Below are 144,179 nucleotides of genomic sequence, written 5' to 3'. Positions count from 1 at the left end.
CTTTTTCCAATCCTAACTCTACAAGCCTATTAGAGATAAACTACTCTCCCTATAAAATAGGTATAGACTTTATCTTAAACTAAAAAACCTACTTGCATCCAACTTTTAGAGAACCGACTTCAAGACTCGTATTATCTCACGTTCTATATGGGTGGGGCCCAATACACTACTTGGTTTGAATTATGTTTCCAACAGGCCCCCTTAATTCAAACTATGTGGGGGTGTTTGTACTCCCATCATATGACGAAATTTTTTGAACTTGTCTTCTGGCAAAGCTTTGGTGAAAATATCCGTCACTTGATCATCAGTGTTGCAATGCTTTAGTTCCACTTCTTCTTTGGCCGTGACTTCTCTAATGAAATGATGACGAATCTCAATGTACTTCGTTCTCTCTTGATGAACTGAATTTTTTGTTAAGGCAATTGTGGATTTGTTGTCGTAAAATTTTCACGTAGGTCCGCTTTTTTCGTCCTTCAAATGATGCAAAATCCTTCGTAACCAAATTGCTTAACAAGCCGTTGTTATATCAGCAATATACTCGGCTTCCGTACTTGAGAGAGCCGTAGTGAGTTGCTTCTTGGATGCCCATGCTATGACACATGATCCAAGGCTAAAACAATAACCAGTTGTGCTTTTACGATCATCAATGAAACCTGCCCAATCACTATCAGAAAAACAAATCAATTTGTAGTTAGTGGCTTTTGAGTACACAGTACCAAAATTGATTGTGCCTTGGATGTATCGCATAATTCTCTTTGCCGCCCCAAAATGATGCTTGCTTAGACTGTGCATGAACCTGGAATTAATGCTAACTGCAAACATAATATCTGGCATTGTGTGCGTAAGATAAATCAAACCACCAATAATGCTTCTAAAATTCTTCTCACCCGATTTTTCAACCCCATCTTGTAAAGTAAGTTTCTCATTAGTATTCAAAGGTGTTTTTGCAGGTGCACAATTTGTCATACCAAACTTTTTGAATAAATTAAAAGCATATTTTTCTGACATATGAAAATCCCATTAGATCCTTAAATAACTTCAATTCCAAGAAAATAATGCAATAGACCCAAATCTAACATTTCAAAATTTTTCAACATGCTCTCTTTAAATTCCTTAACCATATCAAAAGAACTCCCAATGTATATTATATCATCCACCTATAAGCAAACAACTAGGATATCATCACCATGAATTTTAACATAAAGTGTTGGTTCACTAACACTCTTTTGAAATGAGCTCTCTAGAAAATACCTGTTAATTTTACTATACCATGCTCGTGGCGCTTGTTTAAGCCCATTGTAGACACCCCATTTTGACCGGACCCAAGTTCGCGTCGCTTGTGCAAAACCTCGTCAAATCACTGAATTGGGATCCCAAATTGAATCCTGAAGTAGCTTAAGGTCTCCCATAGGTCTCCGTAAAATTTCGACAAAATCTGCTCAGAAATTACAAATAAGACGAGCGTCACAGTAAAGTGTATTGCAATCATGAAGGGGGTGAATTATCTGCGATAGTGTAAGCCCAATGGTTCCCACCTTAGCATTCCCATCTTCTTTTGATGATTCCAATACACAAGTGATTTTATATCACTAATGTGTTTGAATGTCTAAGTTGTAGATCATGATTGTGTTAAGACAAGATTGCTTGGATTGAGGCCAAGAAGCACTCATTTGACCACATTCAGAAGGCCAAAGTCGTCGGAAATCCAAGACTCTAGAAGACTTGAAGCATTGCAAGTGAAGACCATTTTAAGTCTTTTTTAGTTTGTATTGATCCAATCCTAGCTTAAGTTTAAGAGGCATAAATAAGTATCCACACACCCTAAATGCTTAAGTGGTTGTCATTGTGGTGTTCCAACAATTTGGACCCCTCATAACAATCCCACTTGGTGAAGATTTGGAAGCCCAAAACAAATAAGAAACAAGAATTGAAAATCTGCTGGAAATAGGCTTCTCGGAACTCCGAGAGAATTCTCGGAGCTCCAAGCTCAGAACTCCGAGAGAATTTCTCGGAGCTCCTAGATTTGGTCCAGTAACATTTTCCATCTTCTGTTTCAATTCCCGGAACTCCGAGAACACTACAACAGGAAAAAATATATCCGCTGGGGAACTTTGCCAGAATTACGACTATGCCCCCAAACGGTCATATTTGGGTTTTTCTATATATATGGGTATTCTAAACTTCCCAATGAGGAATGCTAACACTCAAAAACTCTATTTGAACATCTTAAGAGTGAATCAAGCTTGTTTATGCCTCTCATCCTCTAGAATTAGGATTTGGATCATTAGGCTCAAATTTGTACATCTTCTACAAACCTTGTAAACCCTTGTGAGGGATTTTTTGTTCTTTCTTTCTTATTCAAACGATTGTATTCGGGCGAGTATTCGAAGAAGCGAAGCTCACTCTCCGTGGTGAGGATTGCCACCAAGGTTAAAGGCAATTGGAATTATAATGGGACCGATCTTCGCCGAAGTTAAGAAGATCAACATAGTGAAGCCATCAACGAGTTTGGTTGGTGGAGTAGAGTAGGCCTCATGTTTTGAGGACCGAACCACTTTAAATCTCGGGTGCACTCTCTCTTATCTCTTGCTTTACATTTGCATTGCACTTAGGATTTAACTTGTATGCTTAATTGCCTTTTTGATCTCCTAAATCTTCAAAATTGTGTTAGAGTTTTCAAAAGCTTAAAACTTGTTAGAAACCTAATTTTTCCTCCTCATAAGTTGCCATTAAAATAGTACTCGGGCCTACCCTTGGAATTTCAGATAGAGAGTTAACCGAAGCAAGGGGGCGAATTAGCTCGTCTGGGACGAAGCTGATTCGCGCGCTCATCACATTTCGTGCGCCCATCAAATGGGGAGTGCCAATATCAGCAAGTGCATTTGAGTATAAATAAAAAAATCAAGGGGAACTGGTTCATTCTCGTTTGAGAAATTCAGAGAGAGAGAGAGAGAGAGAGAGAGAGAGAGATCTCCGATCTTCTCTGATGAGATTGACCGGAGCTCCGGCTCGTGAATCTTCCTCTTTATCTGGTATTTCTGAAGATCTTTATTCTCTTCCCTTTTACTATCTTTCTCATCCCTCGGGCCTCCATTTTTCAACACAAATCCTAATTCCGATCAAGATCTATGGATTCCGGCCATATTCCAACCAGTTGTTCAACTAGATTTTGATCTTCATCGTCAAATTCAAGATCAGATCTAGCTATTCTAAGCCCTCAAATCTCATATTTATATTCCCTTCATGACTAAAACCCTAGATCCCTTTCTTCTTTAGAAATTTTAGATCTAGTTCAATTTCTGCAAGATCAAGTCATTTTGCCCTACCTTCTTCAACTTAAAATCTTTTTTCCATGTGTGAACCCCTAATTTGAGCTTTGAAAGCTTAGATCCTTATTGTCTATTGTTGGATCCAAACCCTAAAGCTGTGGATCTGAAGTTTCAACGTATTTCAATCATCATCGGATTTCAATTCATTTAGATCCAAGCTTTTCCGAGGTTAAAATAGAAAGGCAGAAGAGGCATCGAGAGGTAAGTTTGTTTGTATTTTATTTCTTTTATGCTTTGTGTTATGATCTCATCATCTGTTGGAGTTCATTGCTAGATCTGTTGTTAATTTTGTGAAACTAGGAGTTGAATTATATTTTAATTTGGTTATTTTGATTCTAATGAGGACAGGTAGATAAGTTCATGGAATGATAGCTATGCAATCATGTATGTTGGAATATATGCTTGATTTGAACTTCTTTCTTTGATGCTCTGATTCTTGCTGTAAAGCTCATTAAAATTTAGAGTGATTGACTTGTTTCTTCTTGTCATGGAATTTTTTTTTACCATAGATGCTTTTATTTTGTGAGTTAAAAAGAGTCATATGGTCCAGCAATTTAGATTCTGAAAATTTTGCAGATGATATTTCTCTTTCAATTTGTGATACAAAGTACCCATAGGGAAGTGTTTTTAGTTTCATTGGATAATAGTCAAATGTTTATGTACTGAAAAGATAAAGATTACCTAGATTGAGTACCAAAATGCTTATGATAATGAAGACATATATGTCTGGGTGCTCCAAAACTTTGATTATTTTCTAAAAAAGGGAAGGGGGCAGCATGCATTTACTTGGATCATTTTCAACTATCTTCTCTGTAAGTATCTTTTTAATTCATTTTTACTTCGTCCTGTGTGCAATTACCATTTGAGGAGCCTCGCTTATGGGTTGTGAATGAATTAATTGCCCCATCTTTTTCAACTTACTTTGAGCTGATTTCATAAGACTTTGATCAGGGGGTTTAGTTTACATGTTTTAATTCCGGTGTCTCTATTCAACCTACATTGGGTGAAATTGAGCAAGAGTGAGTAAATTTTCTTTTAAATAGGTTTTGTTTACTGCGCTGTATTGCAAGTCTCTATTTCAAAAGAGAAAATGGTGATAATGTCATTACTATTCTACTATTGACAAATAGTATTCAATGGGTGATAGAGTTGAATCCTAAGTTCTAATTTTGGTTTTGATCTTGGTGAATATCTGGGTTATGGAGTGATGAAGGTTGAAGCCTTTAACCCTTTCTTTGCTTTTAGTTCATAACATAGTTTTTATTTTATTTTATGGTCTGTATGACCAGATACATTTACGGTCATAGATTTTCAGATGGTTTAGTTTTCCTTGAATAACATTTCTTGCAAAAAAATATATATTTTTTGGTCTTCCTTGAATGGCAAAAATTCTCCTAGTTTTTTCTTGTAACTGGATGTTCTTTTGGTTTATTGAGTAAACCCAGGAATTTTGAGGATTGTCTAATGTTGAGACTTGAAAGTGCATGATGTTTCAGTTAGATTATACTTCAAAATGTTGATCTGTAAAAGATATTCCCATTTTTTTTATGGTCATATTTTTATATTTATCCCCTGATCTTCATGAGATGCCATTTAATATGCTTCATCCCTGACATGAAAACCCCCTTTCAGCCTAGCCTCATTCCTTAAATATAATTACCTCTATCCCATATTTTGTATATTTTTTTTGTAGGTTGCTCAGCCCTCTTGGAAATGGGTTTTCAGTTTTCAGAATTCTTCTTTTTCTGAACTTCTAATTTTTTTTAATTTTTTTTTACTTTAAGGAAAAGGACCTAAGTAATATGTGTCTGCTTGAGTTGGATCAAAAGATATTTTGTAAGAGCTTAAGAGTCCAAGCTTCTGTAGTATATTTTATGGTATGATTGTCTTGTTACTATATCTTTGGTTCAATGGACAAATATGTTCGCATAAGTTTTAGTATTAAAATATATGAATTTGGATGTGTATGATTTATTTTGTCTGTCCTTTTGGTAAGCTTATATGTATTTTGAGAGGGGTAATAATGGACTCTTGATTATTCTTTGAATGATAATGGATGAAATGGTTTAGTGCAAGCACTGTCGAGTTAATGCCATAGTCAGTTTTGTTCCATCATGTTTTAGTAATTAATGGCATTAATTTTTTTTAATGGACTTCTGGATCTCTTAAGGACCATAGTAATGTACATGCAATTTATGGTGCAAAATGCTTGAAATTCCAAGGGTGGTCCCGAGTACGGCAACTTGTGAGGAGTGAGAAATTAGGTTGCTAACAAGTTTTAACTCTTTTGAAAACTCAAACCCAATTTTGAAAATTAAGAGATCAACAATAAAATTCAAGTACACAAGTTAAATCTAAAGTGCAAATGGAGTAAGAGAGATTGCACCCGAGATTTAAAGTGGTTCGGTCCTCCAAACGTGAGGCCTACTCCACTCCACCAACCAAACCCGTTGATGGCTTCACTATGTGATCTTCTTAACTTCGGCGAATATCGGTGCCGATTACAAATTCCGATTACCTTTAACCTTGGTGGCAATCTTCACCACGGAGAGTGGGCTACGCTTCTCAGAACACTCGCCCGATACAACGTTCTTGATAAGAAAGAAAGAACAAAAAATCCCTCACAAGGGTTTACAACAATTGTAGAAGATGTACAAATTTTGCCTATGATCCAAATCCTAAGCTTTAGAGGATGAGAGGCATAATCAAGTTTGATTCACTCTTTAGATGTTCAAATGGAGTTTAAGAGTGTTAGGATTGATGGTCTTGAAGTTTAGAATGCCCATTTATATAGGAAAACCAAAATATGACCGTTCAATGGCATTGTTGTAATTCCAGGAAAAATCGCAACGGCTAAAAATCCGACCGTTGTAGTGTTCTCGGAGTTCCGAGAAAAAATCTCGGAGTTCCGGGAATACTAACAGAAGTTGGAAAAAAGTCTACTGGACCATTTCTCGGAGTTCCGAGAAGCTTATTTTAAGTAGATTTTCATTTCTTGTTTTTAGGCTTCCAACTTAACACCAAGTTGGGATTGCTATGAGGGTTCTAAGGTGTTGGAACTCCACAAAGACAATCATTTATATATTTAGGGTGTTTGTTTATTTACTTAATTATGCCTCTAAAATCTAAAACTAAGATTGGATCTTTTACAATCTAAATATGACTTTGGTCTTCAATGGATTCTTCAAGTCTTCATTTGTCTTGGACTTCGATGTCTTTGGCCTTTATAGCTTTGTAATTTAAATTTGCATGCCTTTTTTCTACGACATTCCATTCTTCAAATGGTTTGGAAGGCAACATGTATCCATTTTCAACAATATGCCAAAGTTCCACATCTATCGAAAGAAGATAGATGCGCATCCCTGTCTTCCAATGTCCATAGTTGGACCCATTAAAGAAGGGAGGTCTAGTTGTGTAATGGCCCTCCGGAAGTCAGGTTCTATTTCTATCTGCCATTTCACAATTAGAAAGTTGCCAAAGATCTTATGATCTTTCCCTTGTTGAAAATGTTTTAAAGAAAATTTTTCCAAAGATTTATAGAAAAAGAAAATCTTTTAAGAGCCTTTGCTCTGATACCAAGTGAAATTCCAAGGGTGGTCCCGAGTACGGCAACTTGTGAGGAGTGAGAAATTAGGTTGCTAACAAGTTTTAACTCTTTTGAAAACTCAAACCCAATTTTGAAAATTAAGAGATCAACAATAAAATTCAAGTACACAAGTTAAATCTAAAGTGCAAATGCAAATAAAGAGCAAGAGTAAGAGAGATTGCACCCGAGATTTAAAGTGGTTCGGTCCTCCAAACGTGAGGCCTACTCCACTCCACCAACCAAACCCGTTGATGGCTTCACTATGTGATCTTCTTAACTTCGGCGAAGATCGGTGCCGATTACAAATTCCGATTACCTTTAACCTTGGTAGCAATCTTCACCACGGAGAGTGGGCTACGCTTCTCCGAACACTCGCCCGATACAACGTTCTTGATAAGAAAGAAAGAAAAAAATCCCTCACAAGGGTTTACAACAATTGTAGAAGATGTACAAATTTTGCCTATGATCCAAATCCTAAGCTTTAGAGGATGAGAGGCATAATCAAGTTTGATTCACTCTTTAGATGTTCAAATGGAGTTTAAGAGTGTTAGGATTGATGGTCTTGAAGTTTAGAATGCCCATTTATATAGGAAAACAAAAATATGACCGTTCAATGGCATCGTTGTAATTCCAGAAAAAATCGCAACGACTAAAAATCCGACCGTTGTAGTGTTCTCGGAGTTCCGAGAATATTTCTCGGAGTTCCGAGAATATTTCTCGGAGTTCCGAGAATTCTCGGAGTTCTGAGAAAAAATCTCGGAGTTCCAGGAATACAAACAGAAGTTGGAAAAAAGTCTACTGGACCATTTCTCGGAGTTCCGAGAAGCCTATTTTAAGCAGATTTTCATTTCTTGTTTTTAGGCTTCCAACTTAACACCAAGTTGGGATTGCTATGAGGGTTCCAAGGTGTTGGAACTCCACAAAGACAATCATTTATATATTTAGGGTGTTTGTTTATTTACTTAATTATGCCTCTAAAATCTAAAATTAAGATTGGATCTTTTACAATCTAAATATGACTTTGCTCTTCAATGGATTCTTCAAGTCTTCATTTGTCTTGGACTTCGATGTCTTTGGCCTTCATGATGTGGTCCAATGAGATCTTCTTGGGCTCAATCCAAGTAATGTTGTCTTAGCACCAATGTGATCTACAACTTAGACAATCAAACACATTAGTGATCATTAATCACTTGTGTATTGGAATCTTCAAAATAAGATGGGAATGCCAAGGTAGAAACCATTGGGCTTACAGAATGTTAAAACATGATTGAACTACTTCTTCATTCAGTGTATGTGTGGTGGTTGAAATGATATTCTGATAATTCTTTTGTATAGCAAAGAATGAGAATTGTCAGACAAGGTTGGAGCTTGGTTCTAGTTTTACTTTGACTTTAGATTTTGATGCATGTATCTGAATAATGTAAAGATGAAATTAGAGGTTCTGATTTTTGCCTTTGTACATTAGGGAATATGGTCATGCTGGCGGTATTCCCCCACCTCTAAATGGCCTTTCTCATGTTAAATGTTTGTAGTTTGAAAATTAATTTAACTGGTTTGGAAATTCACCTATTCAATCTATGTTTCTGAGTGGTAGCAAGATTATATAGGGGTATGGGTCAAATAAGTTGGATTGTCATCTGTTCTCATCTATTGGGCTATGTGCTTTTCATTTTGGGTGTAGTGTACCTTTGGCTAATACAAGCATAGCGATATTAATTTTGTAGCATTCATTGGAGCCATCCCATTTAATGGGAGAGATGTAATGAATTCACTTTCTGCAACTTGGAATAGTTAATTGTTTCCATCCTTTCTTATAGGTTGTATACTCTGTAATTGTGATTCATACTTTGCTTAGCACATGAATTGTCTTCATAAGAATTGTTATGATTTGAAAATGTCGCTTTAATTTTAGGCTCCCTTCCTCTTTAGAGGCGATGAAGACGTTAGTCCGAGCCCACCATTTTAGGTGACTTACTTAGTCCTAATAACATTTCCCCTCTCATTTATATAGTAGACTAACACAGTCTTTTAGACACCTTTTAGATAGTAGAAGCCTTTTTCATTGCAAGGGCAATGAGAGAGTTATCTGGCCCCCCATTAGGAGACACACTCGGTCTCATTAAGGTGATCCTCCCTTGGAGACAGGCCTTATCATTTAGAGTATATTCTTAGGGAGTCTGTTTTGGTTTAATAGAGAGCTTGCTCATAGGAGGCAAGTCTTGCCTCATTTATAGAGCCCCAATTTGAAGACAAGCCTTGTCTCATTTAGAGGGTTTCCCCTTTAGGAGGCTTACCTAGCCTCATGTTAGAGTCCCCCCTTTCTTTTAGAGCGAGCCTTTGACTCATGTGTCCTTGTAGTGGTTATCAGAGAATCTTGGACTTGCTCGTCCTTTAGGTAGTATTATTAGAGAGCCTTTGACTCATTCCTCCTTCTCTTTTGGTTGCGAATTTAGAGAGTCTCTGACTCATTTACTCTCCTTAGTGTTGTCGTCGCTCTTCTTTGTTGGGGACTAGCACAGTCTCATTAGAGCTTTGCCTCTTGAGATCCTATTCTTTCCTTGTCTTTGACATTAGTTTACCTGGTTTAGGGGTTTCCCCTGTTAGCCCTAGGGTTTGGCCCTAGGGTGTTGCTTTGTGTTCCCTTAGGTCTTTGACCAAAAGGTTGAAAACATTTGGAATCTTAAAATCATAAAAACGTTAGAAATTTGAAACCCAAAAACATTTGAAATATCTTAAAATTCAAAAACATGTTAAAACATTTAAAAATCCCAAAAACATTGAAATGTCTTAAAATTCAAAAATAGTTGAAAAATATCAAAATCCTTAAGTCATTTGAAATTCTTTAAAGTTTTAGAGAGAGTTTGTTTCGAACTACGTTGGCTTAATCCTCTTCCACGAGGTACGTAGTACAGCTTGGGATCCATATCCCAAGTCCAGCCAAACTTTTGTAAATAGCATTTTAAACCTTTTTGAATAAATAAAACCTTGATTTCAAAAAGCTCCTCCTCTAGAGTTAGGGTTTGGTCTTTATTTTGTTGTATGCTTGTTTGTGTTTGTTTTAGAGTTAGGGGTTTGTCCTAGAATTATAAGAACGCCTCCGTCCGGTCAGTTGGCGATCCACATCGCCGATTGATGACTAGAATAGGATGTGTTAGTCAACCCTTTTTTTTTAGGAAACACAGCCTAGTTACACATAGGTTGTAGGAACCGCCTGCATTAGCTTAGGGCTAACCTGCATTTAGTTAGGGCATATTGGGTGTCATAAAATCTACAATTCATTGGAATTTAAATAATCGCTCAAGAAGCTTTAATAACTAGTCCGGTCTTTTAGATCGAGTCTAGGATAGAGGTCTAGGTGTCTTAGGCATCATAGCTTAGAATAGGCACGAAGAACTACGTTGATTCTTGCGAAGGCGGGGATACGTAGGGTTCTTTGGATGAACATCAGACCATCCAAGGAGTCGGGCTCAAATCGTTTAGAATCTTAGGATTTGTTGTGTTGTTATTGTATATTTTGTTGTGTTTTCTTACTTTCTGGTACTGATCCTATACCTTTAGTTGTAGCTTGCATGTGTTTGTCCATCAGAACTTAGACACCAGTTACGTATGTCACCCATAACCTAGCAATGTTTAGATGGCACTTCTTTCATTTATCTTTTTTTATGTGCTTATTATTTGTATTCTCAGGAAATGCATGCTTAGGTAGACGACTTCTGAGAATTATTCTCATTTCATATGAACTTTGCCCGAAACTCTTCGAGGTTAATAATAAATGGCATAAGAGACCAAGTGCTTATACTCGGACGAATTGAGGGTGCTCTTCGGACCTTCTCCATTCGTAATCAGGCACGAACACATATATATTTCTGGTTATCCAATGCACAGAGGATTTGATTTTGGGGTTCCATGGCCTATCTATGGATGGCGACTCTGAGTTTATTTAGGTACGTCTTGGTTTGGGGATTTATCCTTGGATCAGGAGGTATCTAGTTTATATCGCCACTCGTGCTTTGCTATGAGGGTGGCACCGTTTCGAGAGTTCCTTGGCAGAGCTCTCTCACACGTGGATGATCCTAGAGGCTGCTGGGGGCTCGTCCCTCACCTCTCTCTTCAGATCGGGGTCCACACCCATAGAGTGCCTTCTTCAATTTGTACACTTTATTTTCCATGCCTTTCATCTTAAAACCTTGTGATTGATCCACATACACTTCTTCCTCAAGTTCTCCATTTAGAAAATCTGATTTTACATCAAGTTGAAAAACTTACCAATTCTTTTGAACTGCTAAAGCCCTCCATTCTAGCAACAAGTGCAAATGTTTCAAAGTAATCAATACATGGCTTTTGGGCATAACCCTTTGCAACTAACCGAGCTTTATGTCTTTGGAGAGAACCGTCGGCATTGAACTTTGACTTGTAGATCCACCTAAGTCCAATTGCTTCTTTATTTGGTGACAAATCCACCAATGTCCAAGTGTTGTTCTTAGTAATTGCATCAATCACTTCTTTCATTAAAATTAACATCACGACTTATGATCAATTTTTTGAAAATAGGATCATAAAGTCGGGACCCTTTTGTCTCCACACTACAGCCAATAAAAATACACTTTCTACTTTTATCGTCTAACTTTTGTCTTTTTTCAGATGGAACAAAAGCATAGGTGTTAGCCTATGGGTTCAACATTCACCTAAGTTTTGATGTATTACAAACCTTAACCGATCGTAAATAAGATCTCACAAGTTGTCTTGTAGCTTATGTGTGTTTCAGAATCAAACTCAAAGGAGTGCACCAGATCAATCAAGCGAACAAAGGCATCAACGAAAGATGATAAGTTCAAGAAGCACCAAGAATCTCAAAGGAATGAGTTGGAGACTGTTGGCTCAAGACCAACAGGATATGTAAAGCGTCTAGAGTTAGGAGTTGATTCTCCACTTTAGAGTGTACGCTGAGTTCCTCAATGACACTAAGTAAGACTCAAGATCACCAATCAATTTTAAAAAGATCTCAATAAGATTTCAAAAGCTACACAAAAGTTAACTCCAAACTCAGTTGATCTTAAAACGTAATTACCCTGTATAATCGGATTGCCGAGAAAAAAACCTCGGATGTCTGTATCGGACGTCCGATGATTTAATTGGATTTCCGTTTATGAAGGCAAGAATATGTAAAACTACTGGAACCAAATTAGACTACCGAGAGAAACCTCGGATGTCCTTATCGGACGTCCGATGCTTTCGTCGGATTTTCGATTTTAAAGGGAAATGTTTGCAAAACTACTGGAATCATATCGGGCTTCCGAGTGTTTGGTTGGACGTCCGATATTTCTATCGGCTATCCGAGTGTGAAGAAAAAGGTCAAATGAATTTTAACCAAAACTACTGGAACTTGGTCGGACTTTCGAAGGTTTTGTCGGACGTATGAAAATTGAATTTCTTGCTCAGTAACGGCCAGTCTCAGACATCCGAACCTACCTTCCGGGATTACCGTTGAATTTTTCAAAAATCTAAAAATCTTTCCCAATCTATCAATAGTACATTTTTAATCTTTCCTCACTGATCCTATCAATGCCTTTCTGATTAAGATCTCACATAATACACCTTATATATATATATATATATATATATATATATATATATATATATATATATATATATTGAGTTTTTAAGATCATCAAAATCAACTAAGTCATATTGAATTAATGAGGTGATTCTTGAGCTTCCACCTTGTGATCAAATTGAGGCTTTCAATTAGGGTGTTATCAGTAAAAGATTTCTTGTGCTTATTTGTGTATCAAGCCTAGAAGAGGCCAAGGGTTCAATTATATTTCCTTTCTTCCATTGTAGTGTGTGTTTGTGAGAGGGTTTAATCCCTGTGTTGGTGTTGTAAGACGCCCTCCGATTCGGGCTTGGTGTGGATCGGATATAGTGGAGATCAGTGACAAAGTGGACGTAGGGATTTCCTGAACCACTATTAAAATCCGGTGATTTGTCTCTTGAGTCTTACCTCTCTTCCATCTTCATGGTGAATGGTATGTTAATAACCCTATTTATTTTTTATGTGTTGCAAGAATTAAAATTTTGATAATTTACTTTTCTTAAAATCAACAAAAAATTTAAGAGAAAATGACCAAGAAAAAGGGCTTTGATATGACAATGACCTGTCAAGGGGGGAGACTTGGAAATGACTAATGTAAAGTCTTTTGGACGAGAATGCCCCTCACTCTACGTTTTTCTCTTTCCCTCTCCCTCTCTCTCTCTCTCCCTCTCTCTCTCCCCCTGTCAAATCAAATTACAGGCTATGATAATTACTTTCAGCTGTTAGATTTTTAAATTTGAGAAACCCAAAGCACTTTACAGTATACACCCACCTCTCTCTCTCTCTCTCTCTCTCTCTCTCTCTCCAGCGGTCTTCTCCGGCACTCTCTCTACCTCTCTCGCCGGTCCTCCCTCTCCCCGCCACCGGCACAAAAGAGGTCGGTACCCCTCTCACTATGACTTAATTTTTCTCTAATTTTTTTGAAATGGTTTTTTTTTGACTTAATTTTTCTCTAATTTTTTTGATATGGTTTTTTTTTTTTTTTTGAAATGGCCTCACTGTGACTTTCTCCTTCACTTTTGTCAAAGATCAATGGTTTAAATCAATAATTTCTGAAACATTAATGGTTTAAACCACTAAGTTTTGGAAAAAATGGTTTAAATCAATATTTGTGAGAACTCGTTTTTTAAAACCCTTAATATATCGAAAATCAATTGTAAGTTTTCAAAGATCAATGGTTTAAACCAATAGTTTCTCAGAAATTTATTTTTAAACCCATAATCTGCATGGTTTAAACCACAAATTTTTAGAAAATCAATTGAAAAATTCCTAATTTCTGCAAAATCAATGGTTTAAACCTACAGTTTGTAAGAAGTTATTGATTTAACCCACTAAGTTTTGAACTATTAATGGTTTAAACCAATACTTTGGGTAAAATATCTGCTTTAGAACATTGTTAAACAATTAATGGTTTAGACCAACAATTGATAACAAATTATTGGTTTAAACCCACGTATTTTGTAAATCTGTTGATAAAGACCTATATTTTCACAGATCAATGGTTTAAACTTATAAGTTCACAGACATTATTGGTTGAAACCCCTAAATTGGGAGAAATCATTGGTTTAAACCCCTAATATTTCTGAAACCACTTAAGAAAACCTCTGATTTTTAAAAAATTAATGGTTTAAAAGCTATAATTTCTAACACATTATTAGTTTAAACCCCCACAGTTTGAGAAATAAATGGTTTGAAGCAATAATTTGTTAAAGATCAATGATTTAAACTAGGGCTGCAACTCGGGTCGGGCGGGTCGGGTTTTGGAGAACCCAACCCTACCCGAGAAATATCTCGGGTCGGGTCGGGTCGGGTTTTTTTTCGGAAAACCCACGATTCCCAAACCCGGCCCTACCCATGATAAATCTCGGGTCGGTTCGGGTCGGGTCGGGTTTTTTCACGTTGATGCAAATTTTTAAGGAAAAGTCTTGTTTGGCAAGGCAACTCAACTCATAGAAGCAGAAATTACACTCACATTACACTTGAATGAAGCAATGATGTAATTACACTCACATCACACTTGAATCAAACAATGCTGTAATCAAACAACGTTGTAATTACAATCAAACAATGCTGAATCAAACACTTGAATTAACTCAACTCATAGAAGCAGAAATTACACTCACAGTGGGTGCGTGGGTTTTCACTTTTAACTTTGGGATAATTACATTTACACCCCCTCTAGTTTCTGACACATCCACTTCCACCCCTATAGTTTAAAACGTGACAAATACAGCCCTGTAGTTTCAATTTGTTTAAGGTTTGCCCCCTCAGCTGAAGGTTCATCCATAGATTGAAAGGTTAGGATGATCCGATGGAGCTGATTTTTTGGGCACACCATATCTATGTCAGGACCCATCAAATGAACGCTTTGGATCATCCAAATAATGTGGGCCCCTACCCGAATCCAAACACTACCAAAAAATCATCCAAATAATGTGGGCCCACATTGTTTGGATGATCCAAAGCGTTCATTTGATGGGTCCTGACATAGTTAGGGTGTGCCAAAAAAATCAGCTGAGGGGGCCTACCTTAAACAAATTGAAACTACAAGGGTGTATTTGTCACGTTTTAAACTATAGGGGTGGAAGTGGATGTGTCAGAAACTAGAGGGGGTGTAAATGTAATTATCCCTTTAACTTTTAACTAACAATAGAAAAAAATGTACATACTATAACTTATGTAACTCGGGTCGGGTCGGGTCGGGTCGGGCCCCTTCAAACCCGGCTCGACCCGAGATTCATGCGGGCTTTAGAATGCTGAACCCGGCTCGACCCGAAACCCATGAAACCTGAACCCGACCCAGGCTATTTTCGGGTCGGGTCGATGCGGGTCGGGTTTTACCCGGCTCGAGTTGCAGCCCTAATTTAAACCACTAAAGTTTGAAAAATCAATGGTTTAAACCAATAATGTGTGAGATGTCATTGGTTTAAACCCATAATATTCTAGAACTCAGTTGAGAAAACCCCTAATGTTTCAAATATCAATGGTTTAAATCAATAATTTCTAACAGATTATTAGTTTACACCCCTAAAGTTTGAACAATCAATTGTTTAAACCAATAATGTGTGAGATATCATTGGTTTAAATCACTAATATTTTAGAACTCAGTTGAGAAAACCTCTAATTTTTCAAATATCAATGGTTTAAATCAATAATTTCTCACAGATTATTGGTTTACACCTCACAATCAATTGTTTAAACCAATAATGTGTGAGATATCGCTGGTTTAAACCACTAATATTTTAGAACTCAGTTGAGAAAACCTCTAATTTTTCAAATATCAATGGTTTAAATCAATAATTTCTCACAGATTATTGGTTTACACCCCACAATCAATTGTTTAAACCAATAATGTGTGAGATATCATTGGTTTAAACCCCTAATATTTTTGAACTCAGTTGAGAAAACCCCTAATGTTTCAAATATCAATGGTTTAAATCAATAATTTCTCACAGATTATTGGTTTACACCCCTAAAGTTTGAACAATCAATTGTTTAAACCAATAACGTGTGAGATATCATTGGTTTAAACCACTAATATTTTAGAACTCAGTTGAGAAAACTTCTAATTTTTCAAATATCAATGGTTTAAATCAATAATTTCTCATAGATTATTGGTTTACACCCCACAATCAATTGTTTAAACCAATAATGTGTGAGAAATCGCTGGTTTAAACCACTAATATTTTAGAACTCAGTTGAGAAAACCTCTAATTTTTCAAATATCAATGGTTTAAATCAATAATTTCTCACAGATTATTAGTTTACACCCCACAATCAATTGTTTAAACCAATAATGTGTGAGATATCATTGGTTTAAACCCCTAATATTTTCGAACTCAGTTGAGAAAACCCCTAATGTTTCAAATATCAATGGTTTAAATCAATAATTTCTCACAGATTATTGGTTTACACCCCTAAAGTTTGAACAATCAATTGTTTAAACCAATAATGTGTGAGATATCATTGGTTTAAACCACTAATATTTTAGAACTCAGTTGAGAAAACCTCTAATTTTTCAAATATCAATGGTTTAAATCAATAATTTCTCACAGAGGATTGGTTAACTCCAAAGTACCATTCTATTGCATTGCACCAATACTAACCTCCCTTCCATGGAAAGGTATGTAGTTCCCTTTCCATTCTCCTCTCTTTCCATTTTTAGCACATTTAAATTGCTTTAAACAACTTCTAATCAATGTTTTATTGTCTTTACAAGAGAGAGGAACGAAGGGCTTCTTTTGTCTTACACATCAACGGTATTCTAAAGGATGTGGTATCATTTGAATACGTGGGCGGGAAGATGTTGCCTCTTATTGTTGGTCGGAGAGCAAAATATAGAGATTTTGATAATCTAATTTATAGCAAAATTGGGACCAATCGAAGTGAGGTTTCTCTATCTATAAAGTGTCGATATGTTTTCGACTCATCTCATATCATCTTATATGATATTCGAGATGACGACGACCTTGATCTAGTAATGATGCTCTTTAATAGTACGGTCATTAACACTGTGAGCCTATATGTAACTAAAGAGTTAAGATTCGGAGGAAACAATTCTCCGGAGCCTACGATTCCTTCCTCATTTGCAGAGGCTTCGAGGCCGAATATTAGTACTGTCTCTGTGGTTCCTGCATCACTGATTCTAACGGCCGTTGCTCGAAAAGAGAAAAGAACACTTGGCGGTATTCATACCATACATCGGTAAATTATAGTATTGAACAATTGTTGGGTGCGATTAATATTCATTCCTTTCATTTGTAAATCAATTACTTTAACTTTGATTGGCTACCGATCTGCAGGTATGAAGTGGACTTGAATCAGGATTTTGAAGATCCCACTTTGAATAAGACCGACGCGACTGAGACCGAGTTTGAGAAAACCCAACCAGGCAGAAACGATTGGGACTTCTGTACTAATTTGGGAGGTGATATTCATGCTATTGATTTGGTACGACCGAACGATGGCAATAATAACGACAATGAAGAGGACTTCGGTTATGATGAAGAGGACTTCCGTTATGATGAAGAGGACTTCGGTGACGATGATGAGATGGGTGATGAGGAGGAGGATGAACCTAGTAATTATCTAGGTGATGCTTTGGGAAATACCAATATAAGGCAGTCGATGGAAGCGGATGAAATGGTTGTAGGGGGTGATGAAGTAAATGTGATCGTGGGACCTGAGGATTTCACGGTCGGGGCAATCTTCCTAAATCTTAAAGTCTTTCAGAAGAAAGTCACAGAGTACGCAATCCGGCATCGGTTTGTGTTTGTCCCACAAGAGCCAAATCCCACAAAGTACGGCGTTAGATGCAAGGATGGTACATGCCCATGGCGTATCACAAGGACCACTTATACATATTATGTTAAGGTAAAAAAATTTATCCCTCAGCACACATGCTCAAGCACAATGAAAGGGAACGATCATCCCATAGCCACTGCAAAGTGGGCTGCTGAGTGCTCTCTAGCCTTATTCGAAAGCCCAGAAGATGTTAGGGCTCCTATGATAAGACGGTACATCAAGGCCCACTGCAGTATAACAATGTCGTATCGAAAAACCCACATGGCAAAGATGATCATACATGAAATTATGTGTGGGAATGCCGAGGCGTCATATCGCATCCTGCTTGCATATGCTGATGAGTTGGTAAGAAGGAATCCTAGCACAGTAGTGCGGTTGTGCCGAACTCGAGAGCTGCGGCCAAGAGGGGATGATACATTTGGGCGTTTCTTTTGGTCATTTGGCCCTAGCATTAGTGCGTTCAACCGAAGTGTTAGGCCCCTCGCCCTAATTGATGGGACCCATCTGCGGGGGAAGTACAGGGGGACTCTACTAGCCGCAACTGCGATAGATGCCAACAATGGGTTATTCCCGCTGGCACTTGCAGTAGTCGAGGCCGAGACGTATGATAGCTGGGTATGGTTCCTGCATTTGTTCCGTCAGAATTTCATTTCGGCAGGACGAGATGTCATCACGATTGGGTCTGACCGGATGAAGGGGTTGCCTAGAGCCGTAGCGAAAGGTCTCCCAGGGTCACACCATTTCTATTGCATCCACCACCTCAGTACGAACTTCCATGGAAAATTTTAGAGTGAAGATCTGCGAAAACTTTTTATGAATGCTGCATATTCCCTAAGGGAGGGTGCTTTTAAGGATGTGATGGAGAGTATTAAAACCATGAGTAAAAGCGCAGAGAAATGGATATCGAAGATTCCTAAACAAAATTGGGCCAGCGCTTATTTTGAAGGTTCTAGATACAACGTGCTGACAACTAACGCGACTGAGAGCTTCAATGCACTTTTAAAGGGCGCAAGGGAGCTGCCTATTGCAGCACTTGTCGAACAGACAAGATGGAAACTATCTGACTTCTTTCAGTACCGTCAGAAGGCAGGTAGGAAGTGGACGACTCGTTTGACCCCAAACGCGGAAGACTGGTTGGCCGAACAATGTATTCTAGCAGGTGCTTATATGGCGCACCAGTGTGGTTGGACCGTATATGAGGTCAAGTCCAAGTACCACGTTGATGAGGTGGACTTAGAAAAGAAAACATGTACGTGTCGTTTGTTCCAAACAATGGGAATGCCGTGTTCCCATGCGATAGCAGCCATGGGACTGGACCAACGAGACCCATACTGAAATTAACAAGAGGGAGGGTGAATTGGTTTTAACACTAATTTATAATTCTTTTTTTTATAAATTAAGTATTAAACCTAAATTAATTTTTCTTCTCTTGATTAGAATTTTGGTTAGAGCAAATAAGATTAAAAACAAAATGAAGTGCCAAACCAAATAAGAATGAAAGTGCAAGATAATGGAAGGAACACACCGATGTATAGTGGTTTGGGCAAAGCCCTACTCCACTCTTCTTAAGATCGTCCTTAAGGATTTCCACTATGCGAGATGAAAATCCGATATAGGGGGTCCCAAGTTATAATAGAAATGGCAACTATGAGGAGGGAGAATACGGTTGTTTAAGAAAACTAGAATTTACCAATTGAAAAACTTAAACCGATTAAGAGATCAAAAATAATATTTTAAGCATACAAGTTAAATCTAATGGTGCAATGCAAATGAAAGAGCAAGGAGATAGAAAGAGTGCACCCGAGATTTAAAGTGGTTCGGTCCTCAAACCCGAGGCCTACTCCACTCCACCAACCAAACCCGTTGATGGCTTCACTATTTGATCTTCTTAACCTTGGCGAAGATCGGTGCCAATTACAATTGCTTTAACCTTGGTGGCAATCCTCACCACGGAGAAAAAGGGCTCCACTTCTCCGAATACTCGCCCGAATACAAATCTTGAAAGATGAAAGAAAGAACTAAAAAATCCCTTCACAAGGGTTACAAAAGTTGTACAATTGAGAGCATATGATCCAAATCCTAAAGATGGTGATGAGAGGCACAATTGAGGTTTGATTCACTCTTGGATATTCAAATGAAGTTTAAGAGTGTTAGGATTGATATTTTGTATGTTTAGAACACCCATATTTATAAGAAAACCAAAATATGACCGTTCAATGGCATTGAGGTAATTCCAGCAAAATTTCAAACGGCTCTTTTTCAGACCGTTGGAGTGTTCTCGGAGTTCCGAGAATTCTCGGAGTTCCGAGAAAAAATCTCGGAGTTCCGAGAAGCCACACAGAAATTGGAAAAAGTCTACTGGACCATTTCTCGGAGTTCCGAGAATAATTCTCGGAGTTCCGAGAAGCCTATGCAGAGCAGATTTTCAATTCTGTTTTGGGCTTCCAATTCTCAACCAAGATGGGATTGCTATGAGGGTTCCAAGGTGTTGGAACTCCACAAATACAATCACTTGTTTATTTAGGGTGTGTGAGATTAACTGAATTATGCCTCTAAAAGCCTAATCTAGGTTTGGATCAAATACATTCTAAAAGACAAAAAATGGTCTTCAATATGAATTTCTTCATGTCTTCAAGTCTTCATGACTTCTTGCTTGATGACTTAGGCCTTCCAATTGGTGGTCCAATGTGAGCTTCTTGGCCTTCAATCCAAGCAACTTTGATCTTACTTTATCATAATCTATAACTTAGACAAACAAACACATTAGTGATAAATGATCACTTGTGTATTGGAATCATCAAAACAAGATGGGAATGCCAAGGTAAAAAACATTGGGCTTACAATCTCCCCCTTTTTGATGATGACAAGCACAAGAGATTTACAAATCAAAGCATATACTCTTTTCACATTTTTCTTACACTAGAGACTTTACACTAGAGACTTTACTCTAGATTCTTCTCCCCTTTGTCATCAACAAAAAGAAGGGGTAAGAAAAACAAGGGTTTAAAATTTACAATTTTAAAGCTCCCCCTTTTTCAAAGAAAAATTCAATTTTAACTCCCCCTAGTTAAAATAATTTTACAATACAAGAGGGGTTATCAAAAAAAACATACAAATGAAATATATTCAATTTTAAGTTCAAAAACCCCTAATCTACACAATATGAATATCATCATATGGGGGTTTTGGGAACCCAAGATTTCTTGGTCCCACATCTAGCCCTACTCTTGGATGCACATTGGAATTGGTAATGACCATTCATTCCACAAAAATGGCATCTAACAAGAGGGTTAGATACACTAGTCCTATCATGATAAGCATGTTGAGGTCTAAGACTAGTTTTACTTAGGATTATGTCAATAATTTTATTTCCATTTAGAAATTCATGTAAACATAATCTAAGTCTTTCATTTTCATTATGAAGATGGGATGTTTGAACTAAAAGCTCATTTCTTTCATCTTCATAAGAATTGGAGGAGCTTGCCATATTTTGAAATTTTAAAAGTTGGCAAGTTTTCTCATCCAAACTACCCTTAAGGGTATTAATCTCAAGTTTATGATTTTCAAGTGTAACTTGTTCTTGAGATATGGAAGAAGATAAATCACTTTTCAAAAAATCAAGTTCTTTTTCTAACTTTAAAATGGATTTTTTAAGAACTTTGTTTTTGGAAATTTGGGTATGTAAGGTTTCACATAATTCATCATAAGGTATGCTATCACTTTTACTACTAGATGAAGAATATGAGGGGTTAGAGTTTACCTCAACTTCATGGGTGAATGTCATGAAGCAAAGATCATCTTTTTTATTTTCTTCCCCTTCACTTGAGCTTTTGCCCGATGTGCTTAACGCATCCCAACCGGCGGCAAGAGCCTTATGCTTCTTCCAATCCTTCTTACCCTTGTACTTAGAGGAAGTTGATTTTAGAAGTGGACAATCCGGTCTTTTGTGTCCTATCTTCTTGCAATTGAAGCATCTTAAGGCTCCATCAACATCACTTTCTTCTTTCTTTTTCTTATCTTTCTTATGCTTCTTTCTCCACAAGCTCTTGAATCTTCGTAAAGCTTCTTCTTCGTCACTATCCGCTTCACTTGATGAGTCTTCCTTGGAAGCCTTGAGTGCTAGGGATCTAAATTCCCTCTCCTTCTCCTTTGGCTTCTTTTCCTCTTGTCGGCTAGTAAGGAGCATCTCATGGGTGATGAGAGATCCTACAAGCTCCTCTATGGTTAGCGTCTTGAGATTTTTTGACTCTTGAATCGCGGTCACCTTTGGATCCCAATGGGGAGGAAGAGACCTAAGTAACTTACTCACAAGCTCATCGTTAGGATAAGATTTACCAAGATTAGCTAGTTCGTTAGAAATAATAGAAAAACGAGTATACATTTCCGAAATACTCTCGTTTGGACTCATTCTAAACATTTCATACTTGCTCTTTAACAAGTTTATTTTGGAATCCTTGACTTGTGATGTTCCCTCATGGGTAGTTGCAAGGGTATCCCAAATAGTCTTGGCGGAATCAAAAAGAGCAACTCTATTAAACTCCTCGGTAGCTAAGGCACAAAACAAGGAATTTATTGCTTTGTAGTTCAAATTAGCTTGCCTTTTCTCTACCACATTCCATTCTTCAAAAGGTTTGGAAGGTACATTGTATCCATTTTCAACAATGTACCAAAGTTCCACATCTATCGAAAGAAGATAGATGCGCATCCTTGTTTTCCAATGTCCATAGTTTGACCCATTGAAGAAAGGAGGTCTAGTTGTGGAATGGCCTTCCGGAAGTCCGGTTCCAATTTGGTGTGCCATTTCACAATTAGAAGTTGCCAAATAAAATCTTTCCCTAGTTAGATTTTGAAATAACTTTCACAAAAATTTTAAAATCTTTTAAGAGCCAAGGCTCTGATACCAAGTGAAAATCCGATATAGGGGGTCCCAAGTTATAATAGAAATGGCAACTATGAGGAGGGAGAATACGGTTGTTTAAGAAAACTAGAATTTACCAATTGAAAAACTTAAACCGATTAAGAGATCAAAAACAATATTTTAAGCATACAAGTTAAATCTAATGGTGCAATGCAAATGAAAGAGCAAGGAGATAGAAAGAGTGCACCCGAGATTTAAAGTGGTTCGGTCCTCAAACCCGAGGCCTACTCCACTCCACCAACCAAACCCGTTGATGGCTTCACTATTTGATCTTCTTAACCTTGGCGAAGATCGGTGCCAATTACAATTGCTTTAACCTTGGTGACAATCCTCACCACGGAGAAAAAGGGCTCCGCTTCTCCGAATACTCGCCCGAATACAAATCTTGAAAGATGAAAGAAAGAACTAAAAAATCCCTTCACAAGGGTTACAAAAGTTGTACAATTGAGAGCATATGATCCAAATCCTAAAGATGGTGATGAGAGGCACAATTGAGGTTTGATTCACTCTTGGATATTCAAATGAAGTTTAAGAGTGTTAGGATTGATATTTTGTATGTTTAGAACACCCATATTTAAAGGAAAACCAAAATATGACCGTTCAATGGCATTGAGGTAATTCCAGCAAAATTCCAAACGGCTCTTTTTCAGACCGTTGGAGTGTTCTCGGAGTTCCGAGAATAATTCTCGGAGTTCCGAGAATTCTCGGAGTTCCGAGAAGCCACACAGAAATTGGAAAAAGTCTACTGGACCATTTCTCGGAGTTCCGAGAATAATTCTCGGAGTTCCGAGAATTCTCGGAGTTCCGAGAAAAACTCTCGGAGTTCTGAGAAGCCTATGCAGAGCAGATTTTCAATTTTGTTTTGGGCTTCCAATTCTCAACCAAGATGGGATTGCTATGAGGGTTCCAAGGTGTTGGAACTCCACAAATACAATCACTTGTTTATTTAGGGTGTGTGAGATTAACTGAATTATGCCTCTAAAAGCCTAATCTAGGTTTGGATCAAATACATTCTAAAAGACAAAAAATGGTCTTCAATATGAATTTCTTCATGTCTTCAAGTCTTCATGACTTCTTGCTTGATGACTTAGGCCTTCCAATTGGTGGTCCAATGTGAGCTTCTTGGCCTTCAATCCAAGCAACTTTGATCTTACTTTATCATAATCTATAACTTAGACAAACAAACACATTAGTGATAAATGATCACTTGTGTATTGGAATCATCAAAACAAGATGGGAATGCCAAGGTAAAAAACATTGGGCTTACACGAGACCTCCACGATGCCCGGCTCCGAGGCGATTACACTTCTAAGGGATATTAAATAAGGATGCCCTTACACCTTTACACCGACTCTCCTTCTTCGCCGAGTTCTAAGCGATTGCTCTCTAGGGTATTAAGATAGGATGCCCTAGCCACCTTTACAATAATAGAAGATGAATAGCTTGGCTTCTCTTGAAAGGTTGATGCTCTTTGTTGTCCCTTTGATTGCTCTCCAATAGTGGTTGCAACTGAAAGCTCTAAATCCAAACTCAATAGATTTGCAAGTGCATGGCAAGTTTGGGGAGAAAAATAAAATCTTAAGCTCAAATGGGTTGCAAGTTTTCTTGAATGCTTAAGGAGGTTTTTCAAATGTTCAAGAGAGGAAAATAATCCTCTTGAATGTGTATATATAGCTTCTCAAGAAAATATGACCGTTTGGGGGTGTTGAAATCAAAAACCAAATTTTAGTTCAAATTCCAGCAGCTATTTTCTAAGTTGTCGCGATGTTCTCGGAACAATTCTCGGAGCTCCGAGACATATTCTCGGAGTTCCGAGAGAACGGCCAGAAGATGGAAAAATTCTACTGGACCATTTCTCGGAGTTCCGAGCTCGGAGCTTCGAGAAAAATCTCAGAGTTCTGAGAAGCCTAAAATAAGCAGATTTTTTAGTTTTTATTGTTTATTTGATTTTGAGCTTTTCGAACTCAACTCCTATGATAATTTTGGAATGTTTATGAGGGTCCCAACATGTTGGTCCACCACATAACCATTCACTAATCCATTTAAGTTCTTAAGTGTTTTTTAAAAAAAAACTATTTTAAAACACTTTGCCTTGACTTGGAAATCTAAAGAGAAAAGATGTACATTGAATCCTATGTAAACCTCAACTTCTCTTTAGCCTTGGTCTTCAATTGGTCTTCCATCTTGTGTATGCTGGCTTGAGAGATGATGTGAGCTCCACTTAGCTCCTTTGACTCTTGTGTGGTACATCTTCAAGCATGATCATGTAGTGTGTTGGTTTCTTCAATGATCAATCCTATCTTAAACACAACACTTCGAGGCAAATTGATTAATATTCAATAACATAATCAATTATGTTTAGAATCATCAAAACAAGATAGGAGAGTAGATCCTTGGGCTTACAATCTCCCCCTTTTTTATGATGACAAACAAAATTGATTATGAGGTGTGTGTGGAGTGACAAAGTAGGCAAGTGAATGCTGGAACTCCCCCTCAATATATGCACACAGATAAATGATAACAATTAAAAGCATATGGTGCATATAGGCAATTGAATAGATAATCAATTTCAAACTTCTCCCCCTTTTGTCATCGACAGAAAGGGTGAACTAAAATGTAAATCAATTTAGGAGTAAATGAAGATTGAGTTAGGTACTCCCCCTAAATCAATGCTTATGGTATAAAAATATTTAGCCAAGTAATACACATATACCTGTTCATGATCGAGATGTTGACATATGTCAAATTGTTAGGTATTTTTAATTAAAGTGAAGGTACCTCTCCATCTTAGAGAACTAAGAAGGCTAAGAGTACCAGTTGAGTGATTTTTAAGATTAATATTTGACATCTCATTCATGTAGATACTACCAAACAAGGATGATATATATATATATATATATATTTATATATATATATATATACACTTTTTAGATAAGCTGTTGAAAGGCACAAAGTATTTATTTGGCAATTTCTTTAACTTGATCCGCACTCCAAATGTTCAAGGCACTTCGGATATAACATATTATATCATCACTAAGGGGTTTTGTAAAGATATCCGCCAATTGATCCTCAGTATTGATATATTTTAAGCAAATATCCCCTTTTTGTGAGTGATCTCTAATGAAGTTATGCATAATCTCAATATGTTTTGTTCTTGAGTGTTGTATGGGGTTCTTTGTTAAGCTTATAGCACTAGTATTGTCACATTGGATGAGAATATTTTTCATTTTAATTCCATAGTCTATCAATGTGCTTTTCATCCATAGGACTTGTGCACAGCAAGCTCCAGCTGCCACATATTCTGCTTCTGTTGTGGACAGAGCTACTGAATTTTGTTTCTTGCTAAACCATGAAACAAGTGATTTTTTCAAGAATTGACAAGTCCCACTAGTGCTTTTCATATCCACTCTACATCCAGCAAAGTCTGCATCTGAATATCCAATGAGAGTGAAGGCAGTTGATCTTTCATACCATAGTCCCAGACTTTGGGTTCCTCTCAAGTACTTAAAGATCTTCTTGACTGCCGATAGGTGAGACTCCTTTGGATCCGGTTGAAATCGAGCACAGAGATAGACAGTAAACATAATGTTTGGTCTGGTGGCTGTCAAATAGAATAAGCTACCTATCATACCCCTATACATCTTTTGATCTATAGATTTGCCAAATTCATCCTTTTCTAGCTTAGCAGTTGTACTAATGGGAATTCTTGATGTCTTACTGCTATCCATGCCATACTTCTTTAATAACTCCTTCGTATATTTTTTTGATTTAAAAATATCTCATTTTGGTATTGTTTAATTTGGAGTCCTAAGAAGTAGGTTAACTCACCCATCATGCTCATTTCAAATTCATTTTTCATTAGAGTTGCAAATTCATCACACATTTTTTGATTAGTTGAGCCACAGATGGTGTCATCCACATAAATCTGGACAAGGAGGATATCTTGATTTTCTCTTTTGATAAATAATGTTTTATCCACCTTTCCCATTTCAAATCTTTTTTCCACTAGGAAAGTGCAAAGCCTCTCATACCAAGCTCTAAGAGCTTGCTTTAATCCATATAAAGCTTTATCAAGCCTGAAAACATGATTTGGATGTTTGTAGTCCTCAAAATCTAGAGGTTGCTCAACATATACTTCCTCTTCGATATAGCCATTTAGGAAGGCACTTTTGACATCCATTTGATATAGTTTAAATCCTTTGTGAGATGCATATGCCAAAAGTATCCTAATAGCTTCCATACGGGCAACAGGAGCAAATGTCTCATCATAGTCTATTCCCTCCTCCTGATTGTACCCTTGGGCTACAAGCCTAGCTTTATTTCTAGTGATAATTCCATTTTCATCCAATTTGTTTCTATATACCCATCTCGTGCTAATAACTGGATGATCACTAGGTCTAGGCACTAGCCTCCACACTTTGTTCCTTTCGAATTGACTCAACTCTTCTTGCATAGCCATCAACCAATATTCATCCTTTTCGGCTTCTTTGATGGATTTTGGTTCTAATTCAGATAGGAACGCCAAGTTGTTACTCACATTACGATAGTATGATCTAGTTCTTACTGGCGATGTGGCATCACCTAAGATTTGGGATTCAGGATGATCTACCAATATTCTCCTATCCCTAGGCAATGAGTCATCATCTACATTCTCAACTTCCTCACTAGGTAATGTATTACTTGTAGATGCATGGGAAGGAGCATTTGTCTTAGGTAAGAGATGTTCAATTGGTTCATCCTCATCATGCGGCATTTCTTGAGGTGTTGGCTCTCTCTCATCAAATGTCACATGCATGGATTCTTCTACAACTAGGGTTCTTCTATTAAATACTCTATATGCTTTGCTATGTGTAGAATATCCTAAGAATATGCCATCATCCGACTTCTTATCAAATTTGTGTCGGTTATCTTTAATGTTCAAGATATAGCATTTACAACCAAACACTCTAAAATAGCTTATATTTGGTTTTAAGTTTTTCCAAAGTTCATAAGGTGTTTTCTTAGAAATTGGCCTCATATATACCCTATTTATGATATAGCAAGCGGTGCTAACCGCCTCTGCCCAAAAATATCTAGGGAGATCATTCTCATGCAACATAGTTCTACCCATTTCTTGGAGGGTTCGGTTCTTTCTTTCTACAACCCCATTTTGTTGAGGTATTCTAGGTGCAGAAAAATTGTGTTTGATGCCATGTTCATTACAGTAGGTGTCAAATTGTACATTTTCAAATTCCGTTCCATGATCACTCCGAATGTAAGATATGGAAATACCTTTTTCATTTTGGACTTGATTACACAATTTAAGAAAATTTTCATAGGTTTCATCTTTATGTGCTAAAAATATGACCCATGTATATCGTGAGTAGTCATCCACAATGACAAACACGTACCTCTTTCCACCAAGGCTACTTGTCTTCATTGGTCCAAAAAGATCCATATGAAGTAGTTGCAAGGGGTAGGTAGTTGAAATCATATTTTTAGGGGCAAATGAGCTCTTTAATTGTTTCCTTAATTGACAAGTTCTACAAATATGATCTTTGGTGTATTTGAACTTAGGCAATCCTCTAACAATTTCTTTTGAGGAGAGGGTCGAAATGAGATCCATTCCGGCATGACCCAACCTCCTATGCCACAACCAAGAATCTTCACTAATGGCATTAAGACAAGTCACATTTTGGAGTCTAAGATCATCTAGTCCAATAGTGTAAATGTTATTGTCTCTAGAACCTATGAATTTCACTTTTCCATCTATCTTATTTTTAACAATGCATTTGTCAGGGTTGAAGACTACTTCAAAACCATTGTCACACAATTGACTAATACTAATAAGATTATGGGATAAGCCATCAACATAAAGTACATCATGTATGGGAGAGGTAGAGTTACCTATGGTGCCTTCTCCTTTGACTTTTCCTTTCTTATCATCTCCAAAGGTAACGTCTCCACCATCCTTGAGTGATAGGGATGCAAATTGAGAAAGATCTTCTGTCATGTGTCTAGAGCATCCACTATCAAGGTACCATGTGTTCTTCTTGTTATGGCTTTTAAGGCATACCTACATATGAATAGGCAAGTGAGATCCTTTAGGTACCCAAATCTTTCTAATCTTGCTAAGTTCCTTTGTTTTCATTTTGGAGTTCAATTTGATTTTATCTTGTTTAGCATATATGCAAGCAACTTTATAATGTCGTTCTAGACCACAATAAAAATAAGTTTTGGTACCACTAGAAGAAGCCTTTACAAATTTGTTTTTATAGTTTGATATGGTAGTATTCCATTTATGTCCAAGTCCACTTTTATCATGTGACAATCTTTGAATATTAACAAGCCTATCCAATTTTAGTGAACTATGTTCAAATTTTTCAAAAAGTTTCTTTAGTTCATCAAGTTCATGAGATTGTTTACTATTTTCATACTTTAGCTTGTTGTTTTCAATATATAGTTCTTGTCGATTTTCATTTAAGATTTTGATGGTAGCATTTAAATCATGAATTTCAACTTTATATTTTTTATTTTCATCATCTAAAAATTCATGGTCTTTCTTTAACCAACCAAATTCTTTTGTCATGTTAGAAAGAGAATTTTCAAGTGATGCATTTTTATCAAATTCAATTTCAAGTTCATCATGTGCATTTTGCAAGGAATCTAGAACTTCTTTTAAAATAATGACATCATTCAAAGTATTTACCTCTTGATTGTCGTTTGTTGAGGCCATGAAGCAAACATTTTTTGCTATCAAGCAATCTTCTCCATCATTTGGTTCGCCTTCACTTTCATTTTCCTCATCCCATGTGGCGGTCATTCCTTTCTTGCCTTCTCTTCTCTTGAAACGATTATTTGAGGTAGGCTCATTGTTGAGTGGACAATCCGGGCGAATGTGTCCAAGCTTCTTGCATCCATAGCATCGGGGTTGAGAAGATCCGTCACCGAGCTCTTCTTTCTTCTTGAGTGGAGGATTGGTTCTTCTATTTTTCATGCCTCCCATGTTCCTTTGCAAGAACTTGATCCTTCTTGTTAGGAGGGCAACTTCATCTTCCATGTCTTCCTTTGCATCTTCATTATCACCTACATTACAAGCAAAAGCAACACCTTTTCCTTTTTCAATTTCATTTTCAATTTCGGGTGCTTTTGTTTTGAAAATCATCTCATGGGTTATCAAGGACCCTATTAGTTCATCTAGGTTCAATGTATTCATGTCCTTGGCTTCGCTGATTGCGGAGCTTTTGGATTCCCATGACAAAGGTAGGGATCTAAGGATTTTGGTCACTAAATCTCTATTTGAAAATTGTTTTCCAAGTCCCCTTAGTCCATTTACAAGGTTAGTGAATCTAGTGTACATGTCGGCAATAGTTTCATCGGGTGTCACTTGAAAGAGTTCATATTGCCTAAATAGATGATTCATTTTAGATTCTTTAACTTGGTTGGTTCCCTCATGGGTGACTTCTAAGGTGTCCCAAATTTCCTTAGCCGAATTCAAATTTGACACTCTATTGAATTCTCCGGGTGACAAAGCACAAATTAGGGAGTTCATGGCTTTGGCATTGTAGTTTGAAGCTTGTTGTTCGGCTTCGGTCCAATCGTTTAGATTTCTAGTGGGTAATGTATATTCATTATTAATGGCTCTCCACATTTGGTAATCTTGGGTTAAAAAGATTTTCATTTTGATTTTCCAAAATCCATAATTTGTTCCATCAAAATAGGGTGGCCTAGTGTTTGAGTAACCTTCATGGTGTTGAGGATAGTTTGCCATTTTTTAGAATATTTTCTCTATACCGGTTAGGGTTTTAAAATAAAGTAGAGACGAGGCTCTGATACCAATTGAAATTAACAAGAGGGGGGTGAATTGGTTTTAATACTAATTTATACTTCTTCTTTTTTTAAATTAAGTATTAAACCTAAATTAATTTTTCTTCTCTTGATTAGAATTTTGGTTAGAGCAAATAAGATTAAAAACAAAATGAAGTGCCAAACCAAATAAGAATGAAAGTGCAAGATAATGGAAGGAACACACCGATGTATAGTGGTTCGGGCAAAGCCCTACTCCACTCTTCTTAAGATCGTCCTTAAGGATTTCCACTATGCGAGACCTCCACGATGCCCGGCTCCGAGGCGATTACACTTCTAAGGGATATTAAATAAGGATGCCCTTACACCTTTACACCGACTCTCCTTCTTCGCCGAGTTCTAAGCGATTGCTCTCTAGGGTATTAAGATAGGATGCCCTAGCCACCTTTACAATAATAGAAGATGAATAGCTTGGCTTCTCTTGAAAGGTTGATGCTCTTTGTTGTCCCTTTGATTGCTCTCCAATAGTGGTTGCAAGTGAAAGCTCTAAATCCAAACTCAATAGATTTGCAAGTGCAAGGCAAGTTTGGGGAGAAAAACAAAATCTTAAGCTCAAATGGGTTGCAAGTTTTCTTGAATGCTTAAGGATGTTTTTCAAATGTTCAAGAGAGGAAAATAATCATCTTGAATGTGTATATATAGCTTCTCAAGAAAATATGACCGTTTGGGGGTGTGGATATCAAAAACCAAATTTTAGTTCAAATCCCAACGGCTATTTTCTAAGTTGTCGCGACGTTCTCGGAACAATTCTCGGAGTTCCGAGACATATTCTCGGAGTTCCGAGAGAACGGCCAGAAAATGGAAAACTTCTACTGGACCATTTCTCGGAGTTCCGAGAAAATGACCAGAAGTGAAAAATACTACTGGACCATTTCTCGGAGTTCCGAGAAGCCTAAAATAAGCAGATTTTTTAGTTTTTATTGCTTATTTGATTTTGGGCTTTTGGAACTCAACTCCTATGATAATTTTGGAATGTTTATGACGGTCCCAACATGTTGATCCACCACATAACCATTCACTAATCCATTTAAGTTCTTAAGTGTTTTTGAAAAAAAAACTATTTTAAAACAATTTGCCTTGACTTGGAAATCTAAAGAGAAAAGATGTACATTGAATCCTAGGTAAACCTCAACTTCTCTTTAGCCTTGGTCTTCAATTGGTCTTCCATCTTGTGTATGCTTGCTTGAGAGATTATGTGAGCTCCACTTAGCTCCTTTGACTCTTGTGTGGTACATCTTCAAGCATGACCATGTAGTGTGTTGGTTTCTTCAATGATCAATCCTATCTTAAACACAACACTTCAAGGCAAATTGATTAGTATTCAATAACATAATCAATTATGTTTAGAATCATCAAAACAAGATAGGAGAGTAGACCCTTGGGCTTACACATACAGTTACTGCGAGGAATGGTATCATGCCGATACGTATCGGAGGACTTACGATGGAGCAATTTATCCCACGTTAGACCGATCGCAATGGCAGGAGCGTACCCATCCTTTGCCGTTGGTATTGCCGCCAAAATCAAGACGACAGCCAGGCCGACCGAAAAAAGTGAGAACGGAGAGAGGGATGCAAAGAGGAGTGCACCATAAGTGCGGTACTAGCTGTCAACTTGGACATAATAAGAGATCGTACAAGAATCCGCCCATCGTAAGTCCTCAGCCAAACGCGGTCCCAATCGGGCCTTCCGCACCAATGGGAAACCGGTATGTAATTTTTAAACCGGTATGATCCTCAATACAATTCGTGCCCCAGTTTTAAACTATTCTTCTAAATTATATTGCAGGCCCGTCCTATCCCGGCCGCCTCCGTTCTTTTAAGTACGATTCTTTTGTTGTATTTTTGGGATCATTTGAATTGAAGGGACTTGGATTTCGTTGATAGAAACTGTTTCGAGGGTCGTCATCTAGACGCAGCTCCAAAACTTCTGGTCTAAGGACCAATGAACCACTGCGCAATTCAACCAGTGAGGATTCATCTGAAGATTATGAAGTTATATGGGAACGGCCTAGCATTATGTGTAGATATGTTTTTTGAGAAATTTTACTGTTTTATACCCTATAATGTACAGCCTTCAATTTGTACCTAGAAAATGGTTGATTATATAACAGCTCCGGCGTTGGATTTGCGCGTAAGAAAATTATTTACTCTCTATATTTCTCTCCATCAATGAAGTTTGCAACACAGGTTTCATTTTAGATGCTACTTTCATGCCATTTGCAAATGGGGTATCCTTGATCTTTATTGCACAAGGGGCAATTATGAAGCCAAGTTTTGTTCTGCCTAAAATGGGTATCCTTGATCAAGCACACTCACTGTCAAAAAGTATAAAGCTATATAAATATAAAGCTCCAAAAATATCCAACCATCATATAGCAGCTGTAGAAATATAAAGCTAATACAGCCCAAAACATCCACAAAGAGACTCCGAATATAGCAAAGGAGTCGAACCCAAAAATTTGAGCCATCAGCAAATAACTGCATCCATCTACTGCTCTGGAGGAGGTGGTGGTGGATAAGAAGAGGAATTGCCCGGGTGCTGACTTGACGGACCACCGGAGAGGTACTGATAAAGGGTAGAGAACTGGGCGTCAACGTGAGTGGAGAGCGACTAGAAACGAGTAGACATCTCTGTGTCAACATGGGTAGTGAGCCGCTCAAACTGTGTGGTCATAGATCGCTCAAGGGCCTCCTGCATGGCTGCGAAACCCTGAGAGAAATCCAAAGAGGCAAAGGGCGCCGCAGGGGCCTCAGTGTCCGGAGCGTCCTCGTCTTCTTCTTCATCAGGGTCTACGGCAACTTCTTCATCAGGGTCAATGGCAACAACTTCATTCGCAAGTGCCATGCGCCGGAAGGTCCAATCATCAAAAGGAGCGGTGGGAGTGTCGGTGGCCTCACCCTCCAGAGTGATACCGAAGTGGCGAAATACACAGGTAAGGAGCATGCCATACGGCAGTGAGGCGCGGTATCCAGAAAGAGTCTGGAACATGAAGCGAAAGATGATGTATGGTAGACAAAGTCGGCGACCCTCAAGGATGCAATATATGAGGTATGCCTCAAGGGGTCGGATGGCATCGGTCATGCCACCGCGTGGGGTGAAGTTGTTGAACATGAAGTTATGAAGCATTTTGGCCACGAGTATGAGGTCAGAAGTTTGCACAAGCATGTTGGGCCGATAGTGCTTGGTAATTCGGCCAAACACAGTGTCGTGATCAAGATCTGGGAGGGAATGGATCCCATTGCCTGGCCAAAAGTAATGGTCAAAGCCGTCGGAACTAATTGCGAGAATCTCAGCAAGTTCATGACTATTGAGTTTGATGGGAGTGTTCTTGACATGAGATTCAATTCGGAAGTAAGAGGGAGTGATAGTGAGATTGGTATAGAAAAGACGAACTAACCGAAGGTAGACAATCTTGTGGAGATGAAGAAATTGGGTCCACCCAACGGCTTCAAATCGCGCTTGAAGGTCGAAATGGTGGAGAACGTCGGGCTCAATGAATCGGCCGGCGAGGATGCCCCGATTAGCCAGTTTTGGCCATGTCTTCTTGGCTTGGGCGGAGGAGAAGTATGAATCGGAAATAAGCTCCGTTTCCGGAAACGGAGCTTTAGCCTTGGCTTTCTTTCTTGATGGTCCTTCATCGTCTCGCCCGCCTGAAGAACCGCCAGGGTTTGGATTTTTCGTTCTAGGCATGGTTGGAAAATTAGGGTTTGAAGAGAAGGAACAAAAAGAGAGAATAAGAGGGATTTGAAACCCTAAATGGAAGAATATGATGAAAGAAGAGGAGAGAAGGAAGAAAAACGGGTTGGATGTAGGATGGAGAGGAGAGATTGGAGAAAAAAAGAGGAAGCAACACCTAAAAGATGGAAAAATGAGAGAAAGAGGAAAGGGTTTCAAGAAAAATGGTGTGGGTAGGGTTTAGGAGAGAAATGTAGGGTTTGCTAAGGAAGAAGAGGATCGAGGATGGATGGTGGATTTAGGGAAAAAAAAACAAAAACAAATGAGGTTTTTGAGATGGAGGAGAAAAAGGGAGAAAGAAATTAAAAAGAGTTCAACGAGTCGGTCCAGACATTATGCACGCCTGTGCCGACTCTCGGAATTCCGAAAAAATAATTCGGAATTCCGACACCATTTTTTTTTGCGTAATTGGGTTACTGCGGAATTCTGAGAATTTCACGGAATTCCGCAGTAACATATTCGTCTGTTGGGGTTTTGTATATGGCTACTGCGGAATTCCGACAAATTTTTTGGAGTTCCACAGATTCTTTTTTTAAGTGTTGATATTTTTCGTGCCGATTCCAGAATTCCGAAGCTTTTCTCGGAATTCCGGGTTCTGAATTCTGAAAATTTCGTCGGAATTCCGCAGTATAGTTTGGACGTTGTTTTTTTTTCTCAGTTTCCAATTTCCCCAACCGAGTCTGGGTTCAAAACTGATTATTGGCCACAAATTTACATTTATAAGTTCGACTGAAGTAATCAACTTTCGGCTTACATTGGATCTCAAAATCTTAAACAAATTTATAGAGTACAAACCATCATCCATGTATTTGATAAGATCCACATATAGAACAACAGAGATGTTTTCGTGTTGGAATGTGTACCACTTACATATCCGTGTAAAGCCTATCTTATTTACAACAGCATTTCCTGGTTGTTGCTACAAAAAGACAAACCAAATACAATGTTGATATGAAAAATGATTTTTGGCATCTTCCCAACCTTTACCCACATATAAACATTACAAGGAGATTGTTTCTTACAAGCCTACATTTGAAATGGAATTCAACCTCGCCAAACCTGCCTGTTCATAACTCCTACAAGTTCAGAACCGTGCCACACCGGCCTTCTCAGAAATCCTCCAACAATTGTCCTCTCATCAGCTCTATATCTGGCTGACTGAACTCTGGCGGAACTTCACGTGCCAGGCAGTCCATCTCCTTAAGCACAAACAGCCCGCAATCATTGCTGGAAAACAACAACACATCATCGACCACGCTCTTCCACAATTAATTTAAACTTCCAAACTGATTTTAAGTGAAATTTATTACCTGTTGAGTTGTAAGGGCCTCTTCTCGACTTCCACCACTCTAAACTTGCTTACATCCAACTCCCACATACTTAAGTATAGCCCTTCAAGGTATCGTATCTATAAAACAATCCATACAAGCTAAGGATTTTATATACATTGAAATATAACCAAGGAAAGTGGGACCCGAACTCACCAATGGTACAACATCTCTATAGTAGATCTGCTCTCTCAAGGAGTTGAAGATGTAGAACTTCTCATCCACCATATCGAGCACCAGGAGAATCCAATGCTGAGGGACATGCACCGGGAATAAGACTCTTTTTAGGGTATCCGGCGGGTACTCGTTTAAGTGTTTCACAAACTTCATAACACTATCGGGGCCAGTGTAGTCTTTACTAGTTAGACAATCCTAAAAAAACAATACAAGAGAAGTTAATGGAGTGAGCAAAACAAATTCGAACCCTGTGAACAGACCACCTATAAAGAAAATGATTGGGAATGAAAAACTATCTATTCTTACATAGAGGAAGGTAGTAATGGACAGACAGGCTCTTTCTCCGGGCTTTCTGTTATTTTCGTCCTGGACATTTAGATATTCGGCGTATACATTCATAACCTACGTAAAATAACATATAGAGATTTGAGATAAATATCGATGGTGAAAGAATTCAGCTCTAGAATAAATAACCAAATTATTTACCGGAGAACTTAACCACTCTATGGGGTTGTTAAGGATAAGCAAGTCCTCGGCACACAGGAACTCGCCGTTGACCTGTATAACTCGTTCGCTGCAAAACACTTGATAGTTTAGGATTTACAAAGGCTAGATAACTATATTGCAAAAGGGCTTCAATCCAATTTACCTTGGGGGAAGCGCAAGAAGCTTTGGGAGCAACCGATGGCATTGCGGCTCTGCCACCACCAATGCTTTATCATTGACCTTCTTAGTCCTCAAATCCGTATACGGTGAACTGCGGTATTGAGAGGGTTTCCTTTTCCTCAAATGCAGCTTCACTCCTCTCTCAATACTCCAAATCACTTTTGCCACAGGTTTCAGTGGACTGTCGGGGATGGAAATCACATTCCGTTTTATTTCCTCCTCCAAGGAATCCTGGCTGGGGATGACTACCACCCCTCGGTCATCCCCTCCCATCATCTCCCCCTTTCCTTCATCCTGCCATTCGGCCTCCATTCCACCCGAGGCAATGATCCTCTTAAGCTCGGCTATTTCATTTTCATGTCGTACTGACCTCCCTTCAAGTTCTCTAACCCTCTCCACTAACAAATCAAAATCAGCCTTGCTTATAGACACATGGTCTTCCTTCACTTCCCTATCAACATCTCTTTTTCTCCCTGTCCTCCCCTTAAAAGGTATGCTCCTCTGAAAAGTGGAAATGAAAAATTAGTAACATATCACTCAGAGAATGTACTCTATAGTAATTGAAAATAGACTTAAAATTCAGTACCTTAAGTAACATATCACTCAGAGACGCTATCGTTTCTTCCTCTAAAATCCGAATGTCTTGGAGGCATTCCTCAACTGTTGGGGCGGTCACAGAAGCTTCTTTCTTATAAAGGTATGAACAATAGAGAAAATTTAGATAACTTGAATATAACGACCCTATGCAAGAAAGAGCATGATGTTTGTTACCTCTCCCATCAGAGTATCAGCCTCATCTGCCGTGAAAGATACCAGGCCCTCTTCTCGAGGAACGGTGACTGATAGGAGGCCTTCTTCTCAAGGAAGAGGTAGTAGGCACCTCACAACCTAAAATCGAATAGTTAATCTCGGTTAGAAGAAGTGAATACTAGGGGAGTACAGAAGCTCTAGGTCTAACCTGGGTCTTCTTTAGCCTCCCATCACGGATCTGTCTGATAAGGGCTGCATGGTCACTCCTCCGTGTATTGATCATTGTGATCCACTTTAATAGGCGTGGATGTGCATCTGGAGCTGAAGGTGCCCACAAGGTAGTATGCTCAAAGAGCCACACCTGGAATGAAGATAGACAGTCAGCCTTTAGAGAACAAAAAACCAAACTTACAAAAGAGTAATCATGTATATAATATATGTACTCTTCACCTGTAGCACAATAGCACATCCGGTGATATATCATGTATTTTCATTTTTGGAATATGAATCCAATGACTCTACCAGGAAGTTGTAGACAGGGTATGCCCAAGCAATTCTTCCCACGGTCTCTGCTCCTAAGTAGGGGAAGAGGCAGGATTTCGTCCTATGATCCACAGGGTCAGCTCGGGCAAAAAGCACAGACCAGCACAAAAGCAGCAACACATGTCTCACTGTTGCGTGGACCGATGCAATCTCATCCGATCTGGAATCCGCCCTTATAACATCTGCAATCTCACCAAATCTCGCCCAAGCACCGAAAAACCTCCAACCTTCGACCTCCTCTGTCGAATGCCAGTCTATTCGTATTCTATCTCCTATAAGGCTTAGGCTCAATGCCAATGCTAAATTCCTGACCTCAAAGTGGAGTAATATGCCACCTATTTTAAATGTCCTAGACTTGGGTATCCAAGATCGCACGAGGACGGTCACTATTGCCTTGTACAATTTCAGACCTTCCAAATTAAGCAAGGCCCAAAATGGGCCGCTCTCTAGCATATCGGTATGTGCTTTCCTCAACTCAAGGGACCTGAAGAAGTCGTCAAACTTAGATATATAAACCAATTATTAGATATATACAACATTTTAAAAAATACAAACCATTATTAGATATATACAACATTTTAAAAAATACAAGGATTAAAAGAATAACGGAGGCATTACCATGGTTTGATGAGATGATCACTAGGGGGAAAAGATGAAATCAAATCCACTAAATCAGATTTGGACCTGTTCAAACATAATGTGATGAAAAAAAGTTAACAACTGATTTAAACCAACTAATTTCTCAAATATTTCGGGTTTAAAATAATGATTTCTGATCAATTTTTTGTTTAAACTATTGATTTTTCAAGATTTAGGGGTTTAAACAAATGCTATATATCAAATATTGGTTTAAACCATTGTTTTCAAAACTTAGGAGCTGATTTCAAAAATAGAAAGAGTTTAAACAAATGTTTTCTCAAAAATTATTGATTTAAACCATTTATTATTCAAGATTTAGGAGTTTAAACTAATGATTGCTCAGAAATTATTGCTTTAAACTATTGATTTTTTAAGATTTAGGGGTTTAAACCAATGCTTTATATCAAATATTGGTTTAAACCATTATTTTTCAAAACTTAGGGGCTGATTTCTGAAATAGAAGGGGTTTAAACAAATGATTTGTCATAAATTATTGATTTAAACCATTTATTATTCAAGATTTAGGGGTTTAAACCAATGATTGCTCATAAATTATTGGTTTAAACTATTGATTTTTCAAGACTTAGGGGTTTAAACCAATGCTTTATATCAAATATTGGTTTAAACCATTATTTTTCAAAACTTAGGGGATGATTTCCAAAATAGAAGGGGTTTAAACAAATGATTTGTCATAAATTATTGATTTAAACCATTTATTATTCAAGATTTAGAGGTTTAAACCAATGATTGCTCATAAATTATTGGTTTAAACTATTGATTTTTCAAGATTTAGGGGTTTAAACCAATGCTTTATATCAAATATTGGTTTAAACCATTATTTTTCAAAACTTAGGGGCTGATTTCAGAAATAGAAGGGGTTTAAACAAATGATTTCTCAAAAAATTATTGATTTAAACCATTTATTATTAAAGATTTAGGGGTTTAAACCAATGATTGCTCATAAATTATTGGTTTAAACTATTGATTTTTCAAGATTTAGGGGTTTAAAGCAATGCTTTATTTCAAATATTGGTTTAAACCATTATTTTTCAAAACTTAGGGGCTGATTTCCAAAATAGAAGGGGTTTAAACAAATTATTTATCAAAAATTATTGATTTAAACCATTTATTATTCAAGATTTAGGGGTTTAAACCAATAAGATGAGAGAAATTATTGGTTTAAACCATATATTGTCAAAATATTAACAGTTTTCTCAACTAATTTTCGAAAAAATAGATGTTTTAACCAATGATTTACAAGAAATATTGGTTTAAACCATCATTTTTCAAAACTTAAGAGCTGTTTTCCGAAATACAAGGGATAGAAGCTGTTTTTCGAAATAGAAGGAATTCAAACCAATGAGTTTTCAAACATTATTGGTTTAAACCATTTATTATTCAACATTTAAGGGTTTAAACCAATAATGTGTGAGAATAATTGGTTTAAACCATATAAGTCTGAAAAATTAGGGGTTCTTTAAACTGAATAGGGGTTTTAACAAAATATTTCTATCAAATATTGGTTGAAACCATTATATTTCAAAACTTAGGGGATTTCCAAAATATAGGGTGTTCTCAACTGATTTGGGAAAATATAGGGTTTTCTAAATTCATTTTCTCAATTTTAAACTAATGATTTCTAACAAATTATTGCTTTAAACACATAATTTGTGAAAAATTTGGGAGCAATTACGGGTTTAAACCAAACTTTAGGGCTATAAACCATACATTTCTAACAAATTAATGGTTCAAACAAAACTTTAGGTCTTTAAACCATATATTTCTTAACAAAATAGGGTTTTAAACCAAACTTTAGGTCTTTAAACCATAGATTTCTAAAAAAAATAGGGTTTTAAACCAAACTTTAGGGCTTTAAACCATAGATTTCTAAAAAATAGGGGTTTTGAGAGAGAGTACTGATTTTCCCAAAACCCCTAAACTGATTTTCTCAAAACCCCTAATTTTTTGTTTTTAAACTGATTTTCTCAAAACCCTAACTTAAGATCTCAAAAACTAACTGAGAGGGAGAGACTACCAACCTGGGAGAGGCGGTTCGCTCAGAATCAGAGGCTACCGGAGAGAGAGGGTGCCGTCGAGAGAGAGGGTGCCTTCCAGAAAGAGGGTGCCGTCGAGAGAGAGGGTGCCGTTGAGAGAGAGAGGGCCGGAGAGAGGGAGAGAGAGAGAGAGAGAGAGAGAGAGAGAGAGAGAGAGAGAGAGAGAGAGAGAGAGGGTTCCGTTGACAGAGAGGGTGCCGTCGACAGAGAGAAACGCCGGAGAGAGAGTGCCGGAGAAAACACACCAATGGCCGGAGAGAGAGAGAGAGAGGTGAAAATAAAAAAGTAAAGTTTTTGAGGGTAAAATCAACGATTTTTACCTGAGGGTAGATTTGTCTTAAAAATCTCAAACCAGTCACTATCACTCTACATTGGTCATTTACAACTCTCCCCCCTTGACACGTCATTATCACATCAAACCCCTTTTTTTGGTTATTTTCTCAAAATTTAAATAAACCAATTCACCCCCCTCTTGGATTGCCATAAGGAGTTTCAATAGGCTATAGAACCAAAAATTTTAAAATGACTCACACTGGGTTTTCTTCCACTCCAAGCCTCATATGGAGTTTTTTCTCGCACTGATTTTGTAGGAGTGTGATTGCATAAGTATACCGTTGTTGCCACTGCTTCAGTGTAATAGTCATTAGGCAACCCCTTGTCTTTTAGCATGCTCATTGCCGCCTCAACAAAGGTTCTATTTTTTCGCTCTGCGACTCCATTCTGTTGTGGGGTATAGCTCATTGTTAACTGTCTTTTGATTCCACTTTCTTTACATAAATCATGAAATTCTTTGAAAATAAATTCACCACCACGGTCAGTACAAAAAGTAATAATATAATGACCACTTTGGTTTTCAACAAGTGCCTTGAACTGTTTGAAGATGGAGAAAGCCTCATATTTTTGTTTCAGAAAATAAACTCATGCCATCCTTGAGTAATCATCAACAAATATAATAAAATATTTATTTCCGCTCAAGGATAAAGTTTGCATATGGCCACAAATATCGGCATGTATAAGCATCAAAGGCTTATATGCCCTGTAAGACTTACCACTTGGAAATTGTTCACGATGATGTTTTCCCAAAACGCAAGCCTCACATACTTTTTCATCAAATTTCAAAGAAGGAATACCAATAGTCATATTCAGTTTTTACAATAAGGACAATCCACCAAAATTCAAATGTTCATATCTCTTACGCCATAACATAAAGTCATCATCACATGCACTAACAGTATTGAATACTAGTTTTGAAAACACTAGTGGAAACATCTTAATTTCTGTCATTTTAATAGAAAATACTAGCTTCATACTCTTCTTATCATAAAGTTGACATTCTCCTTCACCAAAGATAGCACGGTACCCCTTTTTTATCAATTGGCCCAAACTTAGAAATTTTTGAGCCAACCCAGGAACATACATAACATCTTGAATTTGTTTCTTGCCAAACCATTGTAGAAACCATGATGGGACCAATTCCATGAGCATTAACATGATTGTTATCAACCATCCTTACTTGTTGTTTGACAGTTTCATCTATTTCAAGAAAATAATCCTTGTTCCAGGTCATGTGGTTGCTACAACCACTATCTAAATACCATATGTCATCATTCAATTCAACATTGGCAGTTAGACATGACAAAAATACGGTATCTTTTTTTTAACTTTTTCATCACTTTTCTCTTCATGATAGTTTGCTTGTTCCTTAACTGATTGTGATATTAAATAATCGCAAGTGCACGGATCGCGTGTAGATACAGGTCGAACTCAGGGAAGAGCTTATTGTGATTTCTACCCTTATACTACATAGAAAATAAACTTATGATATATTGTTGCCTGGAATGGACTCAAGATTCCGTGGACTACAACCTCGGATCCAACAATTATATTTAAATTTATAAGCTAAATGGACAAGGATCGAAAACAATAAAGAAATGATTACAAATTTAACCTTTATATTTAGCCAAAGTAAACTAAAAGGAATTCTATTAATTATCTAACCTAATTATAAAATCTAAATCTAAATCCTAAATTAATTAGAAAATTTGATTGGAAAACTACTCTAAAGTGAATTGAAATTCTATTGGAAAAGTAATTGAAAATCTAATTGAAACTTTAATTCGATTAAAATATTACTTAGGGTTAGAATCCACCATGGGTTTAGATTGGATAATCAATTAAACCAATTTTTGCATTGGATAGTGTGTTTGAAAAATCCGGTCAATGGGGAATAAGATCTATGGATGTCATTGCCCATGAGTGTTTGATCAAATATACTACCAAATTTTATATATTATATAAGAAAATATATTTGTTTATCGGCAATTATTCATACAAAAGGAGAAAGCCAATGGCATGAGTGATTGGGATCCAACAAATATAAACCCCTATATATGATGTTATATTATGCCATTGATTTTAATTAATCATCTTTCTCCTTTCCCATGGCTTCATCTAAACCCTAAGTATATGAGTTTAGTTATTCATGGAGAAAGGGAAAGAAGCAAAGAAAAAGAAAAATAGGTAGAGAGTCATTCAAGAAATTGAGAGAAGGAAAAAAAACAAAAATAACTACTCTTTAATTAAACTTGAAAGCAAAAATACATAGAATTTGAACTAAAATAAAGAGCAAAATAAAAGAAAACTTAGTCTTTTTCTTCTCCTCAACCAATGGTTGAATCATTGTCCTCCTTCAAGCTTTGATGTCACCCTTGGATTGAATTTTGGACGGTTGGATCGAGCATTGGTTGAGAGAAAGAAAAAAAAGGGAACTTGAAAGAGAGCAAGAGAGAACAAGAGAGTAAAGATAGAGTAGAGAGAATGTGTAGAGAGAGTAGAGAGTGAAAGAAGAGAGCCTTCACTTCAATTTATAGAGAGAACACCATTCTATTTTCAACACCCAATTTTCTTGTATTTTTGGCAAGTACCACCTGTCTTTGATAATTTGTGAACTTCCACCATTTGTTGTTAACTACAAACTTCCTCTTTTTCTTCTTCACAATTTCACCAACCTTTCACTTATTTTTAGTAACTTTCTCTTTTCCTTTATTTTATTTTTACTTTTTCTTTTCTCTTACGTTGGAATGAGGGGGGCAACTTTGAAAACAAGACAAAATTACTATGCATGCAAGTAAGGCCATATATAAGGGGAAGTGCTTGTAACAAGTGGGTCCCACATGTTTGCATTAAAAGGAATTAGAAATTACTATTTTTTCCAAGCAAAAACGTGGGTGTGGCTAGGGGCGGAAATGGGAACGTATTTGGAAAGTACCAAAATCGGTATTTGTTGCTTTATTTCAATGACTTCCCAAAACCCACCCAAGTGGGTCCCACTTTCCTTGCATGCATAGCAACTACCATTGTATTGGAAATTCAACTGCTAGTGTTACCTGCCATGTTGCGAACTTACCGAACCCTTGCCGGTGTTTTTTTGAATTCGCCCGGGCTTTTCTGCTCTCTACGTGATTAAGAAATCCCAAGACCTTCTGCTCTGATACTACTTTGTAGAATTTTTGAGAACTAAAACCAAGATGGGAGAAGATAAAATTTTAATCTTTATTGAATGCAGATAAAAAGAGATAGTGGGCACGTTTTTTTTTTTTTTTTCTTAACTTTTATTCTCTTTCTACATTACTAAAAATAACCTCAATTGCCTTTAAATAGATTGTTGATGTACGCGTGCAACACCAACAAAAGAACCACACGGTTCTAACTCTTTATGACTCATAGATTGTTGTTGTACATGTGCAACACCGACAAAAGAACCACACGGTTCTAACTCTTTATGACTCTTTTTCCAATCCTAACTCTACAAGCCTATTAGAGATAAACTACTCTCACTATAAAATAGGTATAGACTTTATCTTAAACTTAAAAACCTACTTACATCCAGGAGAACCGACTTCAAGACTTATATTATCTCACGTTCTATACTGGTGGGGCCCAATACACTAATTGGTTTGAATCATGTTTCCAACAGGGAGAGCCATGGAAACCAGAAAAGGTTCCCATGATAGGAGAACGGGCAGTCTACGGTGCATGTGAAAGCCATAGCTGCCCTTGTCATACGGAATTTTGAAGGCCACATGGGATTGTCAAGGAAAACATGTAGTCATGTGGTACGAGGTTGACCTACTGTAACATAAAGGACTATTCATTGCATCTGTAGGGTTTGTTTTTCAATGATTTTCTCGAGCATTCTAGGGAGAAGACTTTGTATTAGAAAATTTTTCTTGATTTTTTTAGCACGTGCATTTTTTTTTTGGAATCTTTTTATTTTCATGAAAATTGTTTTTCAATAATTTTTTCAGGTGAGGACGAGTCCCACATGGCTCTACTGATCCCACGGTTAACAATAAGCGGACACTAAGTATTAAGCATCTTGTGGAATTGTAAGTTAACATAAAAACATAAAAACATGACATTATAATGTATTAGAAAAATAAAAAACACAGTTCAAAAGGAAAGAATTTTCCAATTGGTATAAATGTGAAGACCCATCTAAGGGTTTGCCTCCAATTGGATCGATACTTGAACTCAACAATGTCACAGATAGAAGTCTAATAAATTGTAATTCTCACTAAATATCCCTTAACAAAACTATAACTAAATAAGGTATTAACTTTTAATAATGAGTTTTAAGATATAATTTCCAAGAAAGGTACTCAATTGATAAAGTTTTCTTTAAAATGAGATCTCTAAATCCGTACCCGGCCGCAACCAGATATGATAACCAGAATCTCTTTGCCTGGCCAATACGTCCAACAACTATCCTTCATCGGCCGACCACCCCTCCAATGACGGAGAACATTAGTTATTTTATTAATTTTTTTCTTACCAAATTAGGGTTATTTTGTCTAAAATAATGGACATCTTCACTAATCTTCAAAGATTACAATCAACCCTAAGAGTGCTTATATAGAGCACTTAAGCTTAGAACATTTCCTATTTTCTCAGATCTGACCGTTGGATCTTGTAGTATACTAGATTAAGCAATTTGGATAGATTAAGGCCCTGTTTATTTTAGATAGTGACAACCGATTGTGGGCCCCAAACCAAATTTGAAGTCATATAATCGGCCTGGGCCAATCGGTTTGTCACAATCTAAAACGTATAGGACCTAAGCATTTGGATTAGATTAGGTGAAGGAATTAAATTAGTATAATCTCTTTTGATTATTATCTTTATATTTCCTTGTTTATCTCCTAAGTGCTCTATTAGGATTGATAGTAATCATTGATCTCACCAGGCACTTACTTCAACCCTACAAACATTATTCTCCAAAGGACAGCCGATCTAGCCATCCGTCCAGCCACCATCGATCCCATCACCTCTCCGCAGATCCCATCCCTCGCTACCCTAACTCTGCTAGGTAGGGGTGCAACTTTGGTCGGGTCAGGTTGAGATTTTGGTAAAAAAAAAAAATGAATTAGAATCAACCCGAACCCGACCCGATTTAAGGTAAAATCTCAACCCGAATTCCCGAAAATTGACCCAAGTTGCACTCCAACAGTGCTAGGAAGCCCTTAGCAACGAAGCTTCTATACAAAGAAACAGAAGATCTGATATATTCTAACATTTTGGTAGTTAGAAGCCTAAATAGGCCCATGACAAATGTGGCAAAATGTGGTGCTCTTTCTTGATCTTGTACATATTGTATAGTTTAGACTTAGTTGCCGAATCAAGTTCATAATCTATCATTCCAAGACACGAGCTCATTTTAGTCCACTCCACGTGAGAGAAACTTCAAGATTATAAATATTTTTACTTACACCCCTCCCATCACCTCTCAAGTTATATTATAGTCAACACGGGGAACTTTCTTTAATCAGATATCTAGTTCAATAAAATGCCATGATTCCAAAGGAAGCAGAAAAATAGTCTTCTCACGACTCTTTAGATCTCACAAACTGAATAGTTAGAGTAGAAATCAATGAGAAGTTAAGACTTTGGAAAAGTCGTTAAGAAAAATAGAGGTGAAACCGTGGTCGGCTAGCTGTTTTATAGCCGTACTTAATGGAGGCAAAACAGTGGTCGGCTACAACATGTGCGGATAAGACTTTGTATTAGAAGCCATTTTAGACTTTCGCTAACTTTGAGTGAATTACTAGAAAGTAAAAAGGCCCATGCATGTGATTTATGCATAAAAAAGAACAAAAAATAGTGCTTATATAGAGCACTTAAGCTTAGAATATTTCCTATTTTCTCAGATCTGACCGTTGGATCTTGTAGCATAATAGATTAAGCAATTTGGAGAGATTAAGGCCCTGTTTATTTTAGATCGTGACAACCGATTGTGAGCCCCAAACCAAATTTGAAGTCGTATAATCGGCTTGGGCCCACAATCGGTTTGTCACAATCTAAAACGTATAGGACCTAAGCAGTTGGATTAGATCAGGCTAAGGAATCAAATTAGTATAATCTCTTTTGATTATTATCTTTATATTTCCTTGTCTATCTCCTAAGTGCTCTATTAGGGTTGATTGTAATCATTGATCTCACCAGGCACTTGCTACAACCCTACAAACTTTATTCTCCAAAGGACAGCCGATCTAGCCATCCGCCCAGCCACCATCGATCCCATCACCTCTCCGCAGATCCCATACCTCACTACCCTAACTCTGCTAGGTAGGGATGCAACTTGGGTTGGGTCGGGTTGAGCTTTTGGTATAAAAAAAAAAGAATTAGAATCAACCCGAACCCGACCCGATTTAAGGTACAATCTCAACCCGAATTCCCAAAAATCGACCCAAGTTGCACCCCTACTGTGCTAGGAAGCCCTTAGCAACGAAGCTTCTATCCAAAGAAACACAAGATCTGACATAATCTAACATTTTGGTAGTTAGAAGCCTAAATAGGCCGTGACAAATGTGGCAAAATGTGGTGCTCTTTCTTGATCTTGTACATATTGTATAGTGTAGACTTAGTTGCCGAATCAATTTCATAATCTATTATTCAGAGACACGCGTTCATTTTAGTCCACTCCACGGGAGAGAAAATCCAAGATTATGAATATTTTTACGTACACCCCTCCCATCACCTCTCAAGTTATATTATAGTCAACACGGGGAACTTTAATCAGATATCTAGTTCAATAATGCAATAATTCCAAAGGAACCAGAAAAATTGTCTTCTCTCGACTCTTTAGATCTTACAAACTGCCGAGTTAGAGTAGAAATCAATGAGAAGTTTAGACTTTCCAGAAGTTGTTAAGAAAAATAGAGGTGAAATCGTGGTCGGTTACCTGTTTTTATAGCTGTACTTAATAGAGGAAAAACAGTGGTCGGCTATCTGTTCTTTCATACCTTTTTTTTTTTTTTTTGTTTGTAACGAAAGGTGTTCCCACTCCCTTCGGGGGTAGGACTATTTCCCTACGGATGCGCACAATCACCCGGAAACCACGGGCATCGGGTAAGAAGGGGGGATTCGAACGCTCGTCACTGGGGAGCAAACCCATGACTTTACGCCAAAGAGCCACACCCTTCCGGGTTTGTTCTTTCATACCTTGGCTAAACATGTGCAGATAAGACTTTGTATTAGAAGCCATTTTAGAGATTAACCTACCTTTTCAGTTGATCATGACAGAAACACTCCAAAAGTACTAACTTCTACTCTGTAGAACCTATAATAGTGGCATTCTTGTCCGTATAATCCAAAAAATCAATAAAAATGAACATGAGATTGACTACTTCGGTATGATGGTGATACAAGGTTATTCCTATAATCCTATCATATGTTCTTTGCCAAGTGGCCATCAATCGAACACTATTGCTTGAGGGGCGGTCCTACTTTTCTAGAAGAGTGCTCGTCCCTGTTTCACCTAAGATCCTTAACTGGCCTCCTATTGCACCACGTGTCCAACAAGATTACAACAATCTTTTCGTGACTACAAAAGTTTGAGCATCAGAAATTTTCAGTTGATATTTTATTAATTAATAGAGGATCACTATATTGCATTCTTGGTTCATGCATAGCATTGGTGTAAAATAATGGCCCCACTCCATACAAAATGAGGTGTAAAATGGTGGGCCCCACCAGATGCATAGGTTTGAGTGGTCTTTGTGGGACACATCCTATCAAACCATAGTGTAAAATGGTTGGACCTACCTGATGCATGGATTTGGGTGGAGATGGTACGGCCACTTATGGGTGTTTAATGGTGAGATCCACCATAAACATGAGTTTGGATCAAGGTTTTAAATTTCGGTTTTGGAATGCGTTTCAGGCCTCAACGAAACCGAATTTTTGAAATTTCTGAAGAAATCTATCGAAATAAAATAAAGTAATATTTTATCCCGTACAAAATTTCGACGAAATTTCAGTAATTTCGGCTGAAAATTTCAGGATAATATTAAATAATGAATAAAAACCTGATTTTTTGGAGATATTCTTCAAAATCTCGGTCGAAATTTTGTAACGTTTCGAATTCACCCAGCGACCCGAAATTTCAGATTTCAGTCGAAATTTAAAACCTTGGTTTGGGTAGAGATGGAGCCTTCATGGTGGGCCCTGTCATATCAAAATATGAGGTGTAAAATGGTGGGAACAACCCATTTTGGGTGTAAAATGATGGGTCTCATCTTGTCAAAACATGGGTTGTAAAATGATGGTCCCACCCATGATATGCATGAAAACGTAAAAAAGAATCATGTAAAAATTTTCAATGGAAAGTTTTCGAATAAAATGTTTCTATCGAAAGAAAACGATTGGCAATTTGAAAGAAAAGGGAGACAAATAAAAGAGTAGAAGAGACCGTTGTTGTGGTCTTTGTGGAGGCACATTTTCTAACGAGTTAAAGCTGCTTTCGAGGGGCGTTTGTCCTTTCTTCTTTTTATTTGTCGTATGTTGGTTTGGGGATATGGAAAAAAGGCTGACGGAGTCAGAGTGCCTTGTCTTCTTATTTTTATTTCTTCTTGGATAAGATCAATTCTTACGTGGATAGTGTTTCTGCTATCTATCTAAAAGTGCTTGCTCTTAAAATGACCCTATATTTCTTACTATACCCCACTAGAAAGTAGGACCCAGTTATCCTCATTAGAAGATAAGGATTGGAGATCAGTTCTTAGTGAGATTTTTAATATGAATACCTTTAGGCTTTGCAGAGATGTAAGGTGTCATTATATTATTCTATTTCTTAATAACGAATTTGGGTCCATATGGGTTCGAATGCAGGAGATCTTGGGTTCGAATTTGGCCCATCATCCATGGGAAATGCTACAAAAACAAGGTTGTAAAGCTCATTCCTAAAAGACACTTATTGGGCCCCACTTTTGCAGCCTTTGATCGTATCAGTTGATCAGAATGGATCGTAGGCCCTTGATCCATCAAGACTTGTTTAGTGTTCTACCATGAAAGCTAACCTGTTGATTTTTTCTGTAACCCATTCGTCTCTTAGGCCCATTCGGGATGGAAGCAAGACCATGTGAGTCTCCTAATGATAATCTACGAGATCAACGGTCCTGATTTCACAAACATTTTTTTGGGTAGTTATTGACGTGGCAACGTCTCCACGAAGCCCACGTCTCCTTGTTTCATAGGATATATATGGGCTTAAAGATTAGGGTTGTGAAATAAACGTCAAAGAGTCCCAACTGCAATAGAGTTGGAACACATTATTGTGTTGATAGAAGAGTCGGGATATACTTATGTTTACCCGATGAGAATAGAGTCCTTCTTTATTTATTGTTTGTTATTAGTGTAGAGGTTTGTTTAATAGTAGCCATCAGATTAAATCCAAGGCTTAGATATAGTTTTAGTCAGGATAGGAAAAGTACAGATGCTATATAACCTAACGTGGATGGGTTGTTGCACGATTGACTATTTCTTATTTTCAAATAAAGTATTTTGAGTTTTTTTCTTGGAAAGAACTTTCGTCGAACACCCTTCGTGGGTTCAAAGGTTTATTCAGATCGATGTTGAAATTAATCAACCTAGACTCGTTCTTCGCACTTCCGGCTACGCCAGTTACGGAGAACAAAGCCCCAATTTAACATACATGTCACAGTGTGGGACCCAAAAAGATTGCTTTCTAGTTTCTAACATTGATGCTGATTTTGTACCTAGTCGTTTTTCTAGAAGAGGAAATCTCCAACGCCTAGAAAATGCATTAATTGGAAACTTCTAACCGTCTCCATTATCCTTTCCAGCCGTCATTTAAAAGTCTCTTAATCCAACGGTTCTGATTGGACCCACATAGACAGAGTCCCCCCCAACCGTTGATGAAAGGGACATAACCAAAAAAAAAAAAATTAGAACGGAAGCGTCGGCGTGTAAATAACGTGTGTGTATGAAAGAGAGAGAAAGACAAACGGTTGTTTTTAAATATTCAATTTGGGGGGGCCACCCACCACGCTCATTCTCTATTAAAGGAAAGTGTAAGGATAGCCACTCGCTTATGTTTCGAATATCTCTCTTTTCCAATAGCAAGGGTAGAAGAATTTTAAAGAATTTTCTTTCTCTGTGTGTTTGAGGGAGAAGGTTTCAATTTTCTAGTGTTTGGGAAGGACATTTGTAAGAGAAAAATAAGGAATTTTACGATGGTTTCTTTGGTGTCTCGTACTGGAAGGCAGTTGCAGCGTTACAACCCAAATGGGCGTCGTCTTGTTGTTGGGTCAGTCTCTCTCTCTCTCTCTCTCTCTCTCTCTCTCTCTCTCTCTCTGGTTTTTTTTTCTTGGGTTTTTTTTTTCTTTTGGGTTATGACGAAGGTTTGAGGAAATTGTCTTGGTTTTCGGTGATAATTGAAAATTTGACCATTTTCATCTTTGATTTTTAATGGGTTTTTTTCTTTCGGGTTTGAGGAATTATCTTGGTTTGAGGTGGGAATTGAAAATTTGACCATTTTCATCTTTGATTTTTAATGGGTTTTTTTTCTCATGGGTTTAAGAGTAAGGTTTGAGGAAATTATCTTGGTTTTTGGTGATAATTGAAAATTTGAGCATTTTCATCTTTCATTTTTAATGGGTTTTTTTTTTTTCAAGAGTGAGGTTTGAGGAAATTATCTTGGTTTTCGATGATAATTGAAAATTTGACCATTTTCATCTTTGATTTTTAATGGGTTTTTTTTTTTTTTTTTTTTTTATCATGGGTTTAAGACTAAGGTTTGAGGCAAATTATCTTGGTTTTCGGTGATAATTGAAAATTTGACCATTTTCATCTTTGATTTTTATTGGGTTTCTTTTATGACATAGGGTATCCATTGGGGTTTTTTTTTTTGGTCATGGGTTTAAGAGTAAGGGTTGTTGCAATTTCTTGGTTTTCTTAGAATTGAAAATTTTGGCCATTTTCCCTTTCTAGTTGACCTTAGCTTGGGGGCATGGGAACATGAATTCACTTTTTTATAAAACAAAATCTCAAAACATGTGTAAAAGTCTCAAAACATGTGTAAATTCATATTCCCAAGACCAATTAATTGCCTCTTTTTAATATATCTTTTTGTTGGGTGTGATGTTAGGCCACGTTTGGATACCAACAACATTTAGATTTGGATTTAGTTGATATTTTGAACTGGATCAGATCCTTAGATTTCCAAATCAGCTACAACAGTGCAAAAAATTCCAGAGTTTCAAATCTGTTCTGTAAGACATTATTTGGAAATCAATATTTGTGGCAACTTCCTTCACCATCCCTGCTCCTCGACGTTGCTCCGGCAGCAGCGAGACCTCCCTCCTTCCCTCATGAAGATGATTGACGTGTTTTGTATCCAAAACTCAAATCCAAATCAAAATACAAATGCATGAGGTATCCAAACAAGCCCTTATAGGAATTTTCGATAAATGGATATTGATTTGGAGAATGGATTTTACACCCTCTTTTTCTATAGATGCACCCTTTTGTGTTATGTTGGTCCTTTTTTGTTGGTTGATAATAGTAAACTCGTAGCAGCCAATGGAGAAGAGTTGAAAATAAGGGGGAAGATGTATAAAATAATCGTGTGAATCTTTTTCTTTAATTTTCTCTTCTTTTTTATATTCAGTGTTTGTCTCTTTCATTGTGTCTACCCAAATTGTAATTTGGTTGCAAGAGCAGTTTAAGAAAGGCCAAAATTGCATTATGGGTCGTTTTGTTTATTGTTTATAGATGATTCCCATGACAAACGTTAAGAACTTTCAATTTTGTCCAAATTGTAACATGTTTTTATATTCATTTTTAATCTGTGCAGATGCATTCCATATAGATTTAAAATCGAAAAACCATGTACTAATAGCTCGGATAGGGCACTGGAAGTTCTTGTGATCACTTCAAGAAACGGTCGTGGAAACTTGTTCCCAAAGGTATGAATCCTTTTCTTTTTAGTGACAATGTTTGAATTCTCATCTAAATAAAAAAATGCGCAGAATCATTTGAACTAGTCTAGAGGTAAATGAAACAGCCTAGTTGGTAGTGTTCGAATTTGCTTTTAGAACTGTTTTCAAATGGGGCCGATTCAGTTTAATTATCGCCTAAATTGGTTTTTAATGAAATGGGTGGTACCATTTTGACTTAACTTTATTTACAATATTAATTTTCAGGGTGGTTGGGAGTCCGATGAATCGATGATACAGGCAGCCAAGCGAGAAGCAATGGAGGAAGCTGGAGTACAAGGAAGAATTCAGGTTAATTTTCTGTTCTCTATCATCTTAAAGTTCAAGATTTATTAGGGATCTCAAATACTGACTGGGAATGCTACACGGTTGTAGCCTAAATTAGGTATATGGAGTTTTAAGAGCAAAAGCCAAGATATATTTCATGAGGGGCACATGTTTCCTTTGCTTGTAACGGAACAACTCGATCTCTGGCCTGAGAAGGACATCCGCCAACGGAAATGGGTAAGTTCAAATAAGTTGTTGATTGTTGAAATATAAATGATTAAATAACACCAACTCTAGATGCTTAAGCTTTTGGAGTAATTGCTTGTTTCACTTGGTATCATAGCAATTGCCTCGTGGCAGGTCCTGGGTTCAAAACCCAACAACTCTTTGATATTAAAAATTCACGTGTATGGTCAACCTAGAAGAGGGGTCACATGTGCCGCGTGAGGGGTAGTGTTGAAGTATCAATGATTAAATAACACCAACTCTGGAAGCTTAAGCTTCCAGAGTAATTGGTTGTTTCACATTGATGATTATACTTCAGACCATGAATACATTATATAGGCAACTGTGTATGTAATGTGATTGTAGCTTCTCAACTCTGTTATCCTAAAATGCTCTCTTTATTGTGGGGCGATGGTTATAGGTGACTGTGGTGGAAGCGAAAGAAAACTGTCAGTATCCATGGATGAAAGAAGCATTGGATGAATTGGTGAATCGTCTCACAGGATCAAGTAGGCAAACCGCATCATCATAGTCATATCTGTAGGGGGAGGGGAGAACAAACTAAGAGAAGGCGAGACTTTGTTCTTATACAGAGAGGGATCCCTGCGAATGTACATAAAAAACCCCATTCTCAGTCCAATTCTTTTCTCAACCCACATTGTGTGGGGTGCGGGAGGCTGTGTCTGTACTCTTCATTTTGGTTCTTGTTGCGGTTCCTGCTTGAATTTTCATTGCGACGCAAATGACTCACGGTTAAGAGTTTGAGACAACTGATTCTATTGCAAAAAGAAAGCAGAATGATGTGTATTTCAATTCTATTCAATTAATTCTTTGGTAAATTAGTGAAGTTTTGTTGGATTTCATGATAGCATTTACAGAAAGATGAATCTCAATTCCTTTGAAATTAATTCTTTGAAGTTTTGCTGGATTTAAGGGATGGCATTTTTTTAGGGGAGGGGACCTTGTCACAAACTTGTAAACAAAAAATAGCCCCTTATAATTTTGATAACGAGAGTCAATTAAAGCATTCAATTTTTTCAGGACCACCCAAGGTGGTAGCACAATGATGATAGAAAAAAGGATTTAAGAGTGAGCTTAACTATTCTAAATAACTTAGGTTCTAAGGTTCAATCTCTAAAATAATAAACATTCGTATCATAAGCCTTTCTTTTTTCTTTCTTTTATGGGTAACGTGGGGTTAGGCAGACCCCTACCAGATATATTAATAAAGAGAAGAAAGATACATCATGAAGACCAAAAGGAGGGAACATGAGATGGGGAGAACAAAAAGACCCAAAGAGGGAACAAAACAAGATAACAAGACAAAGCAACCTCGACAACATATAGCGAGGAAAAACAAAACAAAAACAAGGGAAAAGGGATAAGAAACCCTAAAAGGACATCTCAAAACACCAAGGCAAGAACCAAAAGGAGGCAAAATCTAGCAATAGAACCAAATCACCACCAACCAACCTCCCAGACTATCCAATTTTTAATGGCCGGTTGGAAATGAATGGGAGAAGAGGGAAGGGGATTTCTCTTTCCTATCTTTTTTACTCTTTACATTTTCCCATTGACCATCTTCAATCGAATTTCCCACAGTATCCATATCAGCAGCTTTTTCATTTAGAACATCAAATTTGTTTCTCATGAGGGTAGGGGAAGTGGCTGAACCAATCCCTATGGGGATCTTCTCAATGGCCGCTGGCTTTGAAACAGGGGTTCCCCTTCTTTCCTTCTTTACAATTGATGAGACTCAACTTTACTTTCCTGTCTTTGGATTGGTCTCCATTCAAACTTAGGCGTATTTTGCTTTGCACTTAAATGGAGTTGACAATCCTCATTACGATGACTAAAATCACAGCAGTTTGTGCAGGCCTTTGGTTTCCAATCATACTCAACTAGTTGGATTATCTCTCCCTTTGAGTTTTTAAGAGTAATGAAGTCAGGAAGGGGCTGATTTGCTCTTACTTGCATACACATTCTCGCGAAATTAAGTCCAGACGATTCTGCTGTCTGAGTGTCCATGTACAATGGCTTGCCGATCAGGCTAGCAATCCTATTCAAGCAATGCTGGTTCCAAAATTTAAGGGGTCTACCTCCATAAGATTGCCCCGCGATTTCTAGCACCTTGGTGCAATTATCAGCAGAGGAAAATTTGAAGAGCAGGAAACCATGCTCCAAAGTGAACATTTGAAGGCTTCTGGATAGATTCCATCTATGCAAAAGAGTATCTCGGAGAGAAATGAAATAAGGCCTTTTGCCAAGAAAATATCCAATTAGGCAATTTGACCACTTTTTTGAATGTTTGAGAATTTCTTCAACTTCAAATAGCAATTCCATCTTTGAGGCTTCCTCTGCATCAGGAGAGATATGGTCTAGTTTTGTAGTCACAGGTCCTGTCTCCTGAAGATTAGAAACAATCTTCCAAGGGTTAGGGGGCTGAAGAGGGGCATTTGGGTGAGGCTTCTGCAGATTTGCCCTATCAACAGAAGGAGGAACAGTGTCTGGACTCTGATTGAAAGATGCATCATCTTTGATGGGGCTGTTGAAGAACTGATTTTTATCGATTCTCAAGGGGGAGGAAGGTGATTGTAAAACTTGGGAACCAAGATGGTTAGAGGAAATGACTGGGTATTTTCCATTCAAAAGATCCACCTCATGTCTTCCATCAGGAGAAGCCTTTCTGATGTGGTTGTCACATGAGTTCATAGTTTTGAAGGATATTTACGTTGACCTTCATTTCTTCCTTATATACCTTTCCGACGTGGTGGTCACATGCTTTTGTTCACTATTCTACAAATTCTTTATTCTCCTAAAACCATCCACAAGAAGCAACGGAAATGATTGATTAGCCCCTTTTCTTTACATGGGGCATCCCCTTTTCAGGCCCGTTGAATCCTTCCAACGTGAAGTACATCAGACCCTCTAGGCCTCTACAGTCCTAGATAAGCTGCTGCTGGCTGTCCCAATTAAAAAAAAATGGGGTGGATATATTACTTCACATAAGCAAAATGAGGGGTTTCTAGTAGGGGTACAAGTTGAGCTTTCGCTAAAAAATGAATCGGAATCCACCTTAATACAACCTCATTTCATGGTAAAGCTCAACCTCAACTCAACTCAACAAAGCCTTTGTCCCAAATTAGTTGGGGTCGGCTAAATGAATCATTTAGAAAAAAATCATGAAGAAGGTGAATGGAATCTATCTGGCTCTAATCCTTGCTCTAGTTGGGTTCTTCTACGTGTATCATTTTCTTTCATTATATTCTATCCAAGGTCATGTTCTCTGTTATGTTCCTAGCTATTAAGTCTTTTCTTACTGTTTCTACCCAAGTTGTTTTCTGTCTTCCCCTACCTCTTTTTACTCCACAATTTGGCACGAGTTGCCTCTTCTCACCGGAGCATCCAAAAGCCTACGTTGGATATGTCCAAACCATCTTAAGCGGTGCTCTCTCATCGTCTCCTCAATTGGTGCCACCCCCACCTTTTTACGAATGTCTTTATTTTTAATTCTATCTAAAAATGAAGTTCCTAAAAATCGACCGGAATTGCACCACTATACAGATATTCACATTTGCCTCATTTTGCCCGATCTCTGCCCTAGAAATTCTAGGTTCCTGATAGGACCGTGGTTTTAAATTTCGACCGAAATCCAAAATTTTCGACCGAAATCTCGGGTTTCAATCGGGACCGACACTGAAACAGCTAATACTCGAAACGGTATTTTATTTCGCCGAAATTTCAAGAATTTCAATCGAAATTTCAGTTTCCTGCAATTTCGGTCCGAAATTTCAGGAAAATTTTATATTTTATTCATTAGTTAATATTTCCCTAAAATTTCAGCCAAAATTTCAATTTCGGTGGGGTCCGAAACCAGTACCGAAACCGAAATTCAAAACCATGGATAGGACTCGGACCAAAAATAGCTGGATTAATGAGGGCAATTTGGCAAATTTAGCGTGATGTGTTCTAGTAAAAGCTTATGCATTTAAGGGCATGTTTGGTAATCATGAAACTTTTTCCATGGATTATTAGTTTATCAAGACGTAAGATAGACGTAAGGAGGGTGGAAGACTTTTTTCTATAGGTAAGGTGGCCACAGGGTTGAAGAACAAAGCCTTGACCAATTGAGCTGGGGGCTCAATGATGTGAGGAGGGACTTGAGATGGCATGAATGAGGAGAGGAAGAGATGTGGGTAAAAACAGGGAAAAAATAAATCATATTTTGAGTGGAGCTTTTTCCCGTTGTCAACACAAATTCTTATGCGAATTCCGTTCACGACACTCTAATCTAGCCCTAAACTGCTCTAGTGCATATAAACTTCAAATTATTTAAGTTGATACCTGCTTTCTATGATATTTCAAGGGAAGTGATATATCCACCCCCTTTTTTTACTTGGGACGGCCAACAGAGACGCGTACGGTGTATCTATGACTGTTACACTAGAGCGGGCTGTCCCATGTAAAGAAAAGGGGCGAATTTATCATTTCCCTATTTTCATGAGGAGGCCTGTTCACCAGAGGATAGAAATCCTTAGATAAGCTGTTCCTGGGATTTGCTGTCCTACTCGGATAAGTTTATCTTCTGCCTTGTTTGGCCTCTTTTTTTTCTGGCAATTTTTTATCCAAGAACACAGGTCAATGTGAACAGAAGACAGCAAGTCTATCCAAGGATTAAATAAACTAACAGCTTGCTATCCCCATGCTGAAAAGTTCCAATAAGAAAACCACCGGAAAATTAACCTTCACAATCAACACCTTGTTTGTAGGGCTTTTGACCGAAGAAAACCCACTAAAATTACAGAGCAAATATTGCGACCCGGGTAGAACTCACCCTCAAAAAGCTAGCCATTAAGGGGAGGGTGCCCATTCCCTTATAGGCCCATCCACATCAAATCACTATTCCGATGTGGGATCTTTTGCTTTTGCATGGAACCCCCAACATTGTTGTATGTCTGCCCCAACTGGAGAAAGAAAAAACACCTGAAAGAGGAAAACAATCAATGAGGAGACACCCTGCAAATTTTTTACATGCCTGCCAATTCGAACAGTTGCACACATTTACAGAAACAACTAATGATCATTTGTCATTGTAGATACTAGTTACAGGTGTGGAGGGCAGTCAAATTGCTCCCTCATGAATCAATTTTGACCTTAGCTCCCCACAGAAATTTTACTTTAGTTCATGATCATAATCACAACATCTTCTATTGTAAATCAAGAAAAACCCCAAATTTTCTCATCTGCAAAGACTGCAGAACTCTGTTCAGCACCAGAGGAGCAGAAGTTTACATCAGATCCAACACCAGTCACTCTCCTTTATTAGTCTTTTTCTCCGCCTCATCACACACTATGGAATCCTTCTCGTCTTTTTCTCCCGAGTGAGATGAAGATGGATCTGTATTTTCTTCGGAAACAACCCGAGAAACATCCACTGTATTATTGTGAACTGGGTTGGACAAGTTCAGTATTTCTGGACATTGATCCTGTACAGAATGGGCAACAATTTTCTCAACAGAAGTTTGAGTTTCAGATGGGTTTATTTCTTCACTAAAATTTCCACTCGTATCTTTAGTTGCGTCGGAATGATCCAGTATTTCTGGAGCTTGCACAATTGTCTCAACAGATGTTTCTGGTTCTGCTGGGTTTTCTTTACTGTGACTCTCAGCACTGGTGTCATTACCCGCTGGAAGTTGAAGCTTGCAACAATCTTCCGAAGGAGGGTCTGAAATGCAAGATTTGGAATCAAATGATGGAACAGCTTACGAAAAATAAGTATCATCAGCATCTTCTAAAGCATAGTTTTAAATTTCGTCCGAAATCAAAATTTTCGAACGAAATATTTCGGTTTCGGTCCAAACTCGGTCTGGTTTGGACTTAGACTGAGTTTGGACCGAAACCGAAATTTCGCCGAAATCCGAAAAAAAAATTTCACCCTTATTTACAAAATTTCTACCAAAATGTTAAACATTTCCACCGAAATTGGAAGATCTCCACCGAAATGGCCGAAATTTCCAGCAAAATTGTATACATTTCGATGGAAATTTTTTAAAAAAAATTGACGATTTCAGCTGAAATTTCCACCGAAACAAAACCGACATTTAAACCCTTGTTCTAACTCACCCAATTCGACTTGCTGATAGGAGGGAGCTACATCCAAAGCAATACGAGGAGGATCCAGATTTTCACTGGGGCATAATAAGCCAATAGAGCCACCTGCTTTGTCCAGAGCAATAACAGGAGAGTTTGTATCTACACTGCAACTTTCTCCAGTGGAATCTTCTGCTTTCTCAGGATCCACAGAAGCTACATAATCCGTAACTGCCACACTGACATTAACAGAATCCATAATATGCTCATCAGGTTGGAGGGTCTGGCCAGACAACAGTACCACTGAGGCAACAATGGGAGGATCCACTACACTTTGACTAAATTGAGCACCGATATCACTTGTTGGAGCAGCAACAGATTCAATTTCAACGCCATTTACAGTCGAAATGTTTCCAACTTCTGCTGGAGTTACATGCTCATCTTTCTCTTGAGATTTGCTGGAAGGCTTATCCAGATCAGCTTTAACTAATAGTTCAGATGAATTTATCTCCAAAGCACACGGACTTTCAGTTGACCCAGAATTCTTAGTATCAAAAGAGTTGCCAGACAGTACTTTAGGAGTAAGCATGTCCTCTGCCACAGATGCAGCTTGGCTACCATCTTGTTCAACAGATTCCGTAGGACAAGTGGGCCCAACATTAAGAAGATGCACATCAACCATTTTGATGGGCTTTACCACCCCCTCACTTCCCACTTCCAAAGGTTCTTTAGTATTTGTTTCAAGTACTTTAAATGCGGTTTGTCTGTCCTCGGAAACCTGAGAATCATTTATTTTGCATGGTTGAGGTGCAGCACATTTTTTAGGAGACTCACTTTCCTGTTTTTCAGTTATCGGATTAGTTATCAGGGACATTGTTTCCAGAGATGATTGCTTTTCAGTCTTTAAATTTTGTTCTAGAGAATGATCCAATGTGGTTCTTTCACTCAATTTTGGCCTCATTTCAGACACATCAATGGGCTGAATCTTAAGGTTTCTCTCCACCAAATTACAAGATTGTTCTGGCTCAACAATTCTCGGTTGCTTTACATCGTTCCCTTGTTTTTCGCCTGTGAACATTGCAGTGTTCTCATTGCCGTCCAACCCTTTTGGCCCTACCATGTAAGTGTGACCTTTAGATTCCACCGACTCATACATGCATGTGGTTTTTGTTTCCATAGAAATTTTGGTATTACTGGAAAGGGGACGCTTCCTTTCAGGTCCCTGTTTAGCTGTGGCAGGTACCTTGCTCTTATTTTTTTCTGCAGAGGGTTTCTTTCTGGAGCGGGGTGTTGCAACAGGTAATGTTTCTTTCTTCACATTTTGGGCAATCATATGTGGCAGTCCAGTACTAATACACAGATTGTCTTGGAGTGGAACAATTTCAACCGATTTGGCCTTGTGAAGTTCCATATGTGCAGTCTTGTTACCTGCCAAACTACAAGGAGGCTCTACCTTTGAGACATCAGAACCATGTCCCTCTTTCTGAGTGCTCTGAACAGATAAATACCCTGGCTTCTCAATTGGATTTCGGTCATGGACACCAGAACCAAGCCCCACTTTCTGAGTTTTTTGAACAGATCGCTTTTCAATTTGATTTTTCTTCTGGACAGAGGTCAAAGGAGACGACGTCTGTAACGATTCTTTCATGTCTTGGGAGCTCATATGTGGTGCATTGCTATGACACATGTTGACTTGCCGTTGAACAATTTCAACAGATTTGACATTGTGAGGTTCCATGTGTGTAGTATTAATAGCCATAAAACTACTGGGAGGCTCTGCCTTGGAGGTATCAGAACCAAGTTCGACTTTCGGAGTGCTTAGAACAGAAGAAAACCCTGCCTTTTCAGCTGGATTTCTCTTCTGGTCAGATGTCACATCAGTGGGCCCCATTCGAAGGTTTCTCCTCTCTATTAAATCTTGTGCCAATGCAGACCTCGTGGCTTTATGTGTATCGTGAACAAGGGAGGTACTCGGCGCTCGGACTGTAGCTGCGTCAACCACTTTTTGGAGCCCTGAAACTGAGTCAACCTCAATACGAACTGCGGGTGCCTCGGAAGCTCCTGATGCCCTCATTGAACTTTGCTTGTCTTGGGCAAAAACAAATGTTGGAGATTTATCTGATGCCATGTCCATTTCCTTTGGAAGCCTTGAAACCAAATTCACTTGACCAGCAGTAGGCAAATCGGAACTCTGTCTCTTTGCCCGCCTACTAGGCTTGTTTGATGTATTTGGAGGCTTTCGAGTTTGTCCCTTAACTTGGGAGGGCATGGCAGTATTAGGAGCGGTTAGAGAACCAGGAGCCAAACCACTGCTTAACTGAGGTTGTGAGTTGCTGCTCAAGGGCATAAGAAAAAACTGTGGAGGTGTAGGGACATCTGCCTTTGCTTTTTTTGGCCTACCTCGTCCTCGTTTGGCTGGAAGTGGTGGCTCGTTGAACATATTAGGTGGCTTTCTGAACATTGTCGGTGGCTCTTTTGCGGGTGGCTTTGTTTCTATTGATAGCAATGGTGGTTCTTTGGATGACAGTGATGGCTCTTTGGATGGAAATGGTGGCTCTTTGGATGGTAGTTGAGGATCTTTGGGTGGCAATGGAGGCTCTTTGGAAAGTGGTACGGACTCTTCTGTACCAACCACCTTAGTTTCCCCAGATTCTTCGTCCATACATGGATCCTTTGCTATTTCCTTAGGTTGAGGTGAGTAAGGCGTATCATCCTGACAAAGCTTTTCAAATTCTTCTTCTGTCCATTGATCATCATAAGAACGGACCTACAAGAGAAAAAGAAACCTTTAGTAACATTGGATTGTACTGCTTCACAATCTTGAGGTCTTGAATTTGAATACAGCTTATTATATATGCCAGGTACTCACCACTCTCAGATGCATAGTTTTAAATTTCGAAGTATTTCAGTGTTGGTTTGGACCGACACCGAAAGTAAGTGGAAACGGAAAAATACAAGATTTAGGCAAATTTTCGGAATTTCGGAGAACCATTTTACAAAATTTCCTCCGAAATTTTACAAAAAATCTACCGAAAACCCTAAAATTTCCACCGAAATTACATGAAAAAGTTTATCACATTTGGAATGGAGTTTTTTGTTTCCAGATTTTTCAAGCCTTTTTTGCCCTGTCCTCACTGAGTCCCTCTCGTATTCTGGAAAACAAATCCCTCTCCCAGCCTCCCTCACCACTTGAAGAAGCTAATTTATCATGAAATAAATTCATGGGAGCCAAACGTGCCCTAAAAGAGTAATTGCATTTCCACCATCCTTGTCTTTTCTTTAAAATAAAGTATTTTCAAGAAAAGAAAAACACAAGGGGATGGAAATACTGAGGAACGGGGTGGAAAGATGGTTTATATAGTGACTGAAATTATCAACTGACCTCTCTTGCACGTTTGCCCCTTCCATATTGTTGCGTATCAAGCCCCCCGAGATACTCACTTTTACGCTTTACACCTATGTTAGATGCTTCATATATCTGCATGGCGTTATTGAATGCCTTCAAATCCTCATCAGTTACAAGACGAGAAGGCATAGGCGGTAGGGGCTCTGAACCATCCTTGATTCGTCCCTGTTGCAACCTCTGCCAAGCTGCCTGGAATTTGGTACGTAGAAAGTTCAAGAATTAGGATAGCATATAACCTTGAACCAAGTGATAAATCAAAACTTTAAAAGCAGGCAGAGATTAAATCTACACAGACCATCTCTTCCTCACGCCTTTGTTTGTCAACCAATTCAAAAATGTCTATCTCCGACTCACTGATAAGGGAAAAAACAGAGCAAGTTATGACATCATGGGCCTCAACATACACATCTAAGCATCACCACTATAGCTAAGGGTCAGATTCAGTATAAAATAGAATCTTGAGACTATGTCACAAATATCGTTCTCGGGGATTTCTCGGCAAGGGAAAATCTCGGGATATATCTTTTTTTCGGGTTTATATCGAAAAAACAATAAAAATAAAAACATTTAAAAATATATAAATATATAAAATTTAAGAAATAAAATAAAATAAAAATATCTTAAAAATCTCGGGATAATATCATGATATAATCACTATATTTTATGATAAAAATGAAAATATCGCTTTATTTTTAAAATCATGGGATTATTTCGGGATTTTGTTGTTTTATCAAAATGTCGCGATAAAAACGCGATTTTTTGAAAATTTTGGATATATTTGTGACATAGTCTTGAGAGGCGAAGGATAATTCAAATTCTAAATAAGATTTACCTGCGGGCTATGACATCATTGAGAGCATCATCATCTAAAACTAGAGCAGCTTCTTCTTTCTTACATTCCCTAAGGAGGGATTCCAAATATTCCCTTCGATCTTCCGCGCTGTAACAGATATGCATTGCCGATCCTTTCAGCAAAAGTTGAAGAGAAAATCCTAGACGTGTTTATCTTCAAAAGAACAACTTGCACTTTACCTGGTATTATTGTCAAAAAATCCAGCAGTAATGCTCTGATTAGCCACTCCCAGTTTGTGCTCGGCCGCCGCTCTAACTTGTTCCTCCACAGAGCACACCTGATTACAGCAACAGATTGTAAATGACTTTGCAAACACACTTCATATAAATTATGTTTTTGCATATAACAAAACATTCAAATCCAGCAATTTATTCCTATTTTGGAATGCATCTTAACAGAAGATATGAATTTGAACTGGAAAGAATGCTTTTTTGTGCACAAGGTACTTGAATCTAGTGTTAGGAATTCACTATATTTAATATGAATACACTCTATTCATTGGCTATATAAGCTATATGAGACTAGTTTATGGGCAACATTAGTTACTAGCATGGTTTTTTAATTGTAGGGTTGCATTCATGTAAGAAAATATATGTGGTCATCTTGTTTTTGCAGCTTTAGTTGACATTTTTTATTTCTATTTTTTGAATGGTAAAAACTGCATTAATCAATAGGCAGACCGAGATGGTCCACCCAAAGAGAGTACAGATATGATATCAGATACAATTGAAGAACAAGATAAAAAAACCTATCAGCGAGGCAGGAAATCAAACATCTCTAATTCCTGCCTCCCAAGCCCTTCCCGAGCCAATCTATCAGCAATGCTATTGGCTGATCTCCTAATGTGATTGTAGAGGGTTGAGAATCCTCCTAACCGGTCCTGGATCTCATCAAAGAAGTGCGCAAATCGCCAAGGTGGCACAAATGTCCCTCTAAGCCAACAGATTACAATCTACGAATCTCTCTCTCTCTCTCTCTCTCTCTCTCTCTCTCTCTCTCTCTCTCTCTCTCTCTCTCTCTCTCATATTTTGAAAGTTGACATACCTACTGATAATAACAAATGGGCGATGATATTTTCACCCCCGTGCATTACGCATGCGCTCCCCTCATAAGGTGATTTGACGTCAAAAAGTGTTAAAGTTGCACACTGTTCACGTCAAATCACCTTATAAGGGGAGCGCATGCGTAATGCAGGGGGGTGAAAATATCATCTCGCATGTACAGAAATTTGGGACCAGTAGTCCCACGTCATTACAGCATAAAAACCAAAAGCAAAATAACCAAGATATATACTACCGCAACATAACAATCCAAGAATGAAAAAACACAGATGAAAGAAGACTTGATACGGATACGCGAAAGACCAAGGTCTCTCAAGCAACACGAGTACAACATTAATCGGGCCCAAATCCACGATCATATCTGAAAGCTTCCCCCCACAAGAACCAGAGTGAAGAAGTCACCCATCCAAGACCAAGAAACACTATCCCCTCAAGCAGCAAAGGACCACGGTCACTCAAGCACACTTGATAGCTAAGTTGTATATTTCGTTTCGGCCGAAATTTCGGTTTCGGACTGCAAACCAAAACGAAATCTGGTCGGAATTCGTTTCGGCCATTTCGGTCCGTTCCGGCCATTTTGGTCCGTGTCGGCCGAAATTGTATGAAAAGGCAGAAGAAATTAAAAAAAATTACGGGAATCCCATTATTGCCCTTGGGACTGTTTTTGAACCATTCTGCCCTCATTTTATGACCGTTTTATAGCCATTGGAAGAGTATTTTCCAAGGTTGCCAAGGCGGGAATCGAAAGCGGGATTCGATTCGGGATTCGAAAGCGGGAATCGAAGGTCCCTGGGATGGTTGGAAGCGGGAATCGTGGGTTTGCCAAAGAGTCGAGGGGGATTCATCGGGGAATCGCCTGAGATTCGTCGGGGAATCGCTGGGAGTCGCTGGGGAGTTGGGATTCGCTGGGGATTCGCAGGGAATCGCCTGGGAATCGGGGTTCCTATAAAGTGGGAATCGGGGTTTTCATAAATTGGGAATCGGGGTTCCCATAATTGGGAATCGGGGATTCGAATCGAATCACGGTTCGGATTCGTGATTCGGGGATTCGCGACACACTCTTCCATTTCACCCTTCTCTTACAAACTTCATTTACACACTTTCCCACCAACTAAGATCTACTCTAATCTTCTTTTAAGCTCTTCAAGCTTCTCTAATTTTCTAACAATTTCTAATTTTTTTGCATTTTTTTCATATTTTTAACTATTTAAAAAAAACTTCCCTCTGGAAAGCAGAACGAAAAGTTTCGACCGAAACGCGGAACGAAACGGCCGAAACACCGAAGCGTTCCGTTCCTGTCGCCAAAACGAAACAGCAAACTAAACGGATTTTACAACTTAGCTTGATAGTGTTATTATACCATCCTTTTCCAACACCGACAAAAGCAACCTTCAAAACAAACTAAGAACACTCACAAAAAAAATCACTATTGGGGCCCGTTTGGATACCTCATATTTTGTATTTGGATTTGGAATTGAGTTTTGAATACAAAATAAATAGATCCGCCAACTCATGTGGAGGGAGACAGAGAGCAAAGGGGTACTTCCTACTGGAGGGGAGAGGTTGATGAGCAAAGAGGTGAAGGAAATTGCCAGATCTGTGGATTTCCAATTACTTATTTCCACAGCATATTTGGAAATCTGATTTTTTTTCACCGTCAGTCGCTGATTTGGAAATCCAAGGATTTGATCTGGATCCAAATCACAACACAAAAAGGGCTGCAAATGTGAGAAATCCAAATCAAAATCCTCTCGGCATCCAAATGGGCCCTTAGTGCTTTCTAGAATATTGTACCAACACCCCTGGGCCAGAAAACTCTATCTATTCAGGGCCTTAAGTTCCGTACTGTCCTTACCCGGAGTTTTCCCTTCTTTTTTTCCCCTGGCATCACACCTATCGATATCACTGAACATTTTCTTAGTTTGTTCCACATCTTCTTCATAATCGATCCCCAAAAAACTTCCCATTTCGTCATTTCATCAAACCCTTCCAACTGCACATTTTCTTCCTCCTCCAACAACTCTTTACCTATGTCACAAATATCTCCGATATTTTCAAAATATAGCGTTTTTATTATGAGATTTTGATAAAACGACAAAATCACGAACTAATCCCGAGATTTTAAAAATATATCGATATTTTCGTTTTTATCATAAAATATCCCGATAATATCACGATATTATTCCGATATTTTTACGATATTTTATTTTATATTTTTTTCTTAAATTTAATATTTTTATTTTTATTTTTCAATAATTTTATTTTTACCATTTATTTCCCGATATAAACCCAAAAGAAAAAATAAAAATTAATATATCCCAAGATTTTCCCTTGCCGAGAAATTCCCGAGAACGACATTTGTGACATAGCTCTTTACCCCCGTCCATCGGTAAATTATCGGCCCTGTTTAGACACAATTTAATGATGACACTAAGTTCCGCGTCCAGTAAATCACGAGAAAGCTCAGCTTCATTGACCTTAATCGCCTTTCCACTCGTGTCCTCAAAAGTTTCTTCCTTCTGATTCTCTCCTTCCACTAACCCTTCATCCAAATCTTGTTTTTGTTTTGCTTTAACGAAGGGCAATTCAAAGACCGGGATACATATCTCTTCCAGAGACTTTGGGCCGCTCTTACCTCTGCCTCACTCACTTCCGCTCTTAATTCCTTTAGGTGACATTGTTGGAAATCAACTTCTCAATCATATGGGGCTGGTTTATGAGTGATAACGTCATAATCTTCTGATTCAATCTCTAAATCTATCAAACAATGATGGAGACGATCATTCTGATATAAGATACAAAAACCACAAATATTCAAGGGAAAATATGAATGGAACTAACATAAACAACTGAAACAGATCACCTACACAAACCAACAAAACTAAATGAAACAGCAAAATGAACCCCATGAACAGTACAACAAGCTTAAAATGCTCCAATCAAACAAGAAAGACAAAGCCATGAAACCATGCAACAAAACAAAGAGAGTACCTCTCCTTTCAAATCCCCTAAATTTTTCAAGAACATGCAATCCTGAGATGATTTAAGAAGATAAGCTCTCTCTCAAATATCACACGAGCTGCATTTCAAACCAGAAATGGAACTGACACAAACAACTGAAACAGAGCGCCGCTAAGTGTTTGATATTATTAAACCATAATGGATAGCTGTTTTGCTTATGTGATGATTTCCATGTTTGTATTTATGTTTATTCTAGCATTTCGTGAAGTTTCATCTTAAAATTATATAATTTGCATATGTCTGCATACACTTTAAGGATTTTACAGGATTTCCACCGAAATTTCCAACTGAAATTGAAAATGTTTTTGTTTCCGTGGTGACAGAAACTGAAACCGCAATTTAAAACCTTGCTAACTAATACGGTGCAAATACATGTCGAGAAAAGTCTGACATCTTGACCTTCCAACGGGCAGAACTTTGCGCCCTGAATATCCGTTGAATATCCATTTGAAGTCATTTATATCATCATGTTTCAAAGATCTCTTTTTTATGAACGAGTAAGAAGAACTTTATTAACTGAAACAACAAACAGACAACAATGGGGGCAGAGATTGCCCTGGTACATGGAATCCCTGGACACACTGTCCTCGGCAAGACTATCAACCATATCGTTCGTGACAAGGGAGAAATGGAATAACAAAATAGAAAAAGAATTAACAAAGATCTGCTATCATCATTAACAACCCAGGACAGTCTCCAAGGGCCGGGAGAGGATTTCACTGCCCAAGTGATGACACTGGATGAGTTCCCCTGCCACCAACAGTCCCCCTCAAAGAACTCAGCAAATAGCCAAAGACCGATGAGAAGAACACATGCCTCCGCTTTATTAGACTCTGATCTGCCTACTAGTCTGGAACAAATGAGAAGAAAGTCACCCAAATGGTTCCCAAGCACGCCACCAATTGTTTTTTATTGTGCTGCTGGGGGCGGATGACATATCTCTTTCCCCTTCCCTTAACACCGTTTTGCCAATAATTTCCTCCTACTTTCGGAACAGGTCCTGAATAGAGTGAGCACCAATGGAATTCCTTCCTCGCCAAACCTCAAGAGAAGGCTCTTCAAAACACCAATAACCTTTGCCAAGGAGAACTGATCGCCAAACCCCAAAGATCCTTGAAAGTTGTCAGGAAGGTCCACTACATGCTGAACAGGCAAGAACAATGCATCAATCCTCCTAGCAAGCATGCAATGAAGAAAGAGGTCGTCAGAGGACTCATCAGCACTCCAACAAAGCATGAACCTATTTGCCAAATTGAAAATTTTCCTCTCAAGGATGTCAAGAATGTTAAATCTTTTGTTGAGCTATCGTCCAACACAAACCTTGGACCGTTGGCGGCCACAAAGGGCTTACAAATCACCATCCACCTAAAAGATAGGGTGTTCCATTTTAGTAAGCAATGAAAAAATGACCTTACCAAAAACATACCCCTTGGACCCAAAGCCGAAATTCTCCTATCACCCACAAAAAGGGACACGGAAATTTATTAAGAAAACCAAGAACAAGAAGGGCTTCGAAGGCAGAGCTTTCGTCTGCTTTGAAGTTCCTCCATAAGGCCGACCTCACTCACTCCCTCCCTTACAACAATCCTGAATATGGGCATCCTTCTCACAGACTAATCTACAGAGGGACGAGAACACATGGCAGTGGAACATTACCAACCCCCAAACCTAAGCCTAATGAAGGACCCGAAAAGACATTGAGACAAAACATTAACCACCACACACTTGATTCCTTGTCACTACCTACATCTCACCCCCACCCCCTTCCCCATATTTCCCACAATAATGGTCCTCCAAAAAGCATTTCTTTCTTCCCCCAATCTCCATAGCCAGTTGCCTAGGAGAGCCACATTCCTCCATTAAATATTGCCAATCCCAAGGCCACCTTTCCACTTCAGTTCGCATGTTCATACATTTTCACACTTCACTAAGTATTTCCCCCTCTTGCCTTCCTCCTTTCCTTCCCATAGGAAATTACGTTGGAGCTGCTCATTCTTCTTGGCAAATTTTGAAGAGGGAAATAAAATAGATGGAGATGTTGGAAACTAGAGCCTTTATGAGATTAATTCTCCCTCCAAAAGATAAATAGGAATTTTCCAATGGGTAAGTTTCTTTTGAATCCCCTCGATAACTGAATTTCATAAAGCTTTGATAGGAATGCCTACTCGAAGAGGAAGCTTTGATAGGAATGCCTACCCCAACTCGTCAACTCTACGTTCATATCCACACCGAGTAACACACCTGCCCCCCACCCACAGACACACACACAGACACACACACTATTGTTTAGACCCAACACCTCCTCAAACCACCACAAAAGACCCCTAAGGCTCTTAATTTGATTAATAGAACCATTGCAAAAGATCATTGTGTCATTCACAAACTAAAGGAGAGATATGGAAACCACATTCCTACCCATAGAGAACACATTGAAAAGCCCAATCTCCACTGCTTTGTGAATCATCCTACTAAGAGCCTCACCCACAACCGTGAAGAGGAAGGAAGAGAACAGGTCCCCTTGCCTCAAATTTCCGCGCTCCTATAAAAACCAATGGGCGTGCCATTGATCAAAATGGAAAAATGTGGCAAGACCTGCACCCCATTATCCACCTCCACCATTTATTAAAAAACCCATTATCACCATCAAATTGTCAATGAACCCCCAATCCTCACCATGTTGTATGCCTTCTCCATATCTACCTCACAAATAAACCTTGGTGACTTAGTTATATTCCTAGAGTCAAGGCACTCATTGGCAATAAGCACCCCGCCTCTCCACAAACGCCCCTTGGTTAAGGGAAACGATTTTTCCAGCACACCACACAAGCTCTTCATAAGAATCTTTGCAGTTATTTTATTGGCACTACTAACCAAGCCGATTGGGATATAGTCTCTTTATCTCAACGGCCCCCTTCCCTATTACAGATGAAAGCGATTAGTAGAACTAGTAACTCTACCAACGTACCCTGACAAAAATAACTGTCAGAGCATCGACAAGCCATCTCCCTTCACAACCTCCTAATTATCCTGGTACAAGGCAAAAGTGATATTGTCTATATGCCCAGATCCACGTTTGTCTTTTCGTGTCAAATATTGCCTCCCTCAGCTTGATGTAGCACCGTGAAGAGAAATTGAGGAAAGGGGAGAGAAAAGATAAATAGACGAAAGGGGATAGAATTAGAAGAAGAGAAGAGAGAGAAGAATAGGAGAAGAAAAGAAGAGAAGAACGAGAATAGAAGAGAAGACGAATAGGGGAAGAAGAAGAAGAAGAGAGAGAAAAGAAGAGACGAAATTAGAGGGAGGAGAAGAAACCTTTAGGGGGAGAAGCCAATCAATCTTTATTAATCATCAAAGTTCCTATTCCTAATACAATGAGGCCTATATATAGGCAATGGGATGGAAATAAAATTCCATGAAAAATAATTAACTTTCCTAATTCTAAATAACATAGAAAATAAAATCCTATAAACTAATAACATAGAAATAAAAATACTAAAAACTAAATAATACGGAAATAAATCATAATATTTGCATCATTCTCCCCCACTTGAAAAGAACTCGCCCTCAAGTTCCAATCCTCCTGGGTCAAATACGTAGGGACCCACTCAAGTAGCATGAGTCGCAATCCTCTGAACTCTGGAATGCTGGACAACGCTCGTAAGGACTGGGAAAGTGGTATGGAACGCGAGCATAGCAATACAGAAGAAATCATCCATGCAGAATCAAAAAGACGCGGACCTTTCCGGAGAATCAATGAAACTTGGAAAATGGCAACATACATCTCCTGGATCGGTGGGATCGGCATAACAGCTATGGGCAGGACCAATCCATGACCTTCCTCAATAAATATATCATCTCTTGGTATCAAATTCGGTGCAATGGAATCAACAACAAAGTCATCTGCTATAATCGTATCTGACATAGTGATATCAGGCGGACAATCCTCCAGATCAATCTCCGACACATGACTATGCTCGGTCAACTCGGTCACAATATCTGTCTCTACTGTGGAAGTGTCAAGATCTATCTCTAGATACTCGGCAATCGGTGCTCGGAAAATCTCTGACTCGTCATGCTCATCGTCGTCTGCCTCAACAATCACTGAACTATCTGGCTCCAAATCTGACATCTTGGACTCAGTATCTCTCATCATGGATTCAGTATCTAACATAATCATGGGCTCAACAACTATAATGGTCTCATCCACAAGGCCAGCCGGTTCATCATGCGGCTCTGCAGTAGTGGTAGCAAAATCCTTCGCATGCATGTAACTCTCTTGCTATCCATTTTCTGTTTCAATTTCGGCCTCTTGTGCACGACGGGCGGCGGCTTTTCGCTTACGGTGGGCGACGGCTTCTTATTCATGGCGAGCTGCCTCCTCGCGTACTATCCTCTGCTCGTACTGATAAAGAGCTACTTTCGCTTAAGCGTAAAGAAACTCCTCAAGAACCTCCTCCCATCGACGGAATGGAGGTTCGCCTAAGTGACGGCGCTTCGCCTCCAAGTGTCTCAAATAACCCTGAGCTTGTCCTCTCACAATTTTTCTGAGTCGGTGGATGGGCGCTCTGTCATCATAGTCGTAGTACACATAATATGCATCCAAACCATAGATCCATCGTAGACATGCATCCTCATAATAGCTATAGTGAGTATGGCCTTTCAAATAACTATCATCGTACCCATCAAAATATGGAACATAGGGCGGAGCCATTGAGATCGGCGTCAAAAACTGAAATCAACCGTCTGATAGGTCTGGCATGTCGAAATAAGCACAACGTCTGTCGCGGATCTGAAATAGGATGAGTGAAAGCTGATGATCGGAAGAAGGGGCGCGATCAACGGCTGAGATGGCTCCTGAAATTGTGCTGAAGACTGCTGTCCGCCGCTGAAAATAGGCTAGATGCGCTCTAAAAGATGTCACGAACAACTTTCGTGTTGAGGTCGAGGTTCAATTTTGAGCAGAAATGGCTCGGGTGAGGAGAGATAAAATGTGATGGAGGAGAGATAAAGTGTAGAGAGGGAATGAGAGAAAAAGAAAAAGAAAATTCAGTTTCTGTTTTTTTTTTCTGATTTTTTTTGTGATTTTTTTTTGGTGCCTAATGGTAAAAATGAGGGGGTCTAATTTGCTTAAAGATAAAAGAAAGGGGGTGCCCAAGGGAAGAAAGGGGGGGGTGAGGTAATAAGCCCTTTTTTTCTTCTTTTTTTATGGTTGAAGTGGTCACGGGCACCACTAAAAAAAAGCAAGAGGGGTGGGGCAGATATTGAATAATATAAGGAAAGCTTGTAGTATAAGTAACTTATAGCACAAGTAACTGACCTCTTTTGGACTTTCCTAACTTGCCTTCAATAACTGGGGCCCACTTGGCCTCTTGTACGATGCTTGTATGAGAAGGAAACTTCCTTCTTTCAATAAAGTGGTCAGTGAGAGCTTTCCCTTCTTTTAGGAAATAATAACTTATCTACAGTTTGCTAAAAGTTTGCTAACTTTAGATAGATATGAGAGAGAAACTAACGGTGATGGAGTTACCTCCTTCCTCGCGCCAACAACCAAGAGAGGATGTCGGGTACCAGTGGTAGCAAGCTTCGTGAATCTGGGTTTTAGGAAGGGATTGGATAGAACTAAGACAACAAGCCTACAAAGGGTGGGTATCAAAAGGGTAAGAGAATGGGATTTACTTGGCTTTTAGGGTTCTGAGAGGCTGATAGCGGATTTGTGAAGCAGATTTAAGGTATGTTATATGGGCTTGGGTTGCAGGGGTCTTGATCTCCTAGATTTAAGGTAATTAGGGCTGGGTTTTAAAATTTTAAGAAGATGGGAAACTGGGCTGAGAAAAAGGGTTTGGAAGAATCTGTGGGTGGAGAAGTGCAGGGACTGTTTTTCTATTTAATGGGTGATGGAAACAGCAATAAGTTGCTGTTATGGTGCTGGTAAGGGTGTGAGAATGGGGTAGGGGTGGCGGAAAATAGACAGGGATGGGGTGGTCAGTTGATGTAGGTTGGGTTTTGGGTCTGGGCTGAAACTTTTGAAGTTTCTAGGCAGTAAAAGGGGACTGGTTTGGAGGTTGAAGATGACCGATTCAACTGGCGAGTTGACTCGGCAGTGTAGAAAGGCCTTAACTCGGACCGTATTCAATTGCCAGGGATCTCGGATCTTTCGCTTTGATACCAAATTGATGTAGCACCGTGAAGAGAAATTGAGGAAAGGGGAGAGAAAGAGAAATAGACGAAAGGGGATAGAATTAGAAGAAGAGAAGAGAGAGAAGAACAGGGGAAGAAAAGAAGAGAAGAACGAGAATAGAAGAGAAGACGAATAGGGGAAGAAGAAGAAGAAGAAGAGACGAAATTAGAGGGAGGAGAAGAAACCTTTAAGGGGAGAAGCCAATCAATCTTTATTAATCATCAAAGTTCCTATTCCTAATACAATGAGGCCTATATATAGGCAATGGGATGGAAATAAAATTCCATGGAAAATAATTAACTTTCCTAATTCTAAAAAACATAGAAAATAAAATCCTAGAAACTAATAACATAGAAATAAAAATACTAAAAACTAAATAATACGGAAATAAATCATAATATCTGCATCACAGCTCCTACTCAGAGTCTCTCAATCTCAAGGGCACTCTTCGCCGAAATATTAACAAACTGGATCTCATCCAGAGTAGGCCCACGGATCTCTCCCTCTGGTACAGATGCTCATAGAACTCCAGAATAGTTACTCCACAACCTTTTGGTGCTCACCAGCTAACACCCCCCACCCACAACACCACCACCAAACTACAAATGTGGTTATTCCTCCTTCCATTAGCAATACGGTGGAAAAAACAAGTGTTTCTAACCCTCTTCTTTGGATAAGTGGGCCTGAAGTGTTGCCTCCAAGTGATTCCCTCCCATTTGAGAAGCTCCCCACACTCAAACATCAGCTTCTCTTTCTTCTAATTTTCCTCTTCCGAGAGGCTCCTAGACTCCCACGCCTCAATCAACCCCAGCTCACCAGGTAACATATTTGTTCTCTAACAATGCACCCAAACATTTCCTTATGTTAAAGTATAAAAGATAAATACTGCCTTTCTCCAACAGCTTAAGCTTTTGGAGAAGTTGGTTAGTTAACATGGTATCAGGGCCAAAGGTCTCGAGCTCAAACCTCCCGGACAGCAAAAATCCATATGCGATGGTCGGCCTAAAGTGGGACCACATGTGCCACGTGTTTGCCAAGTAGGCCACACGTGCGGGAGAGTGTTAAAGTATAAAAGATAAAAACTGCCTTTCTCCAACAACTTAAGCTTTTGGAGAAGTTGGTTAGTTAACACCTTTCACCACTCCTCAACCTTACCTTTCAAAAATTCTAGCCTATTTGTTGCCACCACGGTTTAAAATTTCGGTTTCGGTTAAAATTTTGGTAATTTCGATCGAAATACTTTAACGGAATAAAAAATTAATATTTTATCGTGAATTTCGAACGAAATTTTGTAAATTTTGGGAATTTCGGTTTCGGTATGTTTCGGTTTCGGTCCTCACCGAAATCTGAAATTTCGGATTTCAGTCGAAATTTAAAATTAAAACCATGGTTGCCACCACGCAAACAATACATCCAAATGTAGCCCTCTTTGTTGTTACAACCCTCCATCTCCAGCTGACACTTCTGAACAAGCACTTTGAAGCCCAATCCCAAGCCAAAAGTTCTCAATAGTAAATGGCATTGAGTCCCATGACACCTTTTGTTTCCAAAATGAGAAGAGAGTGATCAGAAATGGTTCTAGCCTCTAGGGAATGAAAATCAGCAAGTACCACTAAAATGAGCATCCCACTCCCTGCACACCAAGAATCTATCAAGTCTCCCAAAAACCCGGTAATCCTTCTGCTCATCCACGTGAATATCAGCCCATTCAGGGGCAAATCCACCGAACAATTCCAATTTATAGAACACTTAAATTGTGTCAGGATAGTAGGAACCCTATTATTGCCTATTTTTCGTGGGTGAACATCACAGTATTGAAATCCACTCCTATAAACCAAGGGAATGACCATCTGATGTGGATATTGTCTACCTCACAATGCCCGCCAACCTTTGGGATCATTAGGGTAATACACCGTCATAAGAGGCCAACTGAAATTACCCCCCTAACTGCGATAGAACCACAAAAAGAGTGTATTGGCCTCTCATGAAACACTCCCTCACCACCATCTCTGGATCCCACGCTAACGAGAAGCCACCTGCAGTCCCTCTAGCTGGAACGGCCTCCCATTCAAAGTCCCTATAACCCTACATCTCCTGTACAATCTCATTGAACCTGGCATTGTAACAGCATGAGTATAGAGTGAGATACTGAAATATCCTGGTAAGGAGCGCTCTCTCAAAGTGTGCCCGCCGATGCTAAAGACCAAGACCCATTCTTGTCTAGCCGACGAACTGGAGCCACTCAGTTATTGCTTCCTTGATAGTCATAAGGCTAATCCTTCTCCCCATAAGAATCTCTCTAATAGATCTTATCTTTTTTGTTAAAGCCAATACCCTTTATGTTCTGTGAAAGACCTTCATCGAGAAAATTTCATCAACCCATTCCTTTTTCCTTTATTTTCCACATTCTTTTGCTAGCTATCCTATTGTAGTGTAACGATGAGTTCAGGTTCCTAATTTACCTAGGAATATTCTTGCTTCTCATCTACTCCTTGTAGCTAACCCTAGGGACCTTCCCATATGCAACGGATTCGTGCATTGCTGTGCTTCAATCGAGCAGTTCAACAACTCCTCGGATATCGAATCAAAACTCGATGAAGACACCTCGCTCCCACTCAACCTCAAAGGCTTTATGAAGACACCTCGCTCCTACTCAACCTCAAAGGCTTTATTCGCCCTTCATCATTTTTGTTACAATTTGGTAGATTAAACATTGAAGCTGGAATAGGATCCCTGCCGATTCCAAGGATCCTTAGTCCATATTCAACAAAAGCATATCAGATATCTGCCATACCCATACCAAAATAAAGAATCGGTATAGGATCCCTGCCGATTCCAATCCCTGGCTCAGGCAATCCAAACACACGCTTATGGTTGCCTGTACCCTTATCCTACTAACCGAGTTGATAAGTAACAACCTTGTTAATAGAGTGAAGCAGTTAACAGGGAGAGACTTAGACTGCCTAATAAGGGGTTGGACCTGTAGCTCAATTGGTTGAGGCATTGTTTCTCAACCTTGAGGTCGCAGATTCAATCCCAGCTTACCAACCAAAAAAGGAAAGTAACTGCCTATTAAAGAAAACTGAAAGACAAACTTTTCCCGTAAAGAAGTTATTTGGAACCTTTTGCAGTTGATATGGAGGACAGGTCTGTTCACCAAGACAAGTCATGTATTGTTTATAATGTGCCAACCTCCATGACTACATAGTCATCCAGACCCCCGAAAAAAATTACCAAAGCCCCTCATCTACCAATCTTCCATTTAGGTCCCTACATAATCTTTAATCCCTCCAAAAGTGTACAAGAATCTCCCACGTTTGAATCCATAATCCCTAAGACACATGAGAATGACATCTCAGTGTTTCCTCCATGGTTCCAGAACCCACCTACCATTCTGGCTAGCCACTGACAAAGAAAGCTTTAGTTTTGAGTGTCTTTGAGATTCCAAATGTTGTTAGTTAAAGTTATTACATCATGTTAATATAAATTTCATAAAGAATTTTCAAAAATAAATTTCATAAAGAACTGACACTTGTGGCTATTTTGAGTGTACTATCTAATTGGATTTTGGGCGCAATTTTGTGTGTATGCAATGTAATCGAATTCTGGGTGCAGTTTGTGTGTAAAGTTGCGATATATATTTTTTAATTGCAAGCTCACAAAAATTGCTTCCAAGATCCACTTAGATTGCACACCTAAACTAGCCATTAATGTACTAAAATAAATAAGTAGGCCATGCATGGCTGTGGCAGTCAGAAATAGTGCACTGCTAAACAGAGAAAGGCCTTGAAAAAACACAGGGTGGTGTCTCTAACAAAGTACAAAAACACGAAAGTGAAGACATGAGACGAAGGAAAAATAATACTGTCAAACGTTAATACATAGCTGAAAGAATCTACACAAAGTGGATAAAATAACCATAGAGCATAATATCCTCAACTAAGGCAGCAAAATTATTTCAAGTGGGGTGGGGGGAGGGGGGAGGGGGTGCGGATAATATCACCGTTTCTAATCGCAGAACAAGTACATCCCTCTTTTGGCCGATCCTATGAGCTCTTGCTTGAGCTTGCAGATCAACCTGAATGATCATCATGTAAAGCCTTAGAATGGACATAAATGCATGCTAGTTAAAAATAAAATATTCAAAGGATCACAATCTTTTATATATTGCCTGGGGATTCCAATCAGTATCAAAAATGATGACTGTATCAGCAGCTTGGAGATTCACTCCAACACCTCCAGCCCGAATACTACGACAACATGCAGAAAAATTAGTTCTATATAAGGTAATTACTATAAATATTTCATATTTCTTCAATGCGTGCCCATCAGATCAATAATCTAGATGCCTAAATGCCTAAATTCATTTCGATGTGTAGAAGTAACCTATGTAACAAATATTGTTCTCGGGAATTTCTAGGCAAGGGAAAATCTCGGGATATATTAATTTTTATTTTATTTTTTTCGGTTTATATTGGGAAAAACGATAAAAATAAAATTATTTAAAAATATATAAAAATTTACAATTTAAGAAAAAATATAAAATAAAAATGTCAGGAAATTATCGTTTTATTGTCACGATATTTTAGGATAAAAATGAAAATATCGCTATATTTTTAAAATATTGGAATTATTTCAGGATTTTGTCGTTTATCAAAATGTCGCTATAAAAAAATGATATTTTGAAAATATCGGAGATATTTGTGACATAGGAAGTAGCACAAAACAAACAGATTCACCTCAGCAGAAAAATAAAAGCAGGAGAATCTGGGCGGTTGAATTCCTCAATAAGGGCCCCACGATCACCACCTTGAGTATGCCCATCCAAACGAAGGTACCTATAACGTTTCCAGGAGAGATATTCCTCCATAACATCAAGAAGTCTAGTCATTGTGGAGAAGAAAAGAACCTGTAGCATTATTAGTCACATAAAGCTCGTCAATTTTCAAATCATTGAGGATTGAAATTGCACAAATCAAGAAAGTTAAAACTGATCTAAATGGCCGTTCAGCTTTCAGATGGAACCATTACTAATTAACATGATACCCATTTTGCAATAGTTCGCGTGAAAATGTATCTCATATCATTGCATATTTGTCTGAAAAATAAAACTATATGCTGCAGTAGTGTAATGTGTAATGCATGAAAATATTTTTATATAAACAAAATATATGATGCCACAAAATAATAAATGAATCAAAAAATCCGGATACAGATAGCATCTATGATACAGATAAGGATAAGAATATGTACATAGACAGAGATACAAACATGGACACAGAAACAGTAACAAGAATGGAGATATGACTAAGCATTTTCCAAAACCTAGGATACAACACTAACAAAAAAAAATGCATGATAGTAAATTCAAAGAGTGGCATATGATTGAAACATGATAGCCACTTTGACCAAAAGAACTATCAGTAAAGTATACGGTACGAGAATTGGGCCTCAGAGGTATTCGGATAACCGACCTATTATTGGATAATTCATGGATAGAGCCAAAAGAGTGTGAACTGTACAAGTTACTAATGACATTGATTAAATGAGGGAAGGAGCTCCCGTGTATAGAGAGGACCCCACCATTTAAGAAGTAATCATAGAAAAGATGAAAGCCACTATTTATTTATTTCTCCATTTTTCTCTATTTATTACTACCTATTTATTATTTATTTTATATCTAATATCGGTACAATTTCTTATTCTGAGGTATCACAATGTTTGTCATTTGATATCTCAGAAAGTTAAACTTCCAGTACAGATTAGTAACTGATAAATCTTTCAAATAACCCTTTATAAGGGAAGTATCAAAATGTCCTAAAATGCCTCACCAATTGAGTCAAACCCATAGTCCTAGACTTTGGGTCTGGGTTTCAGCAACCAATGTTTAAAATATTGTACTCGAATAAGAACACACCTAAGGTAAACCCTTGTCAAGTTTGAAAAGTCAATGATTTTCACAGCAAGTTTGATATTGACTTGTTCAAGTCAAATGAAATTTTGAATTGACTGAGTAGGGCCAAAGTTGAGTCCACTGGGGCAAGTCAATGATTGACTAATGGAGTTTTAAACAGTGGCAAACCACTTCCAAGAGTCATAACCAAGGTTTTAAATTTCAGTTTCGGGGGTAATTTCGGTCCTCACCGAAACCGAAATTTCTGCCGAAATCCCAAAATTTCGGCCGAAATTAGGTAGAAGGGCTCGAAAATCGGTGCTTTGGGCCGAAAATTCGGTTAGGTAATTTCAGCTGAAATTCTGTAAAGAATTAAAGAATTAATATTTTATCCAAAATTTCGCCGAAATTACCGAAATTTCCGCTCAAAATTTCCTAATTTCGTCCGAAATTACCAAAGTTTAAAACCTTGGTCATAACTAGGGTTGCAACTCGGGTCAAGTGGGTCAAGTTTTCCAGAACCCTACGCTACCCATGAAACTACTTCGGGTCGGGTCGGGTCGGATTTATTTTCTAAAAACCCAAGATTCCTAAACCCGACCCTACCAAAGATAGTTTTTCGGGTCAGGTCGAGTCGGGTTTTTCTAGACTCAATACATGCACCACAGTATCTTAGAAATTTAGAAATGAAGAAAAAAAAAAGTATTCTTCACAGCCAAGAATCAATGTCCATGTAGTAGAATGTTAAGAAGAAATGACAACATACACCAAGCTACATCTTGCTACTGTAGATTGAACCAGAGTATGTTATACACCAAGGATTGATTTATGTCTAACCAGAGGCAATATCAAGCCTTTGTATTGTTAGAAAAGAACGCAATGAACCTTTTTCTTGTTGTACAAATACCATTAACTAAAGGCATTGAGTATCAAAGGGTGGGAGTAAGATTTATATAATTTCAGGCAGTGGGCATAGACGTCAAAAGAACTACATGGTATTATAGTCCACCCTTGATATTGACCATGGCGACAGTTCGGCCAGCACAGAGATCATCGGAGATGGTATTGGTTCGTAGGTGTGGACCCAAATTGTTCATGCCTTTATAGAGAAGAAAAATATAGAAGAAAAAGAACTGAGGAGAGAGAGAGAGAGAGACCGTGGGAGTCTTGGTTCGTACGTGTAGACCCCACTGTTAATCCCTTTATAAAGAAAAGAAAAATATAGAACAGAGGAGAAATTATATGATGAAAGGGCGTACAAACATGTAAAGGTATTTGGAGAGAGAGAGAGAGAGAGAGAGAGATTGGCTCGTGAACAGGGAAGTTTCTAATTTTCTATTTTATCGTTTCGTACTAACCCGGATAAAAATGTAGCACGGATTTTTCAATATAAAACGCGTACTAACGCGGATAAGAAGGAAGTGACACAGGGTTTCCTGGTTTTTATCATTAAACCCGAACCGAACCGAGAATATCTCGGGTTTTCAAAACTCAAACCTGACCCAGCCCGAGACCCACCTTCTCTAAACCCGGCCCTTGCGTTTCTCGGGTCGGGTTGACGCGGGTAGGGTAAAACACGGCCCAAGTTGCAACCCTAGTCATAACCTAAAGTGTAACTTTAAACTACGCACCCCAGTGAAAAAGAAAAGGCCGAAGAAAATGTTTGAGAAGTTACATTCTCATATAGAATTGTATCAAACATTAACGCCTCCCCTCAACCCATCTTCAGAGACGTAACTCATAAGAACTATTTTCTACAGATCCCATCCTCAGGAAATGCGGTGGCCCCCAAAATCAAGATATAATATATCACTTAAGCAGGTACAGCCCAAAACCTTTAAATTCCAGCAATATTATGAGTTACAAATCAAAATTCCAGAAATAAATGAATACTTAAATCTTGACACAAAACTAGAACCTCCATGCACATCTCTCTCAATATATTAGTATGAGGCACTCCTAACACCAATCTCCTATGAGTTAACTGAATTTGCAAAATTAAAAACCTAGACACGGATTAGTTTATAGATTAGTTAATGGGTTTTGTCAATATCTCAGTTGGAAGGTACTTAGTGTTGCAACCGTGAGGTTGTGGGTTAACGAAAACAAATGGAGAGGTGACAACTGATAAAAGGGAAATCAAAGATGTTCTGATCACGTATTTTAAAGTTGTCCTCAATAGTCCAAAAGATCCAAATGACTATCTTCCTCCCCAGATTCCTGACCCTAAGCGAAAGCTTACGGTAGAAGCCGCTGCCTATCTTACAAAGCCAGTCACAGGGGAGGAAATTGAAGAAGCTATTTGTCATGCAAATGGGAACAAAGCCCCGGGCCCAAACAGCTTCAATGGCAAATTTTACAAGCGGTTCTGGTACGTAACAGGAGACGATGTCACTGCTGCAATCCAAAACTTCTTTCTCCAAAGGAAAGATTCTCTCTTCCACGGACATCCGTCGGACTAGCCGTTGGGAACTGGCTGGGCCAGTCCCTTGGACGGACGGACGTCCATGTCCATGGACATCCATATCCGTGCAAGTATCTGTTCTTGTTTGCAATGTTAACTTCAAAAAATCATACCTCCCCCGTTTCTTATCAGATTTTGACTTTCTTGTGCATTCAAAAAACCTTAGTCTACTTTCTGTTAAAAATGATTTCAAAAGGATTTGAAGCTTCTCTAGTGCCATTAACTTACACTTACAAAGAGGGACTAGAAATACACTAAGACTTGACCTCTTGATCTTCAATTCTTCATGTCTTCTATCTTGAGCAAGGCAACTCCATGGATATTATTCTCTTCGTCTTGGAATCGTCAACTAAAGCACCATTTTCCAAGGCTACAAGCTTCATGCCTTCATGCTCTAATTCACTAACTTTGACCTCTACAGAAAATTCTTAGACAACATTGAAGGCATTAGTACCATTCAAAAAAAAAAAAACATTTAAGGCATTAGTAAAAGACACTAATATCAGATGACATATTGTGTTTGTTGTCACCAAAACAAGATTTGAGAGAATGACCAAGGTTCAACCCTTGGGCTAACACTATCAAACCGACTCTCCCCAAACTCCCCAAACTCCCCAAACTGTGCCACGACCTACATGCTCTCCATCAAATTCCCCATCTCCCCATTATTGTACATCATTGACTAGTGCTTGGGAGCAACCAAAGCCCTGACAATGACCAATCCGTGCAAAAGATCTTGCATTCATTGTTCGTGGTGCCTGCCCTTTATCACGTGCAAAGTACAAACCACATGATATTCTCGAATTCTTTCAACATGGCGAACTTAGCGGAGCCATTAGCACTGCCAATCTCTTCACCAGGACAAATGAGAAGTGGATTGTGCAAAGAGTGCTGAAAATGGAGGAATTGTGAATACAGGTGACTTAAGGGTATTGGATTCCAATGCATTTTTCTTCTTAGGAGCCGCAAGCGAAGATCCTGACACCGGAATCTTTAAGGAGAAGGGGATGGGCCAATTTGGTGGACTCGGAGGAGATGCTGTCAAGGTAGAACTTTTACATTCATTATTAGCAGGCGAGGAAGCCATACGGAGTATTGCAGCGGGAAAGCCCATGTCGAGGTTGATTAGGATAGCTGCACGGCGAAAAAAGACTGATAGCGATCCAGAAAAAGGATATTGATGGGCATCAAAAATTTTCAACGACCTTCATGTCAAAGGGACATGATTGAAATAGGCTAATAAAAGGAAGGGAGCAAGTGTAATTTAATTTACAACAAGGACAGCAATAAAGTTAAGAGGCTTAAGAAGGAGTATCATGTAAAAAACTCTATTTCAATTATGTTTACTGGTTGGGGAGTATATGTGAAAATAGTAATCACACACAAAATAATAGGCTTAAGAAGGTGTATCATGTAAAAACCCCTATTTCAATTATGCTTAGTGGTTGGGGAGTATATGTGTACACAAGGCATTGAGAAAGCACTGGGCCTTGAAGAATGGCTCAAGGTATAGCCTTAAAATCTCTAATTGTAACACCCGAAAACTTTATTTTATGTTTATAAAAACCTTGTTATTAATACCACAAAAGTTATAAAAAAATTTATACCTAATCTAACCCTAATTGTTTTATTTCTTAAAAAGAGACTTAAGGGGTATTTTGGGGTTAGTTAAAATTAGCGAGAATGTACCTTTTGTTAGAAACCTCCAATATTTTATTCGCATCCCCCAACTCCCAATAAAATTGGGCGTATTCCCAATCCTCCCAAAAAATAGCCACGCACTCCAATTTTGGAGTGGGTACGGCAAGTTTTTCTTTCCCCCCATTCTCGCCCAATAAGTTGGCCCAACTTGAAGATACTAATTAAGATAACTAGAAAGAAAAGAAATAAGGCAACCCAACAGATTTGGGTAAAGTTATATTAAATAGGTTGCATCTCTAAAAATTAGTAAGTTATAATTTAAGTAAGTTAATTTCTCTAGTGGAGGGATTATAGGAGAAAAATAAGGGAGTTACACAAAACAAAAAGTTTGGGAAATTCTAATCGTGTGCAACTCCCAAAAAGGGAGGTGTGCGCACGAATTTCCCCTCTTTTTCCTCCTTGGGAGCTAACTAGTGGGCCCCATTAGATTAAGTAAAATCCTATTATTCAGTTGTACAACAATAAAGGAAAGAGGTGAGGTTGCTTAGAGGCTAAGTAATAGTAGAGATTAGAATGAGAGAGAGATTTTAGGGGTGTTAATTTTACAAGATTGGGAAACCAATCAAAAGACAAAAAAGTATATATAGTTGGGACTCTCTCTCCCACGTCCAAAATTTTGGACGCCCAAGAGAGAGAGAACTGAGAGAGAAAAAAATAAGAAGAAAAGAGAGGAAAAGAAAAAGCTTGTTCGAGGCATACACAATCGTCTTTCATCTTCGGAAATCGTACACTCTTCAGGTTAGTAGTTATTATGTCTAAAAATCTTAAAGTCTTCTGATTTTCAGTTTTTCCGACGTAATAAATAAATAAAATGATCTTTCTGGTATGCAGATCCGTATAAATGGTGAACTAATATAATTTTTCTGTATATGTACGTATTTCCATCGGATTGTAAAATTTAATAAATAAAGTGATATTTTTACATAGGAATAAAGTCTAACAAATCCAAGTAAATAGATAAATAAAATTGATTCTGTCGGATTTATACGCATAAAATAAATGAGTAGATAGTAGCGTATGTATTCTGATTTCATCATATGTATGTGTATATATGTGTATACATATACAAAAAAAATTGTGTTTCTGATGTATACACTATTCCATTAGGCCTGGTTACATAAATTAAATAAAAATGATTCTTTTTTATTATCAGTCAATGAACAATTTTAAGTAGAGTGATTTTATTACATGAGTTTTATTCAAACAGTTCAATGTCATATGTCAAATAAAATGACTTTTTATTTCCAAACAATATCTGTATATAGGATAACTGCTAGAATTCTTTATATATAGACCTTGATTTCCAACAGATATATGTACCTAAAGTACATAAGAACAACTTTTCACATGTATATTGTTTTTGTTCAAATGGTTTTAATGGTGTGTACAGTAGATAAAACGATCTTTATTATATGAGCCTCTTCTCAACAGTACTATGAACATAAATTAAATAAGTGCTTCCTTATTATACATATAAAATGTATATATGTGTTGTATTTTAGCAATCCCGTATATTTACATATATATATATATATATATATATATATAAATTTGATAAAATGATTTTTATTGCGTACGCCTCAATGGATTACCAACAGTTGTATGTAAGATAAATTGAATGGTTTTCTTTCAAATTTCTCATAAATGATTTCGTACATATTATATCTCAAATGATTTTTCGTACAATCTACCTATTAGTATATGCACCTAAGTTTTCAATTAATGACTGGGTCTAATCCACCTCAAATAAAATTGTAAGTTTATGAGAAACTTAGCAATTGTGCGTACGGCCTCGTTTACAGGTTGATCAACCCTCATTCTGCGTAGAGATTCTTTAAATTTCTTCACATCTTCAGTTGGAAAAGGCAGATGATAGCTAAACTTTGTTTGTATGGAATTTCAATTCTTGCAATAGGGATGGTGAGGTATTCTAGTTTTATTTTCTTACTAAGTTGTATTTTTGTTTATTGATTGTAGTTTTATACATCATATGTTTTGGAACGTAACTTGAATATAAATTGATAAGTACCAAATTGGTTGCTATTTCAATAACACGAAAAGGTTTGAAAAGAAAATAGGGATATAGAAAACTATTCAAAGAGGAAATAGGGAAGGGTGATGGGAGACCATTGAGTCATCCACGAAATTAAGGAAAGGGATAATTAAAATGTATACAACTTGGGAGAACCGCGCAACCCCTCATTGATGACGGAATCCTATGGAGACTACGAGTCCCTAGGCGGTATGATCTATCGTAATAAGACCACGCGGAACCGACCGTGTCAGCAAAGGCAACAAGCTAGTTGGGAGCCGGAGTGCTTTAGGTTAATAATTCGTAATGATTAAGTTGAACTGAATAACACTCACTCATATTGTCTTTTGCTTTTTATACCAGCTGTATCTATGTCATGTTTTCTCTAAATTAATTTCTCTTATTTGTTTTGTAGAACTTTTTATAAATCGTTGTTATGGAAAAATTGCAATTGTTCAACTTATTCTATTTTCCAGTTTGCTAAATATTGATCTTGAACTGTTGTTCGATTTGAAATTTTATACTTGCCTCGTTTTCTATCGACCTCCTGTTGACCCACATTTTTTCCCAGGATTAGAAGACCTAAGCGTAGAAGCGTTTGCGAAGGAGGATGTCTAGAGGCGTAGGAGAAATAAAGGAGCGAATAAATAAAGGAGACGATACTTGTCGTCGATTCTTTTGGTTATTTTAAGTTTCTTGAGTTGGATTTGATTAATTTATTTGGGTCTTTTAATAGATAGGTTACTTTGGGATTTTTAGTTAAATTAATTGTAGTGGAACAATTTATGCTATTGGAATAAGAATTTATGGGTTATTTAATATTCAAGTAATGGTTTCAAAAAAAAAATTCTTGTGGTTTTAACAGGTTCTTGCTCGTAGCAACCCAGTTACGGAAATTGGGTCGTTACACTAATGCCTTCCAAAAAAATAAATTTAACTCAGTTAAAAAAAGATGTGTAAATTGAAGAAAATGCTCTGCAGCAACTTCAGAGGATACAATAACCAATCATTTTTGTGAAACTACCAGTTACTCCAAAAGCTTAAGCTGATGGAGATGGTGTTATTTAATCTTTTATACTTTAACACTCCCCCTCACGTGTGGCCCCTCTTTCTAGGGTTGGCCTACACGTGGCACATGTGGCCCCTTTTTAGGGTTTGGCCATTGCATGTGGATTTTTGCTATCCAAGAGGTTTGAACTGGGGACCTTTGGCTTTGATACCATGTGAAACTACCAGTTACTCCAAAAGCTTAAGCTGATGGAGATGGTGTTATTTAATCTTTTATACTCTAACAATTTTAAACATCAAGGAAAACTATTATTGAGGAATTCGTAGGGAATTTTTATAGCATAACTCATAAGGATGAGACAAGAGTACACGCAAAATAGATCCAACTCATTTACAGCACTTCCATGGATATAATTTATAGAAACAAGTATCAAATAAAGTCACTGAAAGCATGAATACATGTGAAAAAAACATTTCTTCACAAAAATCAGTGCTTGAAGGATCAGCTTATATAAAGTCTGGCAAAGTGAGAACTGAATAACATATCTAAGGATTTTTGCATACCCGATGATTTGTTGCTTTTAATTTTGGCAACAAACGATCTAACATCTCTAGCTTCCCACAAAGTCTCACAATTGGTGGCAAATAATGTTTAGGTATCAAACTATCAACCTACAAAAAGGGAAGAAGTCAGCATTGTAATGGAAGTAAAGGAATAACCAGGTAAACAGAAGAGTGAAACCTTCAAAACAGAAAATTTACTGAAAGACACAATTCCACATACCTCATCAGTGTGTAGATGACTAATATATGGATGATTGCATATATTGCGTAATTCCATCACAGAGTTGTGCACAGAGCGGCCCTGATCAAAGAATAATGAGGTTTAGGTTAGGCAAGTCAGACTTAAATAAACGATGAGAACACTCCCAAATTAAAATAGTGATCAAATGTTACTTACAACAAGTCAAAGGGAAAACATAGCAGAATGTAAAGGATACCTTTGAATTTCCAATGGAACCAAGATTATCCTCAACAAGTCAAAGGGAAAACATAGCAGAATGTAAAGGATACCTTTGAATTTCCAATGGAACCAAGATTATCGTCAACTCGCTTCATTAAAAGCTTTTGATAAGCAGAAGCCTCACATCTTATAAGTCTCTCAATCTTCTCAGGTAATTCATTTTCAACCTACAAAAGAAAAGTAATGTTAGGATTGAATAGCATTAGAATTTTTTATTTTTTTTAAATAACAATCTCAGCAGGTTTAGAACACCAAGTTGACTGTAAGCTATGATCATTGTTTAAAAAACATGCTAATAACCTTCGGAACTGAACCAAGTTGACTTAGTTTCTTCGTGATCCAAGTACCGAATCCAAATTCAAATTTTATAGAATCATCTAAAGCATTGTCTATTATGATATTATTAAAGAAACAGTTACCACGAACAATATGTTCCATAGTGTAAATGCATCTCAAAAAAACCTATCATCTTGTGTTTAAGCCTCTGAAGTACAAAAGGTCGAAGGACTTGGTGAAGACGGTTTATAATCAAAAGAGTTTATGTTCCATAGCGTAAATCCATCTCAAAACTAAAAACTATCACCTTGTGTTTAAGCCTCCGAAGTACAAAAGGTCGAAGGACTTGGTGAAGACGGTTTATAATCAAAAGATTCTCCTCCTCAGATAGTAAAGCCTATTCAATCAAAACCATCAACAAGAATATAAGAATTTAACAAACTGATTTACCTTTGGGTAAGAAAGACAAAACAGAATATTTATATGGCAAGCATAGAAGTACAAAGCTTACTTCATCAGGTGAACTATCACCGCCACTCTCAAATGGCTTGTTGAACCACTGGGAGAAATCCTCTGATGAGTTGAAAATGTTTGGCAACAAGAAATTAAGAAGTGCCCACAACTCCTCAAGATTGTTCTATATAAATCAACAGAGGGTTGCATTCACGATTAGGAGACTGGAACCCAAACCCAGACTCCAAATAGAAAATTCATGGAAAACTGACGTGAAAATAGACAATAGACATTGCAAGAAATAAAACAAAATTAAATGCAATTAACTATAGCGGTGGAAATAGAACAGAGAAAAAATTGCAGAAGAAATGAAGAAAATAGGAACTGACACATAGGATAATGGACACGAGATGGAGGTAAATGGCAATGAAAACTATGCAAACTAAGCCTTATCACAGGCCAAACAGAAAAGGAAAAATACAAGTAAACACTAAACAACATGGAACTCAAAAAGGAGAAGCAGAAAATAGAGGATTTTCGTTGACCTGTAAAGGTGTTCCAGTCAACAGCAAGCGATGAGAACTCTGATAATGCTTCAAATCTGCATTTAACTTGCACGATGCATTTTTTATGCGATGGCCTTCGTCAATTATAATGTAATGCCAATGAATTTTGCTTAATTTTGGTCTATCGTGCTTGTTCATCAAGTATTCATATGTTGTCAGAAGGACATTGAATTTCTGCTGAACTATCCTTTCTCTGCAATAATAAGAGTTTAAGTCAACCTTGACATTGGTAGTGACACATAAGGGTGCAACTTGGGTTGGGTTCAACCCGAACCCGACAAGTTCAATCCGATTTTGGCTCGGGTTGGGTTGGGGTTGGGAAAAGCCAACCCGATTTAATTCAGATTGGGTTAGGGTTGAGGCCTTGGCAACCCGACCCGATCCGAACCCAACCTTTGTCCTCTAATTTATCTTGATTTTCTTTGGGTTATTGTATTTTTCTGTTTGGCCCAAGGTGAACCCAAACCAACCCGACCCGATTTTGGGTTAGATAGGTTGGGTTAGAGTTGAGAGATTTAGAGGCAGGTTGGGTTAGGGTTGACCATCCTCAACCCGAGGCTCGGGTTGGGTTGGGTTGGGTTGGGTTACGGTTGGGTTACGGTTGAGGGAATGCTATCTTGGGTTGGGTTAGGGTTGGCCTCAAACCGATCCAACACGACCTGAGTTGCACCCCTAGCGAAACAATAAAAGGCAAAGAATTTCACAATGATGTCATTACTTGAATAGTCTGCGCCTCTCTTCAGGGGGGCCGGCATATGCAATTTTGTTAATGCCCGGGGCCCAGAAGCTAATTTCAGAAATCCACCCAGGTAGAACAGAGGATGGAACTACTACCAGAAATGGTCCTTTGTCGTTTTTTGTTTCCATTAAGTAACAAATAAGAGAAATAACCTGCCAAAACACAGCTTATCAGATGCCTCTTTATATATATATATATATATATATATATATATATATATATATATATATATATATATATATATATATCTCCCATAGCTGTGAAAAACAATAGAAAAACCCTAATTAACTGATGAAATCTCATATCATCTCATTCAACCATACCTGCACAGTTTTACCTAGCCCCATTTCGTCGGCAAGAATCCCATTCAAGTGATTATTGTATAATGATACCAACCACCGCAGACCATTCAATTGGTACCTATAAATAAAAAATAGAGACCATAAAAATACGAAGGTAGATATATAGTGAAAGGCTATATGGTACAAAGAAATTTAAGAAATGATCTTTTTTATGACAATTTTTAAGAAATCATAAGAGAAGCCAATCATGTGGCAGAAAGTTTGGATAAGGACGGCCTAAATAGATCTGCTTGTCCTGGGAGAATCTCCGCCCCTCATAGTTGTCCTGTTTTCCCTCTTTTTAATGAATTTCATCATTTTTGAAAAATTAGAAGTCCAGGTGAGAAAATAAATTATTAGAATTAGACTTACTCCCTTAACTTTCCACCCAGAAGAGAAGTTGGCTGCTCATTTATGCTCTCTTTTATACTGCAGAAAACAGCATTCGCTGTATCAAATCTCCAGCAGTAACAATAAAGTCATTAAATGGAGCGAAAATGGAAAAAGTAAATGAAAGCAAATTCAATAAGAATATGCCCGCAGACTTCTCTCAGGGACAAAGACAAAAAAAAGAAAAAGGAAAAGGAAATAGAACTGAAGGCCTAAACAATAATCAATTATTTATACATCATAATATAAATGCTGCCCATTAGTGGTCGTGGGCCACAGTTCAACACATCAAATCCAGCCTTCCCGGAATGAAGATTACATGATAATACAAAGATATGATATCCATACCTGTGAGCCATTAGATAATACTTTTCATTGCTTTCAAGGTAATGCTACAAAATGAAAAACAAAAAATATATATATAAAAAACAGAGACAGGCAATAATAACTTACAGAAAGTTTTCAAAATGTAATGCTTGCCTGTGCATTGTCACTTTCATCTTCATTATCAATAGTAAAGTCATTTTTCTCAACAGCATTTACATCCCGATTATCATCCACTTCCATCTCAAAGCTTCCTGCCAGGGACTTTGCGTCCTGCAGTTTTGAGCTCAACTTTTGAAGATATTTTTCCGTCTCCTTGAGGAGCTGCTTAACACGATCTGATTTTGCATCCTATATGTTAATGAATTACGCATCAGCATATAAATCAAGAAGCATGGTTTTAAATTTCGGCCGAAATACTGAAATTTAGACCAAATTTCGGATTTCGGTTGGGATGGACACCGAAACCACCTAAATCCAAAATTTGGGCTAGAATCCCAAATTTCGACCAAAATTTCGGCACAACAATGAAATTTCCTTTTTTAACCGAATTTCGGCTGAATTACGGTATTTCGGCCAAAATTTCGGTTTCGGCAATGTCCAAAACTGAAACCGAAACTGAAATTTTAAACCTTGTCAAGAAGTAGTGTACTCATCCAAATGACCATAAAAAAAGGAAATTTTGGTAAGACCTGAACCATCCGTAGGTATCCTTCCACATCATTATTCTTTAATAGGTTGATCTTCTCACGTTGGATCCTGTCAATCTTCTCCCTATGTATCCTCTCTTTCCTTTTATGGAATTCCTTTATATATTTATTGAAACCTTTCCAGCGTTCTCTCTTAACCTTAAACCAATCATCCAGTCTCTCCCTAGAAGGTCAACACACAAGCCAGTCATGGAACTGTGTAATCAAGTGTCCCCAACATGCTAAAACAAAGAAGTTAGCTCAAACCCAATTCCAAATGTTATGTACAACATGATGCACAAATTTGACAAGGAGCTTAAGCGGTTATCAAACACCTTATCATGATGGTGAAAATCCATAAAGAACTGAAGAAAATAAATATTTTAAACAATGTACCAGCGAACAGAATGGAATTAATAAATAGTCAATGTAATACATACTTGTGAGCTTCTATTTCACTGAAAAACTCTTTCTGCCTCTCCCGTATTCGCTTTTGTCGCTCCTCCTTCATTTTTTGTTCATATTTTTCTAGCTGTTTCATCCGCCTTCCATGTCTATATTTCTTGATTGATTTCAAGCGCTCCATATCAGATGTGATAGGTTTGAAGAAATCATGCAGAAAATCACTGTTTGAACAAACATAATCAGTGTCAGGAAAGGGGGAAAAAAAAGCAAAATGAAATTGCATGAGACAACAGTTATATAAGATAGGCCACTACTTACCTTGATAACTAACAAGAAGAAACATATATAAGACACCATATTGATACTAAAAAAGGCTACTGATGTTGGCACTACCATGTTTTGATAATTGCAGTAACATTGTCTCTTTTTTTAAAATTGCCTTTCTAGAGCTTTTGGGGAATTGTTGTAACCTTTGACAGCTCATTAAATAGTAAAAGACAAGGCGAGTTAGTGCAATTATTAAGACATGGTAGTGCCAAAATCAGAAGCCTAAAATATGAGCAGTAAATACCTCCGCAAACGGCGTTGAACCTTTAGCAACTGAAGCTTTCTCAACTCAATGACACTTTTTGTCTTGGCTGAAATATCTTCGGATGAACTCACATTTTCCTGTAAAATGGATCAACTTTAAAAAAATCCGAAGTGTGACGACAAATACATCAATTAAAATATAACAGCAAAGACTAGGAACAAAGTATGGGACGTTCTCCCATGCATAAAGCAATACAATTTCAAGACAAATTAGGAAAAGAATTAACATTAAAGATCATCAAGCAGACATTTCTTCGTGAGAAACTAGATCACCAAGATGGTATACAGTATAAATTTTTATTTTCAAATAACATCCAATAAAAATAAAAGTAAATAACTATATTTATTAGTACAAAAAGAAAAATTACTTTCTTTAATATGTTTTCAGGTGGTCTATTGAGAACAGATTTTAAGATCAAGACCTAGTGACTTTGGCATACTAAAATGGACATGCTACTTGTATAAGGATTAAAAAATATTTAAATAAAGTGGCAACCTAATGATAGCATTGTAGCATACCATCCAGTTGATTAATGTTCATTTGATTAATTTTCCTAATAATGAGACAAGTATCAAACAGACTTCATGAAAACAAAATAAAAAAAAAGGATAAAATCCTAGAACAGGCTTATTTCATAGGAACGACAAAAATATCCATCTCCTAAAAATAACCAAAGTACCCTTATCTCATAGGAAATGACCTAGCTGCCCTTATCTCATTAAAAATGAGAAAAATACCCCTGACTCATTAAAATGACTAAAATACCCTTATCTCATAGAAAATGATCAAAATACTCATCTCATTAACCAAAACACCCCTACTTCATATAGCATTACCAAACTAGCATTACCTTATAGAAAATTACCAAAATACAATCATCTTTCCCTCACCCATACCTCATAGGTTGGCATATTTTGGTCATTTTCTATGAGATAGGTAGGCGTACTTTGGTATTTTATATGAAATAGGGAATAGTTGTACTTTGGTCATTTTCAATGAGATAGGTAGGGGTACTTTGGCATTTTATATGAAATAGGGAATAGTAGTACATTGGTCATTTTCTATGAGATAGGGGTACTTTCGTAATTTTATGAGATAGGGATTAGGGGTATGTTGGTCATTTTCCATGGGGGTACGGTTGCTCCGGTTGCAGTGAACGAGGTGGATCCAATTGGGCACCCTTGCCATTGGGCTCTTGCAAGGGCACCCTTCAGTTTATCATTTGTCTAGATAATTATTCCTTAACACTACAGAATGGAAAGAACATCGGACAAAAATAATTCTAGGATAGAAAAGAAAGTCGACAAACAAAAAAGATGAAACTAATTTAGGACAAGCTATCCATGACAACAGACGATTTGGGACAAGGTATCATTTAGATTATCCTAAAATCAAACCCCTTTAGCTTTATAAGATGTCTCGGATAAATTTATCCATTACAATACAATATGTGGCCCCCAGCCTGTGAAGACCTTTGAAATTTGATCAATTTTACCATATGTTTATAATTATCAATCAAATACACTAAATAATCGTGCGGGCATTTCTGAGTTCAACTGAATATAGTAAATAGCATATCCCAGGTTAATGGCAGAACGAAATCTTCTAGCTAACAAGAAACTTTCCAAGGAATCAACTTCCCAGATGGAGCATACAATGAATATCTGCAAAGTGAACAACAAGAACAAGAAATACCATGCACGAAAGAATTTCATTGTCAAGCAATGTCTAAAATGTTTAAAGCACACCTTTAACTTGTCGAAACACACTGTAATTCTTTCCTCTGTCTTCCTCTGTTTTAATGCCCAACTTTCCTCTTCACAAATTTTCCTTTTTTGCTGGTCCATAACCCACTTCTCTGAAGTACTGTACCTTGGCAAAGAATGTGGTAAGTCATTGGAAAGTGATTTGTTTTCTTCTGTTTCAGCAGATTCGTCGGACACTGCAATCCGATTCCCATATTTCACTGCAATCGGATTCCTCTGATCATCTAGGCCACTATTTGCACCAGCATAATAAGGATCAGCCAAGCTATTAGAGACCATTGATTCTGAAGTAGCCAGATGGCTCTCTGCCAGGCCCACATGTTTGGAGAACATATTGACATCCCTTGGAGGCTTCACCATGTGTTTGAAGTTAGCAAGTTCTATATCCTTCATTACAATGGGTGCAATCTGCTCCTTCGCCAAAACAGCAGACGGGTACTTATCTGTCGGAGCATTTCTTTGAACACTGAAAGTTTCTTCTTTATGGAATTTGCTTGCTCTATCATTGTCTTTGAGAACTTGAGACTGGTGTAAATCGTTATCTATCTCTTCCGGTACAGGTAGTGTTTCCTTAAAAACATCAATTTGAATTCCATTTCCTGTCAAACTGGATATCTCAGCCTCTAGGAGCTTGCTAATTCCTGGAACAGTGGGATGGGTTTTATTTTTTATCTTCTCTGTGATATTTGTGCCTTTTGATGAGACATCCATATCCATTAAACTTCCAGTTGATGAAGAACCCGGCAGGTTTCGGGTGAGTAAAATCTCCTTTTCAGTTTCCCTCATATCATTTAGCCCTCCAAGACTGTTACCAGGCTCCTTTAGGGTTAGCTCTCTTCTATTATCATTCAGACCTTTGCGACTTCCATCTGCATTATCACCCAAACAGGTCATTCAAATTAAGCCTTGCACTTAAGCCCGTGGACCAATCAATAGGTAAGAAAATAGCATCAGCACTGAAGAGTACACTTGCCTTCCCTCGGGTAGTCTCCAAGTGCAATTTTAAGATGCAATTCAACAGGCACCAAACCGTTTCTGCATGCGAAAGAGTAGTAGTTAACAAGGTTTAAAATTTCAGTTTCGGTTTCGGACGTTGCTGAAACCGAAATTTTCAGTGTTTCGGCCAAAATTCGGTAAAACGAAATTTCGGATTAAGGTGGTTTCAGTGTCGGTCCCATCCGAAATCTGAAATTTCGACCATTATTTCAGTATTTCGGCCGAAATTTAAAACCATGGTAGTTAACAATCGTCATCAAAATAGAGACTTGGGGGGAAATAGTTTCTGTGATTTGCACAACAAATTTTAGCATGCTCATTCATGATAAAAAGAAAGGTACTCGAGATAGTTGGCATGCCTGAAAGCAAGAAAGACAAGAATCTGAGCTCTGAGCTGTTTCAGATGATGTTCCTTAAAGAGCTTGTCCGAAGAGGTAGAAGCCTGAGACACAGAGGCTCTTCCCATATCATTCGGAGTTGCACTTCCGTACAAACTCACTTCCATATTACTCTTTGAATCACTACATATATCATTTTTGAGGGCCTCAGACTTCGACATAGCAAAGAAATCTTGATCCCTGTGATCAATTTTTTCACTTTTCCCCGAAATGGTCTTGCATTGTAAGCTCTGAGTTCCATTACCCTGTTTACATGTTCCCGTCAGTTTGATAAATGGCTAAATGCAACACGGGATATGCAATCGGATACTTGTCTTAGACATTGTAAGTTTACAAGAGATAACAATGTATACTGAAAAAATATGTAAGATAATGCATACCAAACAATCAAAAGGTTATCCCATAACAATGAGAAGGAAGCATTAACAACATATACAAAACCACTTCCTAAAAGCGGTCTTAATTTATGTAGGACGGAAACAGAAATGTACATTAAAAAACACCCTGATGAAGATAGTCATGGCATTTCCTCCGGTACACTTTCAGGGGCAGCTTTAGATTCCTATATATGGATCAGGCCAATTACATTGAGCCATTGTCATCTTCTGAAATTTCCATATTAAAGAATCTCCCTAGAGAGGAAAAGAAATATTCGGCCTTTTGAAAAATGAAAGAGCAAGTCCTATATCTGAAAACAGGGATGGATCAGAAGACAGAGCTTGTTTTATGAGGGTGTGGACCTTCTCTTCTAGATTAATGTTAATCCAGGTAATAATCCAAGGGTTGATCTTCCAGCCAAGGGTTGAGCCAAATTCTAACCATTTTGCCATATCCAAATTTCAATGGCATAAGTCATCTAATATGAAAAATTGAGAGAATTGCCTCAAATAGCTATGACTCAATGAGAGAAACTGATTGCAACTCACAACTTTTCACTCGTTAAACACTAAAGAGCAACACGAAAACCAAGAGCCCTAAGTGAGGCAAATGAGAGAACCCTCAAATTGCATTAAATAAACAATGTTTTTAATTCTCGATCTCCCTTACAAGTAGCTTATATAAGTCGTGAAATCAAAGCTGTGAACAAGCCAAAAGTATCAAAGCAGTGAACAAGCCAAAAGTAGCCCCCGCCAAATGGTTTTAAATTTCAGCCGGATTTTCAGATTTCGGGTATGATTTCAGCCGAAATTTTTTAAAAAAAAATCGATTTTGGTTGGGTCCAAAACCGAAATTTCAAACCTTGCCGCCCCCTCGGCACACGCACCCACAAACACGCGCGCGCGCGCTCCCCCTCCCCCAAGGAGACCAAACTTATATAGGCTTCATAGTGTTCTGTTCATTGTGAAAAAAGTGAAACGTGATATACAGATTTTATTTTTTTTTGCGATTTTTATTTTATTTTTGGGTAATTTTATGTAGGTTTTGGTGATCCTCTAAAAGAAAATCCTTCATGAAATTTTTCTAAAGGATTCATTAGCCGACCCCAACTAGTTTGGGACAAAGGCTTAGTTGAGTTGAGTTGAGTAGTGTTTTGGGTAAATTTTAAGTAGGTTTGGTGATTCTCTAAAAGAAAAACGTTAATGATAATTTTAGGGCTTACAATCTTTCTAGTTCGGAGAGTTTCCAAGTTGAGAATGTGGTATTCTTGTGCTGGGATTAATAACTGGTAATAAGGGAAGGAGCCCTAAATTGAACTTAACAAGTGGGGAATCTAATTTTTTGGGTTTCAACTTTGACCGTGTTTTGTCAAGTATATTGTTTGTGTGATCCTTCAATTCTCTACCAAGTTTTTCAATTTTAGTAATGGCAGGTTCTTAGTCGATTTACACGTATCAAATAAGTATCAAAGCATGAGATCTTTTGCAGATTCACAGGAGTACTGAAGAAGGGTTTTTATAACCCTCATGAAAGAATTCATTAATTGGAACAAATTATCTAATTGGTGTGTTGCAAAGGATAGATTGACTCATGCTGGTTGTTGATTCATTACAAGGAGAGAGATCAAGGATCAAAGATTATAGTAATGGGGAGTCGAAGTGATGGAAGACGGACCGACATCAACTTCCTTTCATCAAAGCGGGGCACTAACGCGTGAGGTTTGAGGTTGAGATTGTGATGATCGATATTAAGGACAGACCATGATGAGGATTGATTTTTTCGAGCACAGGAACGAAATAAAAAATTGGTATAAAGGTAAAAATAACCGGTAGATAGCAAGTAGAAGTTTCTTCACACGGGGTCATAACAAAGATCAAAGTAGCATCACTGGCCTATTGGAATTAGAAAAAACAAATGAAGGTGGAAAGTATTTGTTGATTTGAAAGACACTCTTATCATCTATGAAAAAGTATGGTATGATCTATTATTAATGTGTACTGTGGGATGAAAACTACGTAATCTCATTGTGAATGGAGGACCCAATGAGAACATCATGTCAAGGGAGATCATGGACAAATTACAATTTAAAAGAAGAAAAGCAATTGAAAACGTACTAAATGTCGTGGTTCATACAAAGAGGTGAGGTATTTCTTATTACTCGTTGCTTTGTTTCGTTTTTTTATTGGAACTAGTACAAAGAAGTATGATCATTGTTTCAAAACACGGTCGAAGAAAATCCTAGTCGGTTGGCGCTGATGAGTCAAAGGAGTTTTTACTGACTCTGTAGGGAAAAACATGGAACACGGCCAAGGGAAAACGACAGTTGACTCGGGAGAGTCCACGATGACGTAGGGGAGTCTTAAAACTATGAGTGTGAAATGATGTACTCCGGATGAATTAGCAACAATTTGTTTGGGAGATATTGAAATACCCCAAACGTTCCAAACGTTTTTTATAATTAAAAATTAGAAACAAGTTAGTTTCCTAGTCATAATGAGTTAGGGTTTCCAAAAGGCCTGTTAAATTAGGACTCTTAAAAACAAGAGTCTATAAATAAACTCTTAAGCTACAGATTTTAGAACTTTAACCCTAAGCAGAAATTTTGTGGAGCTTTGGGAGAGGAGAACGAAGAAAAGCTTGGAAATTCATCTCCTAAAGAGGTATGTAAATATAATTAAAATCTAATTTTGGTTTATTCTACTCTCTACAGAGATTTAGATCTCTTGAGAATAAAGAAGAGATCATATCTATATAGATTTAAATCAAGCCTTGTGTTTTTCGATCGAAGAACCATTTATTAGGGTTGAGGAAATTGGTTTTTCCCCGAAGATCTTCGCACTCTTTCGCGTTTGATACCCTAATCAAGTGAGGAGATTAATAAATAACTTATTAAGATGTTTTTTTTTTTTTTTGAAATGGCAACTTATTAAGATGTTTAATATGTTTAAAGGAATAAGAAAGAAGGGTTTTCGGGTAGAAAATCCGGAAGGAATAGTGTTCTTGCGGGTTTTGGGAAAAATCCAAATCGCGAGGTTAGGACGCCAGAGAGGGTGGTTAGGACGCCCGAGAGGGGGTCCACGGACGCCCGAACACACTATGAATGGCCGATTTTAGGGAGGTTTTCCCAGTGAGTTTTGGAACACAGATTTGTTTCGTAAATATTAATCCAAGGCATTAATTAAGGGTTAATACGAATTGTAGATGATACTACACAGTGATTTAAAAGACCTTGTTCGTGGGAGACAAATCAAACAAGTACCACAGATGAGTAGACTTGTTCTACCACAATTATTCTAAGATTGAATATGATTTCTTATGCAAGTGTGCATGTTCTTGATTGATATTGACTGTGTTGGTGTACACGAGGGTCAATATTCATAGTATAGTATTGACTCCTAGTTCGGATCTACCATATGCACGTATGTGCCAGTTGGACTTTATAGTCACAGTTTTTGCATCAGGGCATGGTGTTGTCCAAGTGAGGATGGAACAGTTAACGTCCCTTGAGACGAAGTGTTTTGCATGATTACTAGTGTATGAGACTTTTTCTAAGCCGTCGAAGGAAAGTCACGGATCAAGCCGCAGTACCACCCTACGCAGTATTTTCGAGGGTGTAATCCCGTACGAGATCGTTGGGATTCGGTTTCCTACGAGTTAGTAGGCAGGTTCCGTTGGCTACGTAGTCTAGCAGTACTGGTCTCACTACACTAAGCATTAGGCACAGTTACAGTTACAGTTACAGTTATGCATGTTTATGCCAGTTATACAGTTTGCTAGCTAGATTGCTATGCCAGTTACAGATTTTCATATGTTGCCAATTATTCTGTTTTTATTAATTGGTATTATGATTTTAGTGTAGGCATGTTTATTTCACTGAACATTAGCTCATTCCACGCATTCTATGTTACAGGTGGAGAACAGTAGATGCTTGATTCGCAGGCTTGAGAGTGAGCAAGGGCGACAATTTAGGATTTGTTATTTTCAGTTATTTAGACAGTAGCTTTAGTTGGAATAAACATTTAGTTATTTAATTTGGTTTGAATTGATGTAGTCCATTGGACAAAGATATTTAGTTTCTGCATTGATTACTCTGATAGTTAATTAATTTGGATAATTTTAGTAGCTCTGTTTATTGCATGGCTCCAGTGTGAATGCCTTACATATTCGTGGTTGATGAATATGTGGCGTTGTTATGTGCCTAAACCGGAGACTCGGTTTGGGGTGTGAAAGATATGATCAGGACAAAGCTAACAGGGGCAAGAAAAACACATTCTTTTGTAAATAATAGAGAAAAATAAAACTTGTCTATAAAGAAGAATTGGACCCAAATAATGTAAAAGGGAGGGCTCTAATCTTCTTAATTCGCTTAAGTTTATAGAAGGGAATCAAGAATTAGGAATTGAGTTTGTGTTAGATATTGATGATGACATTCAATCAACGCTCGTTTCAAAACCTTGAGTGCCCTTTCTCAAAGAATATAGTGGATTTTGACAACAGTGGAAAGATGAAGATGAGCTTCATGAAATTGAAGGTAATCCTATCTATGATAGTGGCACAAAATAGTACACAGAACTGTAGAAGATGGAATTGATGCAAAAGAAATCTTGATGCTCAACTTGACATTTTAAGCACTATTTTTGCAAATGATTTTCATAAATGAAAACCATTACCAAATCGAGTGTGAGATTTAAATAAATCATATTTTGGAAAGGTAATTTCATGGCTTTCTTTCAGGACGTTCTGAAAACTAACAAAGACTTCCTATTAAATATGAGTAGATTGTCCAAGTAATGAATTTTCATTTTTCCAAGGCAGATGAGAATCTCAAAAATTCTTCTTTGCTAAATCAAATATAAATAATTCGACTTTCTTTCAAAAATCATGAGAGATCTTTTATATGTTTAAAAAGAAGGAACAAGGCAAGAATTGATTGTTTTTTACTATTGAGTGGCTATGGGGCCTAACGGTATTTCCATTGAGACTTGGAGATGCTTGGGTGATGTGGGTTTGGTTTGGTTAACTATAGGGGTGGACATGGTTCGGGTTGGTTCGGTTCTGGGCTATGTTGCGCGGATTCGTCATCACACTGGACTGAATCGCGTGTCGAGACGTCTCGACACGGATTCAGACACTGATTCGCGGTGGATTCGGTGAGATCCGTGTCGAGACGTTTTCGCCCAGTCAACACCGTCTTTAATGCGAATCCGACACGGCATGCGGCAATAATGAATGTGAATCCCACCGTGGTATTTTTCCCAAGATAAAAATTAAAAAAGGATTCGTCAGAGTAGCTTCAATTAATGTGAATCCCGTCATTTCCTACCTTTCTCGATTTTTTTCCAAAACATATTCCACAGACAGACTTTTTTTTTGGTAGTTAATTAAAAAATCTTCCACACATCAAAATCCCGTGATTTCCTACCTTTCTTTAATGTGAAGGCATGCAGTTTTTTTAATTAAAATATTCCACAAACAGACTTGATTTATAAGAGATAATAAAAGGCAGCTTCCTTTTTCAAAAAGCAAAGTTTCACTCTAACAAATCCTTTTTTATGTAATACCTTAGGAAAAAAATATCAAAACCTGATATACACATTCGCCCCCCTTATAATTTGAACAGTGGGCTACTTTAACGCTTTTGGACGTCAAATCACGTCAAAAGGGGAGCGAATGCATACTATAGGGGGGTGAAAATATCATCGCCCAAAAGATAGATAGAATTGCCATTGGGAAGTGATATTCTCCCCCCCCCCCCCCCCCCCGACGGATAAAATCCCCTCCTAACGTTATCTGTCAAGTTTTAAAGGCAAAGAAAAATGCTAAAGGGGGTGAATTTATCCTCAAGCAGTGTACCATTCTCACATAAACCGTTAAGGGGAGGGATTTTATGCATTTAAGAAGGGGGGGATATCATTTCCCTTTAAATATTTTGTAATATTTAATTAATTTAATTAAAATGTCAAATCTGTTGCCGAATCCGAATCCTTATTCTTTGGGTTAGCCGAATCCGACACCTCGAATTCGTGTCGTATTCCGACACCCGAATCCAAATCCATGCAACATAGGTTCTAGGATATACCCAAAACCGAACCAATCCCTATCGGTTCCCAAAATTGGGAACCAGAACCAGAACCATTGACCATTGGAACCGAACCGAATTTGATTGGGTTGGCTCGATTCAGTTCTGGGTTTACCCAACCTTTTTTATTATTATTTTTTTCCATTTTTTTGGCTGAATTAATGGAATGCATGGGCATGAATGAGCTCATCACACTAACACGGGATGTAGTATCAGGAGGTATAATCATCAAATATATAAGCATTCTAACGAGGGGATAATAAGGGAAGAGGGAAGATGGAAAATACCTTGTGTAAGTGGATTTTGGTGGCCGGATCTCCAAAATCCAACTTCTTCTTCTTCTTTCTTTACTCTCTGCAATGCCTAGCAAGTCAGCCTCCTCTAATTTTCCCTTTTGCAGCCCTCTCTAACCCTAATAACAAGAAAGAGAAATGACTAATTGATCTCCTACAAGAGCCTCCTTTCTATTTTGCTCTTGCCAAACCCTAATTTCCCACCCAAAACACGCTCTCTCTGTGTTCTTTTCCTTCTGCAAAACCCCCAAAAGCCTACAAAACCCTCAAAATCCTAACTCCGGTGAGGTCACCAGAGTTGGTTGTGGCCGTGGGGGTGGGAGATCGGCGGTTGTGGAGGAGAATGGGGGAGGGTTTCAGTGGTGAAGGGTTTCGATGCCTCGAGACAGAGAGTTAGAGACGATGGTTTTTCAATTTTCTTTTCTAATTCTCTGAGCTCTTGCCTCCTAGCAAAATGCAAGGAAAAATTATCCGCCGTTAAAAATCGACGGCTCTCGTTAATCTAGATAATTAAATATGGTATTTCTCAGGGAATATTAGGCTCAAAACAATAAGGAAAAGTCAAGGATATATAATTGGTAAAAATTGTGCAAAAATACTTAGAAAATCACTCAAAATTGACATTTTTTGCCATTTTTAGGGGAGATTTTCTCTCTCCTCTTAAAGAGACGATGGGTTTTCTTTTCTATACCTCTAACTCATATTATTAATATTAGCACCCCATTTTTTTCAAAACTAAAACACATTCGGTTCGGTTCTCGGTTCTAGGATCCCAAACCCTGAACCGAACCAAATTCCCACGGTTCCCAAACTTGGGACCCATAACCGAACCACTTAAATATGGAACCAAACTAAACCAAAGTGGCCGATTCGATTCGGTTCCTCGGGTTGGACCGAAACATGTCCACCCCTAGTTGACTAGATTATTTAACAATATTTTGAAGACTAAGAAGATGCCTGGTGAGTGGAGGAAGAGTACATTAGTACCTATTTATAAGAATAAAGGGGATATTCAGAGTTGCACCAATTACCAGGGAATTAAACTAATGAGTCACACCATGAAGCTTTGAAAGAGGGTAATTGAGCATAGACTAGAAAAGAGACTAAGGAGTCAGAGAGTCAGTTTGGCTTCATGCCCAGACGATCGACTATGGAAGCTATCTTCTTGATTAGGCTGTTAATGGAGAGATTTAGAGAAAATAAAAATGACTTTCATATGGTTTTCATTAATATGGAGAGTGTATGATAGGGTTCCCGGGAGTATTATGTGATGGGTCCTTGAAAGGAAAAAAGTGCCTACTAAATATGTTGATGTGATTAAGGATATGTACGATAGAGCAATAACTAGTGTCATCAGAACTACGGATGGCAAGTCTAGTGAGTTTCCAATTACAATAAGATTGCACCAGAAATCAACTTTAAGCCCGTATCTTTTTACACTAGTTATGGATGAACTTACAGAGGGTATCCAGGATGAGGTGCAGTAGTGTATGTTATTTGGATGACATAGTATTAATTGACGAAACCAAAGCAGGAGTTAATGCTAAGTTAGAGTTATGGAGAACTACTTTGGAATCCAAAGGTTTTAGACTGACTAGGACTAAGAGAGAGTATATGGAGTGCAACTTTAGTAATGTAAGGAGGTGGGCGAGGAAATAGTAAATATGACTGGACGGACAGGAGATACCTAAGAGGGATATCTTTCGCTATCTTGGCTCAATCTTACATAAGGAGAGATTGAAGAGGATGTTAACCACAGAATAAGAGCAAGTTGGTTGAGGTGGAAGCATGCTTCAAGAGTTCTATGCAACCGTAAAATACCTACCAAGTTGAAGCAGCATGTGCATAAGATGAGTGTAGCAGAGATGCGAATGCTTAGATTGATGTGCGGCCGAACAAAGTTAGATAGAATTAAAAATGAAGACATCCGTAAAAAGGTGGGGTGGCACCAATTGAGGAGAAGATGAGAGAGCACCGCTAAAGATGGTATGGGGAAATGCAACGTAGGCCTTTGGATGCTCCAGTGAGAAGAAGTGACTTGTGCCAAGTTGATGGAGTAAAAAGAGGAAGGGGCAGACCGAAAACAAGTTGGGTAGAAACAGTGAGTAAAGACTTTGATGGCTAGGAACATAACAAAGAAAATGACCTTAGATAGGAGAGAATGGAAGAAAATGATCCATGTAGACGAACCCAACTAGTGTCAGGATTAGACTTAGTCAATTTAAGCCGGGTAGATTCTTTCACCTTTCTTCTTCATGAAAATTTTCTACAGGATTCATTAGCCGACCCCAACTAGTTTGGGACAAAGGCTTAGCTGAGTTGAGTTGAGTATTGAGTGGTAAGAAAAAGCTTAAAGAAAATTCAAGATCTATCTTTCGTGGATATGCTCAAGGTTTTAAATTTCGGACCGAAATTTCAGGTTTCGGTGGAGACCGAAACTGAAATTGGGTGAAGTCGAAACGTTACAAAATTTCGATCGAAATTTAGTTTCCCATGAAATTTCGAGCCGAAATTTAAGGAATATCTCCAAAAAATCAGTTTTTAATTGATTATTTAATATTATCCAGAAATTTCAGCCTAAATCACCGAAATTTCGGGGATTTCGTCGAAATTTGGTAACGGCTAAAATATTGCCTTATTTAATTTCAATCGATTTCTCCGAAACCGAAATTTAAAACCTTGGATATGCTTGGTTGATGCAATCTTGAGAGATTGACAACATCATTGTTTAAACTTTGCAAATATGGTTGATTTTCTTGAATCGAGAGGTGAATCATGAAAGAAAAAGCCTACAATACAACTTCTGAAAGTTGAACCAAAACTAAGCCACAATATCATGTGGGCTGCACTTCGAGGTGTGAGGCAAAAGGCACCGAATGAAACTATTACAATGGATTTGTGCTGCAACTCAAAGAGTGTTTGGTGACATGTTAACAGTGTAATGTGTTGTCATATTTCCATGGTGAGTTACACTGAATGCCTCTCCACAAGAGTTTAAAAACTTGGGAATGTCTCGGAAAATATGAATGTTCCCTTGCATACATTATGAGCAGAAATATTTAACCTCTTAAAAATATAATCTGGCATTAAGCAAAACATAAGAGAATCACAAAAGGAAATACTAAGGATCAGGTGAAAATGAGAGTATACTTTACTACTGACTATTTCAATTGAAGGAGCTTTCATGTCAGTAACTAAAGCAATCATATCCTTGTTCTCCAGCAACTGAGGACCACAAGAAGCTTCGCCAATTCTTTCTGTGTGTGTTCTTGAAGCCAAATCCTGGTTGTCAAATGAGGAGCTGTTAAAATGAGTCACGGCAGAGAACTATTCAAAAAAAAAAAAATACTCACAGGAGAGAAACCTGCTTTCCCTTTCACATAGGGTCAACCCTATGGGACTTAAGGAATGATGGAAGGGAATAAAAAGAAAAGACAGGGAAAGAAAATCAAAATAAAGAATCAAAGAAAATAAATAAGTAAATAAATAATAAATGAGATTAAAGCACCAGATGTTCCATTTACCTTGCCAACACCACTTGTGCTGTTAATGCTTAAGTTGGTAACCAGTGGGCTATTATTTACTGCTCCAGAGAATTTTCTTGGAAACCCATATTCTCCTTTATTAATAGATTCTACTCCAATAATCTGTGCCGAATGAGGATTTCTTTGTTGTTGCAAAAATTTATTACCCTTATTTGAAAGTGTCCCTTCAGAAGACTGGCCAGAAAATTCAAACATCTGGTTTTCTGACAATATTGAGTCTCGATTGTTAATTTTCAATTTGTTTCCCTGAGTGATAGCTTCATTATTAATTCCAGGAGATGACACTGTTGACTGCGGAATAGAAGTTTCGTCTCCGGAATAACTTGAAACAACATTGGGAGAAAATTTAAAGCCTTGAGAATTTTCTGATACCAAACCCACTTTGTTTTTATTCCAGAAACCCCGAGAACTCAGAAGATCCTGTCTGTACTGTGATGAACGTCCTTTTTCAGTATGCACTCCCATGGTGGTTTTTGACTCTGCCTTCTTTCTCTTACCACTGACCTTTTTATTATCTTTTTGGCGTGCCTGTTTATCCAGTTTGGCAGAGTCACGCATTTCCAGTGAGTTCGCAGGTCTGGAGTCCTCCATTCCCATTCCAACAGGTGGTGGCCTATTTGAAATAACTGTGTCGTGTTTGGCAATCTCATTCTCAGATAAAGTTAGTTTAGAATCTTTCAACAACCCAACATTCTGGATTGAACTGCCGTAGTCATCTTCCTTCGTCTTACTACTTGATGCGGCATGCCATGCACTAACGGGCCCACCTTTAAGAGGCATGTCAGTGCCGCCTATAGCTGATGGATTGTCGGGTGCATCCTTGTCCTCAGGTCTTAAATACCCAGGATCCCCCATTTGAGTTTCACCAGCCAAAGGAGGACGAGATGATCTCAAAACATCAATATCAAGACCATGCTGACTGATAACAGTTTCCATTGCCCTGAGAAAGAGAACATGTTAAGATAAACAGCTCTAGTTGCACAAAATAAATTTCTTAGTTTCTATTAAGGCTCTAAAGCACACTGATCGGCTTGGAACTCAACCAACTTGAGTTGGTTAGACAGGGCTCGAAGAATTGATTCAGGTTTCAAATTTTTATGACATATGATACTTTTATCATTGACTTGTTCAAGCCAAACTAAGAAATAAATAAATAAAGCAATTTCCAAGTTGAATCGTAACTATTGAACAGTGGTTATTTTCAAATGTCTAACAATCAAAACAACTTGACATATAGGGAAGACATTTCTTGGAAGTCGGAACAATAGTTTCCCTATTTTTTGGAGGAAATTACATAACTTTGTAGCATTCCTGTGATTATTTCAAGGAAAATGGTATTGCCACTAATTGTATTACTACTTTCCACCATCTCTTTTATTTAAATATTTTTGTTTGGCCTAGACAACTCATTGAGAAACGTACAAACTTCAAATAGTTGCAAATTTTCTAAATAAAGATGGTGGAAACTACCCAAGCAAGTGGGTGGAAATTAGAGCTCCCCTATTTTAAACCAATACACAAAGTGCTCTCTCATAATATCGAGAAATAGTTCAGAAAATAGTGTGGGGTTTGAAATCATAAAATATAAGCAGAAAAGAAAATGATTATGTAATCACCAATTGAAATAGTACTAGCAAACAAAAAAGAGCATGGTTGCCACTCAAAAAATAAATAAATAAATAAAAAGAGCATGGTTAAGAGTAAAAGTGCAAGCAAAAGAAAACTTTCATGTACTATTCAAAAAAAAAGAGAAAAACTTTCATGTCTGAGATCGGAACTCGAGAGACTGTTAAGCAATGAGATGTAATCATGTGAAGCAGATGAATGGGAGTTCATAATGTCAAACTAATGATGCAAGCAAGAATCGAGATAGACGCAAAGGTGAAGGAATGCAGCCTTCACAATGAAAATAATGGACAAAAAGAAGATGGCATTCAATTATCTCACTCGATACTATTGGGCGATCCTATTGCAGTAATTATATCAATGGATGACATTTAGACTTTGCGCACCATATATTTACCAAGAAATGGAGATACCAAAGCATATGGAAATACATCCTAGGAAGGTTGCCCAGCTGCGCGAACAAGGATAGACCACAGAGAAAGTACCAAACATTCTTCTCTAACAGTGAACAATAACCACAGATGCATTTAATGCATTCGTAATAGTTTCTTGATGTAGGGTAAGAGTTTCATTGCAGAGTAAAGATAGGAAAACTATAGAAGCTCATAAAGCCCATGCATCCCTGTGGCGGAGTGCAAATCCACGCCTGAGATGGTTGAGAAGCTAAAAGATATCCAGCTAAGTCATCAGCTAACATATTAACCACCCAACGACTATGATGCATTGACCAGTTAAAGCTTCTAACAAGATAACCTCCAGTCATAAAAGCATTAGGGCTTGTTTGGGTATAACTTTTTGCTAATGCAGCCACATGTAGCCATGGTTTTAAATTTCCCCGAAACAACCGAATTGTTTATGGTTCCATCCCCACCAAAATGAAATCTCAATGAATTCCTTCCACATCATTATTTCCATTGAAAATTTGAAATTTCGACCGAAATGGTCAGAACTATGAAAAAATGGAAAGAGGTTATAATTTACATCCTATGAAGCTAGTTTTTATCAAAACCAAAAAAAAAAAATCCTGCCCTAATTTGTTGTAAATTGAAAAAACACTGCAAATCAAATAAACACATTTCTTCCTAGTAACTCTATGTAATATTTTGACATAGAGTTTGGGTCCTTAGAGGGGAGACTGATCATTGTACATTCTTATACTTCACTACATTCTACTTCTTTATTGACTTCACTGTTCCAGACATGTGAGACAGTGCATGTCACTAGGTGTTCGATGTGATTAAGCCATTATGGATGGCTTTTTTGCTTATGCGATGGTTTTTAAGTATGTATTTGTTCTTATTCTAGCGTTTCCCAAAGTTTCATCTTAAAATTTCATCATTTGCACATGTTACCATACGTTTCTATGATTTCACAAGATTTCCACCAAAATAGAAATGTTTCCATTTGTGTGCCGACCGAAACGGAAACAAGAATTTAATACCTTGCATGTAGCCAACTCATTTCTGAATGGGATGCAAAGAGATAGATGTGTTTTCGTCACATTCAACATTTTGGGGTGAAAAATGAATGTTGTGATCGGTCCAACTCGATTTTAAGAAGCTCACAAACAGGTCCATTCCAAAATTTGCGAACAACTACATCGTCAAATGTCTCTCCATCCAAGATTCTGGGCACATTGAAAAAGGCCCTTATGTTTCCAGGTTTACCAGACTATAGACACAAGCACCAAACAAGAATAATCGAATCAATTCTATAGCACTCTAACATAAAATAAACCCACATTCACCGTCATCATTTCTACAAAACCTTACTTGAATTGATACAGAAATGAACTCAAAGTATTTGATATAAACTAAACCATATCCAAACAGGCCTTTAAAGGTTTATTGGACAATATATGCAAGCATCAAATCGATCTCGGGAATAATGGAATGAACTCTAACATATCTTACATAAAATAAACTAGTATTCACTGTACCCCATCCTCGCCCCTGTTCCCCCACAACACCCACACTCACACACATATCCTCCATTTTTTATTTTTTTATTTTTTATTTTTAATGGTAGCAAACTTTCATTCAAGAGAAAGGGAGGGCCGAGATGGTCAACCACTCGAAATATAAAATAGCATCATAAGTATAAACAAAGCCAAGAAACAACCAAAGTGAAACAAATCAAGGGCGTAGGAAATCAAACATCTCAAGTCCCTCCTTTTCGATCCCCATCATTGCTAGGCTATCTGCAGCACAATTGGCAGATCTTCGAACATGATTAAAGACAATTGAAGACCTAGCCACACAATCTTGGATTTCATCAAAGAACTGTGTGAATCTGCGAGGAAGCACACGGGATCCTCTAAGCCAACGGATGACATTCAGGGAGTCTCCCTCCACTTCTACCCTTTTTTTTAATGGTTGTGGATTCATTCAAAAGAAAGGGAAGATCGAGATGGTCAATCGGAGATTACAAAAATAAACTACAAGGAAAACAAAGAGGAGCAATAAAAATAAAACAAAGATCACGGGGGCAGGAAATCAAACATCTCCAACCCCTGCTTCCCCACTCCATCCCTAGCAAGTCTATCTACCACACAGTTAGTGGACCTTCTAGGGTGTTTAAAAATGATTGACGTTCCTTACACCCGGTCTTGGATCTCGTCAAAGAGTTGGGTGAATCTCCACGGAGGGCCCTTCGATCCATTAAGTCACTACCACCCTATCCATACTGTCCTTCCCCAAACAATTAATACCTTTATGAACTGCTCTTACCTCCGCCTCACCTTCATTCTGCAACACCTATAGGCCCTGCAAACCCCGTCTTCCCTAAGAACACCAATTCCAGCACGACTAGGGTTCCCCAAGCTAGAACCATCAAAATTAAGCTTCAAGAAGCTCTGAGGAGGGGGCTCCCAATTTTGCACAATCACATGACGCTACGTTAAACTAAAGAAGATCTCCCTACATCCATTCCCTGTTATCCCCCATTTCTAGTCACCCATTCATCTTGCTGCTTTCATTAGAAACCGGCCACATTTTAAGAAGGGTTATTGTTACAAACTACATTGGATAGATAGAAGAAAGAGAGAGAAAGATGAACTGGGGTGCTCACATACACGACCGTACTTAACACTCCCCCTCAAGCTGGAGTATGTATATCATACATTCCGAGCTTGTTACATAAATCGCTCAATCAAGCCTTGTTCAATGGTTTCGTAAACATGTTTGCTATTTAATTTTGATGTTGTAAACACAGTGCAAATCTCCCCTTCTTGAATCCGATGACGAGTAAAGTGGCAATCCACCTTTATATGTTTTGTCTACTCGTGAAAGACTGGATTTATGGCTATATGAATGGCGGATTTGTTGTCACAATGGAGCGACGCAGGTGATGAGTAGGGTAACCCAATCTTTGACATGAATGATCACAACCAGATCAACTCACAACATGAATAGGCCATGGCTCTGTACTCAGCTTTTGCACTTGACCTCGATACAACTTCTTGTTTCTTGCTTTTCCAAGACACTAAATTACCTCCCACAAGAGTACAGTAACCATTTGAAGACCTCCTATCTGCAAGAGATCCTGTCCAATCTGCATCTAGATATCCCTCAATCCTCATGTAACTATGTTTTCTGAAGAGAACATATTTCACTATTTGAAGAATTGTCTACCAATAAGATGTGTGTGGTGCACTCATATACTGACTAACCAAGCCAACTGCATAAGAGATATCCGAGCATGTGACAGTGAGGTAAATCAACCTCCTAACTAAACATCTATAACTGCCTGGATCCTCTATTAACTCTCCCTGATCAAGTAAAAGCTTAACATTTGGGTCCATGGGAGTCTCAGTTCGCTTTGCTCCCAGAAGACCAGTTCCTCCAATATATCCAGTGCATACTTTCTTTGTGATAGAGAAGCCCTCTACGTGGATATACTACCTCTATCCCTAGAAAGTATCTCAGACGACCAAGATCTTCGGTGCAGAATTCCTTCTAAAGAAAGTCCTTCAGCTTCTGTATACCTTGCACTGTCACTCCCTGTGATTATGATATCCTCAACATACATAATCAGGAAGATCCTACGATCTTTACCCCGAGAGCTAAACACTAAATGATCTACGGCACACCGTTTCATTCCAAATCGTATCACCGCCTCACTGAATCTTCCAAACCAGGAACGAGGGGATTGCTTAAGTCCATATATTGCCTTTTGTAACTTGCAGACCGCATGCTTCATTTCCTCCTGAGCAACATACCCAAGAGGTTGCTCCATGTATACCTCTTCTAGCAGATTACCATGCAGGAAGGCATTCTTGGCATCTAGCTGATAGAGAGGCCATGACATGTTCACTGCAAGGGATATCAAAACACGAATTGAATGGAGTCTTGCCACAAGTGAAAAAGTTTCTGTGTAATCAATGTCATAAGTCTGTGTATACCCCTTTGCAACTAATCGAGCCCTCAATCTTTCTATTGTCCTATCTGGTAGGTATTTTACTATAAACACCCACTTACAGCCTACTACCTGTGCCCCTGGTGGAAGAGGGACCAACTGCCGTGTATGATTTGACTCCATAGCACCCATCTCTACATCCATTGCAGCACGCCAACATGGATGAGCCATAGCATCTACAACAAAACGTGGATCAGAAACAGAAGACATATATGATAAAAAGGAGCTATAGGAGGGTGACAGATGAGCATAAGAAACCACGTCAGAAATGGGATGATGTGTACAACGAGAGCGTGTACGAGATGAAATAAGGGCCTCATCAGGAGAAACAGTTACCTCTGGAGCAGTAGGGAGTCCTGCGAGCTGTGAAGGAGCTGGTGGGTATGAGGTGTCGGCTGGACATGATGGCAGTGAAGACTGCTGACCTTGACGAGAATAAACCTTCAATGGCTTGGATTGTTCCACAGGGGGTGTCAAATTCAGGACTGGAACGGGTAATGGCAATGGAACCTGAGAAGGAGGAACTGGAATAGAAACAGAATTAGTAAAATAAAGGGTATCCTCAAAAAACGTAACATCAGCAAACACGTAGACACGACCAAGTTGAAGACTAGAACATCTATGGCTTTTCTGAGTACGAGAATAGCCTAAGAATTTACATTTGATAGTACGATCCAACTTATCGAGTCCAGGAGTAAGATCATGAAGAAAGCATGTGCAACCAAAGACTCGATGAAGTAATGGGAAGGGATCACTGGATGGATTTAGAACTGAAAATGGAGAACGATTTTGGAGAACTGATGATGAAAGACGGTTGGCTAGGAAACATGATGTGAGAACGGCATCAGCCCAATATGACTTTGGGACACGCATCTGATAAAGAAGAGTCCCAACCATGTCTACAAGATACATAAGTTTCCTCTCAGCAACACCCTTTTGCTGAGAGGTATGAGCACAAGACGATTGGTGAATAATGCCATGGCTAGATAGAAATTCCTTAAACCCATTTGAGACAGAGAAGTATTCACGTGCATTGTCAGTATGCAGGCATTTAAGAACATGAGTACTGGTTAGTAATCTCAACATAAATCTTTTATAACATATAACCAAGACATTCTTGAATAATCGTCCACAGATACAATAAAATATAGATATCCAAATAAAGATTGAGTTCTACATGGACCCCAAATATCATAATGCACTAGCTCAAACGAACTTGAAACACGACTAACAGAACGTGACAGAAAGGAAACACGAGAGTGTCTTCTATACTGGCAAGACTCACAATGAAACTAACAGGACTAGACACATGAAGCTGAAGAATATTGTAGACGATCTGCTGGAGGGTGACCAACACGGCAGTGCCACATGTACGAATCAACTAAAGTGCGCAACGCAGTGGGCAGAGCATCACCGTCAAAGTAGTAGAGTCCATCCACCTCATGGCCTGTTCCAATCCTCCTCCCAGTCGCAAGATCTTGAAAAAATCAATAAGAGGGAAATAAGGTCATAGAACAATTAAGACGACAAGTCAGCTGACTAACAAAAAGAAGATTACAAGGAAAACTCGGAACACATAAAACAAATGAAATAGATAAATTAGAGCAAAGAGATGTGTCCCCTACACCAGAGATAGGGCACATAGCCCCATTAGCCAAAGTAATTGATGGAAAAGTGGACATAGACATAAAGGGGCTAAGAAGACTATTGTTACCCGATATGTGATGGGAGGCTCCATAGTCAATGAGCCATGAACTGGTGTGGCTAAGAGAGCTAGATGGGTTGTTACCTTCCGTCGCAAGTGTGGCAATGGGTTGTTTCCCTTCCCTCTTGTAGACGAAGTAGATGTTCGTACTCGGTACGAGAAACAACGAGTGAATCAGAAGAACTAGGCGTGGAAGAGACAGTCGTCGAACTTGCTCTGGGAGTCCAAGAAATGTGATGTGCAGCCCGTGGAGGTCGTAACTCTGGATGCAAGTCATAGCAGTAGTTGGCAGTGTGACCCTCCATGCCACAATGTGTACAATAACGGGATCCACAGCCACCGGTACCTCAGTCTCCCCTTAATCACGTCCAAAACCTCTACCAGATCCGCAACAACTATGTCCACGACCACCACGGGTACCGCAACCATAACCAGACTAAACAGCTAAAGCAGATCACTCACCAACAGGACCATCAGGAACATCAACACGAAGAGCTCGTTGAACACAAGAGAAAACTGCCCTCACCCACTATCGATTGTCGCACAGAAAGAAACTCTCTTCGTAGACCATCAAAAAACTGAACAACATGGAGCTCCTCTTTCTGTTTGGCTAGCACAGCAGGATCTATAGAGGCCGGCAAGTAAGAGTCTAGCTGCTCACACAAGCCAACAAACTCGGAGTAATACTCCTAAACAGATTGCTCGCCGCGCTTCGATTTGAAAAGGTCCGAATAAACATCACAAATCTTCGTAAGATTGTTGGTTCCTGAGTAGAGTGTCTCTGCACATAACCAAACAGCTCTCGAGGACTCCAGGAACAACATATGACTAGCAATCTTGGGCTCCATACTCAGACATAACAGGGACTGAAGATTAGCATCCTCCTGGCTCCACTTGTCATAGGTGGAGTCCGTAGGTGATGGTGGGTCCGATGTGATATAACTTAGTTTGCCCTGGCCATGGAGATAGAGCTTAATAGCCCAACTCCATGCAGGGTAGTTGGATCTGTCAAGTTTGATAGAAGTCACAGGAAAAGGGTTGGAAACCATAGAGGACGTAGCCACGGTGAATAGGTATACAAAATCACAACAACACAAACGAATGGTAACACCACAGAATCACAACACCACAAAGCAATGAATCAGTTACTATTCATGCAATCAAAGATGCCACATGAACAGGCACAGGCAGATCCACCAATCTAACTAACATCCACCACTAATGAATATCAACTAAGAACAACACCGAAAATCAAGCCACCAATAAATTTCCAACAAAATCACCAGATCCAACATACACCATCAATAAGACAAGTAACAGGTCGCAAACGACACTGCCAAAGCCAACAACAAGTTCTCTCAGACATTTCATCGAACGGTTGGCGTGCACTTATATCACCAACAATCACCACCACTCACAAGACCACAAATAAAGCCATCAACCAACGACAAGCACCAACAACAACTAATCACCATCAAATCACTGACAAGCCACCAACAAAAGCATCTACATATGCTATCTCACACTTTAACACACGATTCTGGGATAGAAAGCGACAATTACACCACGAACATACACCACCAACGTGATAAAATCACCAAACAATTATCCGGAATCAACCACAAGATGACAAAGATCAAAGAATATCGATTTAAACCATGAATATGAAGTGTTATAAGTAAATGAAAATGAGTTTAGGGACTGATTTTAGGAAAAGGTTGGAAAAGAATTCAATAGAGGATTTATAGAGGATTTATGGGTAGATCTGATGGGGTGAAAAATACCCTAGATGGGTTCGGCGGTTGGGTAGAGGGGAGGAAATAGTTGAAGAAAAATGGAAACAAGATGTATAGGGTGAGTCTAGGGTTAGGTATTGAAAAACCCAAAATCGGATTTCATAAGATGGTTCGAATGAAAAACTAGGGTTTGCTAGGGCTAGGGTTAGGATTTTGGTGGTTGCGGTATAGATTGGAAGAGAGAGAAGGGTGTGATTGTTAGGGTTAGGGTTCTAGGTAGGTGCGGCAATGATTTTTAAGGTTAGTTCTCGGGTTAGAGTTTCAAGGATGGAGTATCAATCTTCAATCTTCAATCTTCAATCTTGAAGCTCTGATACCATGTTATGAACTGCATTGAATAGAGAGAAGAGAGAGCTGAAGAAGCGAATAGATGGGAGAACATCTGAGTGAATTTGAGAGATTTATTTTTCTCTCACGCACACAGACTATATATATATATATATATATATATATATATATAGTGAAAGACATAAATGACCCATAGTGGGGTGCGCACATACACGACCATACTCAACATTTATTAAATGCATTGTTACATTTATTGTGAATACCGTTTCACAATCATCAATCTGTGACTCACCGACCACTGGCCCTCTTGATTGGACAGAATGACACGTGGGCCCAAAATATCCCATCATGGAATATCATCGGTGGCATCACCACCATCTAATAATTTCACACACAAGCAGAAATGGATACATAAAAGTACACCAACAAAACAAAAAATTAAAGCAACATAAGAATGATAGAACTTCTTTTGATAAGTGAAATTGAAAATTTACTTCAGAAGGATAGGATCAGAAACACCCTAACAATTGAAGTTGAGGGGAGGAAGAGGGATATATGTCCATTTCAAAAAAGAGTGAGATATGAAAAATGTATTGGGCATTTCGGTAGGTTCATGTTGTTACTCCATTCCTTATGTTGTGTAACCTAATTCATTCATGTGTGGTTTAACATTCCATCGGGGCATAAGAGCTGGAAGCTCATTCCCTAATTATGGGCGATCTTAATCACCTTGATAGAAGTTGCAGAGAAGGTTGCAGTCAGAGATGAGCACAGTTCTCATTCTTCAGCGCTTAGCTCAAATCTCCACCTTTAGTGTATAACTTTCGTCTATTTATCCAAATTTGCACATCCTTCTATACCTGTAGTTAATTTAGTCTAATGATCCGGATTTGAGCATCCTTATATACCTATCGTAAACCCTTCACGACTTCCAATGAGAGGAGTCTAGGCTATGAAGCACGGATACGGGTGCGGGGTGCGGGTACAACATGATACGGTATGTGGATATGTGATTTTTAAAATAAAAAAATACGATACGAATACGTTGGAGGTACACTAAATATAATATATTTTTATATTTTATTATATATTTATAAAAATTTAAAAATTAAAGGCCCTGTTGGCTGTTCGTTTGGGATTGTCCCAACTCCCAATCGAATGTGAGCCTCAAACAGATTATTGGGCTCAAAATTAAACATAATTTTGACTCCAATAATCAGTTTTGGGCTCTCAATCGGCTGTCAAAATCTCAATTGAACAGGGCCTAAATGTAATTTTGAGCCCAAATGTGTACCCATGGAGTACCCGGGTGCGTACCTGGTATGTACCCATGGAGTACCCGGGCGCACCCGCACCCAATACACACCTGATACAGGTGCGTGGGCCTCCAAAGAGTACCCGTGCTTCCTTGAGTCTAGGGAATCAACAAATTAGGATTCTAGTCATATACAAACTATTGAAATGTTGAGTAATAGAAGTCATAGATTTGAAGGAAATACTTACAACAGCCCCGTAAACAACTAAAATATTTCCCTTAGATTTGTAGAATTTATGTTAAAAATTCCACCGAAACTAAGCTATTTCTTAGTTGGTCCTTGGTCCCTTGGAAGAAGGAAAGATTATGTGGAATGTTTCTTTGCTAGCCACCATGTGGGTGTTGTGGAAAGAGTGGAATGCTAGAGTGTTCAAAGGTCTGATTTAAAACTAAAGTTATTGCTTTGGTAATTTCTTGGGTCAAAACCCTTTCTACTGTCAGATTTGTGTCTGCTTTTGATCTTTGGAATGTGTGGGGAGGGAGGTGTGTCGTAGTGTGGAGGTGAGGAGGAAGTTTGTGCAGAAGCCAGAGCCTCTTTCTCAGCGCTTCCTGAAATTTAAATTTAGATGGATCTAGTTAGTGCAGTAAGATGTAGCCCTTGCAAGAAGAAATATAATTTAATTTTAAATCTCCTCGTGGCTTCAAGGCAAAGAGCCCCTCTTTCCCGTTCCTCTTCGTCATTGTAATGGAGACCTTAAGTTCCCTTATGGAGAAAGGAAAAAGTTGTGGTCTGATAGAAGGTTTTAAGGTTGGCTCAAATGAGGTAGAAGTATCCCAGCTTTAATTTGCCGACGATACTCCTCTGTTCAGCTCTCCTGAAGCTTCAAAAGTGCTAAATTTGAAAGCTATTCTCCCCTATGAAGTGATTACAGGGCAAAGATCCAATTTTACCAAATCCAAAGTGTTTCGCATTCATTTAGAAGAGGACAGAGTACTAGGTTTGGCGGGAATCTTCGGATCTAACAAGATTACTTTCCCTCTTGCTTACTTGGGTCTTCCTCTTGGGCCGAGCAGAGCAAGAAGAAATAGTTGGGATCAAATAGTTGAGTGGAAAGAAGGTTAGACACTTGGGAAAAAAGAAATTTAGTCTCCGGGGGCAGGCTTACTATAATCCTTGCCAACATGCCTTTCTATCATATGTCAGTATTCAAATGCCCAGTGAGCATAGCTGAAAGGATATAGCAAATTCAACGTCTGTTTCTTTAGGGAGGAAATAATGAAAAGAAAGTGGTATGAAATGGGAGGTTGTTTTGCACTCCAATTAAATCAGGAGGGTTGGGTATAAGAAGAATTAAAGAGATGAATATTGCATTTTTAGGTAAGTGGCTATGGAGGTTTGGTGAGGAAAGGTCTCATCTTTGGGCGAAGGTAATAGAAGGGAAATATGGGGCATCGCCAGGTCACTGAAGCTCAGAGGATAGGTTCAGAACCCCTAGAGCAACTTTGTGGAAAGACATAATGAAGTTCAACCATCTCTTTGTAGTGGGTACTAGATTCAGAGTCTACAAAGGTGACATGATTCTTCTCTAGCTGGATAAATGGGCCTCAGATAGACCATTGAAGGACTTGTTTCTTGATCTGTATGCCATTGCACTGAACAAAGAGAGCTTTGTGAAGGACAATACGGATAGAAGATCAAATGGAATCATATGGATGCCTGCATTTAGAAGGAATTTTTTTGAAAGGGTGGACCTATTGCTAGAATGTTGGAATTACTAGAAGAATGTCACATTAAGCAGGATGGGAAAGACAAAAGGATATGGATCTGAAATTCGTCTGGTGAGTTCTCCATTAAATCTTTCTACTTTAACCTAATGGTTTGCCCTGCATCTTCCAATGTTGCTAAAGTTTGGTCATTCCGGGCTCCTCTTCGTGTATGTACCTTTGGGTGGGCAGCTCTTCGAAGTAGAATCCAAACGGTCGACTTCCTTCGAAAAAGGAAGATGATCATTGTAGGTCATTGTGCCTTATGTATTGAGGCAGGTGAAACGGCGGAAAACATCCTTATACATTGCAGAGTCGCTAGAGAAGTTCGGGGCTAATTACTTGAAAGATTTGGTATTTTTTGGGTCTTCCCTGAAAAGTTGGTGGAGCTGCTTCAATGTTGGACCCTTGTCTCTTGGAAGCAGAAAGGCAAAATGCTTTAGAATGTGTCCTTCCTAGCTACTATATGGGTGTTGTGGAAGGCAAGAAATGCAAGAGTTTTCAAAGGGGTTTCTCGGAACCCGGATTTTCTATTCATCAGAGGCTTAGCCCTCACGATTTCCTGGGTGAAGATCCTCCCATCTTTCAGATTTGTCTCTGCCTATGATCTATGGGAGGGTTGGAGAATAGTGTGTGGGTCGTTGGTTGAGTACCCCCGGTGCCGGACTTTGTGAAATTTAATTTTGATGGATCGATCTTGGGTTACCCGGGCCCGGCCGGCATAGGAGGGGTTCTAAGGAATAGTGGAGAGGTGATGTGGTCTTTTGCAGGCCCTATTGGATTTCCATATGCTACAGAGGCCGAAGTGAAAGCGGCCCATCAAGTATTGAAGTTGTTAGTTAGCTAGAGATCAGGTGCAAAACTTTCTTGTCGAAGGAGACTCTTTGAATGTCATAAGGTGGCTCAAGAAATCTCAAAAACCACGATGGTATTTTGACCACCTATTCAAAGAGATGTATGATTGGATGGATAGATCCCCTTGGTCATTTCATCACGTTCGGCACTCTACTAACCATGTGGCCGACCGTCTTGATAGGGAGGGAGTTTCCATGGATGAGCTTACACTTTTCTATTTGCTCCCCCTTAGCTCTACTTTCTCTTATTCTTCTTTTTATGTTCCTTGTTATATGTTTTGTATCTTGACCACCTCGGTCTTCTTTTTCAATAAAATTGGCTATCATTTTCAAAAAAAATAAATAAATAAATAAAAAAGAAATGTGGCCCTTGCATGATAAATGGAGAAGACTTAAATATAGAATTTATGAGGTTAAAGTGGCAACCATATGCACAGGTGTCCAGTAAGTGGTTTGCATGCAAGGGCTAGATCTAAAATACTTCCAACATCAGTCACAATCTGAATCACAGTCAAGCTATATCCATTATCTTACTGGCAGAGACAAAGTCATGCAGATATACATGTATAGAAACCATCGTAGGTTTGTATTTTCTCATGTTGTAGACTCACTCATTGCAGTGTTCAACAATACATTTATACACAATATTTCCCTCTTGTATTTGAACCATTAATTGTGACCTGGGTAACAAAAATTTGAGATACTTTCAATTCAAAAGCATAAACCTAAGACAACCCCAACTAAAAGCAGATCAATAATTCAAATGTGTCATACACAAACTTTTTTGTCCATGCACTAAATGATTACGCACCACTAAGAAGTAGGGAAATTCAAATGTAAGTTTCAAATCCTAGAATCGCTTAAAAAATAAGTTCCAAAATTTTCACCTGGATATCACTTGATATGGCAAGGACTGTTCCTTCCCACTTGATTTCATATGCTGGCATATCTGGTAGCATACAAAAATGATTAAACATAGGCATCGCATTGGATCAAACCTCTACATATATTACTTGTAAAAGGAAAGTGACACACACCACAAAGAGTTTTGTTGCAAGTTTGGCAGGTTCATCCTTCGACTCTTGAATAAGTTTGTGCAAAAGTTTGGCTGCCTCCATTTCAACATGATGAGAAGATGCCATCTTGTGAAGATAACTGCATATGACAGAAATATCTTGCTTGTCAAGACAAAGAGAATCCCGCATTACCAGGTTGGGAAACAGATTCGGGAAGCGAAACGTAAAACGAAAGTGGGAAACATAGCGGAAAATAAAGGGAAAACGAGAAACAGGAAAGCAAAAAAAAGTCGAATGAGAAACCCATTGAAAAACATCTTAGGAAACATAATAGAAACGTTTCATAAACGATATAGAAATGTTAAGGGAAACGCATATGAAACACAATAGAAACACAAAATGTGTTTTTGTATAAATTTGCTAATTTCTAAATTTTACAAACTGTTATGCATAAATTCGTGAATTTATAACTTTTTCACAATTTTTATTTAAATTATAGGCATAGGTAGATTATTTATGTATGTTCTTTCAATATTTTATTTTTTTAGCATATTTTTTACTTATTTTTGTCTTTTATAACTATACATATTATTGCTTTTCTTTTTAATATGTATTAGATAATTTTCTAGTGTGATTATTTTCCCGTAAGTTCCTCACACATTTCACATACGTTTATCACACATTTCATACATGTTTCGCATAAGCTTCTCATATGTTTCCCATGCATTTCTCATAAGTTTCTCATGCATTTCAGAAAAGTTCCTCTAAATTTTTATTTTTATTTTGTTACGTTTCCAAAACGCATTTCCGGGGAAACGAGTTTCACACCTGCCCAAGGCATTTCCGGCAACTATGGAGAATCCTATTATAAATTGAATGGCCATAAAGGTAAAAGATAAACAAGACATTTCCAAAATGTATCATCTATCACACCAATATCGAAAGCCACCTCTAGCACTGTATCATCTCTGGTTACAACTAAGTTCACCAAGCTTGTGTTAGATAGTGAACAATATTACGCAATTAGATGAAACTATAAGCATGAGATTCATTAAAATGTATTTCAACAACCTTTTCATTCATTTGCAGCATGAAGCATTTTGCCAGTTTAACACCGTGACAACCCTGGTGTGTGATTTGCTTAAGGATGGTCCTCAAAGCCGTGACAAGTACTATATTGATCGTAGCTCATAAAACTAGTTCAAGTAATATGCAGGAAAGAAATGCTTTGATAATAATGAGAGAGAATGAACTTGTGAAAAAGCTCTTACCTTTTTTTTTTCTTTGAATGGTAGGCTCTTACCTCGTTAACATTTATATATTAGCAACTACCATGAGGAACAGCGAAAAGCTAAGAACAAACAATGCGAGAAGACTCCAAGTGAAGCAAATAACGATGCAAACCGAACCAACAATGGGTGTCATTAGATGGGAAAGAAAAAAAGTTTTACGGGTCCCAGATAAAAAATGAAAAAATAAGAAATAATAAACAGGCCTCTCGTGGAATGGAAAGGCATATAGATAAAATGAGGATCTATGTCCAAATGTATGTACGCTTGTGCGTACAGGGTACTGATAATGGCACTACTATGTTTGATAATGGGACTAACTCACCTTGTCATTTATTATTTAACCAGCTCTCGGAAGCTATTACAATTCCCAAAAAGCTCTCAGCAGCCAGTTATATAATAAAAGATAAGGTGAGTTAGTCCCATTATCCTTTTAACCAATCATTGTTTTCCTTAAGGTTATGTTTGGTTGCGCGGCATAGACTCGGGGAATAGTGGAATAAGTAGTCAACAGGGAGGAGACAAGCATTGGATTTGCCGGGAACTTACCTCAGAGAATAGTGGTAAGTGGTGTTTGGTTGTCAACCTCGTAGAGTAGCACAACTAGCACTCATTGATGGAATTGATACCTAAGATTTGGAACCATTCAATACGGAAAAGCACTGAAAAATCGTGGAAATTGTCAACGTCAAATCATGGCATTTTTCAAACTCAACGATGCAAAATTTTTGACCGATTGGTACAACGGACCAACACAGCACCTGAAGGAGCCATGTGAGAGAACTGATTGCAATTCCAGCAACGTTTTCCTAATTTCGCACTTCTTGGTTAAGGTGGAACGATTGTGAGTTTTCCACATCTCCTCCTATTTACTCTCTTATTTTATTTTTTACACAGAGTTTCTTTCCTAGTTGGTTTGGGTTTCTACTTTCCTAGTTGGTTTGGGTTTCTAATTTTTATTTGACCTGGCTATTTTGTGATTGAAGCTAGATAAAGCAAAGAAACTGATGTTAATGGCGGTTTTTCTTCGGACTGTTTCTTTGATTTGAAGATTAGAAATAAAATTTCTTCTCTTTGGGAATTTTCATATCTGTGAATTCCTCTTGGCTTGATGTCTTAATGTTCTATTAAGAATCTCTTTTTTTTTAAAGATGACAATTTTCATTGATACTAAAATTACATTGGATACCAGAACAGCTGGATAGGGCATACCCTAGACCATGAGCTGAAAAACGAAAATTAAATACAATACCCATGTTCTACTAAGAATCTAAACAAAAATTGATTGTGATTCGCTTCATTGTTCATTTTTTATCTGATTTTTTGAATATTTTAAGGAAATCTAACGTCTTACTAGGTTTTCCGAAGAAGTTCCGATCTCATCAGAGTTTGATTCGCCCCTTTTCCAGTGGTTGCGTTGTAATCCCTTCTAGGATTACATCAAAAATTCTCTTCTCCTTTCATTTCATTGAAATAAAGAACTTAAATACAAGCACAAAGAGAGCGCCACATCATCAACCCCTTTACCCATTTACATGACACATACATAACAAGTAACTAACACTCGTTGTTGGGATAAGGATTGGTTTACCCGTAACCCAAAGAAACGCCCACATAGGTGGTGGGCCCCCCAACACTAAATGGATAAATCCAATTAGTTATCATGATATATTAAAACTCTCGTTGTGGCTTATCTTGATAAGCAATTAGAGTTGGACTTGGGTGGGATTCCTAGACTCCTATCTTGAGAATGAGCCTTATAATCCCGGACTACTATTATTATATAAGTAGTTGATATCTCTAGAAAAGAATTATATCATGAGACGTCCAATCTCTCCTCCTTCTCTCTCCCAAGTTTCGTTCTCTCTCTCCCTACTCTCTCTAGAGCCATCATCCGTAGGCTCTCGGATTTGTGATAGTGAAGAACGAAGGAGCGACTCTATTAGCCTCTCCTACGACAAACAATGAGATCGTTACCAGATCGATTGCGATATCAACGGGCTCGTAACATCAAGCAAGATCCTCACTTCCGCGTTTGGGTTGCGCAAATAAGGTATGGCTCACTAACCCTCTGTGTACAAGGTGGTTAGTGATTGCGTATTTTTATAACACTCGCAAATCTAAAATGCATAATCCTACAATAACTACTTTGTAACTAAATCATATGCACCGTAACAAGTTGCAAGCTGTTGTACAATAATTAAGAATTGGAGATAATCTTATTATGAATCCTATTATGTTCATAAAACATTCAAACCATATAATTCACAAAAGAAAGGAAGAAAAAAAAATGAAAATGGGCATACGATTTTTACTGAAACCAGAAAATATGAGGGGTTCGTTCACGGATCACGGAGGAAACGGAGATGATGAAGGACCGGAGAGAGAAACCCTAATGGCCATTGCTAGGCAGTCCCGACCCCAGTTCCTTTGTGAAACGAAAATTGAAGAAGAACCCAAATCGAAGTGAGGATTTTCCCTCCAGTAGGACTAGAATTTGATTGATTTTTCAAGCTATCAGTCAAAATTTTGGGAATTAGAGACGGTGTAATGTTTGCTAGAAAAACCCTAACCCAGCCCTTCACCTTACCATCCGACCTTTTTTTTGGGAAATGTATTCGGTGTTGTGTTTTGGGAAATTGACTCTTTTATACGCCACCCATAATGGGCTCAATGAAGAGTCCGTATTAAGGCCCATGGGCCCTTCTAAGTCATTTTTTAATACTAGCTTGGGTGCATGGTTTTAAATTTCGGTTGGGACTAAAACCGACATCACAAAATCCGAAATTTCTGTACATTAATGAAATTTGGTGTGATTTTTTACTGGATTTCGGCAAAAATTTTGGTTTCAGGCCAGGCCGAAATTTAAAACCATCCTCTGCAATAGATGGGGAATATTAGAACAGACTTAAGAAATCCAAAAAAGGGGTAGGCATGTCAATAGATCCAGACACTCTAGACACATTATCAGGATCATGGACACATTTAAGATCCTTATTATAAGATCTGAAATTTTGTCAGATTGGATGCAAACAGCTGTTGAAGCGCATGGGATAGTCTTCAATCTGATTTTATTATACTATTTTATGAAGGAATTTGCCGGAAGGCATTTCGCGGGCCGTCTGTTGCATGAGAGAGCAGCTAAATCATGAATAAGACAAAATCTGTTGATAGGTGAGCATATGTGGCTGCTCTCTCATGCAACAGATGGCCCGCGAAATGCCTGTTGCGATGGACGCTAGCAAATCCCTTTTATGAAATTAACCCATCAAATTTTTTATAGTGCTAAGGACACGTTTGCCTACCGATAATGTTTTTTATTGGGGAGTGCTAGATTCCAGATGCCCTTGCAAAAAAGGGCTAAAAGGCGCCCCCATTGGTCCTTTACCCCCTTTTTTGCAAGGGCACTTGTGAGTATAGCATTTCTCTTTTTTTAATGATAAAGTGGTGAAGTGGCTAAAAATCAGGAAACTACTATTTCAGGTTGTCAGAAATCCTTTCCTTACTATACTAAAAGCCTGAATCCTTAACAATTCATTTCACCATTTTGCTTTAATTCTAGTTGTATCCTATAAATCCTAACAACTTCCTTTCCCAGGTCATTATATTCTACCGAACAACATTTTCCCTTTTCCTTAATCTTGTCATTTCACTCAAACTTTGCCCCTGGAGGATCGTCCAAATCTGGTCGCAACACTTCTTGTGATTCCTTCCTCTTCTCGTCGCTAGAGATTTCTCTCGAACTCTCTCTCCCCCACGTTAAATTCCAATCATATCGCCTTAAGAGTTAAGACCCCACTTCCTATCTCCATCTAAGAAAATCCTATCGACTTCTTCTTCCTCTCGTGCGATCAAACTACAAAGACACTATTTCTTGACGAAGATCTCTAGTCACCTTCTTCTAGCTGAAGATTCCCAGTCAAGTAACCCTCTTCTTCTCTCTATCTCCAATCACTCTCTGTTTTTCCCTTTATCTTTTATCTCCGTCCATGTAGGTTTTAGGATTTATCGATTTTCTTATTCCATTTTTATGTATTGCCTTTATTTCAGGTACCCCTTATCTCATATAAAATGAGCAAAGTACCCTTATCACAAAGAAAATTGACTAAAATACAGGTATTTCATTTAAAATAAGGTTAACACCCTCTTTCCTCTGTTTGTTTCCTATGCATTTAGTACTTTTTTGTTTGAACCCACTTCACCATTTGATGAAATTCCTAAGAGAGAGGGACACTGTTTGTTGCCTTTGTCAATTCTTTGTAGAAAATAAATTTAGAATCTCTAGAAGTTTAGATTAACTTACCAAGTTATCTAATCACTGAAATAATTGTTTTTATTTGCTTAAATTATATTTCTTTTTATTTGTGTTATTACACATCTAGAAGAAATTGAAAGAATTGTTTTTTTAATGAGAGATACCCAAAGAAAAGAACTAAATTTGATTGAAGATACTGGGATTAAACAAACAATGTTTATAGATATAATTATTTGAGCATGGCTTTGAGGTATCATCTTTTGTGATTGAGAACTTTTTAATATCTTCACAATACATTATGATTTCAGTTCTCCCTCCAAAATCTGCATTTGATGGCATGTGCACAGAACTGCGTATTCATTCGAGTGCATTCTTTTCTCTCCATTCACTAAGCATGAAGCTACCTTTGTTTTTTGTTTCAAAATTGCCAAGGACCCTCGGTTTGATAGATTACCCTGCACGCATAAAGGAACCTACATTGATGACTGTATTATTGATAGAGTTACCCAAGTATAATTAGATATCTGCAGTCACTTCAACATCTTAACGCTATTGGTTTTCTCTGCATCTTTCAGGATTCAAATCCAGCTCTACATTTTGTTATTGATGTTGATTTTATGTGTTATTCAAAATTCAAATTCAGCCTTATATTCCTTGAGAAGATGCATACTCTCTCCGTGTCTCTCTTTCTTCAATAATGATGTTGATACAAATTGTAACGGCTCTCAACATCTTACTGCAGCCAATAATTTCAAGTCTTGCTGCAAATCAGTGACCATGCCTCGAGTGTTCCTTTGCTCTCTGAGAACTTGAAATCTACATTTGCCTCTAATTGCCCTCATATTGATATTGGATGATTGTTTAGCTGATGGGCATGAATAACCTCTCTCAAGTCTGCAATCATTTTCACTTTTGAGGTTCCTTTTTTTTTAAAATATTTCAGATTCCATGCCCTGTTGTTAAATCCTTGACCCTCATATTGATGAAATACACAATGTCATAAATACATTTGTTGTTCTCATAAATGTAAGCAATATGAGTTGCCCGTAATTATTCTGTTGGATTTATATTTGTATTTAAGGTCTTTGCTTGGAGATGATTGATGGTTGTGCTTCTCGACTTCCCATTTCCATTAGGGCTGCAACTCGAGCCGGGTTTTACCCGACCCGACTCGAAAATACCTTGGGTCGGGTTTAGATTTCTCAGGTTTCGGGTCGGGTCGGGTTTAAGATCCAAAAACCTGGATGAATCTCGGGTCGAGCCGATTTTGAAGGGGCCCGGCCCAGCCCAACCCGAGTTACTTTAGTTTTTTTTTTTTCCTTAAAACTTAAAACTCATATGTATATATATATATATATATATGCTTTGAGAAAACTCACGCACGCACGCTTCTCTTCCAAAGTCCTCTCTCCCCTCTTCCTTTCGTTTCCTTTTGAGCCTAGGGTTTCATTTTATTCCTCTCTTCTTTGATATATTCTCAAATCTCAATCTCTCTCTTCCCTTCTTCATACGGTCACTCACAGAAGAGGAAAAGGCTGGAAAAAGTGTTGTTAACATAGGTAAATCTATCTTCCTCTCACTCCATTTTTTTAGGGTTCTATTCCCACATAAATAATTTCAATACAAAAAATCTGTGTTATGGTTTCCCCTTCCTTATCTCTTTGATGAATAATATTTGAATATCTCTATTTTCTGGTTTGTGGATTGAGATGTAAGAGGAAAAAAAGGAGCTTGTTTGTATATGCCATAGGCTGAAAAGTGAAAACCCTAATTCTCTCACTCTCTCTAAGCACCCCAATTTTTTTGATCCATTTCATCTAATCTCCCTCTAATTTTCTTAAAACCCTAAAAAATTAGAAAACCCCCAAAACGAGGGTCGATTGACTGTGGTCAAGAAGCTTCTAGTTTGAAGCCTAATTTGGAATCCTATGTGAATGGTAAGTGTTCATCTTTCATAAGCCTTTCGAAATTGCCTTTTTGTTTTGTTTATACTTTGAACCTGTGCCAATTGAAAATTTGAAATGTCTGAGATTTGTTCATAACTCTCAGCCTTAAAACCAACTTAATGAAGTTCATGTGTTGTATTGGAATTTATCTCTTTGATCTCTGAAGCAATAAAAGGTATGTGTGCTCATTCAATCCGTTGCTAACTATTTTGATTGTCTTTGATTTTTTTATACAAATGTTTTCTATTTCAAATTGTAATAGTTATCTCTAGAGATTTGTATGTGAAAGAAAACCCTCTATAACTATGAGCTAGAAGCATCCATTTGGGTTCAATGTTAAGAGCTATTTGATTATGGTCATGCGCGATGAAACTTCCTACTCTGCTCTGTCAGTCTCATTTAGTTTCTCCATAAGAAAGTTGCCCTTTGCTATTCTCCTCTCTTTCTTGTTCTCGATCTATATTAGTCTGCATAGTTTCTACTACATGCTCATTTTTTTGTCCGTCTCTACGCCTCAACCTCCGGCAAAGCGGACATGGTATCTTGTTCTCGAAATGTTTGCAATAACTAGCATTTTCAATGATACAAGGTCAGAGTAGAAATGCAACTATACTTTTCATAGCTACGGACTTGATCAGAAGCCAATATCAACAAATGCATTTGCAGAGACCAATATTCTGTCATTCTCATTTCCCTTCAAGAGGCTTACAAGTGCTTATATCAGAAATTCAGTTTGGTTATACAGTTAACAAGTCCTTTTGATTATATGGAACCAGTCCAAGTCCTCTCGAAGTACTGACACGAAGTTGCCTGATCTGAATTTTTCACAACTCCTTTTGATGTAGAATTAATTCAAACTATGTTTGGCTGAATTCATCAAACATATTTCCTCTGTTCACCCATGTTAATTGTATAAACTATTATATTGGTGCTTAATTATTTGTTTCCTCTTAGGCCATGTTTGCAACTGTGAAATTCTTTTTCATTGAATATTAGTTTACCAAGTGATGAGAGGGGTAGGGAGAGAGTTAAGAGGGCAGGAGCTATGAGATGGTCCGAAGTGGTTGAAAAATGGGGGGGGGACTTATTTTGACTAGAGTTTTTTTTTTCTCTGTTCTTCAGCCACTTCTCACCCTTTCTTTACTCATGCCCCCTCAATTCTCTCCCTTTCACACCCTCTTTGCCCATCTCCCACCATCGGATAAACTAAAATTCCATGGAGAAAAATATTTCATGACTTCCAAACATGGCCTAGTGTACTAGGTAATTTCTATCACCAAAATGCCAAGTGGAGACAAGCTAGGTGTTTGTATTTTGGTTAGAATGGTAGTGTTTGTTGTTTTTACATGCAATCTCTGTAGTGTTTGTTGTTCTCAATCTCCTCATTTCTCATTGTTTTTTTTCTAATTCTCCCCTGCAGGTTTGTTCAAAAGCCTCAAAAAATCTCATTGGATTAGTGATTACACCTCTTTTGAAGTGAGTCCCCTTATTGAATGATGATGGAGGACGATATTAATGAGAACTACGATATTCCTGTGAGAATTGCTTCTTATTTATTTATTATAACGATGCATTTATTTCATTCCTGTAAGATTTACTTTTTATTTTATTTCCACAAAACTTAAGAAATGGTAATTTGTGGATATTTGTTTAGGTCTTGGATTCTTCTGAAAATGCTACTAATACTGTTAGCACTCCTGGGGACTCCTCGACACAAACATCTAAAAAAAGAGCATATCCAACTAAATCTGTTGTATGGAATCATTTTACCAAAGAGAAAGGACCTGATGGGATAGATGAGAGGGCTAAGTGTAATTATTGCAATAAATTATTTGCATGCCCAGGTAGCAGTGGCACTAGTAGTCTTAAACGACATTTGGATAAGACATGCATCCCTTATACCTCACGAGATAAGAGCCAGAAGTTATTATCTTTTAAATCCGTTAGAGATGGCGATGATGTGGAGGAAGGGGCGGGTGTTATGCCTTGGATGTTTGACCAAGATCGAGCTCGAAGAGAGTTGGCTATTTTTATAATTAAGCTCGAACTTCCATTTAACATAGTTGACAAGGATGCCTTTAGAGATTTTATGATGGTTATCCAACCTCGACTCAAAGTTATATCACGCACAACTATAAGGAAAGAGTTGTTGAATATATATGGAGAGGAGAAACTTAAACTGAAAAGATTGATTGGTGTATGTCATCGGGTTTCTTTAACTGCCGACATGCGGACATCTAATCAAACTTTAGGTTATTTATGTCTTACAGCACATTTCATTGATGATAATTGGAAGTTACATAAGAAGATTCTGAATTTTTGTATGGTTCCAGCTCCACTTGGGGGAGATGTTATTGCGAATGCAATTGAATATGCTTGATTGATTGGAATATAAGCAAGTTAAGTACCATTACCCTAGATAATGCCTCAAATAACACCGTTGCTGTTAGGACACTTGTTCCGGTTCTTTCAAGGAAAGGCATATTACTACAAGAAGGTCGATTTTTCACGTTCGTTGTGCTGCACATGTCATCAATCTCATAGTGCAAGATGGGCTCAATGAGATTAAAGAATCGGTTGATGTTATTCAAGAAAGTGTTAAATATGTTCGGGGTTCACAAGCAAGAAAACAGTTGTTTGAAAAATGCATTTTGCAAGAGAGGCTTTCAAGTAAGAGAGGCTTATGTATAGATGTGGCTACAAGATGGAACTCCACCTTTCTTATGCTAGAGTCTGCATTACAGTTTGAGAGTGCCTTCACTCGCTTACAGACATGAGATGCCATCTTTGCAAGAGAAGCCCCTACTGTTGTTGATTGGAAGAATGCTAAAGTTATTTGCCGATTATTAAAAGTCTTTTATGATGCTACAAAGCTTTTCTCTGGACATAAATATACAACTGCAAATTTGTATTTTCATGAGGTTTTTGCGATTCAAGAACACTTGCTTGGAATGGCTATACACGAAGATGTATCTATTAACCAAATGGCTACTAAGATGCAAAGTAAGTTTGATAAATATTGGAGGGAGTGCAATGTGATGCTTGCTATTGCAGTTGTCCTTGATCCTAGGTATAAGCTTAAATATTTGAGTTTTATGTACCATCTTATCTATGCTACGGATGAAGCTGAATCACAAGTTTCACTTGTTAAGTATGAGGCCTTTAAGATTTATGATGAGTATGTATCTGCCCATAGTTCAAGGCGAAGGCGAGTTTTACAGTCGGTGGAAAGATTTTCAGAGGTTGACAGTAGAACTTCTCCTCTTGGTGAGAGGAGGATTTCTAGTTTACAAAAATAATTTTTCAAGATGAGTGCTGAAAAGAATGATGTTGGGCCGACATCGGAGCTGGAACGATATTTGAAAGAAGAGAATCATGTAGATGATCCTAAATTCGACATTTTGAGCTGGTCGAAAATTAACAGCTCAAAGTATCCTATACTTTCTCAAATGGCTCGTGATATCTTGTCGATTCCGGTATCTACAGTTGCTTCAGAGTTGGCTTTCAGTACCGGTGGTAGAGTTCTTGACAAATACAAAAGTTCAATGAGTCCTGGGGTTGTGCAAGCATTGGTTTGCACTCAAGATTGGCTACGAGCCGTTAGATGTGATGGTGATAATGATGAAGAAATCGAAGTTTATCAACATGATAATGATATTGAAATCATTGAATCAGGTAATGTAACTACACATTTGCTTAGATAATTATAAATATGTTTTAAAAATTTTAATGTATTTTTTTTTCTTTTTTGAAGGTCTCATTGATTCTCGACAAATTCCATAATATGATAACAATCTTGAGCTATGCCATAGATGAGGTAAACTTCATACATAAATTCTTTTAGATAATGGCTGTCTATAAATTCTTTTGGATAATACTCAACTTTTGTAATGCAAAAATTCACTCATACTTCGTGTGTTTTTTTTTTTTTAATGCAGAAACCTATTGGAATTCTTTTTGGTGCAGAAAGCCCTCTGTGGAAGCATTAACAATGGAATCAACTACATTAGCTTTTAAGTCTATTAGGCATATGTTGTCTTTTTGCACTTAATTTTGAGTAACTTCATTTTTCCAATGTTTTACATTTCTTTAGTTTCTGGGGACAACTTGGTTTGCAGTGGGCTGGAACAATACATTATAGTAGTTTTGAGCAACTTTGTGCTTAATATGATAATTATGTTTTGATAAGTTTCTTAATATGGCATTCAATATCATCATTGACCTTATATCAGAAATCACCTTCATGACTCGAAAGCTACTTTATATTCATTCCATTTGACAAATTCTTGCTTTATAGGCCAAAAGTGGTGATCTTATTGCCTACGGTTTGATACCAGACGATTCCCAGTAATTGTTAGTTTGTCTGCTCTCACTGAGGACCAACTTGTTGAGTTAGTTCCTTGGACAGGCTCTATACCAGAATGCCATTTTTTTTTTCAATTTCATATTATTTGGATTTAGCTACGAAACTGTTTATCTAAGGGAATTTGATTTTTCTAAGGGAATTTGGATTTAGCTACGTAACTGTTTAAAATTCTTGCAATCCAAACAGGACCTTGCTGATTATCTAAGGGAATCTGATTTTTCTTTTTGTGCATAATTGTATTTAGAACTGCTAATAACTGTGTTTCCTTGGTCTTATGATGTTCCTATTTGGAATTTTTGGATTGAAGTTTCCTTAGAAACGATAAAAAAAACTGAATTTGTATGGGTTTTATGATGTTTCTGGCATCTAGTTGTTTAAGAAATTGTTATTTATTTCTACTCTACATCTGATTAGTTTGGTTTGGGAATTTCTTTTCCATGTTTCTGGGTTACTCATGGTTGCTTTGTTTAGATATGTGGGTCATCTCTGTGTTGAACTATTTTTGTTGGATACTTGAATCAAAATTTTGACCGTTTTGTCGGGACTTTGAGCGTGTTTCTTTTTTAATTTAATTTAAATAAGACAGGAAAAATGTTTTGTTTTTAATGATTGACTTTGATTGGATTACAGTGCCACAATTGAATTTTGTGTATAGATTGCTAGCTTATTCCTTGTTTGCTAGTAAATGTTCTTTGTTCTTAACTTTTCCCCACAGTGGATACCTCTTGACTTTCCATTCATGTGCTTGTCGTTGTACCGTCCATCATCTGCATCTATCACAGTATTATTCATTTCAATCCTTGAATGCCGAAAGTGGGGTGATTGTAGGATGCTATGTGGGTTGACATGCAGAAAATTCCATACATGCCCATCTTCCTTGATTAGTACTTGTTAATTGATATGGATTTGGATGATGTCTGATGGCATCAACTCCATTTAGCATTGATGGTTTTTAGCCATTGCTCCATTTTTATCAGTGGTTCAGAATTGATGATCATTAAATACAGAATTATCTATAGGATCAACCAATCCCATGACGGCAAGCTTAATCATAAAAAATAGGGCTAAAATACATGTCTAGGATTTGATAAAATCTAATCATAGATCCTTACTCCAGTTGATATAAGCATCCTAAATTTCAATTTCAGCCACAGATTGACAATTTGATCACGGGTCAAAATTAACATTTGTAAAATGTCCCTTTGCCCTTCGTGAGAAGCAAGATGAGATTGGCAGTTGAATTATTTTTGGTGAGAACCAAGATGAGATTGGCACTTGGATTATCTAGGAATACAGATGCTGAATATTATTAATTTTCCATCAAACAGCTACAACGTGGGCTTCATGGCTTAGAACCTGTTGTGGTAGAGCAACCTTTACTACAAAAAAGTTATGTGACGAGTTTTTTTCCTCTCGAGAAGACGTTCAGTAAGTTTACTTTCCTTACATGGCCTACTCAAGACATCCAGTATGTTTAATTTCATTGCATGGCCTGCAATTTCGTTCATTTTTTGTTTTTTATGGTCATCTTCTTTGTGCCATTGAAGAATCAGACTCATTATTAATCTCTTATCTTTGCCCAACTTTCCATAACTCAGTGCTGATTTTTTCCTCAATGTGAGCCTGTAAAAGAAATATTTCATGTTTAATTTTTAATTTCTTTTGGTGAAAATGATTGCTTGTCCATTCTAGAAAGGAAGTTGCCTTGCAAAACAAGAGTTTTTCTTAAAAAATTGCGTCAACGTGAAAAAACCCAACCCGACCCGAGATTTATCATGGGTAGGGCCGGGTTTGGGTCTCGTGGGTTTTCCGGAAAAAAACCCGACCCGACCCGACCCGAGATATTTCTCGGGTTGGGTTGGGTTCTTCAAAACCCGACCCGCCCGACCCTAGTTGCAGCCCTAATTTCCATAATGAGTTGGCTTTCAGTTCATCAATTAGAAATGAAAAAGATTTTCTAAATGTAGCATATTTTTTCATTTTTAATTTCCACCTATTTTCATGAAGTTTAAAGTGTGCCCAATATAGTTTGTTCCATAGTTATATATGCATTAGTGAGAATTGCCTTTCTTGATTTTGATATCCATGAAGATGGGTATGCCAGATCCCTTCCTGTTCATTGGTTAGAAAAAGACTTCAACTGAAATGGAGGACTTTAAAACCAATTTATTCTCAGAGTAATGTCATAGTTGTTGAATCCATCAGCATTTTGATCTTCTGAGATCCGTTTATGGCTTTTTGTATGCCACCAAATCTGTCCTTATTTGCAAATAAAATTGTTTTAACTTAATCTTATCGATTATTGGCAATTTATAACCCTTTGATCTCACTTAGTAACAACTGCTATCCTTTCATTCATATAGTTCATTCAGATTTCGCACGTGCGAAGCACGTGCCTCTTTACTAGTGGCTAAAAAAAGAGAAAAGAAAAAAAATCTACTCAAAATAGGGAAATGATATTCCCCCATGGATGAGAATGGTTCACTGCTTGAGGATAAATTCACCCCTTTAACGTTTTTCTTTGCCTTTAAAACTTAACGAATAACATTAAAGTGGGGAGTTTATCCGTCTGAGGAGGGAAAATATTATTTTCCCTCGAAATATGATCCACTTTCTCTTGTGTTTTAGCCACGTCTCAACCTCATCCCAATGGTTACCTCTCAAATCTCTCCTCCCACCCGCCCTACCCGTCTCTCGTTACCTAGAGACACTAATTTATCATGAAAAAAAATCATGGGTGCCAGAAATAAGTCATGCATTTTTATCAAACTATTCTTATTTTCGGTATTTTGTAATTCACCTCTCTCATGTCACAAGTTACCCTTCTCTTCTTTCTATAGCCATTGACCTCAAGTCCTTAACACACACTGTCACGCAGCTGCAGCTTTAAGCTTGAACTTACCCTCTTCATTGGTTTCTACTAAGAAATTCAACTGCGTACAATGTAAAGAGGACCTACATGGACACTCCGATGGATGGTCCAATTTGAAATTGAACGTGATCGGGATGTGGTAAATAGGATCTGAAGAACTGTACAAATTTGATCCAGCGATACGGGATTTGAAAGGATCACAAATGAGACTGTAGACACCCCATTTTGACTGAACCCTTTATCCTTGTGTTTAAGAAAACCCCCACCAAATCAGTCAATTAGGGTCCCAAATTCCACCCTAGGGTAGGTTAGAGTCCCGGCTAGGTCCCTACAAAATTTTATCAAAATTCGAGCTAAAATGCCTAATAAGACGAGTCGAGTTAGAATGATAATGTAAATAAGGGAGTGTATTAGCCATTAACTTAGTCAATTTTTACACTAGAGTGAGAAGGGGGGTGATTTTGATAATTACACTAAGAAAACTTAGCTTAGGATGTAAGCTACCTTTAAAGGGGGTGAATTATCTCACTCTGATTTTGACCTAATTTCTTCCTGAGACCACCAATTTTCAGCAAAATCAAATATAAAATACATAGGAGGGGGTGTCTTAGGGTAATAGAAGGGGATAAAATTATGTTAATTTTTTACTTAATTTTTTCTCCTTCGACCACCATTTTGCAACCAAAACCAAAGCAATTTTTTTGAAAATGGGTTGTCCTACAAACTAATGGGGGACAAAAATTAAGAAAAAAGTCTATAAATAGAGCCTTTTGGCTCTTATTTGAAAGAAATTAGGGCTCTTAATTTAATTTTAGAAGGAGGGAGAGAGCTTTCTAGAAAGAGAAAGAAAGAATTCTAGAGAGAAAGGAGATCTAGAGAGAGAATTCTAAAGAAAGAAGGAGATATAGAGAGAGAAAGAAGGAGATCTATAGAGAGAAAGAAGGAGGAGAAGAAGATTTCAATGAGAGATCTAAGAGAAGAACACAAGGTTAATACATTTTGAGTTTTCTTTGAAAATGTAACATAAAATGAAAAATATAAGTGGAAAATGCTTTAAAATAGTTAGATCTAGTAACCTAGGGCTAAAATCTACCAAAAATATGTTCAAAAATATGTTCAAAAATATGTCTCATATAAAGATCTAAAGCAATTCACCATAGATTTTAGGTTCTAGTTGAATTTCGATGTGAAAATAGCAAAATAAAGTGTTGTCTAGGTTCTTTTTACTATTTTCATCAATTTTTGATTGAAATTCGTGAAATTTTTTTGCGAAGAGGTATAAAGCTCGTTGAGATCTTCGATTTGGCGATAATGGCCCAAAATTGGCCAAGAAACGAAGAAGTTATGTTAATTTTAAGATTTCAGCTGAAAATTATGGTTAAAATGATGAATTCTTGGATGATTTTTGTGAAAATTTTTAGATCTGATGTGTTAGGCTTTGAAATTCAAAAATTTAAGTGTTAATATGTGTGTGATATAAATATCTAGTGAAATTCATGATAGATCTAGGGTTTTGATGTGAAATGCTCTTGTAAGATGTTGAAAAACTTCAAAAATATATGCTGTCCAGATTTATTTTTGAGTTTTTCACTAAAATCCGGTTAGAATCGAGTGTCGTACTTCACATAAGAGTTGTAGAGCTTGTCGAGATCTTCGATTTGGCATATTGCCGCCCAAATTTGGTCAAAGGATGAGAGAATTATGCTTTATTGCGTCGAGTAACATCTGCGCCGCTTCTAGACGGATTCGAACGGAGCCGTAGATGACAAAGTTGTTCGTTATAAGATTTCGCAAAACTTTGTCATTATGTGCATTTTTTCAGAAATAATGTCTGGTGTGTCAAAAATCACTTTCAAAATTTCAGTTTTCTGAAAAAACTGTGTTTGCTGTAACAGCAGCTTATCGGTCATTTTTGAAGCACTTCTGGCCGGAGCCGAACAACAAAAGATTTTTCCTTAAATGATTTCTTAAGACTTTGTATTTGAGCAAATGTTTCCAGAAATAATGTTTTGAGTGTCAAAATTGAGCGCGAACTTTCAACTGAAACACTAATGTCTTTTAATGGCGATGGATTGGAAGTAGCCATTTTCCGGTCACTTCTGGCCGGATCCAAACGAAGTGGTCAATTGAGAGAATGTCACTCATGCTAAGATCTATAATTTTGATTCGTAGGATTTTTGATGATTTTGATGTTTGAGGGGTCTGAAATTCAATACAAAGTTACATTTTTCACACTATATGACATAATTGTGCAATTTCTTGAAAATCATGGACAACATGAGCTCTAATAATTTTTAGTGGTTGTTTTTTTATGTTTTGAGCTTGTTAGCAAATCATGAATCATATTTTAGATGTTTTCCATGATTTACTTGGTATTTTTGGACATTTTTATGGAAATTGCATGTTTAGGAAAAAAAATTTTAAATTGTTTTAAGCTTAGATTAATTTAAATGAATGCTTTTGATTATGTTTGTAGACACCCCAATTTTACTACGCTTTAAAAAGCAAAAGATTCGGTAGTTTTATCGAGTCCTAAGTCGGTCTCCTGCGTTAGAATAAGCCTTCTTGCATATTAGGGTGAACTTCACCTCAATTTAAGTGTTTTAGTGTTGATTTGCAATCCCGAATGTCTCTAGGGGGTTCCATTGATCCGGAAGATGAGAATTCAAGTTTCAAAACAGGTGAAAAAAACCTACTATTTTTTAAATTTCTCAGGATTTTTCCTATTTTCATAAATTTTTGCACTACATGGGTATTTTGGTCATTTCCAATATGTCCCATTTGACCCCCAAGTTGTGTTTGAGAAATCTTGAGTGATTCTATAAATTTTGAAAAGCCTACTAAATTTAGAACTCTCAGGAGTTTCACTTGATTTGAAAATTTTATGAGATAAGGGCATTTTGGGCATTTTCAGGGGATTCTATGTGATCTTCTTTGATGTCACCCACCAAAAGAAGCGAACTTAAAAACTTGCTATTTTTTAAGATTTTTCTTGAAAACTTTCTATTTTTAACTTTCCCCTTTGAGGGCGATCCGGTTTGAAGGCATTTTAGTCGCTTTTTTATATGTGTTGATCCAAAGAGGTCATGATGGGCAAAGACGATTTTTTTAAGGGGTAAATGAGGTTAGGCCATGTGTGTAAGACCCACCATATGCATCACATGGTGTGGGCCCACCATTATAAATTTCGAATTACTATATGAAATGGGTTGGATTTCATAAAAGATGAGAAAGAGAAAGGGCTAATATGATCAAATCACTAAAATGGCTATAAATTTATAACCAATTGTCCAAAAAATTTGAAGCTGTACTTCTTGGAAACATCTCGATAAGGGCTATAACTTTATAGTATACAACTTTTCGTGATTCTTCCACGAAACAAGTAAAAAACGAGCATTAAAATCTGATAGTTCCATTTAGATTGGAATCCAGCCCACTAAAACTGTCATAAATCTTTCATCAATTGGCCAAATTTAAAGTATAAAAATGCGTTGGAAAGATCTTGCAAAGAGCTACAACTTTGTAGTTAATGACGTTTCCTGATTCTGCCCCTAAATAGGTCAAAAATGAGGTCCAACGCTGGGTAGTCCTTTTTGGACGATAATCTTTCATAAAAGGGTGTGTTTACCATATGTGAGAGCTTCTAAAAGGATCTTGAAAGATCTTTCTTGAGCATAATAAGATTAGAATCCTTGCTTCGTAAGGAATCTTAATTAGAAGCAACTCTAATTTGGAGAGTAAAAGAAAAGAAAGAAAAAGAGCAAAATAGGAAAGTAACCAAAGATGGGAATTTTCACAATGGAAACTTCATTTTCCAATTCAAACTCTTACTTTTCTATATAAACACACACACAACCCTAGGGAAGATCATGCAAAAACATCACTCCTTGCTCTCCTCTTGGAAAAACATCCCACTTTTTGTGGAGTTCTTGATCATCTTCCATATTGGTCTTTCTTTAAAGTACCATTGAGTTTCTTCTTCTCCTCTTCGACATACATCTTATCAGATTTTTTCAACGATTTTTTGGTTTTCTATTGCGTATACAAGGTGTGTCAAAGCGTATATCTTGGATTTACACACCTTAGAAACAAGGAAAGCGATCAACGGTTAGTATTTTGATTTCATGTAAACTAGGAACTAGAAAGCATGCTAGGTTAGTTTTGAGTTTTTTTTAATTCATGATGCATATGGATGTGTTTTTTTATTAAATTTTTGATATGATCTAATATCAATTATATTATTTTAAAATCCAAATTTTTGCTGGAAAATTAGTTTTCTTTAATAAAAAATCAATTTTCTTACAGTGGGTTAAAGCCCACTTTTCAAAGCAAGTGGTTTAAATCGTTGGGTTTTCCAGAATCTGAATTTTTCTAAGATTAAAACGTATTAAAAAACTTCTGGAAACCTAAATTTCCAGCCAAGTTTGATCTAGTTTGACATTGATTTCGTTCTTCGAGCAGTTGCATAGAAAATGAGGATTTTTCGAAGAATAAAATCAAATATATAGCAAAATAAGTCGGAATTGGACGAAATTTTGTCTCCACAAGATTTTCTGATTTCTAGATCACACAAAAATTTTCGTGAATTTTCGGATTAACTTAATGCCATTAAAGTATATTTTAAAAGTGATTAAATCATTAAAAATACCAAACGAATTCGAAAAGCTACGAAACTTTTCAGATTATTATCTTAAATATATTTAAAAGTGTTTGTCGCATAAAATTCAAAAAAAAAATTTCTTCATGATTTTATATCCAAAGCATCGTTTTGCGTGTGGTTAGGATTTTTTATGTTAAAACTGAAATTTTTCTAAATTTTTCTCTTCAAACCAATTATTTATGTCACACGAATGATGTAAAAAAAATTTCATTAATTTTCACAAAGTTTTGATATGAATTTCGAATTTTTATGGTGTTTTGGGCTTAAAGTTTCTAGGAAACCATTGATTTTTATATGAAAATTGGGTTTTCAAACATAGACTGATCTTCTAAGGCTGAAATTTGGATTTAAAATAATATGATTCATATCTTACCTATTGTGAAGTTTTCATTATTTTAGGATTACAGTAGCTATTTTTTTATGATTTTCTTTCAAATCTGCCAGATTTTGTTAGATTAAAAATAGTTAGCAAATCAAAGTAAAAATTAATGAAATTTTTACAGTACCATTCTTCTGTTATGATTGTGTCTCTGTAAAATTCTGCGCCGAATTGGAGTATGGTTGCTATATGGTTCTTTGTAATGCTAACAACCTGGCCTAATTTTGTTAAAATCATTTAAAATCCATTTTAAATCAAAAAATCGTACAAAATTCCATAATGCCTTAATTTTTCAGAACACATCTAATCCTTAAGAATCAACAACTTCCTTTGTAAACTTGCTATTCTAGGTTATATTAGATGAGAGGGTTGAATTCATTATCGTTTCCTCTTTGCAATGAACCCTGAACTTTTTAGCATCTAAGTTAAATATATTGTTGGCTCCGAGGTCTTTTGTCTATGGAAATAATGAGAAAAATGCCAGGCGACAATATATCATAATTTATTTATCGAAAAGTGTAAGGGTAGAAAGCACGATTTCCTTCTATGAATTCAACCCAAGCATGGAATCAATCAACCTTTAGAGCCTTAGATTCTCCATGAATTTTAGGTATTAGGAACCTTTAAAAAATAGAAAAATCATTAACTTAATAAATTTGTATTGGCAAACCCAAGTTCAAATCGATTTTGGAGCAGTTGGATTGCGGTCCCACATCGTAGGAACTCTTAGGGTGTTCTAGAGTTAGGAGTCCAGCCTCATTACGGCCGGTTGCTATTGATAGCAATTGAGCCTTAGATTATATTTCATTAGTTAACCTCTTTTTCCCTATAGGACATGCCTAGTTAACCTAGGATGTAGGGCCCACTTGCATTAGTCTAGGGGATGTTTTGCACTTAGATAGGACCATATAGCAATTTAGATGGAGTCCTAAGATAATAAAATCTACCTAACTTGAATTAAATAATTCCTCATAAACTGTTGAAACAATTCGTTAAGCCTAGATCGGTGTCCTAGATTTCTTAGGCATGTAGCTTAGCTTAGGTTACCGAACTACGTCGACTCTGATCCCAGTGAGGCTTGAGTACGTAGGCAACTTGGATGTTTGGATGACATACCAAGCACGAGTCAGCCCTACACACTTCAGTAGGGTTTTTAGGATTTTATTTTGTTTATTTCTTAATCATTTTCAAACCCTAAATTAAATTGATTAAATCACATAGGATTTTTTCCAAAATTAAAATTTAGGAGAACTCTCACATAGATCGAATCAAACCAATTTAAGAAAATCAAAAGACACATTTACGAACCATGTCGAAGTCAGATTTAGGATGCATGTCACATAGATCACATTAAAAGAGTTTAAATGAGCATTTTAAAAGAAATTCAAGAGAGTTAACCTTTGGAATTGAAGACCGGATTATCGGGCAAGAATTGTGCATGTGGTGGTAATTCCCCATACATTCCATTCTCGTTATCAGGTAACAAATCTAGACTTCTCGGATAACAGATCATTGCAGTGTCACTTACGGGTCCTACGTCTCTTACCTAGGTGACAACTTTGATTATTCTCTTTTGTGTGAAATTCGGATTGCATTAGTGATCCCAAGTTCACAGAAAAGATAACTTATATTAATAATAAAAAGGCACACGCCATTCGCGTGGGTACGAGAGGCCAAGAGAAAGAGAGGCGGTTCGCGCCTCTCTCGCGGGATCGGGTCCCACAATGTTGAGCATGCTAGCAGATTATAAATCATATATGGAGTAATTCTTATGATTTATTTTAAATTTTAGGCATTTTTTAGTGAAATTTGCATGTTGTATTGTGTGCTTTCAATACATTTTTAATGCTAAGTGATTGAAATCAATGATGTATGCAAACAAATGATTTAATCATGATCAAACCTCAATAAAACATGCTGAAAATATCTAAAAAAAGCTGAAATTAAGCATTAAAATATGCTAGGACCTTGCTAGAGACACACCACGAACAAGCTCACTCAATTCTTCCAGTTCTTGAACTAAATGACAACTTAACATTTAAAACTCATAGGATCACTTCTAAAACATATTTAAACCTTTCGAATTTTGTGAGTTTCATTCTTGGAGACAAGTCATGTCTCATTCCGTCTTTGAGACCCATCGCTTGCATCTCTTGTCTCTCGATTGCATCATTGTTCATTGATTATATCTTTTGCACATCATCATTTTTCTTTTAATCTTTCCTTCATTGCAAGAGCAATGAAGGCGTTAGCCTAAGCCCATCATTAGGGGACTTGCTTTGTCCGAGTAGCACTCCCCTCTTTTATTTAAAAGACTTGCCTAGTCTTTTAGATGTATATCCCTTAAAACATAAGGTCCTCCTATTCATTGCACGGGCAATGAAAGAGTCATCCAGAGCCCCCTCTTAGGGGACAAGCTGTGTCTCATGAAGAAACAAGTTGTACCCTTTGGAGACAGGCTTTGTCTCACTAGTGAGTCAACTCATAAGAGACTACCCAAGTCTCATTATTAGCACATCCTTACTAGAAGACCAACTTGGTCTGTTAGTTGCCTATACCCATATTCTATCTATCATTGCAAGGTTAATGATAAGGTTACTTGGAGCCCTCCATATGAGGCATTCGGTGTCTTATTAGAATTAGTTGTTACCCCATAGGAGACAAACTTTGTCTCATTTGCCCCAGTTTTCCTCTTGTTTTAGGGACTAGCCTAGTCTCATTAGCACTCCCCTCTTAGGGTTATGCACCAAGAGTCAGTCCTTTAGCATATGAGTCTATCCTTAGAGAGTTTGTCCTCTAGTTTTAGGAGTCAGTCATAGGAGTCCATCCTACCATCATAGGGAGCTAGGATTCTGTCCAACCTTTCATAAGCCATGAGATTCTGTCCAACCCTTGCAAAGCATAAGATTCTGTCCAATCTTTGCAATTCTTCTGAGTCTGTCCTGCCCTTATAGAGGTTTAGGAATCTTTCCATTCTTTTTGTGAGTTTGTCCTTCAGATATGGGTTCCTAAAAGGGAACTCCTATCTGAAGGACTGACACTCCGCCATGCTGTGGATCACGGGGTGCGGACATATGGGTTCCCTTTCTGAGTCTGTCCTGCCCTTATAGAGGTTTAAGAATCTTTCCATTCTTTTTGTGAGTCTGTCCTTCAGATATGGGTTCCTAAAAGGGAACTCCTATCTGAAGGACTGACACTCCGCCATGCTGTGGATCACGGGGTGCGGACATATGGGTTCCCTTTGGCTAAAAGGTGTAGACACCCCATTTTTACCGAGCCCTCCCCCCTTGTTTTATCCGAGGTATCCTTTTGTGGGATAAAAGGGTGGTCATAATTTTCGCCAAGATGGGTTTGTCCAGGAGGCAACAGGGGGGTCGGATAAATCATTTTCATTTGGGATTGACTAATACCCAAGGCTCTCCTTTGTAAAGAAAAAAAATATGGTAATAAATGCGCAGAGAGGTCACCCCAGA

At 37.8% G+C, this 144,179-nt stretch overlaps 4 protein-coding genes and 1 long non-coding RNA gene across 7 annotated transcripts; 3 read left to right on the top strand and 2 right to left on the bottom strand.

Moving 5' to 3' along the window:
- Window positions 1-18,625: 18,625 nt before the first annotated feature.
- On the top strand, window positions 18,626-19,147 carry LOC143864036 (uncharacterized). Its single transcript, XM_077374852.1, has one exon. The coding sequence runs from the start codon at window positions 18,626-18,628 to the stop codon at window positions 19,145-19,147; it is 522 nt and encodes a 173-aa protein (XP_077230967.1).
- A 16,260-nt stretch (window positions 19,148-35,407) lies between these two features.
- Window positions 35,408-35,976, bottom strand: LOC143863288 (putative ubiquitin-like-specific protease 1B). The gene is made up of 3 exons (XM_077373975.1): window positions 35,798-35,976; window positions 35,624-35,721; window positions 35,408-35,540 (listed from the first exon to the last, which is right to left on the bottom strand). Exons 1-3 carry the CDS (start codon window positions 35,969-35,971, stop codon window positions 35,423-35,425), a joined length of 390 nt encoding a protein of 129 aa, XP_077230090.1. The 5' UTR covers window positions 35,972-35,976; the 3' UTR covers window positions 35,408-35,422.
- A 14,881-nt stretch (window positions 35,977-50,857) lies between these two features.
- On the top strand, window positions 50,858-54,105 carry LOC143863756 (nudix hydrolase 17, mitochondrial-like). The gene is made up of 5 exons (XM_077374513.1): window positions 50,858-51,076; window positions 52,625-52,736; window positions 52,974-53,057; window positions 53,142-53,270; window positions 53,680-54,105. Exons 1-5 carry the CDS (start codon window positions 51,003-51,005, stop codon window positions 53,788-53,790), a joined length of 510 nt encoding a protein of 169 aa, XP_077230628.1. The 5' UTR covers window positions 50,858-51,002; the 3' UTR covers window positions 53,791-54,105.
- Window positions 54,106-58,231: 4,126 nt separating this feature from the next.
- On the bottom strand, window positions 58,232-124,839 carry LOC143863519 (chromatin structure-remodeling complex protein SYD-like). 3 transcript variants are annotated; one of them, XM_077374201.1, is made up of 31 exons: window positions 124,535-124,839; window positions 120,961-121,078; window positions 120,811-120,872; window positions 106,199-107,159; window positions 105,825-105,956; window positions 95,886-96,169; window positions 95,504-95,565; window positions 94,513-95,399; window positions 92,744-92,841; window positions 92,208-92,393; window positions 91,771-91,951; window positions 91,235-91,429; window positions 91,103-91,146; window positions 90,737-90,793; window positions 90,347-90,443; window positions 90,003-90,175; window positions 89,264-89,477; window positions 88,777-88,902; window positions 88,573-88,662; window positions 88,040-88,156; window positions 87,750-87,830; window positions 87,530-87,637; window positions 78,607-78,776; window positions 78,039-78,117; window positions 77,871-77,945; window positions 63,787-63,884; window positions 63,587-63,694; window positions 63,050-63,107; window positions 62,731-62,943; window positions 59,382-62,115; window positions 58,232-58,983 (listed from the first exon to the last, which is right to left on the bottom strand). In XM_077374201.1, the coding sequence occupies exons 2-31, from the start codon at window positions 121,063-121,065 to the stop codon at window positions 58,568-58,570; spliced, it is 8,211 nt and encodes a 2,736-aa protein (XP_077230316.1). In that variant the 5' UTR covers window positions 121,066-121,078; window positions 124,535-124,839; the 3' UTR covers window positions 58,232-58,567. The 3 variants fall into 3 exon arrangements, with proteins under 3 accessions (XP_077230316.1, XP_077230318.1, XP_077230317.1); XM_077374203.1 differs by having other exon boundaries at window positions 105,837-105,956; XM_077374202.1 differs by having other exon boundaries at window positions 124,544-124,839.
- Window positions 124,840-131,991: 7,152 nt separating this feature from the next.
- LOC143863691 (uncharacterized) lies at window positions 131,992-132,601 on the top strand. The gene is made up of 3 exons (XR_013240943.1): window positions 131,992-132,104; window positions 132,184-132,246; window positions 132,368-132,601. It is a non-coding gene; the product is annotated as an uncharacterized LOC143863691 (long non-coding RNA).
- The last annotated feature ends 11,578 nt before the right edge of the window (window positions 132,602-144,179 follow it).

This window comes from Tasmannia lanceolata, unplaced genomic scaffold (assembly GCF_043159265.1).
Source record: "Tasmannia lanceolata isolate RefF3 unplaced genomic scaffold, GAP_Taslan_0.1 ptg000044l, whole genome shotgun sequence".
Classification (NCBI taxonomy): domain Eukaryota; kingdom Viridiplantae; phylum Streptophyta; class Magnoliopsida; order Canellales; family Winteraceae; genus Tasmannia; species Tasmannia lanceolata.
This window is presented reverse-complemented; position numbering and strand designations above follow the sequence as displayed.

Bases quoted from the DNA above. Each gene is read 5' to 3' on its own strand.
- LOC143864036 (XM_077374852.1), top strand. From the start codon at position 18,626: ATGAATGCTGCATATTCCCTAAGGGAGGGTGCTTTTAAGGATGTGATG.
- LOC143863756 (XM_077374513.1), top strand. From the start codon at position 51,003: ATGGTTTCTTTGGTGTCTCGTACTGGAAGGCAGTTGCAGCGTTACAAC. The intron at 51,077-52,624 runs GTCAGTCTCTCT...TAATCTGTGCAG, and splicing joins GGGCGTCGTCTTGTTGTTGG to ATGCATTCCATATAGATTTA. The intron at 53,271-53,679 runs GTAAGTTCAAAT...CGATGGTTATAG, and splicing joins ACATCCGCCAACGGAAATGG to GTGACTGTGGTGGAAGCGAA.
- LOC143863519 (XM_077374201.1), bottom strand. From the start codon at position 121,065: ATGGCATCTTCTCATCATGTTGAAATGGAGGCAGCCAAACTTTTGCAC. The intron at 90,794-91,102 runs GTATGGATATCA...TGTTTTCTGCAG, and splicing joins TATTATCTAATGGCTCACAG to TATAAAAGAGAGCATAAATG. The intron at 77,946-78,038 runs GCAATATATAAA...ATGATCATTCAG, and splicing joins ATACTGATTGGAATCCCCAG to GTTGATCTGCAAGCTCAAGC.
- LOC143863288 (XM_077373975.1), bottom strand. From the start codon at position 35,971: ATGAAGTTTGTGAAACACTTAAACGAGTACCCGCCGGATACCCTAAAA. The intron at 35,722-35,797 runs GTGAGTTCGGGT...ATTGTTTTATAG, and splicing joins ATAGAGATGTTGTACCATTG to ATACGATACCTTGAAGGGCT. The intron at 35,541-35,623 runs GTAATAAATTTC...GTTGTTTTCCAG, and splicing joins AGGCCCTTACAACTCAACAG to CAATGATTGCGGGCTGTTTG.